This window comes from Ascaphus truei, chromosome 5 (assembly GCF_040206685.1).
Source record: "Ascaphus truei isolate aAscTru1 chromosome 5, aAscTru1.hap1, whole genome shotgun sequence".
In the NCBI taxonomy this organism is placed as follows: Eukaryota; Metazoa; Chordata; class Amphibia; order Anura; family Ascaphidae; genus Ascaphus; species Ascaphus truei.
Genome location: NC_134487.1, coordinates 56,366,376 through 56,494,034, shown reverse-complemented (window position 1 = coordinate 56,494,034; position 127,659 = coordinate 56,366,376). Strand labels below are relative to the sequence as shown.

Genomic DNA, 127,659 nt, shown 5'->3' with positions numbered 1-127,659 from the left:
CCATCCCTCTCATTTCTCCCCACCCATCCCTCTCATTTCCCCCCACCCATCCCCCTCATTTCCCTCCACCCATCCCTCTCATTTCCCTCCCACCCATCCCTCTCATTTCCCCCCCCCCATCCCTCTCATTTCCCCCCCACCCATCCCTCTCAGGTCCCCCCACCCTTCCCTCTCATTCCCCCCCCATCATCCCTCTCATTTCCCCCCCCACCATCCCTCTCATTCCCCCCCCCCACCATCCCTCTCATTTCCCCCCCCCCACCCATCCCTCTCCTTTCCCCTCCCACCCATCCCTCTCCTTTCCCCTCCCACACCCATCCCTCTCTTTTCCCCTCCCCCACCCATCCCTCTCCTTTCCCCTCCCCCACCCATCCCTCTCATTTCCCCTTCCCCACCCACCCCTCTGATTTCCCCTCCTCTACCCATCCCTCTCATTCCCCCCCCCCACCCATCCATCCCTCTCATTCCCCCCCCCCACCCATCCCTCTCATTTCCCCCACCCATCCCTCTCATTTCCCCCACCCATCCCTCTCATTTCCCCCCACCCATCCCCCTCTCATTTGCCCCCCACCCATCCCTCTCATTCCCCCCCCACCCATCCCTCTCATTCCCCCCCACCCATCCCTCTCATTTCCCCCCCACCCATCCCTCTCATTTCCCCCCACCCATCCCTCTCATGTCCCCCCCACCCTTCCCTCTCATCCCCCCCCCCACCATCCCTCCCATTCCCCCCCCCCCACCATCCCTCTCATTTCCCCCCCCCACCCATCCCTCTCCTTCCCCCTCCCACCCATCCCTCTCATTTCCCCTCCCCCACCCATCCCTCTCATTTCCCCTCCCTCACCCATCCCTCTCATTTCCCCTCCCTCACCCATCCCTCTCATTTCCCCTCCCCCACCCATCCCTCTCATTTCCCCTCCCCCACCCATGCCTCTCATTTCCCCTCCCCCACCCATCCCTCTCATTTCCCCTCCCCCACCCATCCCTCTCATTTCCCCCCCCATCCCTCTCATTTCCCCTCCCCCACCCATCCCTCTCATTTCCCCTCCCCCACCCATCCCTCTCATTTCCCCTCCCCCACCCATCCCTCTCATTTCCCCATCCCCACCCATCCCTCTCATTTCCCCTCCCCTACCCATCCCTCTCATTCCCTCTCCCCCACCCATCCCTCTCATTCCCCCTCCCCCACCCCTCCCTCTCATTCCCCCTCCCCCACCCATCCCTCTCATTCCCCCTCCCCCACCCATCCCTCTCATTCCCCCTCCCCCACCCACCCCTCTCATTCCCCCTCCCCCACCCATCCCTCTCATTCATTCCCCCCTCCATCCCTCTCATTCATTCCCCCCCCCCCCATCCCTCTCATTCATTCCCCCCCCCATCCCTCTCATTCATTCCCCCCCCATCCCTCTCATTCATTCCCCCCCCATCCCTCTCATTCATTCCCCCCCCCTCCCTCTCAAGGGTATTATATTGTATGTGGTATTGTGTGTAATGTGGGAGGGTATTATTGTGTGTTGGGGGGGTAATTAATTATTGTAGGGGGAATTGCATGGGTATTATGGGGGGTTGGGGGTGGGATTGTGTAGAATTGTGTGTTGGTGCGTGGAAAAAAGGGGGGAAGGGGGGAGGAAAAAGGGGTGAAGGGGGGGGGGAAATGGGTGAAGGGGGGGAAAGGGGTGAGGGGGGGGAAGGGGTAAAGGGGGGAGGGAGGATAAAGGGGTGAAGGGGGAGGGAGGATAAAGGGGTGAAGGGGGAGGGAGGAAAAAGGGGTGAAGGGGGTGGAGAGGAAAAAGGGGGTGAAGGGGGGAGAGGAGAGAGAACATACAAAAGATTCACAACTACAGTTAAATTACTATATTGTTTTGCCTTGTCTATATATTTTTTCATTTGGGGGGTGGGGGCACAGTTGGTGGAAGTTGCCACTTTACCTGCTACCTCCTCTGCTTATTTCACTTAGGATACTAACTTAATCCCTTCACTGCCGGCCCTTGTAGCAGTGAAATGGTTAAACCAGACATTGTTCTAAAAACATATATATTAGTTACTAGTTGCAGCGTAAAAAAAAAAAAAAGTTGTGCCACTTTGGCTATTTGAGTTGAGTGGCGATGTAAGGTAAGCATGTCATTCGGATATGTTTATCTCAACAGCTAGAAACCCCCAACACTGCAGGACTTGGGCGTGAATTGGCTAAGAACTACAGGACTGAAAGGAAGACCTGATTTATGAGGAAAGGCTGTTCATTAAATTAAGTTTACATTAGAAACGAGGCATCCAAGAAGGGATTTGACAACTATTAAACCATTATATTCAAGGTCAATAAAAGGAACTATTTTTTTTTTATAAAAAGGACAGTACATTAGAGATGGGTGAATTTTTTCTGCGAATTTGGATCCGCTGCGAATCGTCTGGTTCTTTTGGTCCGCGGATTTCAGCGGATCAACGTCAAAAAGAGCGATTTGCGGTTTACTGACGTTTTATTGTTATTTCCAATACACTTGCTGAATCTGCGAATTGGATTCTACAAATCCGTCCACTGGTTGTATCCAAGGGCGGATCTTAAAGGATCCACGCGGATTGAAACCGCCCAAATTCATTTGCGGGTTTTACACTGCAAAATGGATTTGGGGGAACTCGTCCACCTCGAAGTACAATCCCTTTTATTAGAAGAACGGAGATTTCACCAGCAGCAAGGGAAACGGTTCTTTACAGTAAGGGCAGTTATGTGTGAAATTTACTGCAGATGGAGACTGTGATTGCAGATACAATAAATATATTTAAGAAAAGGTTACACATCTTTTTAGAAAGGAAAAGGTGTACAAGGCTATGCCAAATAAGTAAACATGGGAAGGATGTTGATCCAGGGAGAAATCTGATTGTTATTACTGGTCATGGAGAAGGAGTGGCTCAGTGAGTAACGACACTAAGTTTGAAGCAGGGGAACCTGGTTCAATTGCCGGTGTCAGCTCTTTGTGACCTTGGGCAAATCACTTTATCTCCCTGTGCCTCAGGCACCAAAAAATAGATTGTAAGCTCCATGGGGCAGGGACTTGTGCCTGCAAAATGTCTCTGTAAAGTGCTACGTAAAACTAGTAGCGCTATACAATAACATGCTATTATTATTAAGTCAAGAAGGAATTTATTTGTCCTCTTATAAGACATCATTGGGTAATGTTTCACTGGTTTTTTTTGTTGTTGTTTGCCTTTCTCTTGATTAATATAAATACAAATATAGGATGAGTATCTAAATTGACTAAACTTAACATAGGTTGAATTCGACGAACATATGTCTTTTTTTAACTTTATCTACTATGAAACTATGTATGAAAATAGTCACCAGACAACTAGAAGCATAGTGGTACTTCACATAATAGTATGGGAATGAGTCTAATGATAATGGAAGCCCAAGAACCAGACAGGAGGGAATAAGGAGAGACATCATTCAGTCTACCTAACCTGTCTGCAGGGTGATGAGGCGCGAGAGAGTCAAAGCAGGGGGTCTAGTATTCAGATATTTATGGGACAGCTCAGTTTACATGACAATAGCCTGGTCATTAAATGAAAGACAGCAGTGCAGCTCTAATGAGGAGGGAATTGTAGAAAAAAAACAAAATATGTCAGTGAAGTGGGAAAGGTGCCTTTTTTTAACATTGTGGTTAAAAACCACATTGTAGATAAAAGTTCTGCCTCAATCAAATTATTATTATTTTTTTCTCCCACAAACTATTCTTTGTCATCTTAACTCTCAATGTGTTACTTCCTGGTAAAACATTTTATAAATACATTCTTACATTTCCACTTATATCCCATGTGGTTTGGAATCCCGGTCCGTTTTGGAGAGGTTTTGATGTGAAAACTATTTCAGAAATCTCCGACTTTACAATGTATCATTTTGTTTCTTGGAACTTAAAGACGAGACGTAGAAATGTGGAAACGTGATGTAGTATTTGTTTTTAGTTAAGTGTGAGCCAGCAGTAAGTACAAATAAATATCAACGTTTCCTTTGTTTGGCATTCTTGTCACACTTTGGAGAAACAAAATGCATGATCTGTTTGGACCAAGTAGCTAATGCTGGCACTTTAATATAATTAACTTGATGCCTGAAAACACCTGTCTGAAATAACTTACATAAACGTGGCCAACACACCATGTCGTGGATGATTTGTATGTGGTAATTAGAGCTGCGAAGCTGTAAACGAAGCTCTAGCAAAGTGCTATAAAATGTAATGTACAGTACATGGGCCTTAGGCTGCGCTTATAGTGCCGGAGACGTCAGGCTGCGGTCGCTGGAAAATCAAATTGAGAGGACTTCCAGCGATCGCGACCAAACCGTCGCATCGCGCTTACTATAAGCGCACACGACGGCGGGAATGCATTTGTTCGGGCGCGACATCGCGTCGCTGTCGCGGGCACTAAAAGCGCAGCCTTATGCGTAAAGCTGCCAAATGTGATGGTTTATCACGTACATGTAGATCAGGATTCTCAGGAATAACAGTAGGAAGCAGAACAGGCTTCTTAGCATCATGAAAAAAAACTGTATTTTCTTCTAAATAAATAAATGTTAAAAGCTACTGGTCAAGAGCAGAGCTCTATTCAAATGACTTGAGACTAAAATCTTCTCAAACACGGGGAAGTGGCTTCACAGCCTACTGCATACGCGGGTATGGAGCTTATTCTTTCAAGTGCAGTAGCGCCAATCCAAGCTTGCATTCTTCTTCTCAAAATAATTTCACATGGGCTTATTTCCGTTTATTGATGAAAATGGACATGTTATAGATTGTAAGCTCTTCGGGGAAGGGACGCCTTTCTCCCAATGTCTTGATGCCCTTATCCCATCTATATTATTATATCCCCTGTATTGTAATGTTTGTAAAAAGGACATAGCACTGCGTAATAGGTTGGCGCTAGAGAAATAGCAGATATACCTGCATACTCCTTAAGCTGGGTTTGAAGATGGACACAAATGATTATAGCCGGGATCAAAGTGTGATAGTACAAAGAGGTGCACGTTGCATTTTTTATGCACAAACACAAACTCACTTTTTCCCCAAAGGCCTATCTACAAATGAACCTCTCCCATTCTGCTATTAAATCACCTATATACCATACATCTTTTTAAATGTATTACAATTGTCCTCGTGGCTTTTGTCTAATAAAAAGCATTAAGTTCTACTGCAGTCGTGCACATGGACATTACGTTTTAATGGCTGGCACGTCCCACGTGATAGCTTCCAAAACAATGACCATTCTTGTGCAATAATACATTAAGATATATAATAAACAGAAGAAACACATATTGACCTTTGAAGTGGGAGTCCCATATGCATTTCCTTAGGTAACCACCCTTAGCTCTTGTGCCTCAGGAGTTATCAGTTAGATTGTAAGCTCTTTGGTTTAGAAGTTAAATTCACCTTCCTTGCTTTACTTTGTGCACTGAGAACATAGATAACATGTGAAGTGAGATCGTGAATATGAATAGTTCTCTTTTCTCGGAGGACATTCCAAGGTTCCCATACAATTAGCAAGAAAATCCAGCAATTATCTGCCATTGTTTGAACAAAATACTAATAGCTGTTGACTTTTTCAGTGAGTAAGTTATCATGGTCCAAGAGGTACCGTGAAAATAATAATGACATAAGTCAAGTAAATCAACTACTTACCACGTACTTCAACATTTCACAGGGAGTGTTAAACATTTTGGAGCAATTCAAGCTACAATAACTTAATAGGTTACATTTTTTCTCTCTCTTGTAACCTACACCAGTTTTTCGCCAAGAAAATGCACTCTGGTAAAGGTAGAAAAAACAGCTTCACCTTTTCTTGCTTGAGTATTATATGTAAAGATAAATCGGTAACGCGAAAGAGTCAAGGTTCATTTTCTGCATGAATCAATACGCAGATCTGTAGCTAGAAAATGGGAAGTTGGTCATTTTTGTGAATCTGCCATTATTAAGAGCTGCAAAACATATTTATTCAAATATTGTTTTATTTGCATTTATAGTACGAGCTGCACTTTTTATACTTTCTGTGCTGGGGGTGGAGATTGGACCATTAATACAGTGATAAAACAAAGCTTCTTCTAGGAGAATATTCCGGGCGTCCATTATAACTAGTTTCTCTTGATTTTAGCTTTGGGACGTAGGTTCATGCTGAGTATAACAGAATACAGGCATACCCCGCTTTAAGTACACTCACTTTAAGTACACTCGCGAGTAAGTACATATCACCTAATAGGCAAACGGCAGCTCACGCATGCGCCTGTCATCACGTCCTGAACAGCAATACCGGCTCCCTACCTGTACCGAAGCTGTACGCAAGCGGGGAGACTATAGAGCCTGTTACACATGCGTTATTTACATCAGTTATACACGTATATGACGTTTGCAGTACTGTACATGCATCGATAAGTGGGGAAAAGGTAGTGCTTCACTTTAAGTACATTTTTGCTTTACATACATGCTCCGGTCCCATTGCGTACGTTAATGCGGGGTATGCCTGTGTTACATACATGCTCCGGTCCCATTGCGTACGTTAATGCGGGGTATGCCTGTGTTACATACATGCTCCGGTCCCATTGCGTACGTTAATGCGGGGTATGCCTGTGTTACATACATGCTCCGGTCCCATTGCGTACGTTAATGCGGGGTATGCCTGTGTTACATACATGCTCCGGTCCCATTGCGTACGTTAATGCGGGGTATGCCTGTGTTACATACATGCTCCGGTCCCATTGCGTACGTTAATGCGGGGTATGCCTGTGTTACATACATGCTCCGGTCCCATTGCGTACGTTAATGCGGGGTATGCCTGTATATGTTTCCACTCCAAAGAAATATCCCTCCCATGTGCCAATCAGATACGGAGCCGAGATCCCTACCTCCCCCACAGCCACAGCCTCCCTCAGGCTATGCATTGACTAACCGGGAGACTTCAGGATGATCTTACTAATTGCTCTGGATATGCTGAAAGTGTAGAAGTGAGAGTTTCTGTTCACAGGATCATTAATCCCCCTCCCCTTGCTGTAAAAATGGAGTTAAAGCTTTGGGGAACATTTAAACCTTAACTTCCCCCAAGCTGAACATAACGTTCTATAAAGTAATGGGTGGAACCAGGGCCGTCTTAACAGCATTATAGGCCCCCGGGCAAAGCAGTGCAGAGGGCCCGGCCTACATAACCACTCACAGGAATAAAAATGTCAATTATCGATAAAATAAACTTATATTTATTGGTACGTCCAACAAAATCAGTGTTTTGACATTAAAAAAAAAAACATGCTGTACAGCAAAGATTAATCAATACAAACGTTTGGACAATATAACATGAGCCTTGAACTTGAAAAACAAAAATGTCAACATAAAAATGGTACTTAGTTGGTAAATCATACTGACGGAGATGGCACAGCCGCACAGTATGAAATTACTATCAATTATTTATTATTGATCAAGTGTTCAACAGAAACATTTGCAATAAAAACGGCAAAATTTCTCTCGCGAATGCAGACATGCCAACTCTCCGCTACAAGTCGTAATTTTTCTCCTTCTACCGAGTTAGCGGGAGATTTGAATGTTGAGGCGGGTGGTCGGAAAATTAGTGTTAAATTCTGGTCTGTGCATAGATTTGCATGGGGCCCCTATGCTCGTGGGGCTCCCGGGCAACTGCCCAGCGTGCCCATGCGTTAAGGTGGAATAAGTGCAACAAAAAAAACAGATCATACAAAAGGAAAGGAAATCCCTTCCCCGGAGAATTTGCAATCTAAGTGGTATGTTGGGAGACTCAGGCCAGGTCCCCAGTGGCCGAGTGTGTGTGGGCGCACAATGCGCGATAACGCGTACGCTGGCAGGGAAGACAATAATTTTGTCTTCCCATGCCGCAACGGGATCATGTGGTCTGCGGGCAGCCAGTGGAAGGGACAATATTCCCCAGCATGGCCGCGACCCGCCAACATGGCCTGGGGAGATGGTACACAGAGCTGAGGCACAGGGTACAGTGGCAGCCTGGGGAGATGGTACACAGAGCTGAGGGACAGGGTACAGGGGCAGCCTGGGGAGATGGTACACAGAGCTGAGGCACAGGGTACAGTGGCAGCCTGGGGAGATGGTACACAGAGCTGAGGGACAGGGTACAGGGGCAGCCTGGGGAGATGGTACACAGAGCTGAGGGACAGGGTACAGGGGCAGCCTGGGGAGATGGTACACAGAGCTGAGGGACAGGGTACAGGGGCAGCCTGGGGAGATGGTACACGGAGCTGAGGGACAGGGTACAGGGGCAGCCTGGGTTGATGGTACACAGAGCTGAGGGACAGGGTACAGGGGCACCCTGTGCCTCAGCCCTGTGTACCATCTCCCCAGGCTGCCCCTGTACCCTGTTCCTCAGCTTTCTCTTAGTCATAAACTTGTTAACCCTCTCTGAATGAGCGCATCTCACTAATAGATGTCAGAACATGTCTAGAACACCATAATCTCACTGGTTTGGGCCATTGGAGGTTGACATCACTGAAATAATCTCTTTCATCTCTCCCTGTTCCCATTTCCTCAGCTCCTCTCCACCAGCCTATTTTCGACCGGTTTTAACTGATTGGCCGGCGAAGCCGCGGTCCTCTCCATTTCGCCCTGTATATTCTCCCGCAGCTCTTCTTGTGCGCTGTCCACTAGTCTTGTTTTCATCAGCCCTTTTAGTGCCTTTTTTGCGGTATCCTCTTTATTAGCCCTTGTGGGGACCTCCCCATATATCCACCCCACACTGGTGCAACAGCATTTGCAGAGACCAGAAATTTCGGGTTGTATTCACAGGTGTGCAGAAGCTATGGTTAATAGTTACACCCATTTACTTGAATGGCTATTTACGATTGATTATGGCTATGAGTTTAGTCAGTAAATTGATTGAGTTCTTGATTAAAGTGCCCCCGAGGGCTGGGAGGAGGGCATTGTGGAGCACAGTGGTTATAGAAAGGCGAGTGTTTGATTTCAAGAAATTCTAAATCTATCAAAGATTAAGGCAAATCTGTTCTATTTCAGCGACGTTTATACAATATTTGCAGAGATGCGACATCCTCTCAAGTTGGCCAGAAGTATTCTCCTGCTGAAGATCTTACCTTAGGGATATGATTGTAAGTTTCAAAGATGTATAGGGTATGGTTTGAAGAGGCCAGAATGTTCTTCTTTCTTCCCTACATGTGGGAATATATATATATATATATATATATATATACGGTATATATATATATTGCAGATGTCCCAGGCTTCCAGCATGCCAGGTAGGAATGTTATGCCTATCAAACATTATTCATAGCTGAGAATCAGAGTTTTACATCCGAGTCACATTTCACTGTGTGCTAAGTATAGCTACTATCGTACTGCTGTAATTATCCTCCAGAGGACCAATCTGCCTGGACGCCTGTCATCTTTACATTAGCCTCTGAACTCTGTCTGTAAGATATTTTTTGCCGCTTATATATCAAGGTGTGGCAGGGATATTGCCTATAATTGACAGAGGTAAAATGGGGGCCCTGGCAGAATGCATAACAGCAAAGAGTGGGGGAAGCTGAAATATGGACGCAGAAACACCTGAATGAATGTTCTGACCTTTAGAAGTTGCTGATTTTAACCAGTGAGATAAACTTTATGAGGTAGCTTATTCTAAAAATCACATAAAAAATGTCAGTGTTCTCATCTGCATGGATATTTGAGGGATCTCCACAGCAGATATTTGGTGGTGACAAATTGAAAACAAGTCAAGATCTCCCTCTAGTGGACAAAGAGAAACATCACTTGGCACTGTTTTGTTACCCGATATGATATTCGCAGCAGCAGAGCACCAGAGATATGTAGATGGTGCTGGCAGCAGCCCAGAAAGGGCTATTTGAGGCTACCGATGTGGCACTTTAAAGCTCCTGTGTCCTGCGGGCCAATAGGAAGCTGTGACGTTATCCCTTGCAGATTCCTATTGGCCCACGTGACACGGCAGCTTTAAACTGTGCAGATACCGGCAGCACCTACGGAAGTAAGTAACTCAGGAAGCAGCGGGACAATTAAAAAAACAAAAAAAAAAACAACCTTAATGTGCCCATAGGAGTTTTCCTTTAAATGGCCATACAATATGAAACTGCAACAGATTGGTCGTGTGAAGTGGGATATTTAGACCACCATTTTGTTTCCCCTTGAGGAATTGAAATGCCAGTACATTCACCTGCAAGTATCTCGGGAACTCTGGGGATCCCAGAGCTGAAAATATTGCAATTTTGCAACTGTAAAATATCACAATTCATAAACTTGTAAAGAAAATGTGTGGGGAAGGAGGGGAGATGAGCAGCTGGAATTGCTGCTTACATCTCATTTCTGACTGACCTGCTGAGATTTTATGAATATTTGTATTAATTACTGGTAATCACTTGAGTCTAGGTGCAAAGTTCATCTCTCCTGTCTTGCCTTCAAATACTTTCTGGGCAAGCTACCCGCCTATCTGAACAAGCTCCTCACGCCTACCACATGCAGCACTTATCATCTGAGACAGGCCTGCACAACTCCAGTCCTCGAGGGCCGCAAACAGGCCAGGTTTTCAGGATATCCCTACTTCAGCACAGCTGGCTCAATTAGTGGCTCAGTCATACTCAGAAGTTGACATCTCTGGGCTTTTTTGAAGTGAAACTTCTTTAGTGGCACCTAGTCAATTTTGATGGGACAAAACTGGAGACATGGAGACGAAAATGTGAAACGGAAATGACGTCACGTAATGGCCGCCGCTCCCCCCACACGGCCGCTGACACGCCATGCATGCGCAGAAGCGGCGCCGTTCCCCCACACGCCCGCTAATATATAAGAAGACACGGAGCGCAGACCACCCACCCACACCCCCTGTGTCACACGCCCTGTCACTCACAAACACACAGACATACACTTTCACACACACAGACATACAGTTTCACACACATATTCTCACACACAGACACACACCCTGACTGGGGGGGGCTGCTCAGGAGACTCAGACAGAGCCCCCCAGGTCCGCAGCTCCGCCGGAGGTGGGGTGAGTCAGGAGAGAGGGGGCAGGACACAGACAGAGAGACATACACACCACACACAGATACACACACACTGACACACATATACACACACTGACGCACATACACACCCCAGTGATGCGCCGAACACCGCCCCTGAATGATGTGCCCCCTTCCCCCCATGTCCCCATACCTCTGCCGGGGGGCAGGCTGCAGCAGGACACACGGCCCGCAGCTCCGCCGGGGGGGGGGGGGAGGGGGACTCAGAGTCCCCCGTGTCCGCAGCTCCGCCGGGGAGAGGGGGCAGGATACGACACACACACAATTCAGTTACTATAAATATAGACGTGCAAATAGCTAAAACACGCAGTCAAACTTCTTTGTGTTGGAACTGAAATTGTGTTTTGATTTTTAATTAAAAACATCACCATCACAAATACAATTTCTGTGACAAAAGACAAAGAAGTTTCACTTACTATACGCGTGCACAGCACACAGGTTTTTTTTTTTTTTTTTAATAACAAGTCATACTTTATTTGCACCAGCTGGGAGATCATGATTTATTATCAAATCAATCCAGTTGTAATATTAGCAGGCAGAACGTGTTCCCTGTTATGTACTCTGTCTGGTTCCCTGGTACATACATGTGTGTCTCCTCTGCAGTTGATCCTGGTAATTGAATCATTATTAATATTTAAACAAGTTCATCAAGCAAATGCTGGAAATATGTGTATCTATTTTCTCTTTTGTACGATTTATTTTTGTTCCCACCCCTCAGGTATTGATTTTTTTTTTTTTTACCCAAATCCAACATGGTTGCGCATGCTTCCATCTCCGCTTCCCTGTGCATGTATACCCCTTTTCACATGGCTTCCCGCTCACCGGCTTTTGAACAGGAGCGCGTATCCCATCATGCAATGCGCGGTGACGTTCTGGCTTTTGGAAGTCTGGAAAGAGAATGTAAGCGTGGTGACGTTTTGTGGGCGTGGCGAAGGCAGTGACCAGCCTGGGTTCCTTCCTATTGTAACGTCACAGAGCCGTGGTCCGGCCAGGTCTTGATGCACAGTAAGTAAAGGAAGTGGTGATGTCACAGGTCTCGCACCTCTTCTTGTTAACGCTTTCGCTGCCAGAGCGGTTTGCAGCCACCAGCTAAGAGCCCCCAAATACTTGTTATTTGTAGCCCAAACCGCACTATAAGTGACGTGTTCTGACTTCAGGAAGGTGCCACTTATTGCGCACTAGCGTTGCTGTGCTTTTTAACCCTTTCCCTGCGTTAGGGCCCATGCTGTGCACGTATTATAGGTGTATTAAAAAGGTTATTGGAAACTTATTACAAAAGTGTATTTGGATGTTTATAAATCGCCCCATGATGATGCTGAGGCTATTTATTAACTGATATTGTCAGGGCTATGATGGCATTGCAAAGAGCACTTATCTTAGTTAATTGTTTATTTTTATATATTTATTTTATTCAATGCACTTAATTTTACACCACAATAGCTTAGTGTGTGTGTGTGTATATATGTGTGTGTGTGTGTGTATATATATATATATATATATATATATACACACACACACACACACACATATACACACACACACACACATATACACACACACACACACACACATATATACATATATACACACACACACACACACACACACCAATGTAAATACAACTGTATGCTCATCTGCATGCTCATCTGCATGTCTTAGGCAGGTCTGCAACCCCGCCTTTCCCCATTATCACCCAGCACACAGCAATTCCACTGCAGCAAGGGATTCTGGGAAATGACATGCAAATGAGCACACAGTGCCACTTTTTGCTTCAAAAAACATTTTAACATGGTTCCCTATAGGCTTAAGCTTGCTGCATGGTCACAGCTTTGAGCACAGCCAGGGTTAAGGTGCATACCCAGAAAACATATATACATGTAGAGGTATCAGTTCCGTGTTAGCCGAGCTTCAATAATCAAAAAATGAATAGATGATACCGTTCTGTGGCTAACGAAATGCTTTTATTTGTGCGAGCTTTCGAGATACACTGATCTCTTCTTCCGGCGATGTTACAATGAATGAAGCAAGCAAAAGGTATACTTAAAAACAGTGTCTCTTGGAATGTTATCTGTGCTTGTCCTTCCCCCGGTTGGATGTGTTTTATGGCTAGAGGTGTCAAAAGGTTCCTGAAAGCAAGTGATGTAAGAGTGTGTGTGTGTGTGTGTGTGTGTGTCTGTGTGAATATAAATGAATGGAGAGCCCACAGTATATACAGTGCTTTACAAAAGGTGTGTGTGGAGTGGGAGTGGATATAAATGGTTTGGGTAGGTGTGGAAATGTGAGAGATTGTAGCACAACTAAAAGTGTGTGTGGATGCTATGTGGTCCCTATTGGTGTATAGGGATGGAAAAACAAGGAGTATTAGTATGTGTAAGAGACAGCTGTGTGTGCATACATATAGCACAGTATGTACAGACATGGCCCTTAGCGCTCATGGGAAGAGAGTTCACTTGTGTCAGTAATGACTCATAAAATTTCGATCTCTGTTTAGGCTACTGCTAAGTGTCCCGAACAGTTGCATAAATTTGTATTCATGCAACCGTCTCCCTTTCGGTGTTTTAAGATTACCTCTGAGTATGGCAACCCTCAGATCGTTCATCTTATGGCCAGAGTCAGAGAAATGTTCGCCGACAGGACTGTCTCTTGTTCCGCGCGTGATGCTGTGGCGATGCAAGTTCATTCTCTTATTTAGCCCCTGCCCTGTCTCACCTATGTAGTAGCAGCCCCCTGGGCATTTCATGCACATGATGAGGTACACGACATTGCTGGAGGAACAGGTGAATCTTCCTCTGATTTTGTATTCCCGATTCCTGTGTGGTATTTGTATTGTGTCCGCTGTGTAGAGCATTGCGCAGGTTTTGCATCTTGGGTCCTGGCATGGTTTCGTTCCGCATTCAGTTGTACTGCTGAATACTTTACTCCTCACCATAATATTCTTGAGATTATGGGGTTGTCTGTATGATAATAAGGGTGCTTCAGGGAAGAGCTGTTGCAGTCTTGTATCTTCCTGGAGGATGGGTTGTAGTTTCCTGGCGATCTTGCGTAGGGCTCCTAGGTGTGGGTTATATGTGACCACCAAAAGGTACCCTGTCGCTTGTCTCCTTCTGTTTGTATTCAAGGAGATCACAGACAGCTGTGTGTGCATACATATAGCACAGTATGTACAGACATGGCCTTTAGCGCTCATGGGAAGAGAGTTCACTTGTGTCAGTAATGACTCATAAAATTTCGATCTCTGTTTAGGCCACCGCTAAGTGTCCCGAACAGTTGCATAAATTTGTATTCATGCAACCGTCTCTCTTTCGGTGTTTTAAGATTACCTTTGAGTATGGCAACTCTCAGATCGTTCATCTTATGGCAAAACTGGAAAATGACTTTCTTTCCACCTGTCACTTGAAACCCCTTACATACCTTCGCTACATCGATGACATCCTCCTGATTTGGACCTCTGGCGAACAGGACCTCCTACAGTTCTATGACAACTTCAATACGTTCCACCCGACCATCAACCTCAAACTCACCCATTCCCCGGATAAAGTACATTTCCTAGACACCACCATTACTATAAAGAACAACCAACTACAGTCTTCTGTATACCGCAAACCTACAGACAGAGCCAGCTATTTGAGGGACAACAGCTTCCACCCGACACACATCAAACATGCAACCATCTACAGTCAAGCCATACGATACAACCGGATATGCTACGACACAGCAGACAGAGACCAGCGGATTAAAGCCTTGAGATCAGATTTTATAAACCGTGGATATAACCACAGAATTGTAGACCAGCAAATTCACAAAGCCACCAGAATACCTAGAAGTGATCTCCTTGAATACAAACAGAAGGAGACAAGCGACAGGGTACCTTTTGGTGGTCACATATAACCCACACCTAGGAGCCCTACGCAAGATCGCCAGGAAACTACAACCCATCCTCCAGGAAGATACAAGACTGCAACAGCTCTTCCCTGAAGCACCCTTATTATCATACAGACAACCCCATAATCTCAAGAATATTATGGTGAGGAGTAAAGTATTCAGCAGTACAACTGAATGCGGAACGAAACCATGCCAGGACCCAAGATGCAAAACCTGCGCAATGCTCTACACAGCGGACACAATACAAATACCACACAGGAATCGGGAATACAAAATCAGAGGAAGATTCACCTGTTCCTCCAGCAATGTCGTGTACCTCATCATGTGCATGAAATGCCCAGGGGGCTGCTACTACATAGGTGAGACAGGGCAGGGGCTAAATAAGAGAATGAACTTGCATCGCCACAGCATCACGCGCGGAACAAGAGACAGTCCTGTCGGCGAACATTTCTCTGACTCTGGCCATAAGATGAACGATCTGAGGGTTGCCATACTCAGAGGTAATCTTAAAACACCGAAAGGGAGACGGTTGCATGAATACAAATTTATGCAACTGTTCGGGACACTTAGCAGTAGCCTAAACAGAGATCGAAATTTTATGAGTCATTACTGACACAAGTGAACTCTCTTCCCATGAGCGCTAAGGGCCATGTCTGTACATACTGTGCTATATGTATGCACACACAGCTGTCTCTTACACATACTAATACTCCTTGTTTTTCCATCCCTATACACCAATAGGGACCACATAGCATCCACACACACTTTTAGTTGTGCTACAATCTCTCACATTTCCACACCTACCCACACCATTTATATCCACTCCCACTCCACACACACCTTTTGTAAAGCACTGTATATACTGTGGGCTCTCCATTCATTTATATTCACACAGATACACAAACACACACTATTACATCACTTGCTTTCAGGAACCTTTTGACACCTCTAGACATAAAACACATCCACACCGGGGGAAGGACTATCACAGATAACATTCCAAGAGACACTGTTTTAAGTATACCTTTTGCTTGCTTCATTCATTGTAACATCGCCGGAAGAAGAGATCAGTGTATCTCGAAAGCTCGCACAAATAAAAGCATTTCGTTAGCCACAGAACGGTATCATCTATTTATTTTTTGATTTTATATATATATATATATATATATATATATATATATAGATAGATATATATACATATATATATCTATCTATATATATATAATGTGTGTATAATTTATTTATTTTTAATTTGTCAACACAACTGGTGTTCCCAGCCCTCCAATTGAAGAACTACAAGACGTGTGTATATGCCAGAGAAGATGACTTGTATTTAAAAAAGCTGTGTGTGCTGTGCACGCGTATAGTAAGTGAAACTTCTTTGTCTTTTGTCACAGAAATTGTATTTGTGATGGTGATGTTTTTAATTAAAAATCAAAACACAATTTCAGTTCCAACACAAAGAAGTTTGACCGTGTGTTTTAGCTATTTGCACGTCTATATTTATAGTAACTGAATTCCTTGTGTCAGTCAGTCAGTGTGTGTGTGTGTGTCTTTCTGAGTGTGGTGTACATGTCGTATCCTGCCCCCCCCACCACCACCCTGGCGGAGCTGCGGACTCGGGGGACTCTGTCTGAGTTTACCCCCCTCCCGCAGAGCTGCGGGCCGTGTGTCCTGCTGCAGCCAGCCCCCCGGAGGAGGTACGGGGACATGGGGGGGGGGTGCTCGGGCAGCTCACAGGGGGGAGGGGGGATAGGCACATCATTCAGGGGCGGTGTTCGGCGCATCACTGGGGTGTGTGTGTGTCAGAGTGTGCGTGCGTCTGTGTGTGTGTGTGTCTCTGTGCTAACACAGGGATGATTTTGTGTAGTTGGGGAGTAGGCTTTTCTCCAACATTCAGTGTCAATCTGTTCCCTGAGTAACTCATTGAATGCCTAACCCTTCTCCAAGATACAGGGTTAGGCCTCGTTCAGGGTGCCAGAGGCAGGAGTTGGAGGGCGGGCGTTCGCGAGGGCGGGCGGCAGTCTGCTGGGCGATGTGTGTTCCTCCTCCCCAGCAGACTTTTTCAGGAGTTGAGGAGGCGGGGAGGGGGCGGGGCTACAGATCTGAGGTTAGGGATCCAAGTTGCAGTCTTGAAATCATTCTCAAGAATGATTTCATTGCTGCCGAGGTCCCAGTGACGCTGCTGCAGCTTCAAAAAACGACTTGGTTTGTTTATTGAAACTGTAGCCAGCGTCAACTCCGTACTTCAAAGACAGGGCAGCTGCTACCCTCACAACCAGTATTCAATTTGAATACATTGTGTCCCACGGCAGGTCGCACGGCAGCACGCCCTCCCTCCGAAGCCAGCACCCTGAACGAGGCCTTAATTAGTTTTCAGCATATCTCATTGTATGCCTAACACTTGCAATATTGTTTTGCTAGGTGGTGTGTAGAATGTGTTATACAGGTCAGTCAAATGTTCTGATTGACTGAATCTATTCTGTGACGTATTACTTAAATTGACCTGTCAACTTCTTGGAGTATTATTGTCTTTAGTTGATTATAATGTCTCTTCAGTGTGGTTCCAGTTGTTTTGTTAGTCCTATTGGTCTCTCAAACTTGTAGATTTGTTGCAAATTGTAATGACCTTTTTAATGAACCAATTTAGTGCCAGTCCATGTACAGAGCTGTTCAAATACTCCATTAATGTAAACATCAAGAGCCCAGACAGCACTGTACTTCCCCATGGTAAACCTGCAATTCTTTTGACCGTCCTTCTCCTTACTACACCATAAGTGAAAAGAATATTATTAAACAGACAAACCGCTTCTAATAGATTCTTGTTTTTCAGCAATGGCTTCTGGAACAGCATTGGTTTATGATGAAGAAATGATGAGTTACAAGCTGCTCTGGGATGAGTAAGTACATTGAAGAGCCAATGCCCATGATATGAACAGTACATGCGTGTGAAAGAGATAATTTAGTGCATATGAATTGAGAGCTACACATGTGAACAATGGCCGCTTTCTACTATTTCCACGTGGGTATTATTATACCTCCTATTTGTATACACACTTATTTTTGGGGAATTTGCTTGTCATGTAATCAAATACAATCATTTCCCTGTGCCACCCCCACATTTTATTTTACCTGTATAGGAAGCAGGGGGTCCCCAGAACTGAACCGGGTTAAGTACAGCTCCTGGAACCACCTGGTTCTTGAGATACTTATAAATCCAGGAGTGGGAGGAGGGGAAGGGAGGGGATGGGGGATGCTCCCGCATCAGCGAGAATGAAAACAATAGTAACTAATGAATCGTGCCAAATACTGGTGCAAAAGAGGATAGGGTATATGTAAACAAACAGAAAAAAGATTCCTCCCTGAATGCACTCAGAAAGGCCAGTAATTTGTAATATTGAGTATATATTTAAAAACCTTTTAATCACAAGAGAAGGTTAAAACATATTTGTATAGAGGGGCATGGTATATACAGTCCAGGACCAGCACCTTATAGGCAAACCAACAAAATCTTCCTCAGTCGTAAGGAGATAATGATATTACACCACCTTAATGTGGACTGCTTCGCTCAGATAATCCCCTGTATGTAGCTCCAGAATGGGAGGCCCATATCACCTATGGAAATCCCAATATCAATAATTCAATGAACCTGACATGATGTAGGTCATTGAAGCTAAATCTGGAGGGGTGATTAACTCAAAGCCGAATGGTCATCTGTGTGATGTCCCTAGACCACTTATACGGTGTGTAAAATAAATACCAGAACAGGGTGAAAACAACAACGACGCAAAAAAGATAATAGTGATAAAAATAAAATGACTACTAAACCACGCAAAAAACAATGTGTGGATGTACATATAGTTATGAGATGTGTAGCTGAATGATGTGAGAGCTCTGCAAAGGGCTTTGTACTTGCCCTTTGCAGAGCTCTCACATCATTCAGCTACGCATCTCATAACTATATGTACATCCACACATTATTTTTTGCGTGGTTTAGTAGTCATTTTATTTTTATCACCCCTCCAGATTTAGCTTCAATGACCTACATCATGTCAGGTTCATTGAATTATTGATATTGGGATTCCATAGGTGATATGGGCCTCCCATTCTGGAGCTACATACAGGGGATTATCTGAGCGAAGCAGTCCACATTAAGGTGGTGTAATATCATTATCTCCTTACGACTGAGGAAGATTTTGTTGGTTTGCCTATAAGGGGCTGGTCCTGGACTGTATATACCATGCCCCTCTATACAAATATGTTTTAACCTTCTCTTGTGATTAAAAGGTTTTCTTGAGATACTTATCAGAGAAGGTGCCGTCGGAACTTCATGGAGATTTAAAGCCCCCCGCGTCAGGAAGAGGCTGTAATGGATGATGTCACGGCTTCCTATTGGCCCACGTGACGTGGAGGATTTCAACCTCCATTTTGTTTCCCCTGAAGGGGGATACAGTGAGTATCTCGGGGACCAGGGAGTTTCTGCAGCTGAAATGAATGCGTTTTAGCTGGAGACCCCCTGCTTCGTATACATGCAAAAACAAAATAAAAAGGGGGTCGAGGGAACTGCCACTTTAAGCATTTTAAATTCTTTTTTTGAGAGGTAATCCCTTTTTTTTTTTTAATTTCCCGGCATCCCGACTTCAGAAAATAACCACATACTGGATACAATTCCTATTTTTGTTGCATGGCGTGCATGCAATTATATATTGTATGGATTCTGATTAATAGGCTCTTATTTCCTTATTCAGATGACATCCAGCCTTTATTAGTGATGAGGTCCCACAAAAACTCCAAACGTTTTGAAGTTTAAACTAATGAATCTTCATTTTATAATATCAGTGAGCGTCTGTATGATCATCTTTCTTTTTTCCATAACTACAATAGCAGTTGAATTAGCTATATAGGGTTTTTGTACCCCCAAAACTGAGGCTACAAGGGCTGTCACTAATAGCCCTGAGATACTGATCACCTTTTCAGGGATAGTACACCAGTAATTGCAGACAATTATAATAATGTAAAAGAGTTTAAAGGCTTAAGGGCTGTATGTGGAGTTATACTTTGTTGCAACTCAAAGGTACTGTAGTTGGCAGCCAGCCCAGAATTTGGTTGTCATGGAAATAGTAACCTGGCCAGCAATCCCAGACACACCCTATGCAGATTGTATACAGTACTTCTATTAAACAAATCAGCATAAACATATACAGTACAGTAGTTCAACTTTTCTTGTTAGACCATCACAAAAGTTAGAATTGTATTCCGAGCTCAGTAAAGAGATTATAGATTGTCTCCCAGAAAAGGGGCCACAAAATGTTGTCAAAGATAAAACCCTGCAGTGCACTGCTCTTCCCATACCCACAAAGTCCATACCCTGGATGAAAGGTAGTGAATACCCTGTCCTTGGTCAGGGTGGAAATACTATGTCTTCAGTGGTTAAGCCACCAACCTGATGCCTGATCTATAAAACATGGCAGGGATACTCCCCTGATGAACTCGTGCTCCGGTCCCTCGCTGGTCACTCTCCTCCATGTAAACACACGGGGACGATCCTCTGTCCAGCTCCTTCTATTAGATCATTCCAGTCTGTGGGGCTTAGGTCCCTACTGATACTGCCAGGAGTCTAACTCAGGAACAGTACTCTGTCTTCTAGGAGACCTAGCTGGATTCTTTCCAACTTTGCTCTAACCATGAGGGGTTCTGCAGCTGACCGCAATCCAGTCTCTAAACTCAAGCTGATGCTGAAGTGTTTAAAGGAAGCTCTGGAACCTTGGAAAGGAATTGCTGTTAAGTCTTCATGAGTCACATCCCAGACTCGGGGAGAGAGAGTTCTAGAAATAGTCACAGCCCCTTATATACCCTCCCCTGCAGTCATCAGTACGTGCCCCTTAGAGCATCATGGGAGGTGTAGTTTTCCTGGGCATATTAGAAGACCAAACTCGTATACTTTCAATACCCTGGGGTAGAGGGTGCGAAATATTGTAAGTGGGGCACTGAAACGAGCCCCGCATTCTTCCCCACAACATTTAAATTGATTGCTGGCGGAGAGCACGAGCCCTCTGTAACTGCCTCATCTTCTGATGGCGACAACCCGGCGTCAAATGGCATCGCGTTGCCACGACCACGCAACATTGCAATGTTTCAAATGATGCTGCAGGGTCATAAAGAGGAAGAGATGCCGGAGAGTAGGTGATGGAGGGGGAGCGACCCCTGATTATATCTATCTCTATCTTTCTATTTGAGCGGCAAATACTTTGGAGAAATGTGATCACATCTTTTACTTGTTTGCAGTCCAGCCTGTGCTATTGAAGTCCCTGAGAGATTGTCTGCCTCTTACGAGAGGCTCCAGCATTATGACCTTGTGAGGAGATGTGTCCAGTTACCTGTCAGAGAGGCGTCTGAGGAAGAGATCACCTTAGTACACAGGTTTGGCTCTTGTTTGTTCTGGTTTTTAACCCTTGCCGTGCCCCAATGATGTACCAGATACGGCACGGGCCCTGGCACTGCTGAGACCTTCATGGCGTCCTAGGTTTGTGATGGGGACATGCTCGTTTTTAGGGGCATCCAGGGAGCGGTCGCGTTCATGTGATCGCTACTGGACCTAACCGATAAGAGTGATAGCCGTATTTGACATGATATCGGTAGTCTGTAATTATTGTTATTTACAATGGTAACTGATGAACGGGAGAGAAGAGATACACGTATAGTAAAACTCAGTGTAAACTTTAGGTGAACATGTTTACTTACATTGCCAGGAAAATGTTCAACAATGACATGTAAACCTCATTCATTTCAGCTCCAGGTAACCCTGCTTCCAGAGAGGCTTACCTTCGAAAGGGGTGCCGGCATCGCCTACAAGTTTAAAGCTGTCGCGTTATGTGGGCCAATTGGAAGCTGCACTGGATGATGTCACAGTTTCTTATTGGCCCGCAGGGTACGGGAGCTTTGAAAAGCAGCCATTACCGGAACCCCAGCTAGGGAGCCGGAGCGACTACCGGCAACCCCTGCAGAGGCGAGTATCTCCGGAAGAAGGGGGTTCCCGAAGCTGAAATGAATGGGGGTTTAGCTCCAGAGATGATCTGCTTCAATCCCATGTAAAGAGATGGCTCGCTTGGATTGCCGCTTTATTGGACAATGTAGCCGTCACTGTGTAACTACTCGATTTTGCTTTCAGCCCAGAGTATGTGGAATTAATGAAGACCACCCAGACTATGAATGAAGAGGAACTTAAAAAAACTACACAGCAGTATAATGATGTATATTTTCATCCGGTATGTCATACAGCAGAACATTAGTTTTGTACACTTTTATTAACATGCGTATTTATATACATTTGCTACTAAAGTATTGTAAAGAGAAATTTCAAACGTCTTTGAATTTTCTTTGTCAACATTGGTGCAGCCCTGCCCAGAAAATACTCCCCAAAACGCACTCTAATACCTTATATAGTGTGGACAGCCCCATCTCCTGTATTAGGCTGCAGCCATAGCAGGGACGACGGCGCAAGCGGTGTAGCTCGCGCCGAAAACAAAATACATAGTCAATCCTGCAGGGCCATAGTGTGCGCGCACGTGGGACGGCGCTGCAGAATCTTCACCAGACAAATTTGTTTTTACGGCGCTACGGCCGGGTCACGTGTGTGGTTCAGCCAGTGAGGGCGAATGTCACGGGCACGCCCTCACCACGCCCCCCCATCGCGCAACCCTGCAGGACACGGATCTCAAGTACACGCGCGTGACGTCACGCACTTGGTCGCGAAGCGCCTACTATGTACGTGGCCTTAACGAGGCGGATTTCAAGCGACTGTCAGCTGCTAAATATCAGGCAATGTTTTGTTGGGTAGAAGTCCTATCGCTGTGCCAAGATCTCCCTCGGTGGTACCCTGCAGCTGGTCGATGCGGTGATGTCGGGAGAAGTACGCAACGGGATGGCACTCATAAGGTAATGAGGAAAGAATGGCTTTATCCTTACTCCTATGGACCATAAGCAGTAAGATACCGAGGGATTGTTTTTATAATATCTCCGTAAGGCAACCCATCTCCTAATATGCCGTACACTACACCGTGATCATACAGGACTGGCCAACTCCAGTCCTAAAGGGCCACCAACAGGTCAGGTTTTCAGGATCTCTGCTTCAGCACAGGTGGCTCAATCACTGGCTCAGTCGTTGACTGAGCCACCTGTGCTGAAGCAGGGATATCCTGAAAACCTGTCCTTTTGGTAGCCTTTGAGGACTGGAGTTGGCCACCCCTGTGATAGTAGCTTATAAGATCTTCACCTCTTTGAGGCCAGAGTTACATTTGCAGAACAGAAGTTAACCAGAAAATCTTCAAACTCCTTAAAAAAATTTTTTTTTTAAATATATATCGGAGCAGTTTTTGGAAATTAGATTGAACACAACCAATACATTTAATGCATATGTTATTCGGCGTAGGGATTGTTCAGTCCGCGACCTGTTCTTTATGAACCATTTTCTTATACACCGTTTTGAAGGCAGTGTGGGATTCACATTGTTCGAGGGAGCACAAATATTGTTTAGGTGGCACTGTTGCTGAAAAGTATGATATCCTGCGCTCAAGCCAATATATTCACAGCTTACATCTCTATAACAAACAAACAAAAACCACCCACTTAAATGTTATTTATCTGGTAAGCAGATAAGAGTAAGCAGGTCCTAACTCATTTAATTTCTTATTGCTATTGCAGACACACAACACATCAGTATCTTTCCAAACCCCACTTTTTGTACTGGTCATATACAATTTGTATTTGTATTGTATTGTATGTCTTTATTTATATAGCGCCATTAATGTACATAGCGCTTCACAGTAGTAATACATGTGGTAATCCAATAAATAACAGATAATATAAATAACAGATCGTGGGAATAAGTGCTTTAGACATTAAGGAAGAGGAGTCCCTGCTCCGAGGAGCTTACAGTCTAATTGGTAGGTAGGGAGAACGTACAGAGACAGTAGGAGGGAGTTCTGGTAAGTGCATCTGCAGGGGGCCAAGCTTTATGTGCCATGTGTTCAGAATAGCCACAGTCCTATTCATACCTTGTACCACAAAAGTATCACTGTTATTGAGGGTAGGCACTAGCAGTAACCAGGTACTATTTTTCAGGCCCCCAGGGCATCACAGTTATAACGATCAAAGCAGTGGATTCTGCATTTTCAATAATGTTGCAGTAGCAGCAGAATACGCGAAGAAGAAGTACAACGTGCAGAGGTGAGTGTGCAGTTCAAAGTCCATTTTTCCAGAAGTGTTTGAGAATTGGTCGCCAATGTTTGTTTGTGGAGGAATTCATTAAGGTGCTAGTTCAATGGTACACACCGTGTGGCCTCAGGACAACATTTAATCCGAGAGTGCTATCCTTGAAACCCTGAAAGACAGGGTAGAGAGAAGCAACAGCGTGCAGCTCCCGTTTTACAATGTTAGTTTCCGCTTGAGTAGTGAAATGCGCTGGTACACGTAGGTGCAACCGTCTCTACCGACGGATACGACATTCTTAACTCCACCACATCGGCATCTCATAATGCTGTGATGTTGGTTGTGGTGCACTCAAACATTTTCTGCATCTGACATAGCCGGTGACAGTGTCCTCGTGCAGGTTTTTTTTAAACACGGTTTCCTAAGAACCCCCGGGTATCCCTAAAAGGTTCCCTGCAATTTTTAGGTCATTTGAAAATTGTACCAAATACAGAAGAATTTACAATGCATCTGATCTCAGACGTCCTATTAGAGGGGGTTGAAGTTCCTTACAATGCATCTGATCTCTCAGGCACACTATTAGAGGGGGTTGGGAGTTCCTTGCAATACAACTGATCTCAGTGGCGCTATTAGAGAGGGTTGGGGTTCCTTACAATGCATCTGGTCTCAGACGCATTATTAGAGAGGTTTGTAATTTCAACAAAATTTCACAATATAATTATAGCGTTCCTTAACAAAAAAAAAGTGCCAGACCCTTCCTATTCATCCCTCTCTCTTTTCCTCCATTTGAGGCTCACACTGTCCAGCTTTTCTCTCCTCTCCCTCTCGGTGATCATTTATCGCCACCTACCTCCTACTCATCCCCCTTCTGCCTTTCTCTCTGACTTTGAATCCTGGCTTTTTTCCCCTCCTCTGACTCCCCTTATCTTCTCCTAGTCTAACCACATCCCCTCTTCTGTCTTTGACTCGCTACTCAGACCACCGCCTGTTACCTGTTTTTCTTCCTGAATTTCACCTCAGGAGACAGGTGGATTCCATTCATCAAGACATCCCCTCTGTATCTGCCTCACATTCTACATCTCTTTCCAACTCTCCCATCTGCCTTCTTTGACTCCCCCTCTATCACAGGGAAAGACTTGTCACTGCCGATCTCCTCCTCCCTCTACCACTTGCCCTCTTGACCCCATTATGTGTGCACCCCCCTGACGTCTGTGCTCTTTTCATCACTGTAACTATAGAGAACTTCGTTACTGTTCCGGATGGATATTTAAAAAAAGAGTACTTGCATTAAGTCCTTTCAAGCTGTCAGGATAAAATAGATAACTTGGTCAACACATTTTTATGATGAATACGTCAGTGGTACGCGAGGTGGGGGGGAGGGCGACCGAGGAGGGAGCAGGTAGGGAGGGCGCAGGGCGTTTGCGCACCGCTGGTCTGCATGACTTACCTGTGATTTCTGTCAATTTTGTTATCTTTGTATAGAATCTTAATTGTTGATTGGGACGTGCATCATGGACAAGGAACCCAGTACACCTTTGAGGATGATCCCAGGTCTGCATTGATTTTGTTTCCCCCCCCCCCTATTCATATTTTTGTTTGGATTTATTAACTCCTTCAGAGCCTTGATGACATACTGTGTAAATCCAGAAAAGTGCCACCCCAGGGGCCCTTATGACATGCACTGTACGTTATTAGTCATTGGTCATTTTTATGGGGCTGTACCCAATCGCGTACCACACTGAAGGTCTGCCCCTTGACATCCGGCCCAACCAGAAACTGATCACGTGATCACTCAACAGTGCTCATGTGATCAGGAAGTGTTGAAGGGTCTGAGGTCACGGAGGTGGCACGACTGGCACTGAATTAATGGATGTTGTAGAGGGTTTTTAACTTGTTTAGGAGGGCGTGTTTGGTTACTCTTAACCTATGCTGGATATAAATTTGATTGAAAGTGGTGAAAGGTTTGTTTCTGCTTAGTTACTCGCTTATTTCTATCTGATTGACGTCCTCACTACATTCAAAATGACCCCACCAATTATCAGTGGGGACTAAGCCTGTAAATACCGGGTCTCGCTTACAGATCCCATCTCGCTTGGCTTTACAAAAAAGTTCAGAAAAAGTGAACTATAAGTTTTTTGTCATGAGAAATTGAATAGGCTTGGAAATGTATGCCTATAAGTAGGGTGACCGTTCGTCCCGTTTTTGCCGGGACAGTCCCGGTTTTTTGCTGGGCTGTCCCGGTTGCCCGTCCGTCCTGGGAATGTCCCGGTTTTTCTCCCTGGTGCGCGGGGGTCGGCGACGGTGCGTGGGGGGAGCGAGCGGTGGCGGCGGCGCCGAGGAGGATGCGGCAGCCGGGTAATATTTTTTTCATATTAGAATGCCGGGGGGGGGGGGGGGGGGGGGGCTGGGCTTAGAGAGTAGAAGCAGTGGATTGGTTGGAGGTCAGAGGATCTCGGGGGCAGGGCTTAGTACCGGGCCAGATGGAGTGAGCTGCTTCTCAGTGAGAGAGAGGTAGTGTGTGTGTGTGTGTGTGCGCGTGCGCTGTCTGTCTATGTCTCCTGTCTGTGTGTGTGTCTCCTGTCTGTGTGTGTCATAGGAGGAGCTGAGGGGAAGGTATGAGGAGGGGGAGATATGGGGAGCTGAGGGGAAGGTATGAGGAGGGGAGGGGGAGGGATGGGGAGGTATGGAGAAGGTTTAAGGAGGGATGGGGAAGGTATGAGGAGGGATGGGGGAGGGGAAGGTATGAAGAGCTAGGGGAAGGTATGAGGAAGGGGAGATATGAGGAGCTAGGGGAAGATATGAGGAGCTGAGGGGAAGGTATGGGGAGGGGAGGAGGTATGGGGAGGGGAAGAGGAGGTATGGGGAGGGATGGGGCAGGTATGAGGAGGGGAGATATAAGGAGGGGGGGAGAGGGTAGGTATGAGGAAAGGAAGGGGAGGGAGAGGTATGAGGAGAGGAGGTATATGGGGAGGAGAAGAGGGGGAAGTATGAGGGGGCAGGTATGGGGAGAGGAGGGGGAAGTATGAGGAAGGGGGGCTGTGTGTGTTTGTCACTGTGTGTGTGTCACTGTGTGTGCACGTATATTGGGGAGGGAGGTTGAGTGTGGGGAGGGGAGAAAAATACATGGGGGTGGGGGTGTAAGAGATAGGGGGGGGAAAGGAATGGGTGAGAGGGGGGGAAAGAATGGGTGACTGGGGAGTGTGAGGTGGGGTGAGAGTGAGGAGGTGTGTGAGAAGGGGGGGTTCTCGCAAGGCTGCCGAAACGTGGGTAGAGGGCCCCGGTGAAAACGTTCTTCCTGGGTCCCAGGAAAGCTGTCTGCGGCCCTGCATGGCAGTGATGTCACTGACTGCCACGAGGAGAGCAATAGACCCTATTTTGCAAAGTGTAAGGTCAGGAAGGTCACATTTTTAAAAGTCTTAATTTTAATTAATGCCTAAATTTTTTTATTTAATTTTAATTTGTCAATTATTTACTTAATTTTAATTTGTTAATTATTTTAATTCATGACTTCATTATTTATATACACACAAACACACACTGCAGGGCCCACCTCCTATACACAGACACACACTGCAGCCCCCACCAACGGGATGCATTATGGTGCCGAGGCATCACGTGATGCCACATTGTCATGGCAACATGTCACCGCCTGACGTCAGTGTCTCGTTGTCATGGCAACGGGGTGCGTCACGTGATGTAATTTGTTTTATAAATATTTTTTTATTGTGTCCCGGTTTTTCATTTTGAAAATCTGTTCACCCTACCTATAAGGGAAAATCCAACTGCACCAAAAGCCAACGAGGCGCATCGCTGCCTTTCCACAGTTAACCCGAAGACTTATTTTTAAAATGAGAAAAGTATGGTAGGAATTCAAAATGATCTGTGCAATGATGAAAAGCGCAAAATATTAAAGCAATGTGAAATCTGCCAGGTATGTGAAGGATGTTAATTTCCAGTTTGTCAAGTATTTACATTTCTTTTCATTCATTCTCATTCTCCTTTCAGTGTTCTGTATTTCTCGTGGCATCGCTATGAGCACAAAACATTCTGGCCATATCTCAGCGAATCGGACTATGATGCAGTTGGCAAAGGGAAAGGAACCGGCTTCAACATAAATGTCCCGTGGAACAAGGTTTAGCGTTGGTCTTGTTGTGATGCAAATGCTGGGGCTTTGTTAACCCTTTCTTTCCTGCGCAAAGTATCGTTGCATTACTTAGTGAGGTGGGGAGAAATATTTAATGGGTAGCAGCAGTGTTCGACAAACCTATACATTTGCACGCCCCGGGCGAGTGGATTTAACATCATGGCGAGCTCCTATTGGCCCAAGCAGCACACGTGTGGTACTAGATGGCGAGTAGATTTTTTTTGTTCGGCAAGTAGATTTTTTTGGCGATTTGTCGACCACTGGGTAGCAGGTTTAAGATGGTCCAGTTAGCTTGCTTTATTTTGTCTTGTAGTGTAATACTGTAGATCGATTTGAAATGCATCTTTTCTACCCATGTAGAGCAGGGGATCTCAACTCCAGTCCTCAAGACCCCCTCAAACAGGTCAGGGTTTAAGGATATCCCTGCTTCAGCACAGGTGGCTCAGTGAAAGACTGAGCCACTGATTGAGCCACCTGTGCTGAAGCAAAGATATCCTGAAAACCTGACCGTTTGGGGGCTCTTGAGGACTGGAGTTGCGATCCCCTGATTTAGGGTTTACTAATCTGTATTACAAGCATCTTTGAATTGCTGTATATGCGGGGGGTGGATGTTCTTTGGGCTTTCTTCACTGTCCTAGAGATGTGGGTACTGCATTTAGACAGAAACTAATACAAATAATGTAGTGTTATGTACAAAGCGTCCACAGGTATAATTTCTTTGGGAATAGAAAGATGGGCGACATACTGTAAGCACTTGAATGGTTGTGACATATGAATGTACTTATCCATGTTGCATGTGAGATCCTTCCTGTGTGACACATATTTGTATTGGAAAATAACTGATTGGTATCGCAGGCTTAAAAGCTTTGAATGTAGTTCTGCGCCCTACAGGGACTCGAGGGCATCGTCGTGGCTCTTTCCATGGTTCTGTTTCTGTTCACATACTGACTCAGTGCTTCAAAGTCTGTGGAAATGCCCCGTTTTCACGAGTGGACATATCATGGAAGGAGCCCTAGAGAAGAAAATAATCTTGTTAATCTGCTTTTCAGATTGGCATGGGAAATGCTGAATATGTTGCTGCTTTTTTCCACGTGCTACTTCCTGTGGCCTATGAGGTAGGTGGATTTTATTAACTGTTTCCCTTTCAGTGGGCGTGGAAAATAGACATACTAAAAACTACATCATGCTTATTTTTTTTTTTTTTGTGCCAGCTAAGGAAACGTTTTTAATACGTTTAAAGATCACAGTGTCGACCTCAGGGATGCTAGGGTGTGACCGTACACGCAAAAGAAGCTTAATACTGCTATGACCTGGGGGGGTCAGGGTGTGATAGGGGGAAGTAATTCCCTGCTTTATCTAACGCACATGTGGGACCAGAGCCATCAGCAAAAGCAGATCTAATACTACTACATGATCAATTTGTATATTATTATTATTATTAATAATAATAATATTATTCTCATTTCATCTGTATTCACATGAAAAACGTGCACCCTCCCCTTCAGTTTTTATGGGGTAATCTTTTTATTTTTTATTTTATTTATTATTATATAACGCCGGTCTGATAATTTTACAATATTGGCGTCTGCTTACTTAGCTGTGAGTCTGTAAACTGCGCAGGAGGAAACGGCATGCTAATCATGAATCATTATTCAAACCTTTACATTGTGTAGAAGATTTCTACTGTCTGGATGCCCAATTAAAACACGCATCATTAAAAAATAAAAAACAAACCTCCAGAATCTTCCCATTTCTTTCTTCTTAATAGTTTAATCCTGAAATGATTCTGGTGTCGGCTGGGTACGACTCAGGAATTGGTGACCCAGAGGTAGGTCATTTTTATTAAATGTTTAGCATTTCTTTAAACGTTTTAAAAAAAAAAACCTTTGTACTTCTAGTCTTTTGAAAAAAAAAAAAATGTAAGGATGCACAATGGTTCTTATATACACTGTCTAATTAAATCATTGAGTGGTGTTGTGGCTGAGATGACTTGCATTGGAATCCGTCTGTAGTAAGAACACTCATGTTTTCGCAGGGTCGCATGTCTGCCACTCCTGAGTGCTTCTCTCACCTCACTCACCTGCTTATGCATCTTGCTGGTGGTAAAATGTGTGTTGTCCTAGAGGTAAGCGGCTGTCTATTTATTTTTTCATCATGTGAAAAGTTACATAACAGGTGAAGTTCAAAAAAATGACACGTACGTATTTATATTGATCGAAGGCAAACCATAAAACCAGTGAAACGTTATCCAATGATAATGTCAATTTCTTTCTGACCCCAGTAATGGTAATCGGATTTCTCCCCGGATCAGCATCCTTCCTATGTTAAACTTATCTGGTATATCCTTGTATATCTTTCCTTTCTATAAAGGTCTAATATTTTCTGAAAAATACCTATTGTTTCTGCCATCACCGTCTCCATCGGAAGTAAATTCCATATTTTAACTGCCCTTATCAAGTATCTTCATATATTTAATTGTCTGGTGGAAGTGGCATTGGAGTAAAGGCACAGACCGGTGTGTCTGGAAAACCCCAGTGTAGTTTCCATTGCCAGCTCTATGTTGTCCTGTGCTTCAGGAATCAAAACGAGGTTTTGTGGCAAGCGGGATGTATTGTACCAGTAAATTCTGTTAAGCACAGCGCTATATACATTATCGCCGCTAGATAAATATACATTATTTATCCTCACAAAAATACTGTCAATGGAATGCTATAGGTTACCCTCAAATGTACCAATAGTTTTGAAATACTATTTATTGATCTGGTTAAATGATAAAGCACGAGGATCATATGCAGAACATTAAACCTTTAATATGCATATTAAAGAAGTCCGTTGGGCAGTGATGGATTTTTGCCTATAGCGTGACGTAGCATAGCTCCGGCATGCAGGTCATTTTGCTATACTGTATATGATACACATGACATTTTATGCAGGGTGGATACCATCTGAGGTCCCTGGCAGAATCTGTCTGCATGACTATGATGACTTTACTTGGAGACCCCGTGCCCAGACTGTCTGGAGAAATGACACCTTGTTACAGGTATACACTAAAATAAAGCATCTCTGCTTCTGCGCCTCTTACTCTTAGCTCATCTGTTACTCCAGGGGTGCGCAAACTGGGGGCGTAAATTATTTTGGTGGGGGGGCGCGGTGCTTACAGAGGCCCCACGCTCTTCCCCAGAACATTTAAATTTAATGCCGGGGGATATATATATATATATATATATATATATATATATATATATATATATATATATATATATCCCTTATGACGCCGGAGAAAAAGTAAGGGCGAGGGGGTAGAGCAGGCAGGGGGGAGCAGATAAAAGAGTTTGCGCCCCCCTGTGTTGGTCAACTCTCTACTCTATTTGTGTCTCTCCCTCTCAGCAGATGTCTCGGCTCTGCTTGTATCCCAGCTGATGTCTCGGCTCTGCTTGTATCCCAGCTGATGTCTCGGCTCTGCTTGTATCCCAGCTGATGTCTCGGCTCTGCTTGTATCCCGGCAGATGTCTCAGCTCTGCTTGTATCCCGGCTGATGTCTCGGCTCTGCTTGTATCCCGGCAGATGTCTCGGCTCTGCTTGTATCCCGGCAGATGTCTCGGCTCTGCTTGTATCCCGGCAGATGTCTCGGCTCTGCTTGTATCCCTGCAGATGTCTCGGCTCTGCTTGTATCCCGGCAGATGTCTCGGCTCTGCTTGTATCCCGGCAGATGTCTCGGCTCTGCTTGTATCCCGGCAGATGTCTCGGCTCTGCTTGTATCCCGGCTGATGTCTCGGCTCTGCTTGTATCCCGGCTGATGTCTCGGCTCTGCTTGTATCCCGGCAGATGTCTCGGCTCTGCTTGTATCCCGGCAGATGTCTCGGCTCTGCTTGTATCTCGGCAGATGTCTCGGCTCTGCTTGTATCCCGGCTGATGTCTCGGCTCTGCTTGTATCCCGGCTGATGTCTCGGCTCTGCTTGTATCCCGGCTGATGTCTCGGCTCTGCTTGTATCCCGGCAGATGTCTCGGCTCTGCTTGTATCCCGGCAGATGTCTCGGCTCTGCTTGTATCCCGGCAGATGTCTCGGCTCTGCTTGTATCCCGGCTGATGTCTCGGCTCTGCTTGTATCCCGGCTGATGTCTCGGCTCTGCTTGTATCCCGGCTGATGTCTCGGCTCTGCTTGTATCCCGGCTGATGTCTCGGCTCTGCTTGTATCCCGGCTGATGTCTCGGCTCTGCTTGTATCCCGGCTGATGTCTCGGCTCTGCTTGTATCCCAGCAGATGTCTAGGCTCTGCTTGTATCCCAGCAGATGTCTCGGCTCTGCTTGTATCCCGGCAGATGTCTCGGCTCTGCTTGTATCCCAGCAGATGTCTTGGCTCTGCTTGTATCCCGGCTGATGTCTCGGCTCTGCTTGTATCCCGGTCACCCTTCTCCTTCTTTCTGTGGAAGATCCTCTTCTATTTGTTATTTCTGATGACATTACTGAGGCTGCAAAATACAATTTTGTGCTGTGTGCAAATCCACAACCTACAAAGGTCATTTTTTTTGTAATTGCACGAAGCCTTATTAGTAAAGCATGTTTCTCAGTACCTAAATGATGTAAAAACAATGATTTATTCTAATACTCACTAACATGAGGTATTTGTTAACACACAAAGTGCTGTTTATGAAGTATTATTACCTTTCTGACTGCGGCAGTATTTCTTTTTTTATATAGTGCCTTAGAATCCATACAGAATGTACGAGCTGCACATACTCCATACTGGCAGTGTTTATTGCATGATGGTAATTTTATGTTTTATTCATTTATTCCATTTTATTGGGATTTCTGTAAACAAATACAATAAATGTTTAGCAAGATACTGGGACTACTTTGAAATTATCAGGTTTTTATATTGATGCAAATCTGGCTGCTATGTCAAGTGGGGTGTGCTAGTGTTGGCACAACGGGAGCTGCTAGGTCAGCGGTTTCCAACCTTTTTTGATTAAGGAACTCTATCATATTGTGAAATTCTGAGGAACCCCAACCCTCTCTAATAGTGCGTCTGTGATCAGATGCATTGTAAGGAACCTCAACCCTCTCTAATAGCGCGTCTGAGATCAGATGCATTGTACATTCTTCTGTATTTGGTATAATCTTCATGATCTGAAAACTGCAGGGAACCCTTTTAGGGGATGCCCTGGAGATCCAAGTTCATGGGCTAGGTTGAGGTAGACACTTAAAATTGAATGTCAAGGGTTTGATTAATTCATTTGCAGAGAAGGGGATTATTCCATGCTCTGTTCTATTGTTTGAACAGGGGAGGGGGAATCTCCCAGGGTAGTACCATTGCTATCTTAGGCCGCACTTATAGTGACGTCGCTGGCGACAAGGCCAGTGGCGTCACTAAAAGGGGCGGGCCGCGCAATTTGGTTTAGTCACATGTGGCGACTGCCTCTAAAAAATCAAATTTACCCGGCTTCCAAATTTTTAGACGCTCCGTCGCTCTGTCGCCATCATGCTTTCTATAAGCGCTTGCGACGGAGTCAATTAATTTGTTTTGGAGCGCCGTTGCGGGCACTATATAAGCGCAGCCTTGGGGATCAAGACAATATTTACCTCCAACATACCACCATAACTGTCACCAATAATGTTTCTTGTAATGAAGGCATCACGGTGTTAAAGAGGATACGTCAGAGGTTCCCACTCTCTCCCTGGCCCAAATCATTTTACTAAACACAGGTGTCTCCGGCAGCACAGCATGCTTGAGCAAACTGCAAAAAAAATCCTGGTTCAGGAAATATGTAACTTTTCTGGTCCTACAATTTGCTGGAGAAAAAGTGACATGGACAGTAAATTAGAGCGACATCCTTATAGTATTGCTGCTAATGGGTGGCCATGTGTTTAAAAAATAAATAAAAGTTACAGCCTACAGAGGGAAATATGTCCACTATCAGGAGGATTCCTGGGTTGCTCTGGCTTTTGGAAAGTTAAACAAAAATGTCGCACATCCCAGATTGCTGCATTTAATGACGAGTTCTGTGCGCAGAGAAAGACCTGCCAAGTCTCCAACATAAACGATTACATATCCGTGCAAATTAAATGTGTATTACCATTGCGGTCCCTTTCCCTGAAAATGAATAAACTGAAATATAAAACAATAAGTGTTATTGGTGCTCACTCACAGTTGGGTATAGCTTCTTCTACTCTGAGAACAGACACCTCCCAAAAGATGGTGAAGGTAGCCTGAGTAGTCTCTGACAGCTGCCAGACTGTACCAGAGAAACCTCTGGTCCAGAGAGAGCCCGTCTTGTTGTTTATAAAACCGTTAAAAAGTTCCCTTCCTTTCCATCTATTGTATTTTATGTTTTAGCGCTAACTATATATCTATATAATAATTTTTGGTGTGCAAACCGTAGTGTGTGTTCTGGCTACGTTGACCTGTTGATGGCCCTTGAGGACTGGCGTTGGCTACCCCTGCCTTAGATTAGTACAGATACAATTGAGAATCCTGTATTTATATTTGTACTATACTGTACCATGTTGGGTAATGTTGGTTAGATGGCAGAAAGGGGAATATAATATGAAGTCAACATTTTAGACAAAGGTAAAGATCTAGGAGCAGATGAACCTAATTCAAATCCGTGTGACCTTAGGCCATCACTTTATCTCCCTGAACCTCCGGCACCAAGATTAAATTGTATGCTCCTCTGGACACATTTTTAAAGTGCCTCCAAAATTTGCAGAGTTTGACATTCTTTATTATTTATGAAAAATAAAATTATTTTGAATGCAATATCTATCTCTGGAAAATAAAAAAGATTGTCTGTTTTTAAGAAACGAAACCAGTAGAAGACATAAGTACTAAAGGTGAGCCTGCTGTTGAGCCTCTCAGTGCACAGAGTCAGAGCTTGGATGCTGCTGCAATTAATGACTTTCTGGAGTCTCATATGAAAGAAATTCTGCATCGTGCAGCTCCTATCAAAACCTCTGCTGTGGTCCCTGAGGGGAACACGCTTGTTCTGCCTGCCAGTGTGCAAGTGGAGGAACAAACCGCTCCAAAGGAAGAAACTGATGCTTACAGTGGGTGAGTTGTATATATTTTGAACTTAGACATGGGAAAGGGTTAATCCTGTTCAGGAATCTTACACATTATGCAAAGACGCAGAAACTGCTAGTACAGGTCCCCAAAACCTGCTCTTTTCTCATGTCTGTCTTTAGTCTGCAAGTGAGGAGTCTGGGTAATGACACACAGATGTGTGTTACTTTTTGCTTCATATCTATTTAGAACATTCGTTAGCATTTTTAATTGCTTTATTACTTTCGTTTGTAGAGCTAAGCCTGCTTTTGATAAGTGCAGAATCCGAAATCCCACTCAAAGATAGATATATCTATCGCAATGTTTTGTATAGCGCATACACAGCGCAAACTCTGCTCCTATGCACTTTTTAAAAACTTCAAAGGTGGAGTGAAGAACCAATAGGGATTTTGAGCTTTTCAACATGGCAGGTTGACCTTGGCTTCTGGTTCTGCATTGTTATTGGGCATTAGTAGTTGCAAACCAGACATTATAAGATTGTAGTGGAATCAAAAAGTGATGATCCCCACTGTCAAATCTACAGGAAAGTTATTTTCTATAAAGAAAAAGGGTTAAGGATGGCGATTTTGGATTTGATGTCTCATTAAGAATTCAAATATGGTGTGGGGGTTTTTTTTTTGTCACATTGACGACACTCCTGTGACGTTTTGGAAAATGGAAGAGTTGCATGGGGTACAGGTTATATAATGAGATTGCTCAAACTCTGTCTTCATGCATCACTTTATCACGTATTTGCATAAAAATCTACTATATAGTGTGAGTTCACCAACATGTTATGGGTTTATTCAACCCTTAGGTGCCAGAAGTTCAGGTAATGCTGTGCTTGAGGCACAAAAGGAATAATAACAACCTTTAGCAGTGATATCCTGAAACAATGCAGTTATTATAAAAAAAAACCCATTTTTTTTGGTAATGCAGTGCGTAGGAGAGGTCACCCAGCTCCGTATTATATTCCATGGTCTCGCTATCTTCTGTTCTTCACCTTTTATTGGGAAACTATATGTTACCAATGTAAACAAATGACTTTTTGAAACTTTCTTTGTGTTGTCAGCTGTTTTGAAGGAGAGCTTTGGAACAAAGAACATGTATTGACTTCTCTGGGGAAAATGTTAAGCCTCATCAACAAACTTGTGAACAAGCAGGTAAGTTACAACGAGTAGTTCCTTTAATTTTCCAAATCAATGAAACAGAATCCTCTGAGTTTTTTTTCTTTCTTTCTCCTCCTGCTCACATTTCCATGGCACTAGTCCTTCCCTGGACTAGCTTTTAGATACACATGGCGTGTCTGTTTTAGGGTGGTTACGTTTTTAGTGATGTCACCTACAGATTAGCCATTTTATGAAAGCCCTACAGAGCTTTGTGATTTTTAAAGCTGTGCAGCAGGAATGTGGTTTCTAGATCTCTTTATTCTGGATTAAAAAAAAATATATATATATATTTTGGATATATGTATTATTGCTGCTTTAAAGTAGCAGCATTATTTAGTATTAGCCACACTTGAATACACTGCTGTTTTTTATTATGGCATCGGGGATTGTAGACCGTTACGAACACTTGTACCAAAGAATGGTGCAATATCTTTACAAATTCCCATAATCAATACAGTGCACTATATACAGTACACTATATACAGTACATATCCTGTAGACCCTTTAGAGCCTCCAGTGCGGTGCAGAGAGCACAGCTGCTACCTCATGTGCTCTGCAGGATGTATAACATTCAATGCAAAGCCAAACTGTAGTAACATTGTATTGGTTCTTCTGACTTTACATCTCCACCACTAGTATGACTTACTAGTAGGAATTACTAGCATGAAAGTATAAAGTACTCTAAATAATACTTCTCTAAGACCTAAAACGTGTATGTGACTCCTAACGAGATGCTTTCATTTATAAAAACATTTTTATCACCCTCAGACAAATAATGGCATTGCTTTATCACCTAACGCTTCTCTCTCTGCTGCTGTCGCATTACAGCATGTCTTACATGCAGGTGTACACAGGTAAGTCTGAGCTTGTAGCAGAGAAAAAACAAAGAAACCCTTTAGTGTGACGGCTTCTCAGGAAAACAATATTTGCTGCTGACATCCCTGTATCAGATATATATTGCAAATAGTTGCCCAGGAGTTGCTTTGCCATCAAGAAATACCACAGTTGATAACTGCCTATCAGTAGGGTTAAAGCGCCAATACTGCCATTTTATTCCACCTCACCCTCTCTCTTTCCCCTCCCCCCCATTTTTTTAAATGATGGGAACGGGTTTTTTTCTAGAGCTGAACTGTGCTATTCTCAGCTCAGGGGAGCCCTGGTTCTGAAGATCCTTATCAGTGAAGTTACCAGCGGTACTTTCTGGGGGTTTTTTTTAGAAGGGGAGGCCCCGGAGCAGAAAGAAGCATAGTACTGCTCTGAAGGAGCCCCCCTCCACCCCCCCATTCCCATCCCGTAAAGAAATACATTTAAAAAAAGGGGGGGGGGAAGTGGGTAAAAAAAAATAAGTTTTGCTGGGATTGCTGCTATTAAAGTTATGCCACTTCCCTATCAATCCCTATAATGCAGTGAATACTCGTCAGGTCAGGAGATACTGGTTCAGTACATTTACTTCATGGGATTCTTGATTACTACATATATTTAATGATCTGTTTAAAGTTTTTGTTGCACGATCGTTTTTATTTTATTTCCTGCTTAACTGTGCACGCATCTCCTCTGCACCAATCAATTTTGACATACAAATATGAAACTCATTTCATTGTGCACAGGAGTGGTTATAAGATCTTTTCCGATTAGTTTGGCAAATCCCAGACAATAGCTCTTCCATGGAAATAAGCTTTGGATAAGCCTCAAACATAATGGAAGCCTCCATCAGCGTTGATCTAATTTTCTACGGCATTCAAACTTGTTTCCCGTACAATCACTTGCTTAGGCCAAGTGCCTGCTGCAGCGGGGCCAGGCCCACTACAAGGTGGCCAGTTTTTCCCGAAGAGAGGAAAAACTGGTCGCCCCCCAGCGGTTCAGCCAATGAGGGCGAACCTGCCGGGTGATGTCATAGCCGTGCCCCCTGCCACGCCCCCCGTCTTTCCCCCTGCAGCTCACTGCAGACCGGGGAACAGAGCTGCACGCATCACCAGCCTGGCAGGCACGCGGGCAGCGCAGAAAGTGGGGCCGTAGCCTTATATTAAAAAATACATTTTAAGTAGTCTACTGAAACGATCAAACAATATTAATTTGTGCTTTGCGTAAAAAAGAAACAAAAATTTGAGTAGACATCTTTTTAGAAAGGAAAGCTATACAGGGATATACCAAATAAGTAAACATGGGAAGAATGTTGATCCAGGGAGAAATCTGATTGCCAATATTGGGGTCAGGAAGGAATTTATTTTCCTCATTGGATAATGTTTCACTGGTGTTTTTTTGTTTGCCTTCCTCTGGATCAAAATACTGTAAATACAAATATAGGATAAGTATCTGTTGTCTAAATGTAACATAGGTTGAACCCAATGGACATGTATTTTTTCAACAATGTAATAATGAAATAAACTTGTGGAAGAGGCGGGTGAGCATGAATTTCAGGGAAGAGTGGTGGAAGCTGCTGATTGAGTCTGGAGCCAACAGTGTGGTTCAGATCTATCCTTTGAGCTTCCAGTTACAACAGAGTATATGAGTGCACAGCATTCGTCTAGATAAAATGACAGAACCGGGAAATGTACATGTTCTAGACTATTTTAGAACAGGAAATATGCTTCCATGTCCATACTATTTTTTTTTTTTTTTTTGGAGTGTTCTTATAATGTGTAATCAGCAAATTCTTTGAGAGATGAGCAGAGGGTTTAGAACTTTTAAACCTAAAAAGCCACAGAAGAATCTGTCCATATCATGTTATGTTTCACTTGCAGGGTTTTCTATATTGTTGTTGGAGACATGGATACTAAACCAGATTTAAATGATGATGGGTAAGTGCTTTTTGGTTCTTACAGAAATTGAAGCATTTTGAAACCAACGTGTTGTTGAAGAAATACATAGATTCTTGTTTCAATCAATACTAATTATACACAATTAGATCAGATAGTTTTAGTTTAGAACGGTTTAATTCTTGAATAGCATTATATAAATGCACGTTGGACAATATAAGTAAAAGTTGATGCTTAGAGATGTTGGTACATGTCTGATTTATACCTCTTAATAAAGGCTGCTGAGTGCATGAAATTGCTTATATTACACATTCAAATGGTATTGTAACCATGGATCTATTTATTCAGGGGTTGATGTAATTAAATTATCTGCTCCAGAAAAAATTACTTCCCATATTTTGGAGCAGGTACATGTGGGCTCCCTGTCTAACGCATAACCCTTGTGACAAAAGCTTGTGAAAATAGACTGAAATGCTGCCTCAATTATAAGTCAGACAATCCACACATCAGTGTTTGCTGTTAAATATTTTCTGAGACGCATTGCATTTTGCAGGAGTACTCTGTCCCTGAGAATTTGTGGAACTCCACCATCCGAGAATACGAACTCTAAATACCACATTTCTTTGCAGTGGAAAGAAGTAAGTAAAAATAAATACCATTATTCAAGCACTTATAATTTTAGAATCTGATCACCACAACGGCCTGTAATTCTCTGAAACGTCCAATTAGAATTAGTAGAAATCTCCCTTTTGTGTGATATAGAGCCTTACTTACAGGGAATCTTGGAAACCCACAACCAAAGGAACCGATTAGTTCACCCTTTTAACAATTTGTTTTGTGTGTATGAATCTGGCTAGTGTCATAACCATAATTTTTTGGAACACGTGGTGGTTCCCCCAAAGTACTGGTGTCTTGTCCCAGCAATTCCCACCCAAGTGTGAGTTAGCGCTATCCCCTGTGGATGTAGGTGCACATTGGCTACCTGCCTGGGTACTCCAGTACCCAGGTGCTGCTTGGCGTAGTGAGATGGAGCGGGTCCCATGCAGCGGGGCCTCCAACACAAATCCCCTCTCTCCTAATGTATCCTCCTCGCAAGGTGAGCTCCAGCTGGAGGGTCCCACCTGAATGTTCTGGGGTATTGCGGCCTAAACCCAGGTCGCAGAGCATCACTTGGCCGTCCAGTCACTAGTGCAGAAATATCAGTAAGGGGAAGAGTTCAAATCTGAGGCTTTCCCTGCAACACTCCTCTACTATGGCTCAGGGCCTAACTGGGGCCTAGGGAGCAAGATCTAGACCTAGGCCAGGAAGCACTGCTCCCTGGACACTACCTTCTACTTTGCCTCCTCCGTCCAGACTGGCGCACGAGCTCTCTGCACGCGGAGGATATTCTGTTTTCCCCCTTGCTACAATTCTATTGCCTGGGCAGTCCCATGTGGTACAGTCCCTCTCTCTGGGGATTCTGGAACTTGTAGTTCCGTGGCGGCCACTGCCTCCTCCACTACGCATGTGTGCCTCGCCGTACTGCGCATGTGCAACCCGCAAAATAGCTATCCCACCTCCCAATTGCGTGGAGCTTCGTGGAAACACTAAACTGATCCCTCGCACCAGAGGCAGGGTAGGGGGACTCGGCTACATAAGATATATGAAAAAGGACTTGTTTTTGGTTTGTTTCTGCGTTTCATGAACCTAGTTTTTTCTCAACTGGCTGTTCGTAAAGAAATGTCCAACCTGAGAGTTTGGTTGTGTGGCCACTGCTTTATTGGGTTTGAAGCTCAGCTTTCATCTAGTTGGGGTTTGATGACCTACTTACTGAATTTTGAAAATTGAAATTCTTCTTGCACGCTATATAATTTAGTAGTATTTCAGGTAAAAAGCTATTACTTTATCGCCACTTTCATTGCATTAATTATTCCTAAATAACTGTTCATCTGGCCTTCCTTTTTTGCAGTGTTCGGATGAAAACAGCAGCTTCTTCTATGTGTTGTTCCGATTTATACTTCCGTTGGCATACAGCTACCAGCCTGATTTTATAATCATGGCTACAGGAGGTAACCGGAGCATCTGCACCAAAGATATTGCTCTGCTCACCAGCCTGCTACAGGGACTAGCAGAGGGGAGAATTCTCGCTACTGTTCCGGTAAGATGAGGGGTCAACTCTTGCTATGTTACTGCCAGGATTAACCCCTGCGCTGATGGAAGAGATTGTGATGCATGTCATCTCCAACAACCAAAATTCCATTAAATATCGCAGTATTTCCTTTTCCCTTCTATCTATAAACAGAATAAACCCCGCTCGAAAGGGACCTCTGACAGGATGTTAATACATTTCATCTACATATTCAATTTCTGTACGGAATATATTTAAGTGTATCGCATAAGATTTATTATACTGCACTATATTTCATTGTATCACATAAGAGATGTATGTTCTGTTAAGTGATTCAATGTAGTGCTTTTCAGCTAGCGGTAATTAGAGACGATGGGGGGTGAGGGAAATTGCTGCTTTAAGTATTGGTTTATATTGTGCCGATTTATTCTTGGCGTCATTGTTTTTCAAAAACGATATATATTTTCACCAGCTCTAACAAAGTTGCAGTACATAGAGTAAAGGAATTAAAAGTTTCTTAAGACAGACGCCAGGGTGTCACAGCAGGCAGTGAAATGGACAGACCAAGTGATCATCTTCTGTAGTCCATTTCTATGTGCCAGTGAGTGCATTGTGATTTATAAGGCGTAATGGAATATTCCTAACCCCATAATGATATACATTGTACACTTCTCAATTTAATTGGCTAGTTTAGGAATCCATAAAGCTGCAATATAACTAAATAAAAAAGCCATTGGTGGTAGTGGTTTACCCTGTATTATTTAGTACGTTGCTCTTATTTCTTGACTAACAGGAAACGGAACCAAACCTTGCAGAGACTATAGCCAACAGCTTAGTAGGTTCTACCGCAATGGACTTTGGACCTTATAAACCACCTACTCAAGAAAGTGCGCAAGCCCTAAAAGAACAACTTCAGATCCTTCAGAAGGAATGGAAAATGCTTCAGTTTTGTGGTAAGTCATTGCAATACGGTTGGCATACCTGCATACATTTTAACAAGGCTGTGCTCATCGTGAAGAGGCTGTAGGCATATTCTCATGAAGTGTGGGAAATATGATTTCAAAGCAATTACTCTCCAAAAAATTCAGAAGACCCAGAAAATGCTAAATATTTAACCCATATTTAGTAAGCGGTGCCAAAAAGGAGTCCTAGCAGTGCACCATTCAGAAACTATTAAAGATGGGCACGTTCGCAGGTTACAATTCCGAATCACACAAATATTTATGTTCAGTCAAAAAGAACTGTTTCCAAATTGAACTCTACGGCAAGCATTTCTTAAATTCAATATTGGAGTCGAATTCTGAACTAAGCTTCGGAAAACACATCGTAAAATGAGGCAAAACATGAATAGGGCTGATAGAGATAGAGAGAGAGATAGAGATATTAGCTGAGACCCGGCGTTGCCCGGGATGTTTGTGGGGTGGGATGGCATTTGGGTGGGAGTGGTCCACGCGTCACAGGACGGTGTGCGGTGGTACTGCTGATGTGGGGGTGCTAATGGTGATTGTATAGGTGTGCTGAGGGTTTGGTGCGGATGTGGGGGTGCTGATGTGGGTGTGCCGATGGGGGGGACAGGGGTGGCGAAGGTGCTGATGTGGGGGTGCTGATGGGAGATGTGGGGGTGCTGGGATTGCGGGGAACTGGGGATACCAGGGTGCTGATGTGGGGGTACTGTTGGTGCTTATGTGGGGGTGCTGGGGATAGCGGGGATCTAGGGATACAGTGGTAGTTACATCTCCAGGATGCGGTCTCCCTTGCGGATCCCAGCTCGGTCGGCAGCTCCACCGCGCAGCACGGCGGTCACATGCTGCAGCGGCGCGTATAGCTCCCCATTAATGCTCCGCAGCTGGCCGCCCACGCTCACCTGGCCCCGCTCGTTAAACCCGTACCTGGACTTAACGATGCAGACTACCCGCGGCCCTGCCCCCGGGCCTGCCGGGCCGAACCACGGGCCCCCACCGCCCCCGTTCAGCTGACTGGAGGGAATCCTCATCCGCCATCTTTACCACGGGAGGAGCAGCCAGGCGGGACGGGTCACGGGACTGACGCGTCACCCGTCGCAGGGGAAGCTGGGGGATGTAGTCCTGCGCCGGCTGTCAGTCAGTGTGTGTGGTTCCAGGGGGGAGGCAGCCAATCAGAGACAGGTAATCAAAGGCAGGTAAACAGACACAATCAGAGGCAGCCAATCAGAGACACGCAATGTGAGACAGCCAGCCAGAGACACACAATCAGGGGAGGTGAGCTGCGGGTGGGGGGGGGGGGGGGGGGTGGGGGGAGGTTTCGCTGGGGGGGTGATGGGGGGGGGGGGGGGCTAGCCGGTGGTCCGGGCCGCTGGGTGAAGAGGACAGTGGCCGGGTGGTTGTGTGTGTGTGTGTGTGGCAGTTGGGTGAGGCCGAGGGGGAAGGTGAGCTGCGGGTGAGGAGGAGGAGAGAGTGGCAGTTGGGTGACATCATAGAGTCACGCAGGCCAATGAGAGGCGTGCGGGGCGGGGCAGGGATACGGACCAATTTGATTGGCCAGAGGCTGAGTGACAGACCCACGGACCAATCAGATTCACCACATCTAGCAACAATCACACAAAATTCAATTATATATATATATATATATATATATATATATATATATATATATATATACAGTGTTCGACAATTATATACATTTACTCGCCCGGGGCGGGTGGATTTAATCCCCGGGCGAGTAAATATTGGCCCAAGCAGCACACATGTGTTTTTTAAATATCCCGCGCTCGCGCTGCTGCTTTTCCAGCGCTTGCGCTGGAGAAAAAAAAAAAAGCCGGAGGCGGGTTCATATTGTTGGGGGAGATTACCCCGCCTCCGGCTCTCTGAGCAGTGGCTTCCCGCCTCAGCGCTTCCACTCCTCCCCCTTCCGGCAGCCAGCCCTTCCACGCCTGTCTGCCTTAGGCCCATGCAGGGCCATCTGTCGCCCCCCCCTCCCACCCATCGGGCCATCCTCCCCCCCCCCCCCCCTCCCACCCATCGGGCCATCCTCCCCCCCCCCCCTCCCACCCTCTCTCTCCCTCTCCCTGTGTCACCCTCCCTCTCCCTGTGTCACCCTCTCCCTGTGTCACCCTCTCCCTCTCCTTGTGTCACCCTCTCCCTGTGTCACCCTCTCCCTGTGTCACCCTCGCCCTGTGTCACCCCCTCCCTCTCCCTGTGTCACCCCCTCCCTCTCCCTGTGTCACCCTCTCCATGTGTCACACTCTCCCTGTGTCACACTCTCCCTGTGTCACCCTCTCCCTCTCCCTGTGTCACCCCCTCCCTCTCCCTGTGTCACCCTCTCCCTGTGTCACCCTCTCCCTGTGTCACCCTCTCCCTGTGTCACCCCCTCCCTCTCCCTGTGTCACCCTCCCTCTCCCTGTGTCACCCTCCCTCTCCCTGTGTCACCCTCCCTCTCCCTGTGTCACCCTGTCCCGCTCCCTGTCACCCTGCCTCTCCGTGTCACCCTCTCCCTGTGTGACCCACCCTCTCCGTCTCCCTGTGTCACCCTCTCCCTGTGTCGCCCTCTCCCTGTGTCGCCCTCTCCCTCTCTCTGTCACCCTCTCCCTCTTTCTGTCACCCTCTCCCTCTTTCTGTCACCCTCTCCCTCTCTGTCACCCTCTCTCTCCCTCTCCCTGTGTCACCCTCCCTCTCCCTGTGTCACCCTCCCTCTCCCTGTGTCACCCTCCCCTCTCCCTGTGTCACCCTCCCTCTCTCCCTGTCACCCTCCCTCTCCCTGTCACCCTCCCTCTCCCTGTCACCCTCCCTCTCCCTGTCACCCTCCCTCTCCCTGTCACCCTCCCTCTCTCTGTGTCACCCACCCTCTCCCTGTGTCACCCACCCTCTCCTTGTGTCACCCTCCCTCTCCCTGTGTCACCCTCCCTCTCCCTGTGTCACCCTCCCTCTCCCTGTGTCACCCTCCCTCTCCCTGTGTCACCCTCCCTCTCCCTGTCACCCTTTCCCTGTGTCACCCTTTCCCTGTGTCACCCTTTCCCTGTGTCACCCTCTCCCTGTGTCACCCTCTCCCTGTGTCACCCTCTCCCTGTGTCACCCTCCCTCTCCCTGTGTCACCCTCCCTCTCCCTGTGTCACCCTCCCTCTCCCTTTGTCACCCTCCCTGTGTCACCCTCCCTCTCCCTGTGTCACCCTCTCCCTCTCCTTGTGTCACCCTCTCCCTCTCCCTGTGTCACCCTCTCCCTCTCCCTGTGTCACCCTCTCCCTCTCACCCTCTCCCTGTGTCGCCCTCTCCCTGTGTTACCCTCTCCCTGTGTCACCCTGTCCCGCTCCCTGTCACCCTCCCTCTCCGTGTCACCCTCTCCCTGTGTGACCCACCCTCTCCGTCTCCCTGTGTCGCCCTCTCCCTCTCTCTGTCACCCTCTCCCTCTCTCTGTCACCCTCTCTCTCTCTGTCTCCCTCTCCCTCCTCTGTCTCCCTCTCTCTGTCTCTGTCTCCCTCTCTCTGTCTCCCTCTCTGTCGCACTCTCTTCTTCGCTCTCTCTGTCGCACTCTCTTTGTCTCTCATTCTCTCAGTGTGTGTGTCTCTCATTCTCTCTCTTTCTCTCTCTTTCTCCGTGTGTCTCTCTTTCTCTCTCTTTCTCTGTGTGTCTCTCTTTCTGTGTGTGTGTGTGTGTGTGTGTGTGTGTGTGTGTGTGTGTGTGTGTGTGTGTGTGTGTGTGTGCCGCTCTCTGTGTGTGTCTGTCTGTCTGTCTGTCTGTCTGTCTCTCTCTGTGAAGCGCCGACGTCCAGACACTGGTTAAGGACTTCAGGAAACTAGTCATTCACATCTAGCTTTTATTTCTAGATCCGACATTGACACACACACACACACACACACACACACACACACACACACGTCTAATACACACACACACACACACACATACACGTCTAATTGTAGTATAATGTAATACAATAAATACATTTATGTCAAAAATGAATGTTGTTCTGACTAGGAATTTATTAAATGTATTTTATTTATATATTTTATTTTAAAGCGGGGTTGGGGGCGGGACTAGGGGCGGGACTAGGGGCGGGACTAGGTGGCGAGTAGATTTTTTGGTTGGGCGAGTAGATTTTTGGGTGATTTGTCGAACACTGTATATATATATATATATTGTTCGACAAATCACCCAAAAATCTACTCGCCCCCTAGTCCCGCCCCAGACCCGTTTTAAAAAAAATAAAAAATAAAATGAATAAATTCCTAGTAAGAACATTCGTTTTTGACATTAGTTTATTTATTGTATTACATTATACTACAATTAGTCCTTGTTACGTGTGTGTGTGTGTGTGTGTGTGAATGTTCCTGAACCCCGTAACTAGTGCCTGGACGTCCCCGCATCACAATATCTAAAGCAGCAATCCCGCCTGGGATCTTACCTGATCCGTAGCCTCAATGTCCAGGTACCTCATTCCCGCAATGTTATGCATTGGAGAGGAGGTGTTCCCTACCTGTCTTCTGGTTTAGGGGGGGTTTCGATGTCTACCGTGTGAAGCTCGAGAGTTAGATCTGGAAGAAAGCAGTTTAGGTTATTTCGGTGTAGGTATAGGGCAGTTAAGATATATAGGGTAAATAACAGATCCAGAGTGTAAGAGACACACACACACACACACACACACACAGAGAATGAGAGACACACACACACACACAGAGAATGAGAGACACACACACACAGAGAATGAGAGACACACACACACAGAGAGAATGAGAGACACACACACACACAGAGAATGAGAGACACACACAGAGAGAGAATGAGAGACACACACACAGAGAGAATGAGAGACACACACACACAATGACACTCACAGGCACTCACTCACAGGCACTCACTCACAGGCACTCACTCACTCACAGGCACTCACTCACAGGCACTCACTCACTCACAGGCACTCACTCACTAGCACTCAGTCTGTCACTCACAGACAGTCACTCAGTCTGTCACTCACACACACTCACCCGCAAGGCAGGGGGTCGCACATGGCAGCAGCGGAAGCGGACCCCCTTCAGAGGCGGACACCCCCGGGCAGCAAGCGGGGATCGGGGGCAGGAGATCAGGGGGAGGAGATCAGGGGCAGGAGATCAGGGGCAGGAGGGGGAGGAGATCGGGGGAAGGGGCTAACCCAGAGCTGCCTGCCGGCCCTCTTCCCCGCGTTAACCCAATCAGGGACGGGGATTATTTATTTAAAAAAAAAATTTGGCACCAGACAGCCACTCTGCCCGATTCCATCGGACTTGATACTTGACACAAGGACTCAGTCCAATTTTACTTGCTGAACTGCAGCTACATGATATGTAAGTTTTTACTTATTCATATTTGTCCTGCTTATTACATTTTTTCCAACCTTTGGTGCTCTGTGTGCTTTTTTTCTTTATATGTTCAATCACCCATGGAGCTTGTGTCCGGTGGGTGTTATGGGGGACGGGAGATACCCTTATCACAGAAGCTGCAAGAAGGAACTGGTGCGATATACATACTTGGGAAGCCCGAGCGCGGATTAAAATCCCTTCTACTGGTTCGCCCTCACTGGCTAAACCGCTCACGTGACACGGCCGTTGCGCAAAAAAACCCATTCATTTGTATTTTAAAAAATCGCCCACGCGGTCGCTCTGCAGCGCTCGTGCTTACTATGGCCGGCCTCGATGAGGAACAAACATTTGTACTTGCAGCGTGCTGTTGCGCGTACACGGCCACTATAATTGCGTTCCAGGCTACAATTCCTACCGACACCGCTATTGAAACAATATCTGTGCTTGGGTTGAGAAAGCATCAGAGGTCACTGCCACAGCTGAGATATTAGAATCGTATAGGGATTATGTCATTGGTAGCCCTGACACAGTCTCAGTCTCCAGCATAACAAAAGCCCAATCCTCATGCTGATCTGCTCCCTTTAGAAATGAGTGGGGTAGAGGAGGTGGAAGAAACTATCTCATCAAAGACCAACTCAACCAATTCCTCTTCTTGCTAATCGGTAGCCTCACACCACAGGAGGGTGTGCTTGTGGCCACAGTACTACCGCTGAAGTCAACTGGTAGTAGCAATGAGTACATCTACCGCTACTGGTGCTGTTGTTTGCCATGCTAACAGTCTGGCTGGCAAAATCTTCTCAGTTTCACAGGAGGGCAGCACATCTCCTGATCTGGCCCCTACCAGTCTCCCTCTCTCTCTCTCCATATATTTTTATTTTTTAAATAGACAAATAAATAATCCCCCCCGCCAAAAATCTAAACCCCTCTAACAATGTTTCTCTTCCTCTTTTTCTCTCAGAGAGAAGTGGGGAGAGAAGCTCAAACACCCAAACACACCCCAGACAAAGGGGGAGGCCTCCTTGAGAAAGGGCACTCTATACCCGAAACGCGTGGGAGGAGGTTCCCCTATTTTTGTATGTCCTGAGTGTCCCCTCATTTATGTAACCCAATAAAGCATTGTCTTTTTTAATTTTTACCTGTGAGTCCGAGTATCTTGGAGCGGCTCCTGCATTGATCTTTCACTTTTTCTCTGGGAGGCCCTTTGAAGCTGGATTTTAAAATGTTTATTTTTAAAATCTATTTGAACTTTATTTTAAATGTTGCCTGTTGCCATACTGCATGAGTCATTTCCAGCAAGAACTACACTTTGGATAATATAAAATCAAAACCAACAGGGCTAAATAAACTTAAATATTGTAAGGAATGTAACAGGGCAATGCAAGAGGGCAAGCAGAATAGAAAAATGAGAGAATTGGAATAGAACAGAAGATCAACCGTATGAAGTTATTCAAGTACATTAATAACAAAAACGTTAGAAACGAGATTGTATGACCCTTGCTGTTTGAGAATGGCAGGAAAATTATTGGGCGTAAGGAGATGGCAGTGGTATTACATACATGTTTTGCATCCTAGATGCTGTACAAAGAGGAAGCCACAACCTAAACATTAACATTTCGTTAACACAAGAAGTGCAAAAGCGGCTTGATAAAATTAAGGTACATAAAGCACCTGGCCCTGATGGCATGCACCCATGGGTTTTTAAGGAGTTAAATTCAGTCATAGCCAGACCATTACATGTAATATTCAAGGACTCCAGTTCCACAGACTCAGTACCACAAGATTGGAGTAAAGCAGATTGTTTCTTTTCTTGGGGTTGAGGAGGAGCGCTGGATCTCGTGATATGTGAAAAGATATAGATATATATAGTGCAGATGGTAATTCACTGCTTTAAATGATGTAAAACATAAGAAATGAACTCACAAAGAACGTATAAAATCACTGCATGTCAGAGATCCTTCTCTCTCTGACTGGAGCCCTTTGTGTAACTGGAGTCTGTATCCTCTCAGTGAAGTGGATGATATGAAAATAAAGAAAACCACAAATAGTGCAAATAGTATGAACTATACAAATGTATTATGCACAGGTAGTCAGGAAACTCACATTTTCCATAATAAAGTTGGGTGGTGGAGAGAACCGCCGATAGAAGCAGGCTGCTGTTCGGTGCTTCACTTTCCCCTCACAGTGTAGTTCAATGCCAGTCTGTGCCGTCGCGTCACTTCCGGTTTCGCGTCACGGGTGAGGGCGGGAAGCCAGAATGGGAGTGATCTCAGCAGTGGTTTGCCAGTCCTTCCAGGCGCAGAATCTCTCAGAACTCTAACTCTACGCGTTTCGCAACAGCTTCGTCAGGAGTACAATTGAATGGGTGTGCTCTAGTGTAATATATAGGCCCATCAATTAATGTAGAAAAAAAGTATATTGAAAGTTAACCCCCTCAGCGCTCACACATAGCGCGAGGTCCAAAGCCCTTACAATGGATACATACATAAATACATTGCTAGATAATCTTTATTAAACTTAAAGAAGATAGAATATGGAGTTTTTTAATTCTGAACATATTGGTGTAAATAAAAATATATTTAAATAAAGTATACACACTAAAATGTTTCTATATACTGTTACTTAAAAATCACGACGCGACGGCATAGACTGGCATTGAACTACACTGTGAGGGGAAAGTGAAGCACCGAACAGCAGCCTGCTTCTATCGGTGGTTCTCTCCACCACCCAACTTTATTATGGAAAATGTGAGTTTCCTGACTACCTGTGCATAATACATTTGTATAGTTCATACTATTTGCACTATTTGTGGTTTTCTTTATTTTCATATCATCCACTTCACTGAGAGGATACAGACTCCAGTTACACAAAGGGCTCCAGTCAGAGAGAGAAGGATCTCTGACATGCAGTGATTTTATACGTTCTTTGTGAGTTCATTTCTTATGTTTTACATCATTTAAAGCAGTGAATTACCATCTGCACTATATATATCTATATCTTTTCACATATCACGAGATCCAGCGCTCCTCCTCAACCCCAAGAAAAGAAATACTTCACATCCTGGGATTAGGAACGATCCCAAAAGAGGAAGTTGAGCTGCTGTTGTACACTGGTTTTAATTTATTTTATTTAACACTATATGGTGATAGGTTTATTGTGTGTACTTAAGGTGTGTCACTTATCACACTAATTACTATATTGTTTAGGAAGCGCCCAGTCCATCCACTTCCCCCACTCCCCCACTCACTGTAAAGCAGATTGTGCCTATATTTAAAATTGGATCTAGATCACAATCAGGGAATTACAGACCTGTAAACCCGACATCAATAGTGGGGAAGCTACTTGAAGGCTTTTTAAGGGGTTTAATATTCAGGAAAACTTGTTGAAGGATAGGCAGCAGTGAGTTGTTATAAATGGAACTTTTTCCGGTTGGCCTAAAATTAGAATTGGAGTATCTCAAGGTTCAGTACTAGGGCCACTGCTTTTTAACTTCTTTATTAATGACCTTGAGGTTGGCATAGCGAGCAAAGGTACCATTTTTGCTAACGACACTAAATTATGTAAGGTAGTATTGGAGCAGGAATTAATTTTTCTACAGAGGGACTTGGATAGAGTGGCTTCAGCAGGTAAATGGCAGATTAGGTCTACTGCAGATAAATATAAGGTTATGCATTTGGGAAACAAGAATAATCATGCTATATACAAAGTAAATGAGACATAATTAGGTAAATCTTCGATAGAGAATGATATTTGAGTGCTTGTAGACAGCAATAGTGCTCAATGCCAGGCAGTATGCAAAGGCAAATAGGATATTATCTTGCATAAAACGAGGTATGGATGAAAGGGAACACAGAATTATCCTGCTACTGTATCAAAATCACACGGCTCCATGAAAAAGACATTTATGGAGCAAGAAGAGCAGAGGGATTGTTTCTACTTGTAGTAGTAGTAGGGAAAACCCAAGAAGAAAAGCCATGACAAGGGAACATTTAGACACTGTAAAACAGTGTGACTAATCTTCCACTGTAGAAGTAGAAACCATCAGCATTGAAGAGGAATGAGGTGATCACCAGGAAAGTACTTCTAAAGCAAGGCAATGTATTTCTATGCCAGGGACGAAACCCAAAAAATGTGTCGTCTGTGAAAAACATTCTACCCTAACCCAGGCAACAAACGCATGGTTCAATGGAGCATATGCAAGCACATAGACGGCAGTAGCAGGAAACCAGATCAACTTGGAATTTAATTGTTTGTTTTTTTTGTATAGTGCTTAGTGTAAGCAGAGTTGTACATATAATTTGTGCAGGCCCTTCCCCATAGCTTAGAATCTATTTTGTGGTGCCTGAGGCACAGGGTGATAGTCTCTTGCCCAAGGTCATATGTAGTGGACACTGGGATTTGAACCAGGCTCCCCTGCTTCAAACTGTGTCATTTTTTTCAGTCAGTGTCTTTACTCACTGAGCCGCTCATTCAGTTACGCATGCAGAGATGTCATGCCGTTATTAGCCAGTCAGATGAAAAAGTGCCAATCAGTGGGTAGTACAGATAGAAAGTAGGATTTCAAAATACTTCTCGTTATCAGACTCCTCTACTAAAGCCACACCCACTGCTTCTTCAGAAGTTGCAATGCTTTTCCAGAGTTCCTGCTCATCCATTTTGGAATACTCTCCTGATAACGATGCAGAGATGGTAAAGACAAAGATTTTTTTTTTTTTTTTCAGGTCAATCACACAAGTAGTTAACTGTCAGAGCGGTCTTTCAAATGAAAATAAAATGTGATCACAGGTAACCTATGGCACAGAATACAACAAAGACTATGGCTGTTATAGTAGCGTTAGATATGTATCCCATGTCTGCTATTGGTTCCCTGGGCATTCATAAAAATGGGCTTTTATTTTCTTAAAGATTATAGTGCATGCTCGCGCCCGACTGCGTGATGTCACGCATGAGTGAAACATGCACTAGCTGGAGGCATGGTGGATGCGTCACACGGCTGGTTCGCCCTCATTGGATGAACCGCCACATGGCCTGGCCGTCGCGCGGCAAAGACAAATTCATTTGTCTGGCCGAGAATCGCACGCACTATGTGCGACTTCATTGGTAAGCATTAGTTTGTTCTGGTGGCGCGGCATTGCACACGCACTGAAACTATAATCGCTGCCTTATTCAGACACCGTATCAGTCTTCACTTCATGAATAGAAGTATCAACAAACTATAGATACTATATTACTTCTTAAGGCACTGGATCTATTTATATACAGAGCAGCCCTCTCAACTAAACAGCACAGACCAAGTGATTTTAGTTTCCGTTTATTTAAAAAAAATGTTCAGTCACTTGTCATGATTTATGATTAATAAACTTACAACTTTTTAGAATATCTAGATAAGGATCATTTTTTTGATCCCTACATGTGGATCTTTTATATGTATCTTAGATTAAAGGTTGTTTTCTCCCTAGAGAAAAGTTAAAACAATGTAGATAGATAGATAATAAATTCCCAGTGTGCACCTTATTTCTATTGGATTGCTTTCTCTGTCTCTATTTTACACAAAAAAAGATGCTCACTGCTCAACCATAATATCTAGAGTTGATGTATGATCATTAAGGTGGTGCATGGGGGAATAAAGAACATAACCACAGAGTCCGATCAGAGAGGATCAGGAAAAAGTTCCCTGACTATTGCACTCAACCTATTGATATTTTAGCAAACCTAGTATTGGTATCCAATTGAAAAGGTAATACCAGGGCTATATTAGGATCAGTAATGGAGACCGGTCATAGTGACTACCTCAGGGGAATGACAAAAAATAATAACATTTTATTAATATATGTTTAACTCGCATTGTGTACATTATTTACAGTGTGAATATTAAAACCCCGGTGGTGAGGACCGGACAAGCTTGTGTAGAAAGAGGGTTCAGCAGCTACAGTATTGTATTGTATGTCTATTTGTATAGTGCCATTGATGTACATAGCGCTTCACAGTAGTAATACACGTGGTAATCATATAAATAACAAATCATATAATACAGATAATAGATCATGGGAATAAGTGCTTCAGACAAACGTAACATTTAGGAAGAGGAGTCCCTGCTCAGAGGATCATACAATCTAATTGGTATGTAGGAGGAACATACAGAAACAGTAGGAGGGTATTTTGGTAAGTGCTTCTACAGTACACTGCTATGCCACGTAAATAGTGTGTTTTTTATTAACCTCTATCTCAGAAAGCCGGTGCTGTGTAACCTTTTAGAGAAGTATATGGATACTCATACTTAATAGTAATTTAACTGTTTATTTGGTAGTTCCATTTCTAAGTGAATGTCTATCTTTCACAGAAGCCTTAGTAATGTGGTAATTCCTGAAGCTATCACAGCTCCAAATTCATTTCAATTGAAGTAACCCATATACTAGCAACGATATAGGTTGCAACAGAACAAATAAAGTATCACATAAAGTATAATCGTCGTCTAATGCAGCGGTGCGCAAAACTGGGGGGCGCGACCCCCAGGGGGGGCGCGAGACTGCCAGCGGGGGGGCGCAGGCTTTACAGAGGCCCTGCTAGCTTCCCGAAGGCACTTAAATTAAGTGCCGGGGGAGCTGCAGGGCCTCTGTAAACCTTTACTTACCTAGGCTCCGGCGGCTTCCTTCCTGCGTCGCAATGGCAACGCGGCGTCAAAATGACGCCGAGAGGTCATGTGACGTCACGTTGCTATGGCAACGTGCCGTCATGACGCCGGAGCGCAGGTAAGTGGGGGTTAGGGGGGCGCGGGAGTGAGGGGACTGCCGACAGGGGGGCGCAGGGAAAAAAGTTTGCGCCCCCTGGTCTAATGGGTGCCTGTGTTAATGTGGTCAAATCACTTGGCTGAGATGTAGCTATGCAATTGTCAGTAGTTGAATAGTGTATCACATAAGGGACCCTTGATGTATATACATTTCTTAGAGATATCATTACCTCAAGTACATTAGAAAGGATATCCCAATACTAGGTTTGCTAATATATCAATAGGTTGAGTGCAATATTCGGGGACCTTTTTCCTGATCCTCTCTGATCAGACTCTGTCTCTATTTTGCAAGTACTAAACGTGAAAATATGGGAAAAGTATAAAAGAATTGTGAAAGGACCTAATCTCTTGCCCTTCCTTACTCCATTGTATCGCCATCTTCTACCTCAAGTTCCATTTCCTCAGTCTCCTAATTTTCTATCCCAATTGGCATTCTCTTGCTCACAGCTATGTTGTGGAAAATGCAGCACATGGCTACAGTTTAGTGCATTGTAGCTATTGCATTGGGAAATGCAGATACAAGAGGAGGGGGTATTTCTGGGCTTATGTCTCGCCATACATTTGTATTTTTTTACGTGAATTGCTTTTATGATTCTATACTTTATATTTTGTAGCCATGTCTCATGACTACTGAGGTTAATTGAGCATTTTCCCACAATAACTAGATAAAGAAACCTTTCATAATAACATTTATTGCAATAGATATTTGTTCTCTACGAGGCATAAAAAAAAAAGAAATAAACCTGCAATAAACCGTAGAATAACTGTTTTTATTTTATTTAAACAATTTTCATTTTTTAAATTTTCCCTGTCAGAAGTTACGTTTAAAACAATTTTCACGTGCCGATAGAACAGTATTGATATTGTGTCATTACTACATTAAAGTTGGTCCTCTAAAAAGTATCTAATGTTGGTCCACTAATGGGTATCACAGCTACTAGAACTTTGAACACTTCCATTTTTATTCTTCCTTTATATTTGCCAACAAAAAAAGATTACATTATTGCAGTGTTACTCGTGTTCTAAATGAGTTAATGTTGTTTTGAAGCAGTCTGTGCTTGTTTCTACATAATACGCTTATTGTGGGTTTTTTCCTTAAACTTGTCTTATTTTGTTTCCAGCTGCTTAGAAGACCGGATTTCTGAAGGAAGACGTTTTTCTCACTACCGCTGGAAACCCTGTGAAATTCAGTTTGACAAAACTGCTCATTTTTTGTGCTGTTACTGTACAGTTTAAATAGCATTGGAACATAAGGACAAACTTACAATCCGGACACCGATTCAAGTCCCGATTTCCAAGGAATTCATACAGCAACTCAGAGGTTTCTGGTGGGGAAAAAATATTGCATTGAATTTAGCATTTTTTTTATTTCGTTAACTGTGAAAGTTATTGGTGTGGGTGAAAGTATGATACATCAGGATAATATAGAATATACAATTGAAGTGAAGTCCTCATTTGTAACTAACATTTAAATTCCCTCCGTACAATTGTTTGAAAAACTGTTATTTGCAGAAGTGGATAAATACTTTGGCAAAAAACATCCAAGTATTGGATATGCGAGAAAGAAGTTTGAATCTAAAGAAATGTCGGCAATTAAGAAATAATGTATTAATAAAAACATAACTTAAGAAAGCGGAGAAGGGAGGGGCCCACTGGTATTCTCAAGTCTGATTTTATACATGTTATAGACTATAGAAAACTAAACAATGACAATTATAACAAACTTACTGAGAATTCAATCTAAAATCAATAACTTTCTGTTGGATGCAATGAATAATAAATGGCTTTAAAAAAAGAAAGTAGTTCGGAACAGAGTGATACATGTGGTAACTAAATTGTTGTGTACAATGCTATATTTTTACAAATGCTTCCCCTCCCCCACCTTCCCACCCCCCCCTTTTTTTTTTATCTGTTATATGTTTTGTTAATTCTTATTTTGTATGAAAAAATGCTCAATAAAAATTCAAGTAATAAAAAAAAAAAAAAAAAAAAAAGAAAGTAGCATTTCTGTCATTTGATTTTCCTATTATTCCAGTGTTTTATAAAATTCACAGTACAGTAAAGGATTTGTTTCCTACCGCCGGGCCGCCAGATTTGTTTTTTTCTATTGGCTCATGTTTGGAACCCATTTCAAAGTATTTGGACCAATTCTTAATTTCTTGAGTCACTGAATGGCCAGCTTACACTACAAGAAAACACACATTTTACAATTGCTTGAAGGTATTGATGTAACTGCTGTTAAATATCTGGTGGCGTTTGATATTGAGTCACTTTGTACAAATAGGAGTGGCTCACTGAGTCAAGGCACTGACTCTATAAACAACAACACTGAGTTTGAAGCAGGGGAACCTGGTTTAATTCCCGGTGATATACATAACCAAGGTGTTCCACCGCTCAACTCAAATACCCGAATATGGATGGAGAAAGGGTTTAACTGAGGGGCATAGGGAAGTATCAAACATTGGCAACATGTGTCCCCTAGGGGCCACAACAAGATTCCTGTATACTGCACTCATTCAGTATAAAGTTTATAGGAGACAGAGACTTAAAAAATCTCTGAGTAGCATACTCACTATGGAGTCACTGTAGTGACCCAAAGATACTCTAAAAGGAAAATAGTAAAGTTTTATTAACATATACATAAACAAACACTGTAAATTAATATATACAGGTGAATGTTAAAATCCTCAGAGGTGGTTATGAGACAGACACAAGATAGAGACTCGTATAAGGGTATAGGTAGACCCTTTAATTGGTGATATGTGTTTTAGTCTATATGTATATAAAGTTGTTTTTTTTTTGGTATAACACCAGGAATAGGGAGTCCTGATAGTAGTTTGTCCTATATCCCAAGTACAAATCAAGTGCATCAGTAATATAACGGTCTGCACTTTAATCTTTTCCTCTTTTAATGGCAGACGGAGGATTATGCCCATAGCAATGGTGCACTGTTCATACAGTATAACAACTCAATCTAAACTCTACAGAATTGTAGCAGGGTGTGTGCGTCACGGCGCGGTGACGTCACGAGGTGTGGGTGAAGATCGACAGAGACTGGTTGTATAGCGATTACACGCTTCTATACAGGCATACCCCGCTTTAAGGACACTCACTTTAAGTACACTCGCGAGTAAGTACATATCGCCCAATAGGCAAACGGCAGCTCACGCATGCGCCTGTCATCACGTCCTGAACAGCAATACTGGCTCCCTACCTGTACCGAAGCTGTGCGCAAGCGGGGAGACTATAGAGCCTGTTAAAAATGCGTTATTTACATCAGTTATGCACTTATATAACGATTGCAGTACAGTACATGCATCGATAAGTGGAAAAAATGTAGTGCTTCACTTTAAGTACATTTTCGCTTTACATTCATGCTCCGGTCCCATTGCGTACGTTAATGCGGGGTATGCCTGTACTAAGCTTATTTACAGTCTATTTTTCACCAGGACTTTATTGTACACGTGTGTGGCCAAATCAATGCTTTATATAAGACTTTAATGGTATATCTGTGTCACATTTTAAAGTGTCTGGCAGAGTTAATTTTGGAGTTATAATTAGAGGTGAAGATTAGAGGAAGATCTGGAGTCTACACAACAGTAGCTTTGCAACTGTGATAGCTTAACTTTCTAAATGCTGTGATTATTTGTACTCTTCCTATCCTCCAGAACCTAGACTTGCTCTCCTCCTGCATCTCACTATACCCTCCCTATTGCTTTTTCTGTTTACCGTTTCCACTCCTTTGTGAATGTCGCTGTTCTCGCCAGCTTCCCAACTCCCCACTGCACCATTATTTATACACATCTCCCCCAACAACTTATTTACCCCTCAATAAAAAAACACCCACACAAATCCTCTATTCACACCCTCTATCTACTCCTGATCTCACCCACGCCTCCATACCATCTCTTCCCCTGTAAATGGTGTTAACCTTCTGATTTAATACTGACTAACCTTAAAACTCGCCCCACAAATCAAGCATCCTAATAGCCTGCACTCATAGCTAGAGTCCCACAGTCACTCCTACCACCTATTGTGGCCAAGCACTGCCATCTACAGCACTTATTCCCTCACCTGCTGTCTCTGTAAGTCTCCCAACATACCACTTAGATTGTAAGATCTTCGGGCAGGGATTTCCCCTATTGTCTGATTTTGCTGTGCTTATTGTATTATTATAATTCGCCGTACTGTATTCTTTATGAAGCGCTGAGTACACGTTTGGCGCTATATAAATAAAGACATTAAAATGCAACACATAGATGAATCTTGGCACCCTCAACAGACATCCAGAATGGGAGGCGATTCCCAAACATAAAACAAATTTAAAAAAATAGTGCAGAATTGTTTTATATAATGAAAAGTTAAAAAGTAGTACGCACAAGCAGAGATGCAAAATAAGCACGGACACCACCCAGGGTCGGATGCAGAGCTTGCTCCCGGCTGCTACACAGCCCTCGTGTCACTTCTGGGTGTGATGTACAAAGGCTAGGAACCTAAAGGACAATTTGGCACCTAGTGCACTTAGACCGAGCTCATGGTGGGGGCGTCTACGCTCGGGACTCTTCTATGCTTCCTTATTGAAGGTAGCATAGTACTGGCGGCGATGTAGTGCGTCGTCGCTCCTGCAGTTTGGAGAGACACATACATTTTTAAAAAAAACGGGAGTGAGCCTAGGTGGGGTCGACATAACCCTATATTTTTTTTGGGGGCCATTTGCCAAGTTTCAAAGTAAACCCAACCTCCAATTGTCTCCCAATTCCCTTTCCAGATCCCGACCATAACGAAGAGGGGAGCGCAATCAGGTGTTAGAGCGAGCTTTCTAAAATCACCCAGGCATATACCCCTCTCGGTGAATGCCAGTACATCATTTGTTTCATATGAGAAGCTATATAATATTTTAAAATATCTGGGACTGCCAGCCCACCTCCTTCTTTAGCAGCAAACATAATTGATCTTGCTATTCTCTGTTTATGCTTCCAAAAAATTGCATAATTCGATTTTGAATATCTTTTATAGTTATATATGGGATAGATATTGGTAATGTCTGAAAATAATACAAAAGTCTAGGAAGAATATTCATCTTTACCGCAGTAATACGCCCCAACGAGGAAATACAGTGAGAATTCCAAGCTTGCAGATCTTATTTTATCTTAGAAAAAAAGATCAGGATAATTATATTTATATAATAAATTATAATCCCTAGTAAGATATAACCCCAGATATTTCAGGTGGGACTTTTTCCATTCGTAATCAAAATGCCGTTTCGGTTAGAGTCAAATTTAAAACTTCCGACTTTTCCATATTAACTTTATACTCACTTAGGTTGAGCTGGTATGACCCCTTTCCTAATTAACTTTATACTCAGACAGATCACCAAATCTCTGAAGAGAAGATTGTAAATTCAGGAGGGATGTAAATGAATTAGCTATTGTTAACATAATATCATCTGTGAATAGTGACATTTTATAGTGGTCATCTTTTATTTTGATCCCTTGTATATTTGGGGAGGCTGTTATAGTAGCCACGAGAGGCTCAATTGTAAAGGCAAAAAGAAGAGGAGAGGGGGGGCACTCCTGTCTCATACCATTCCTTATTGTCCTCAGATTCATCTCCCCCCTGGAATCTTCAAAGTGGCTGTCGGCGACAGATAGATGGCCCGTACTCCCTGTAAAAAGACCCCGGAAAATCCAAATACCTCTAGCGTTTTATCCAGGAAGTCCCACCTTATCTTGCCGATCGCCTTCTCCGCATCCAGGCTCAGCAACACCGCTTTCAGTTTAGACTTGTGTATCTGGTCAATTATATTAATCATTTTCCTTGTATTATCCGATGCCTGGCATTCACTCACAAATCCCACCTGATCGTAATGTAATTAATCTAGGAAAAATCGGATTAAACCTGTTTTCCAAAGTTTTACTATGAATTTTGAGATTGGCCTGTAGCTGCCACAACATAAAGGATCCTTTCCCTCTTTAGGGATCATCACTATATTGGCCTTTGTCATCTGCGGGGGGATTTGTTTTCCGTTGAGGAAATCATTAAATAAATCCAGCAGACAAGGCCCTAGAATTCCTATAACATTCTTATAATACAAATTTGAAAAAACGTCCGGGGCAGGTGCCTTTGAGGGCTTAAAAAGAACTAACCGCCCTCCCAAGCTCGACCTGAGACATTTTTGCATTTAAAATGTTATGATCCTCCTCTGTCAATTTTGGGAGATTCCAGTCTCTCAAATAGTTCTCGATTTGTACCGAGCATGGGATTTTTGCATTCGGGGTGGAATTATCTAGATCATAGAGATCCGCATAAAATTTAGCAAATTCTTCTGCAATCTTTGCGGGATTGTATGTGATTCCTCCTCCTTGTATCCTAATAGTGGGGACCGAATCCCTCGCCCTCAATCCCTCTGAGTTTATTTGCCAATAAACGGTCTGCCTTATCTCCCTTATCATAGTATGTCTGCTTGGTCCATTTAAGAGCCCTCTCTACATCTTCCAATTGCAATCTTTTTTTTTTTCTGTTTCAAACGTTTTTATTGTTTTTGTGGGATCACATCAAGACTTTGAAACAGGAAGAACAATGTACATAGATTTCATCCGAACAATAGCACTATCTTTTTTGATATTTGAATATATATTCTGGACATAAGGTCCTAAGATATTTCATTAAAGCCAACATAAACTCCATCTTAACTTTAGAACATTTAAATACTTCTGGGCCTCCAATCGGGAGTCAGCTACCTTCAAAGTGTTTAAGTGCTTTATTACTTGTAAGGGGTGAAAAAGAATAGAAGAAGAGAGAGGGGGGAGAGGAAAGGGTAAGAAGGGAGACAAGGGAATCTCTTAAGCTCCTTCCTTGCCTGGCTCAGTATTTTATGCATTTTCCTCGACGGGTTTTTTTTATGTGAACCTTCCAACATTACAATTTTTTCCATTAAATATTTTTGTTTTTCCATTTTTATTCTCTTTCTATAAGATGCAATTGAGAAGCTGTCCTCTAATTGTACCCTCATGCGCCTCCCATAATATTGCTGCCAATTCTACTGAGCCATTATTAATCTTTAAAAAAATAGTTTTTGAGTGATATCTCCAATTTGTGCGGTAATTTCCGGATAATTTAGTAACAAGTCATTCATTCTCCAGTGAAATGATTGAATCTAGGCAAATGGGTGGGTCAAACAAAATCGCCACAGGGGCGTGATCCGACCACTTAATAGAGCCTATATCCGAGTGAACCAGCACTTCCAAAATATTTGGGGTTACAATTATATTATCAATTCTAGAGTGGGAGCCGTGTGGGATAGAGTAGAAAGAATAATCTCTCTGACCTTTTTGCGAGTGGCACCAGGCCTCGATAAGACCGAACCTTTTGACTAAAAATCTAAATTTCTTTGATACACTATGTTATTGAAGAGTGATACTGCCCTGGTGTCACGGTAGACCAAGCTTATTAACACTTTACCATCTGTATCCTTTGATTGAATAAAGCATGAAATAAAATACATTGTATTTATTCACATAAAGAACACACACAGCTTGAATTACTAAATTATCACAAATAAACACTTACTGGGATGGGCAAAACGAAATAAAATATCCACGGAATGAAATTCACAGAAATCAAGTCTCTAGGCATCAATTCCCAAACACGGGGTGATGCGCAAAAAGAGCCGTGTAACAGTCCTTGGCTAGTGGCGCTGCCTGCAACCACTCTTACTCCGCCGAAGGTAATATTTTCGTTCCCCCAATGCAGGATTAGTTAGCAAATCTTTAGTCCTTACAAATACTGGAAGCTGGATACAAATCTTTAGCTGTGATTACATAGTCTCTGTACCCCCCCGCTGTAGCTTAGATGAATCAGATGGAACTTCTTACAAGATGGAACTGAATCTGTTATATGATGAAACTAACTCCTCACTGGCTGCACAAACTTTTAAAACTTTCACATGTCCTATCTTTTCAGTCTGCAGCGAATCACTGCGTGGAACTAAACATCCAACCTATGGCAAGGTTTTGCCAGGGTCTACAAAACCTGGCGGAGGGCTTCAGTATAGCCACTGAGCATGCATAACCACCTCCCATCTTCCCTCACTTATCACTTAGCATATGGCATCCTGCTCTCTCACCGGGTGCCGCTCAGTCTCCTTCACCCCTGCGTGCCAACAAAAGGTTCAACACCTCTACTTCCTTGCTTTTGAACTGACTCTTTGAAGCTGAGAGGCGGAGCAGTTCCCTCTGCTTCCTATGCAAATGGGGTGCTTAGCCATGCTCAATGACTTCCTCTGACCTTACTTCAAACATATAAATCTTGGGGGATGGTTAAAACCCATTCTCTTTTCCCCCTTATTCAGAAAACATGGTTACCATAATTCATACAGTTAACACATGATATGGTTTCCCCCTGAACCCCTATACTGGATTCAGGGTACCTGGGCCGGATCTCTTTATCCTAGGGACTTTGTGTAGAGTGTGGGGATATACATTAACCCCTTATGCCCCGTGTAGGTTGTGGGTATTCATTAACCCCTTGTGTCCCATGTAGGTTGTGGGTATTCATTAACCCATAATACAGTGATATGGCTCTCTTATTCCTAGAAGGGCGCATATAGACCGTTTATACACCTTCACAGGACTGCAGCCAGCAGTTGGCTGCAGAGCTGACACTTTACGCTTTAACTTAAAATGTAACCCCTACAACTCTCTCCACCTTATCCCTAGTGAGAGAGTTACAGAACCCCTCACTGGGTCCTGGGATTCGGGCATATCCCAGGACCTGGAATGTAACCCAGTTCCCTGCCCAGTCGTACTATTCTGGTTTGTGCTGAAGAAGGGGGATTTGGCGGTGAGCTGCAAACTGCGTTCTAGGGGGGATTTTATCCGGTGGTCTGTGTTTCTCATGTCCTCAGGAATCTGGGGGGATTCCTGATTGCATGTTTCGGGTAACTCGCAACATGGGCCCCCTTCTACCCAAACACACCCTGACAACATTTTCCCATAAAATCATCCCTGATGCTCACGCCTGGCCCATCCCGCTGGTTGGCACTCCTGGAACAGTAAAACCACATACATCTTTATTATACAAGCAGTTATATACCACAATTGGGTTGAAGAGCGACACTCACAATTCCCAATTATAGCTCAGGGGCACTCACCCGGGCATAATACCTTTATTTATGGCCTGGGTACCCCATCACCATCACACCTGGATGAGTGGATTTATCCATATCAAGAACCGTATTAAAATCTCCTCCTAAAATTTTTGGTTGTTCTCGAATGTCTCAGAGAGACTCCAATGTTTCCTTAAAAAAATCAATTTATCCTCCATTAGGTGCGTATAGATTCGCTAGAGTGATATGTAGGCCTGAAAGTAGACCGTGAACCACATGAGACCTCCCTTCTTAGTCTCTCTTAGGGGGGAGCCGCGCTCCTCCGTGCTGACGCTCGTCTGCGCAATCAGGAGCGATTGCATGAACTAGCAGACGAGCCAGCATGCACGATCGGGAGGAGGGGGGACGCGGGGCACTTACGTCACTGGGCCAATAGCCCGCGAAGCGCCAACGTCACGGCGCCGACACGTTGACGCTGCTACGCTCTAATTGGAGGTTTTCAGCCGACAGCGCGCTCAGAAACAGGTTCTGCTGTCGGCTGAAAATCCCTGCGCCTCAGCACGCCTGCGGGCGCTCGCGGGAGCCCCCTCTCAAGACATCCTCATTGAGGATGACGGGGCTCATCTCGGAGCGTCCGCCGCACGGCTCAGCGCGGACTGTCCTTCTATGGACTCAGCCTTAATCTCCAATATCTGCAACAGGATACCATGCTTTATCAAAATCGCTACCCCTCTTCTTTTGCATGTAACAGACGAATAGAGTGCTATAGGGTACACCCCGCTAAAAGTGTTTGGGGGATCCTTAGTGTCAATGTGTGTCTCTTGTAGAAAAACAATATCTGCTTTCAGACTCCTAAATTCTTTTAGGGCCAATCTACGTTTACTATTACTGTTCAGGCCCTTAACATTCATAGATACAAGGTAAGAGATGAGGTTTCTGTGCTTGTGCTGTTCTCTAAAAAATCTGTTATCCGCTTGCAGCTATCAGTGCCAGGAGCCACTTCTCAACTGCTCCTAATAAGGAGAGCCCCCGAAAGAGCCCTCCCCACAACCGAAAAAATACAAGGCACACAAGCGCACCGCGGATTAGCATAAAACTTATATTTAATCATTATTAATTGGTCACACTGACCACACAAGACAAAAGTAATGATAATAATAATTAGCACAGTGCTAAACACCACACAATAAAAATAATAATAATGAATTAAAAATGTTTAAATATAAGTTTTATGCTAATCCGCGGTACGCTTGTGTGCCTTGTGTTTTTTCATAGATACTACCTTCAATGGCATGTGACAAGTCATTTCCAGTATTGCGGTACTGTATTGTGAAAGTTATTCTCCAAAAATCTTGATGGTTGTAGAAAACAGAAGGGGGTACAGGGTAAAAAAACAAGGGGGGGGGGGGATTTCCCCAAATCAGGAACTTGGAGAACAAAAAAAACTAAACTTAACTTGGAAAATAAGATGAGTGTAACCAGCCACTCATCCCAATTTTGCGGCCAGTTCCTACATGGATTGCCTGGGGGGCATATGGCCCTACTGGGGTCGCCCTAATGTCAGGCATGTTGGACTCCTTACTCACCCCCACATTACGCCACTACTAAAGACTCAATCTCCTCACTGCACCTTTGTTTTACCTTACTTAGAACAACAATCATTGATTATTTTTCCGGGCTCACGAAAAGTTCTTTCCACTGCTCCAAACAGATCTAAGGCTAAGGCCTCGCTGCCTCAGACCACGCGCCCGCACTGCAGACAGGCAGCACGTGGAGAGGCACTTGACTGCTATCTGCGGTCTGTAGGGAGCGGGAGCTGGAGGGCGTGGCCAAAACGGGTCGGGTGGGCGCGGCAATGACGTCGGGGGGCGGGGCCATCACACTGTCTGTGCCAGGGGTTCCCTCCCCCGCCTCCCCCCGTGCATCTGCTGACACTGCAGACAGAGTATGAGGACAGAGTCTGTGGGAGGGAGCAGGGGGGCTCCCTTGGTGCTGCAGCTGCTTTCCCCCCCCCCTCCTCCCTGCTCCCCGAAGCCTCCCCTCCTCATTGGCTCACAGCCACACCACGTGACGTGTCGCCGCTTGGGATTACAATTCTCTTGCATCCCCTGGCGGCTGACGCATCACAGTGTGTAGTGAGCCGTGCAGGGAGGAAGGACTGGGACCTGCTCGGGAGGATACCATCAGATGGTGAGTAGCGCGCGCGCCGCCGGACGCAGCGAGACCAAAGCCTTAGTCTCTTTGTAAGAGAAATGTTCAGAGGTACGCAACGGAGACCGTTTAAAGTGAAATTAAAATTAGGCTTTATTGCGCCTCTCCCTTTAACACAGCAAACATGTGAAAATAAGCCAAACAAAAAACCTACTCCACTTTGGAGAATATCTACACATGTTGTTCAGCCCTCTCTAAATGGGTGGTTAGCTAAGCTATTTACCAGCCCCAAATATATAAACATATATACAGATATATAACAGTCCCATAAGAAAGTCTTATATGTTTCTTGTAGCTGTAGGGGTTGCCTCTTCGCTCTCCTTGGTTGGCACCTTTGTGTGCTAAGGCAATGTCTGTGCAGGTATAGAGTTCTGTTCCCCTTGTCTTGCTATCAGCATACAGTCCAGTTCTTCTGCAGCTCAAGACATCTTTTCCACTGGTCAGTCCAGTGTGGCTAAGGAAAAATCTGTCTGTCCTTCCTTGGTTCAGCCCCCAATTGTGAGACTCAGGAATCCTCTTCCTGTGTCTCAGAACAGGCTTTTTCTGACAGAGTTCTGATTAGGTAGGTGGGGTTGGTGGATTGCAGGTGTGCAATTAACCAGCACACTGCTGGATTAGAGGCACGTTTCTTAACAGGGGTAAGTCCCTGTTACACGCTTCTACACTCGGAGGGGTCCACTCTTCTCCGCAGAGACGGTCTTATTGCCCAGACAGTGGGCAACATTTTTCGATTACCAGACATATAAATCAAGAGAAGGGAGACAGAGAGGGACAAAACAGCTCCATCTTGGGCTTCTTAGGGAATCCTGTGTTGTAGACTCATCGGCCGAATAACCCATCGCAGGCTCAGATACACCCTTTCAGGGTCTAGTGACCAGCAGAGAAAAGACAACCATGGGACATCCAGGTCTTAATTGTTTGCTCCTCAGGCACTCATTCCCTCGGCCGACCTCCTTTCATCCGAGCTATTATTCTGGGATTGGCCTTGTTGATCTGGTCTGCTCTTGGGCTCCAGACCCAGCGCCGAAAGAAAAGCAGAAGACTCCTCCAGATAGCGAAGCGAGACCTGCTGTCCTCCCTGGTTAACAATAAGGCGAAACGGAAAAGCCCAGCGATAGCGAATTCCCTTTTCTTGTAAAATCACTGTTACCGGTCGTAATCCTCTTCGCCTGTCTATGGTCATCCTTGACAAGTCCTGGAAAATCTGGATGGGGGAGTTTTCGAAGTCAATTGAACCCCTGTTTCTGCTACCCTTTATTATCTGTCTTTCGTCATGTATTGATGAAGCGGCAGCACCACATCCCTGCTTCTTTTAGAGTAGTCAAATCTCAGACCCAGCGCTCGGTGAGCTCTGTCAATTAACAGTTCGCTGTCTTCTAATTGGGGGTCAATTGAGACAAACAGCCTTTTAAGATAAGACTGCAGTGCCTCCGCAGTCACTGACTCAGAGATGTGGTGGATTCGCAGATTTTGTCTTCGCTCCCTATTTTCAAGATCATCCAGACTGTCTTTCATAGCTCTTACCTCCTCGTTAAGCCTCAGGACTTCGTTGTCTGTATTCACTTGATTTTGCAGGGAAGCATCCATTTTACCCTCCAGGTCCATTGTTCTTTTAGACAGGGCAGATATTTCACATTTAAATTCCAGCACTGCTTTGTCCAAAGCAGACTGGAACATAGACTGCATCTCCTGGAGCATCGCCTTTAAATCTTGCCTTGTGATGATGGAATCTCTGGTTTCTTCACCCTGCTCCTTCCCAGGGCTCAGTGATGTGCGCTCCTGTCCGCCCTCCACACCGCCATCTTGTTTCTTCTCCGCTGGGGTCGTGGGCTGTTTATGCCCAAAGCGGGACAAATCCGGAGCACTCGCCTTCTTATCCTTCCGGAGATACATGCCGGATGATTTCGCCATCCTCTGCCTCTATTGCGGCCGCGTTGCAAGGTGCCGATCGGAGGCTGTAATAATACGCAAGCAGCAGCATGCCCGGAGCTCTACAGCAGACATGCATGCGCTGTGAGGTCACACACTAGGCCCATGATCGCGCTTCTTAATGAACAAGAAGGAGCTTCCAGCAACCAAGCGCAAACTTTATCTCTTATTAGACCTAAATCTGTATTCTGCCCACCTTTACAATCTTGCTCACAGGTGGAGGTCTTCTCTACTATTGTTGCGAACGAGATACAGCGATTGCCCCAATTTGCTGGCCCGAGGAATCTTTCGAGATCCGAATGGACGGCCGTCTCTGATCTCCGCAAGATGTCAACGGTGGAGAACAAGCCGGGCAACAAAGGAGGCAATGTGGTTATCTGGCCGAAGACCATGTACGAAAGGGAAGTACTAAAACAGCTCAAAGATACGACCTGCAATCTGGAGCTTAATTCTGACCCTATAGGGAGATTCAAAACAGAGCTAGAACACATTCTTCAAACTACATGTTCTCAAGATATTACTGAACATAATTGTGCTGGGCTTATTATAAGGTGTATGGAGAACAAAAAACCCGGGCGCTACCTAGGGGGATGGTGTGTATAGTAAAGGGGGGAATAGCAACCTTGGTGGTGGGCAAGGTGTCCCTCTGCTTCTTTTCCGCCTGTGACTCTAAAGACCCCAATAAAGGATCTACCCAGGATCCTTCAACAAATGAGACAAGAAAAAAAGGGGGATGGGGGAGCACCGGTAGAAGGCTGGTAAAACCTAAATGGTCGTATAATGTTATATGACAATATGAAGGGTTTTCCTGACAATATGAATGGTTTTGTGTGTGTAAAATAATTGTTAACACTCACACGGCCTTGTGCGAATGCTGTCGCATCAAGGTATCTTTAAGACTCCCTTTTCTTTCTTCTTCCTTCTTTCGTCTCCTTTCTGTCTTCTGGATTTTTCCTCGCCACCCTGCGTCTGTATCTTTCTTCTCCTACTTCTTTGATGTTTATCTCGCCCTCGGAATAAATATATACACAAAAATGTGTGAGCGAACTGTGATTTTATCAGGGAAGGTATCTGGATATATGTTAAGAATATATATAAAACACTCACACGGGCGTGTGTGCGTGCGCTCTAAGGGATGGTCACTTGGTCTTTCAGGGGCAATCCCACTTCTTAAAGTAAAGTATAAGCTCTAAAAACAGAAGGTCAAAAGCCACACTTTAGTTAAAAAGGCATAAACAAAATAAAATGTAACTACTCACACGGCCAAGTGTGAGTGCACACTTGGATATGGTATCTTTGGGTTCTCCTTCTGAGGTCCCAACTGGAGAGGGTCCACTGGTGCTGAACGTGGGTCCATAGTGTCTCCAGACACTTCAGTGTGTCCCACGGAGGGAACCCAGAGGGTCTCACCTATAAGGGAATAGAGAAGGTAGAGGCGCATTGGAGGGGTGGAGATCAACTTACTACACTAGGACAACGTGAAACCTTTTGGATCTACAGATTACAGACCTTAGCCCCCAAGGGTCTAAATATAGACATAGACTTGGGGGCGTTTTACTGAGTATCCAATATGTTCAAGCAACGCCTTAAAACATCCACATCTTTCATCCATAATTGCTTAGACCTCCCCGCTCCATCCCACACTCAGCCTGCCGCCCCCCCATTTCCCTTTCCGTTTTTTCTTTTCTTTATCCCCCTAGACCAGACACTAGGAGGTCTTTGAGATATTGGAAGCTATATACCACACATGGGACTGATTGCATGTTTTTCTTTTTAGATCTGCTTCATCCCACACAGCATCTTTAAGGAAATGAGTACATTTTCATAGTAATAATTTACGCTCAATTTACACCTAAGACTGGCATCTTTTATGAGAAAGTACAAATGTATTTTTAAACACCACATGTATAAAATTGCTATATATGATTGAATAAATCCTAGATTTAGATAGTTAAAAATGTTTTTAAAAATTCAATGTTTTATAAATTGTGTGTATAGAATGTATTTGATTAGTGTTCACACTTAATAATTTTAATAATTTTAATATAGTCTAAGAGTTGTTTTTAATTTAGTGGTCAGAGAGATGGAGGGGGCACTCCCTGAATCCAAGTACATGTTTAAGTCTCCAATGTTCAGTGTTAAATTGAAACTGTCAATTACTGACATTATTCAGAATTGTTATGTTCAAAATGTAAGAAGACCATTATAAGGTGCAAAAAAAAAAAAAAAAAATACCCTCAACCTATACAAAGTCACGGTCCTCAATTTACGTAGAGTATATGCATAGGGAAGCAGAACGGAACACTGTTACACTGTACACATGATTAGTGCAGAACAGCTGATACCGATTTTAAAACCTAAGATAAAAGCAATTAGGGGGTGTAGTAGAATGGCCGGCCGCACTATATAAAGCAAGAGCAGCGAGCCCAGACCATTCTAACTACGGAGCCTGAGGAAGCCCATTGGACGAAACGCGTAGCTCAAAATCCCCCAGTATTTTTGATCCTTTCAAGCCACCGTCGGGAGCGGGACACGTGGACGTGCAGCGCTACATCCGGACGCGGAGGCAGTTCAGCTGCAGTACCACAAGCCCTGCTCGATTCCCCAAAGACTGGCTTTTTAACTTTCCACAGAGTAACTCACGAGCTGAGTTAGCTGTGTTTTGCTGTTTTATTGTCCATTTTATTAATAAAGACCTTGGCCTTGAACTTCTCGGGCTCAGAACTTTTTGACCCATTGGGGGGGGGGGGGGTGAGGACCCACGTTCAGCACCAGTGGACCCTCTCCAGTTGGGACCTCAGAAGGAGAACCCAAAGATACCATATCCAAGTGTGCACTCACACTTGGCCGTGTGAGTAGTTACATTTTATTTTGTTTATGCCTTTTTAACTAAAGTGTGGCTTTTGACCTTCTGTTTTTAGAGCTTATACTTTACTTTAAGAAGTGGGATTGCCACTGAAAGACCAAGTGACCATCCCTTAGAGCGCACGCACACACGCCCGTGTGAGTGTTTTATATATATTCTTAACATATATCCAGATACCTTCCCTGATAAAATCACAGTTCGCTCACACATTTTTGTGTATATATTTATTCCGAGGGCGAGATAAACATCAAAGAAGTAGGAGAAGAAAGATACAGACGCAGGGTGGCGAGGAAAAATCCAGAAGACAGAAAGGAGACGAAAGAAGGAAGAAGAAAGAAAAGGGAGTCTTAAAGATACCTTGATGCGACAGCATTCGCACAAGGCCGTGTGAGTGTTAACAATTATTTTACACACACAAAACCATTCATATTGTCAGGAAAACCCTTCATATTGTCATATAACATTATACGACCATGTAGGTTTTACCAGCCTTCTACCGGTGCTCCCCCATCCCCCTTTTTTTCTTATTATAAGGTGGCCAGTTATTCCAACATTTTACCTTTTACCAAAAGTACATAAGAACCTCTCCCATCCTCCAGGTAGACCTATTGTGTCTGTCATAGGGGGGCTCTCTGAACCCATCTGTAGATTCCTTGAACTTATTCTTCGTCCTGCAGTTGAGACCTTGCCATCCTATGTTCGTGATTTGATGGACGTGCTGTGTAGGCGCGATCATGTCACAGTGGATAGTAATACCATCATTGCCACTTGTGACGTGGAATCCTTATACACTAGTATCCATCATCATGATGGCCTAAGAGCCACTAAATTCTTTCTCACTATGCAAAATCTCACTCCCGAATTCATCAATTTGTTGTTAGAACTTTTGTCATTCATACTTACACAATTATTTTGTTTTTAAAAATAAGTTTTTATTATAACAGAGGAACTGCAATGGGGACCACCTGTGCACCCTCCTATGCCAACCTTTTCATGGGGTGGTGGGAGGGGGAAGTGGTCTTTTCAGAGGAGAATCTTATACACACATCATGTTTTGTTGTGGTTGTGTTACATCAACGACATTCTCATACTGTGGCGGGGCACTGCCACAGGGTTTGGAAGCTTTGTCGATGTACTCAACCACAATGACATGAACATCCGACTCACATTCAAATGTAGTGGTGAGTCTTTGTACTTAATGGTCCATAAGATCATTATTGACCACACTGGAAGGGTTCTGACGGATATTTTTCGCAAGGACACCTGCACCAATTCTATCCTTCATGCTACCAGTTTACACCCGGCCCACCAAATTCGAGACATACCCAGAAGTGTGTTCATCAGACTCAAGCGTAATTGATCCACATTGGAGACTTTTAATGGTTGAGCATCAGAGATGCGGGACAGATTCCATCAAAGGGGGTACAGCCGGTCAGCAGTGGACAGAGGGTATAAACGTAGCCTTCTATCAAATTGAGAGGCTTTACTCAGACCTAAGGATAAGCCTCGATTGAAAGATCAAACAAATCAGGTTCATTGGGACTTTTAATTACCAGTGGCCCTGTTTAAGCCATATCCTTCAGAAACACTGGGGCATTTTAATGACTGACCCAGATCCAAAATTAGCACTGGGCGAGAAGGCAAGTCTAACTAGCAGAAGGTCTCCAAAGTTGAGAGATAAACTTGTCCAGAGTCATTATGTGGCACACACTAACCCCACATTTTTATCATCATTCAGCAAGAAGGTTTTTTTTTTTGTTCTGCATGTGCTCATATGGTTCAGACGACATCCTTTTGTAATAGTTCTGGTAACTAAAAATCAAAAAAAGTTATTTATTATTTGAGTTGTCAGTGTAAATTGATCTACATAGGGATGACCACAAGGGAAGTTCGTTTTAGGATCCTGGAGCACTGCAGAAACATTAAAAATGCCCAGCGTGACCTGGATTTGTTCCAAAAAATTACGAGTTTGGCTAGGCACTTTTTGCATCATCACGGAGCCGACTGCACGGTTCTATCTGCATTTGCCTTTGATAAGGTGTCTTTGGGCTTCCAGGGTGCCAACTTAGAACGCGCCCTCCTGCAGAAGGAATGCAGATGTAGTTCGTGCAGCTGGGGTTCATGATGCCAGCAGGCCTAAATGATTATGTGGGTTATGCAATGTTCTTATAAACCGTTCTATTGTTTTTTTGGCCAGTATAATCTGGTAATTATACCTCTGGCTAATGTCTTATATGGCTTTATTACCACAAAGTACATCTTTTTTGCATTTGCTGTATATTATGGTGTTTTAACTTTTTGTGTTTGTTTATTTTGTGTCTTTCATGGACAACTTCATTCAGTCTGGATGTCGGTTATGAGGGGTCACAGTCTTGTCTGTGCCACTCAACTCGTAGTAGCTGATGGGGGATTCACGCATCAGCAGTTCAGTATTCTTCTTTGGAGAACGGAGCTTACTGCTCTTGGAAATGAAAAGTATGAGCGGACAACTATGTCAAGTGATTCCCCGGATTACACAATAACGTGATTATGTGACTTAGATGTGGGGAATCCTCTCAGCTTTCATCTGAGGCTGCCCGTTACGTGATTGGATGGCAGCAATACATGATCTTCCAAAACAGCTGAAACTGTTTACTCCGACGGCTCCCGGAAGAAGCTTTACGGCGAAACGGCCGTCGGAATATCTATACCACTCACTTTCCTGTGTCCCACCGCTGCACCGTGCTGACCATCTCCTTGTTTGGAGCTTTACTGCTGAAGCTGTTTTTGTCCGGTTCTGTGACTGCTGTATGATCGCTGCCTGATGCTAACAGTGAGCGGGATGCCGGGGGCTTTCATTGCCTCTTACTTACCTCTGTCTTGGACTCCCCTTCTCCTCTGGATGTCTTGTGCAGCGTCATAGCAAGTATCTGGACATTTCCTTGCTCCACGGTAGCCTTTTGGACACTATCATTTTTGTCTGCCATAGTTTATATCAGCAACACCTAGCTTTGGCATTAGGGAGTCATTTTCTCATGTTTTTTTCTCCCTTGTTTTGTCTGCTGACTCATTGTTTACATTTCAGACTTTGAGGGGACCCCACCTCTGCATATTTTAGACATATATTTTGTGTCTTTCTCTGGCTCTTTATTATAACTGCCAGGGTTTAGCCACCACCTTCTGGCTACACCGCATCTAGGGTATTCATTCATTATATTTTCAGTGTTGCTCTTTTTTCTGTGTTTACTTGGGTTTGTGTAGATATTGTTTTTTTCAGTCATTTGTACTATTGTGATGGATTGGATAAAATGCCTATTTCTTCATCTGTAATACTTTGCTATGATTCCTTACTCAAAATGGCTACCGCAGTTACCCCTCCCTTCAAGTAAGGAAGATGGCACCGAGGAATTCCCCTCAAATGCTGATGTGTCCAAGAAAACCTACAATAACAAGACCATAAATCATAACAACAAGACCATACAAGGACTGAGACCTAACAAAGAACCACTGAGACAGCTCTTTTGCATACAAACCCCCTCCCATACAGCCCCTGTATATGAACGCAGGCTCTGTAGGAATAAAGTCAGACATTATCATACTGAACGTGTGTCAGCGTGATTTTTTCTCAGTGCACGCATTACCTACGTAGGAAACTAATCAGGACGGGGACAGATACTCTGCAGACGATTGTTCTGATCCAAATCAGTTGGCGCCCAACGTGGGGCTCTGGGTTTTGAACCAACGGACAGCCGTGCGCAGAGGGACCGAGGTGGACCAAATGCGGACGCGGCAGGAGACTGATCACCTCTGGAGTACGGTAAGATAACATTTATTATCTACCGATACGCACTGTCTCCGCTGTTGGTCTATTTCTGTGTCTCATACGGCTCTCCGAAGGTCACCTAAAGACAGGTAGATATCTTGCCCAGAGCCCGTTTTAAACTCAAACCTGTTACCTAGACTATCTGTCACCCGGTATATGTTTACATGTTATATGTGTTAGTCAGTGCCGCAAGTGGAAGCCCGGAGTGGGATTTTTGTCGGCTGACTAGAGGTCGTGTCATTGTACGTTGTAAACTTGGTGGAAGGAGGGGAAAAGGGGGAGTAAGGGAAAGTCGGTTCAGAGAGGAAACACGGGAATCCCGGTAGTGACTGTGCGGTTTGGCGCGTTGCGAGGGAAGGAGTGTTTAGCGCGTTACGGTTGGTAACTGCGCGGAATCCTGCCGATTTGATCCCTGAAAGACCTTTCTCTCTCTTGTAATCAAGTTGTATGTTATGTCCAAAATGTGTTTGTGTATTAGTGTTGAGAATTCATGAGGATGGGTGGGGATTGTTGAGAGTAGAAGAGATAGCCCATAGGTGCTTGGGCGATAACCCCTAGACGTTAAACTGCCCGAACTCCTGTTTTTTCCGCGTTAAGGTACGCTTTGCAGTAGGAAAAAGAAAGTGAATAGGAAAGAAAAGGCAAGTGAATTTGCTGATAGATAATCAAGGCATATGATTGTGTTGTGAAAGTAAGTATTGAGGGTTATTTTTATGAAAGGTTTATATGCAGGAATTGGGATACAATTAGATACTGTGTATATTATTTGGAAGGGAAATAAAGTGTTATAAGTCAAGGGAAAGAAGAGGAAAAAAAAAAAAAAAAGCAGGGCATTTTTGCTAGTAATTGCAGTATAGAGAGAAAAAAAAAAAAAAAAAGGTGCAGTTTTAACATTTGAGCACAGGCAAGTAAGACAGGGAAAGGAGTCTTAGCCTGCCACCTAGTGGCCGATTGAGAGAACAGAACGGAAAAGAATGGGACAGCCCTGGTAACATTTATTTTTTGAAAGATTTGTTCGTTCTGGCCACACGAATGGGTCTTTTAAAACCAGAAAATATTATTTTTCCTTCTGTTCTAATGGCAACTAGAAAGAGGGGTCTTTTTCTGTGGGAGGGAGAAGTTCAGGGAGCGCAGTCTTGTGTGTTTTTTGAATCCCACAGGGAAACATACCTTACGTTAGTATGAGTCAAAATAATTCTGTTGAGGGACAGAAGGGTCCCGCTGCATTTATTTTATCATTGCCAGGACAGAAGTTAATATAATAAAGTAAAAAAAGAAAGCAAATAAGCTGTTTAAAGTATGTAGTATTACTGAAGCAGAAGGCAGGTTACAACCAGAAGTGTGGCGAAAGATATTGAAAGAAAAGAGAGGAATTTTGAATGATAACAACCTGCTGAAGATAGCAGAAGCCTGGTTTAATGTTACCAAGGCTGTCCAGAGAAAAATGGACCGAGCAGGAGATAGAAAAGGGAGGGAAGATTGTTTTAATTGTGGTGTGACTGATTTATCTATGCTCACTCCTTTGTTACCTTCGCTCCCAGCTCCAGCAGCACCCCCACCTATACAACCCACTACCCCGCCCACGAATGACAAACCAATTTTGACTGTTTATGTAGCACAACTATATCCTGTGATGCAGGCGGATGGTTCCTATTACACCCCGACTGTGCCCCTAATGCCAGCCCTTTCACCCCAAACAATCACTGCCCCAGCGTTAGGGATTCAAGTCTACCCTGACACAACAATAGCACACACACCCAGCAGCAGTGTCCACTACAGTGCGCCCTATAGTTTTGACTCAGATAGTGAGTCACAGGCCGTTGCATAGGAGGCAAACATGACCTGGAATACTAACCCCAGACACCCCCCAGTACCCGACCGCTGCCCAAGGTTATGTGGGCAGATGCCCAAGCAGGTAGAAGGCGCCCCAATAATTTATGTCACCTCACCCCCTTCCTGGTAGACACAGGTGCAGCCAGGAGTGTAATTAGAGCTGCAGACATACCTGACCCTTCCTATTTGTCTGATATTGATGTTTTATGTGTGGGGGTATATGGCACACCGCGCTCTAGCCCATTAACACGACCCCTACAGATAGGTCCCTACCCTGAACTATTTGCACGATTTGTAGTTTCCTCTACTTGCCCGCTTAATCTGTTTGGCGCTGATGTTTTATCCAGGTTACAGGCCTCCATAATATTCTCCGAGGACGGCACCATTGATGTAACCTCCCTGCTCTGGGAGTCAGATGTCTCTGCCCTTTGTTCCCTTCCAAATACTTTTGGCATTCGCGGACAAACCCTCAGCTGCCAGTATACCGCCCGCTTTCATGGATAGGATCCCGTCCAAATTATGATCCACCGGCCCTGAGGATAACGGGCACCTAAGGGTACCACCCATTGTTGTACAGCTCAAATAAGGGGCCCCGCTTCCCCGTAAACTGCAATACCCCTCTTTTCCCTGTGAAGAAACGCACCGCGAAGGGTGAACCTGATAAGTATAGAATGGTTCAAGATCCTCAAGCAGTAAAAGATGCAACCATTGTACGATGTTTTAACAACAAATCTTTTCCAGATGACCCCAGAGGCTTCCAAGAATTTCACTGTTCTCAAACAGGTAATATCCTCTGCCCCTGCCTTGGGCCTCCCAGACTATGATTTACCCTTTAAGCTTTTCGTATCAGAACGAAATGGACATGCAACTGGAGTGTTAACACAGCCACACGCGGGCCGATGTCGACCTATTGGTTATTACTCCAGCCGCCTCGATGCTGTGGCTCGTGGTGGACCGTCCTGTCTTCGTGCTGTCTTTGCTGCTCAAGCACTGCTGGATAAAACTTCAGACATTGTTCTAGGGCATGACCTCATTCTTCTGGCACCACATGACATTGCTGCTATTCTCAATCAGACACCTCAGGTTGCAATGCTTGCTTCTCATTCCAGACAATGTCACCCTTCTCTGGTGCCAAGTGCTTAACCCCTCCACTCTTCTTCCACTTCCCGAGGGGGGAGATGTGCAGGGACACGAACAAGAACAAAGCACAGCTGGAGTCGACCTACCCCATAATTGCTTCGAACTCATGAAGCTAGAAACAGCTCATCTGCCCACGGTGAGTGAAAAGCCGATACAGAACCCAGATCTAATCCTGTTTGTGGATGGTTCTCGATATGCTGATCAACAAGGCACCTACTATACGGGTTATGCTGTCACCACAGACACTGTGGTCCTACTGGCAAGCACACTACCGTCAACAGCATCTGCACAAGAGGCTGAACTACAAGCCCTCACTGCAGCGTGTAAACTGGCAGAAGGACAAACGGCGAATATCTACACTGAATCTAGATATGCCTTTGGTGTAGCACATGATTTTGGCGTCATTTGGCAAACCAGGGGATTTCTGACAGCAGCAGGAACATCAGTGAAACACAGCTCAGCCATACAAGCTCTGATGGACGCCCCACTCCTTCCAATCCATGTGGCCATCCTGAAGGTAAAGCCTATGGGAAACTGAACACAGAAGAAGCCAGAGGAAACCATCTGGCGGATGCTGCGGCAAAACAAGCTGCCAGCGGGATACGAGAAGTGGAAGATCGAGTGGACACGACAAGGATGGTTCCGTTAATGCAGAACCTCCCAGTAAATCGAGAATATCTGAAGAAGTTGCAAGAATCTGCAACAAAGGAAGAAAAGGAAAGCTGGAAGAAAAGAGGTGCATCGCCCCAAGAAGGAATTTATGAGTACAAAAAGAAACTTTGTCTGCCACGTGCACTGTATCCTGCTGTGGTACAATGGGCACATGGAGCAGCACATCTCTCGAAGACTCTTATGAATGCACTGATCGACAAATACTATGTGGCACCTGGAATTACCCCAATGACTAGTAATTTCTGCAAATTATGTACAATTTGTGCAAAGTGTAACCCAGGATGTGTGAAAAAACCACCGCAGAAATATCTTGCAAGGCCCCGCTTTCACTGCTACGTTAGCTAAAGAAATTTGGTCCGCGCTAGGGACCACCCTTGCTTTCCACACCCCATACCATCCCCAGAGTAGCGGAAAGGTAGAAGAATGAATGGCACACTGAAAACTAGAATGTTGAAAATGGCCCAGGAAACAAATATGCCCTGGCCAGATAGTCTACCCATTGTTTTGTTCAGTATTCGATACACCCCATGAGGGGAATATGCTCTATCCCCATTTGAGATACTGTTTGGTACTGCCCCCAAACTTGGTTGTTACTACCCACAGCAGTTACAGATGCAGTCTGATGTTTTGACCAAATATGTAACTGCCCTAGCGCAAGAACTAACCAATATGCATGGTCGAGTGTTTTCTTCTATTCCAGATCCAGATCTAGATACCGGGACTCATAAACTCGTGCCCGGAGACTGGGTGCTTGTGAAGAAATTTGTAAGGAAACATTCCCTAGAGCCCAGATATGATGGTCCTTTCCAAGTTCTGTTGACCACAGCGACATCAGTCAAACTAGCTGGCAAGAACACCTGGATACACGCCTCTCATTGCAAGAAGGTTCCAGCTTCCAACGAGGACACCTCAGAAGGAAAATGATGCTATATATCCTTTGCTTGTTGGGTCTAGGGGGGCACAAGAGATTGCTATCACCCAACATGAAGGGGTAGTCACGTTTTGGTATAATTCATCCAATACTCATGTAGCTACCTTCTCCTTTGATTATTGTAATATAGTCCGCTGCCCCTCAACACATTGGCAATGTGTTCTATACAGCAATTCCGGTTTCAGGTCTACTTATATATGCGTAACGGATTCCTACTGGGGAAAGGAATGTGATTACTGGGGAGAAGTAGGATGGAACATAGGAACAGATTGGGGATACCGACCACAAAATGGTCTAGCAAGGAAAGACGGGATAGCAAAAGATTCTTGCCCAAATAGGCATCGCAATAGTTATTATTTTTGTTTTGTTTGTGATTATTGTCTGCTGTGTTCTCCCATGTTTTAAAAAGTTCATGACCAAAGCTGTTGACAATAGCACTCCTACCTTTTTTCTGCAGTCAGATAATAATACTCCACTCTCGGAAGATGGTCCATTTACTCCGTTACAGTCCCTCCCAGTTAAGTACAATAGTATAAATCCATAGGGACAGCATCTGACTTCCTTATGTGCAAAGTCTGTGGCAAGGGGGGTCATGGACAAACCATGACTCGTCTAACGTACAGCACAAAAGAGTTCCCAGGCACATCTGGACAGATGAGTTAGTATACATCTAGGGACAGACTCAGAAATAGACATTTCAAGGGGGGACTGTGATGGATTGGATAAAATGCCTATTTCTTCATCTGTAATACTTTGCTATGATTCCTTACTCAAAATGGCTACCGCAGTTACCCCTCCCTTCAAGTAAGGAAGATGGCACCGAGGAATTCCCCTCAAATGCTGATGTGTCCAAGAAAACCTACAATAACAAGACCATAAATCATAACAACAAGACCATACAAGGACTGAGACCTAACAAAGAACCACTGAGACAGCTCTTTTGCATACAAACCCCCTCCCATACAGCCCCTGTATATGAACGCAGGCTCTGTAGGAATAAAGTCAGACATTATCATACTGAACGTGTGTCAGCGTGATTTTTTCTCAGTGCACGCATTACCTACGTAGGAAACTAATCAGGACGGGGACAGATACTCTGCAGACGATTGTTCTGATCCAAATCACTATCATGTGTTGCTGATCGGCCGATCCAAATTGCTTTTCCAGGGGAAATTACTTTCCCCTAGATTTGCATTATCATACCCATGTATTTTGCATGTTACATATTTTGGGTCCCTACATTTTTATTGTGTATTCTTTGGTTCAGCAGTGTTCATTTAGTATGTGTTTAGGTATATTTTAATATTATTTTTGTGTTTTGTATTGCTAATAAAATCTATTTTGTACTTTCACATATTTTTCGTGTGCTTTCAACAAACCCTTTTTTTATTTTTGTGTTTTATATATATATATATATATATATAAATATATATATATATATATATATATATATATATATATATATATATATATATATATATATGATAAATAGAAGTATTCTACATCAAGGAATAGATCCGACTTATCAAAATCTAACGTAAATCTTATATGTATATATATATCACATATACAAAAATTCAGTCTGTAAAAGTCAATGACACATCTGGTCACTTCATCAGGGATTATTTATAAACAGGGCACAAGTTTTGGTAACCTGTTAACACATAGTAAGAAGGTGGTTAGAAAGTATACTTGGCTAAAAACATCATCAGGTTCATTTTAAATGTGGGCATTGTGTCCAGTGTAAATGCTATTAGAGAGGGTTAAGGTACCTTACAATGCATCTGATCTCAGACGCGCTGTTAGAGAGGGTTAGGGTTCCTTACAATGCATCTAATGCAGACGCGCTATTAGCGAGGGTTGGGGTTCCGCAGAATTTCACAATATAATGATGGCGTTGCTTAACCAAAAAAGGTTGAAAACCACTGATCTAGTATAATAGAAAAAAAGAGTAAACAGGTTCCCAGCCCTCAGAGAACAAGTGAGCAAAGACTGTCACAGAGACATAAATCAGAAGAAAAAAATATTTGTACAGATTAAAAGATTTAAAAAATATATCCATAAGAAATATAAAATATACATATAATATCACATCTCACGTACAAAGTATGACAGAAAAGGTGAACAAATATACTTAGATTTAAAAAAAACAAAAAAAAAACACTGACCATCACAAAAGAGTATGTACAACATATGTACAATGATCACAAGTAAATGCACAGATATGAGAACTGAAATACTTCTCGACTATGCGGATGAAGAAGGTCCCAGCTCGGCATCTTCTGGCAAAACCAAGAGAAGGTCACAACGGTTTCTGGCCATTGAATGGAACGCATATGCGTTCCAACAACACACCTCCCGTAGACGCGGTCGCGCGATTGACGTCACTGGTGTCATCCAACCTACTGGCTGAGGGCTAGAAGCGCCAACGCTAGGTTCCAAGACAACCAGTGGCGGCGCCCGGATGTGGAGGAGTAAGGAAGGCTGGGCTGTCACACTCACTCAACACGGGAATGGGTGCGACAGGTAGAATGTAACGGACAGCGGCGCGAGGAGCCGGGAGGGAGGGAGAAACAAGAGCTTTCATCTGCACGGGGCACATAGACGCATAGAGCACGGTATATAAATATATCTCCTACACCAGCGCCTGAGATATATCACATGCAGCGCCTCATATCAACAGCGCCTCATATCAACAGCGCCTGAGATGATATTATTTGCACCACATGACATCAATATGTGAAATATCATTACATGCAGTATCCCATAGCAACGGTGCTATTACATACAGCATTAGGCATTGTCCACAGTGCAGGCGCACGTGACGGTGCGCATAGAGTTGCGTGCGCCTGTCCGCCGGAGCGATATGTGGACTTGGATCGATCGCTCGTGACAGGGAGGCGTGGCTGTGACGTCACCGCGCTGGTTCGCCCTCACGTGACCATCACGCAAAAAAAACTAAAAAATTTGCCTGTTCAAAAAGCTGTCGCGTTCCTCACATGCGTGCGCGCGCACTATGGCCGGCCCGATACAGCTACTGCATTTTCTTCGGTCCGCTCGCACTTTGGATGCAGCCTTAGAAGCAGCAACCCGACTGGAAATATAATTGTGTAGTGCCTCATAACAAGAAGACATGAACTCATTACTATCAGAACCCCCATAACATTGATAACTGAAACACCATTACATGTAGTACTCCATAACACCAATGACAATATGTTCATGTAGTTGTAGGATATGCATTTAGTGATATAATGCTAAAGCCCTTTAGTGTTGGGAGAACCTACATCACATGGTAAAGTTATGCTTTCCAACACAAAATAGATACTTATAAGACTGTATATGTCTTAAAGGCATATATAATTTTGAACATAGTTGTTGTTTCTTTTTATCTTTCCAGTTTGTTGAAGATAGTAGCACCATTTGTTTTTGTAATATTTTTCAGATATAGCTGTGAATAATGTTCAACATTACTGAAACAATGAAGTGAAATCCCTCGGAAGAGTGGAAACACGCTTGCAGCCGACAAAATGGACAGCATCACTCAGCTCTTTGGCGACCTGTGTGAATTGCACATGGTGCGCTTTCCATGGAAGGACGGTCTGGGCAGCAGAAACCTCAGCAAGAACCGGACCAAACAAGGTCTCAAGAGGCTGGCTTATGACACGCTGTTTGTGCACCTCTTCCAGGAGGAAGCCCGAAAGTTGCAACCAAACGCCACAAGGCTCCCAGTAAAAAACAAGATGCTGATGTTGTCCTTTAACATGCGTATGGGTGGAATGGGCTCAGAAGCTGAACGTCTGGAGGAGCTGGTGGAGCATCTGGAAACGTCCAGCGGTGCACCCATCATAGATTTGTATGCTGTCCTTGAACTCATAATAGAACTTGCAGGGACTGGGCCTCCTCAGGTCCTTCCCCCAAAACGGGACTATTTCCAGAACAATAAGTATGTGGGTAGGAACCCTCGCTACCAGGGCTATGACTACTATGACGTTAGCATGTTCGAAGCAGACCTGGGGACAGTCCTGGCCTATGAAGAGTGTGAGATCAGCAACGCTGTGCACAGAACTCTGTCCATCATGGAGGCCGCACCGGGGTCTGGTCTTCCAGGCATAGGTCTCTTTTCTCAGAATTACCCGACCAGCGACAAGTTTGAGAAGGAGACTCGCGTGTCGCTTTTTGGGGCTCTGGTGCACAGTCGTACAAATGACATGGATATCAAGCTGGATCTACCACCAGTACCAGATAGTGCCGACCTCTCTGGGCTCGCCATAAAAGTACTTAAGTATATCTTTCCTTTTTACTGTGTGTCTTCTGTGTACACTGTGATAGATGGTGAGCTATTCAGGGTAGTCAAGTTGGGGATGTGCCATAGAGCACTCCAATATATCAAAATATACTTGTGATTCTTCTACCGGTGCCCCAGTTTCCCCAATGAAGTCCTGCCACTTGAATATATTAAATAAGAAAAAAAAGAGCACTCTGGATTTGCTTATAAAAAAGTGTATTCAAGATGTATGTATGTCTTTATATAGCACCATTAATATACATAGTGCTTCACAGTAGTAATACACATGACAATCATATAAATAACAAATAATATCATGGGAATAAGTGCTTCAGTCATAAAAGTAAAATTTAGGAAAAGGAGTCCCTGCACCGAAGAGCTTACAATCTAATTGGTAGGAGTAACATACAGAGACAGTAGGAGGGAGTTCTGGTAAGTGCATCTGCAGGGGTCCACGCTTTATGTATCGTATTCAGAATATCCACAGTGCTATTCATATGCTTCTTTAAGCAAGTGTGTATTAAGGTGGGTCTTAAAGGTGGATAGAGAGGGTGCTAGTCGGGTACTGAGGGAAAGGGCATTCCAGAGGTGTGGGGCAGTCAGTGAAAAGGGTTTAAGGCGGGAGAGGGCTTTAGATACAAAGGGGGTAGAAAGAAGACATCCTTGAGAAGAACGCAAGAGTCTGGATGGTGCATAACGAGAAATTAGGGCTGAGATGTAAGGAGGGGCAGAAGAGTGTAAAGCTTTAAAAGTGAGTAGAAGAATTGAGTGTGAGATGCGGGATTTGATCGGAACGCCAGGAGAGGGATTTCATGAGGGGAGATGCTGAGACAGATCTAGGAAAGAGTAGAGTGATTCTGGCAGCAGCGTTTAGGATAGATTGTAGGGGAGACAGGTGAGAGGCAGGAAGGCCGGACAGCATGAGGTTACAGTAATCAAGACTGGAGAGAATGAGGGCTGAAGTCAGAGTTTTAGCAGTCGAGCAACCGAGGAAAGGGCGTATCTTTGTTATATTGCGGAGGAAAAAGCGACAGGTTTTAGAAATGTTTTGAATGTGAGGGGCGAATGTGAGAGAGGAGTCGAACGTGACCCCTAGGCAGCGTGCTTGGGCTACTGGGTGAATGATCGTAGTTCCAACAGTAATGTGGAAGGAGGTAGTAGGGTCAGGTTTGGGAGGAAGTATGAGGAGCTCTGTTTTTGCCATGTTGAGTTTAAGGCGACGGACGGCCATCCAGAATGATATAGCAGAGATACATTCAGAAACTTTGGTTTGTACAGCAGGTGTAAGGTCAGGTGTTGAAAAGTACATTTGTGTGTCGTCAGCATAGAGGTAATAATTAAACCCAAAATATGTTATTAGGTCACCTAGAGAGAGTGTGTACAGAGAAAAGAGAAGAGGTCCCATGGACAGAGCCCTGGGGTACCCCCACAGAGAGATCAATAGAGGAGGAGGAGGAGGTGTTAGCAGAAGAGACACTGAAAGTACGATGGGAGAGGTAGGATGAGATCCAGGATAGAGCTTTGTTCTGAATACCAAGAGTATGGAGAATGTGAAGGAGAAGAGAGTGGACCATGGTGTCAATTGCTGCAGAGAGGTCAAGTAGTATGAGCAGAGTGTAATGACCTCTGTCTTTGGCAGCATTAGTTATTTTAGTAAGGGCTGTTTCAGTGGAGTGAGCAGTGCCGAAGCCAGATTGTAGAGGGTCTAGGAGAGAATAGGTGTTGAGAAAATGGAGCAAGCGAGAGAATACAAGACGTTCAAGGAGTTTAGAGGCAAAAGGCAGGAGGGAGACAGGTCGATAGTTAGAAAGACAGGTAGGGTCAAGCTTGCTGTTTTTGAGTAATGATATGACTGTTGCATGTTTGAAGGAGGATGGAAAGGTACCAGAGAAGAGGGAGGAGTTAAAAATGTGTGTGAGCGTAGGGATTATAGTAGGAGCAAGAGGTTTTAGGAGATGGGAGGGAAGGGGGTCAAGAGGGCAAGTGGTAGAGGGAGAAGAGGCGAACAACAGCGACACATCCTCCTCTGAGACAGTGGAAAAAGAGTCAAGGAAGGCCGGAGGAGAATTAGGAAGAGGTGTAGGATGGGAGGAAGAAACAGAGGGGATGTTCTGACGTATGGATTCCACCTTTTCCTTAAAATAGTCAGCAAAGTCCTGAGCGGAGATGTTGGAAGAATAGGCAGCTGAGGGTGGTTTGAGTAGAGTATCAAAGCCAATATGCCATATTGTCTTTGATACACTTTTTTTTTTTAAAGCTATTCAGTGTAGTGACTTCCTTAAAGATGCAATCCCAACAGATTGCTGTTGATTCTAGGTTGTTTTAATTGGAAATGTTTTAAAGGACACCACATAAAAGCAAAATGAAGTATTCAGCTCTGACTGCAAATGAAAAATGTGTTCAATCCAAAATATAGTCAATTTCAGTCACTGGCTACTTCTGTCATGCATTCGCCGTAGGGATTTATTCACAAATCCACAATTGTAATGTCTGTGATTAAACTCCTGAATGGGCAATAGCTATGTGACTGAATCTGCAAGTAGATATGTGACTGAGCAATTAGGGCAACGTGCACCCAAGGGTTTTATTCCATGTGCATTATTGCTGTGTACTATTTTAAGGAAAAGGTGGAATCCATACGGCAAAACATCCCCTCTGTTTCTTCCTCCCATCCTACATCTCTCCTTAACTCTCCTCCTGCCTTCCTTGACTCTTTTTCCACTGACTCAGAGGAGGATGTGTCGCTGTTGTTCGCCTCTTCTCCCTCTACCACTTGCCCTCTTGACCCCCTTCCCTCCCATCTCCTAAAACCTCTTGCTCCTACTATAATCCCTACGCTCACACACATTTTTAACTCCTCCCTCTGCTCTGGTACCTTTCCCTCCTCCTTCAAACATGCAACAGTCATACCATTACTCAAAAACAGCAAGCTTGACCCTACCTGTCTTTCTAACTATCGACCTGTCTCCCTCCTGCCTTTTGCCTCTAAACTCTTTGAACGTCTTGTATTCTCTCGCTTGCTCCATTTTCTCAACACCTATTCTCTCCTAGACGCTCTACAATCTGGCTTCCGCACTGCTCACTCCACGGAAACAGCCCTCACTAAAATAACTGACGACCTCCATGCTGCCAAAGACAGAGGTCATTACACTCTGCTCATATTACTTGGCCTCTCTGCAGCATTTGACACCGTGGACCACCCTCTTCTCCTTCATTCTCCATACTCTTGGTATTCAGAACAAAGCTCTATCCTCGATCTCATCCTACCTCTCCCATCGTACTTTCAGTGTCTCTTCTGCTAACACCTCCTCCTCCTCCTCTATTGATCTCTCTGTGGGGGTACCCCAGGGCTCTGTCCTGGGACCTCTTCTCTTTTCTCTGTACACACTCTCTCTAGGTGACCTAATAACATCTTTTGGGTTTAATTATCACCTCTATGCTGACGACACACAAATGTACTTTTCAACACCTGACCTTACACCTGCTGTACAAACCAGAGTTTCTGAATGTTTCTTTGCTATATCATCCTGGATGGCCCTCCGTCGCCTTAAACTCAACATGGCTAAAACAGAGCTCCTCATACTTCCTCCCAAACCTGGCCCTACTACCTCCTTCCACATTACTGTTGGAACTACGATCATTCACCCAGTAGCCCAAGCATGCTGCCTAGGGGTCACACTCGACTCCTCTCTCACATTCGCCCCTCACATTCAAAACATTTCTAAAACCTGTCGCTTTTTAGTCCGCAATATAACAAAGATACGCCCTTTCCTCTGTTGCTCGACTGCTAAAACTCTGACTCAGGCCCTCATTCTCTCCCGTCTTGATTACTGTAACCTCCTGCTGTCCGGCCTTCCTGCCTCTCACCTGTCTCCCCTACAATCTATCCTAAACGCTGCTGCCAGAATCACTGTACTATTTCCGAAATCTGTCTCAGCATCTCCCCTGCTGAAATCCCTCTCCTGGCTTCCGATCAAATCCCGCATCTCACACTCAATTCTTCTACTCACTTTTAAAGCTTTACACTCTTCTGCCCCTCCTTACATCTCAGCCCTAATTTCTCGTTATGCACCATCCAGACTCTTGCGTTCTTCTCAAGGAAGTCTTCTTTCTACCCCCTTTGTATCTAAAGCCCTCTCCCGCCTTAAACCTTTTTCACTGACTGCCCCACACCTCTGGAATGCCCTTCCCCTCAGTACCCGACTAGCACCCTCTCTATCCACCTTGAAGACCCACCTTAAGACACACTTGCTTAAAGAAGCATATGAATAGCACTGTGGATATTCTGAACACATGATACATAAAGCTTGGCCCCCTGCAGACGCACTTACCAGAACTCTCTCCTACTGTCTCTGTACGTTCTCCCTACCTACCAATTAGACTGTAAGCTCCTCGGGGCAGGGACTCCTCTTCCTTAATGTTACTTTTATGTCTGAAGCACTTATTCCCATGACCTGTTATTTAAATAACCTTTTATTTATTTGATTACCACATGTATTACTACTGTGAAGCGCTATGTACATTAATGGCGCTATATAAATAAAGACATACAATACAATACTTCACTTTGCTGAACTGTGACCTGGATCAGAGCAATGGCAGCTGCTAGAGTAAATGTGTCACAACTCGAATCACAAATGTTTCTCTGTTTTTGTAGCAACATTCGCAGTTTTAACTGAAAAATCCGGGCAAATGACCCTCAAACCGCTGTTCACTTTGTCCCATTGCAAATGCCATAACATCCGTCCGTGAATGTGTAGACATTCGATTTTGAATGTTTATACATGAGTCCTATTTTACTAGAGTCCCAAGTGCTAATGTGTTATATCTATCTAATATACATATATATCTATCCCCTCAAACCCACCTGCGGTGGTATTGCATACACTCGAGCGATGGTAGGCGAATGAATGTCACTCTTTACAGCCAAACCTCGAATGTCTGAAAAATTAATTTCTAGCAGTTAGTATCAGTTAACCCACAATTCTCACATATTCACTCTTAGATATTAGAATGAAGCCTAAAACTGGGAAGGATGCAATAATATGTATATTGTTATTTTCCATCGATTTGTGCTATTTGTTTGATTACAGTAACGGTCTTCAGCAAATAGTTACTAAGAAAATCACTGCATGCTCCGGGAACAGGAAACATTGTCTGCCATTGGCGATCTGTTCTTTTCTCCCACAGTCATTTGGCAGAAAAGGATTTAATGTTGTGTAAAAGCAATAGCCTGAAACGTACACACATTGCTATCAATAAATGTCTCATGTAATCCCAATATGTTCCTCTGCTGTTGTATCTCACGTCAGTTTTACAGGCACATTCACAATGCGACAGAATGGGACAAACATTTGTTGTTGCTTTGGGGGAAGATACATCCTTCTTGAGCTGTCACAAAGCTGGTTAAATTGTATTTATTTTTACCCATTTTTATTTTTTATTCATTCATGCAGGCTGCATTTACTTTTATTCATCCTGCTCACAGCCGCTTGGTGAAACCAGTCAGTTGCTTTCTGTGCTGCAGAAATATTTATTATCAACATTTTTTTCCCCTCTGTGACCTATATTAAAAGTACAATCTAAGGGGCGATCTTTAGTGTGATTTTTTTTTGTTTTTTTTAAATATATATATACATGGGATTGAAGCATGAGGTCTCCGGAGCTGAACCCCATTCATTTCATCATTTCAGCTGTGTGAACCCCCTGCTTCCAGAGATACAGACCTGTGTGGGGTGCCGGTAGCCGCTGCGGTTGGTCTAGCTGAGTTTTAAAGCTCCAGCGTCATGTGGGCTGATAGCAAGCTGAACCTGAGGTCAAGGCATCCTATTCCCGCTGGACGCAGGAGCTTTGAAACAACGCCATAATGTGCAGGCATCTTCTAACTGCTGTGGCTTGCAAAGAATGCCAGAAAGAAACATGATATGACTTGTTAAATGGCTAAATTAATAAAAAAAAATATAGATTAAAGGCCCAGTGCCCTGAAGTCTATTTTAAAGTGATATAACGAAAGCCCTCCTATCTGCCTTGTGATTATCATCTCATGCGTTTCCCACCGATTTGAATCTTGACATACCTGCACCTATCTGCTCTCCAGGTCCCGCAGAGCATAGACCAGTCTGAAGATGAAGGGTTCCAGTCGGCATCGAACATGACCCCTGATTCCCAGTCTGAACCCAGCATGACCTCCGACATCGATCTGTGGGAAGCAGTGCTCACATATGGACCTAGCAAACACCGATGCTGGGAAAGGATCGGTTGGTATGTTGCAATTCATTTAAAAACATTTTCGAAAGCGTGCGCACACACGGAAGCTATTCATCTTAATCTGGAAATGTTTGTCTGCAAGCTGCTTTGGCAAATCTTAGAAGCTTATTAATCAAGCGCCTAATATTCAACATAACTCTGATTGCTTGGGAAGGTTGGGCCACGTGAGACCTGGAACAGGACCTCGTTATTTAGGGAAAAAACGATCTTCCTAAACGTAGAAGTGCAGCAGACAGAGTTAGGCTGGGGCCACGGTACCGCAGACCGTGCGGAGGCGTCCGCACGCTGAGCAAGCAGACTGCCTTAAGGCAGTGTACGCGTCCATGTGGTGTGCGGGAGGGGGCGCCCGTTGCGCAAGAAATCCGTTTCAACTGATTTCTTGGTGCGACAGGCCGGTCACGTGAGCAGTTCGCCCAATGAGGGTGAACCAGCTACGTGACGCCCCTAGGAATGCCCCCCACGACCCGTCCACCATGGCCAGGGAAAGCACCCGCTTATCTCATAGCCTCCGCGCAGGCGAAGGCACCATGGCCCCAGCCTTAGGCTTAGGCTCGGCGTGCATTCTCGTAACATCAGCGATCCGGCCGAGCGACATGTACAGTGCAGGCAGGAGACAGGGAGGCGTGGTGGAGGCCTGGCCGTGAGCGGTTCGCCCTCATTGGCTGAACCGCTCACGTGACGCAGCCATCGCCTTCTGAAAACAAAATCCCGGGTCTGTTCCCTGGTCGGCCGCCCTGCAGTGCGTGTCTGCGCGCGCATCGCGCTAGATATGTAATGTGTTATTGCATTCTAGCAATGTGTTATTGCGGCGGGCAGCAACTCGCGGCCCGTTGTTTTTGGTATAATCACGGCCTTAGAGACACTAAACTATTTGTTGTATTGATGGCAGAAGGCAGTTTGATGTCAGAATGAATACATAGTCTCCTAAGTCCTATGCGGAGGAAGGATATACACTTACAGGATGGATGATACACTATTTCTAAAAATAATACTTTATTAATACGTACTGCATTTAACAATTTTACCATGTACGAGTAATTGAAAAAGGATTGACCACACTTATCTATGCATTCAATTGGAAATTCAGGTTTTGCTGATACATGGGTATGTATTGTCATTGTAGAGGTAAGTACTTCAGATGTGTGTAACGGGAGGGAGAGGGGGTCCTGGCTTGAAAAGCTTTTAAACAAACTTTTAATTGGGTACAGGGGTAATAGGATTATATGTATGTGCATATGGTGTATAGTAGAAGTGCTGTTGTGGGATCGGGGGGAGTAGAGAAGTCAGCAGCAGTAACTATAAGTTCATTTTATGTAGCAGAGTGAATTTATTTAAAAATCTGTGTAGGTCCCTGACTTCCCCACAGGATGAGTCCCGATTACATAACATTTACATTGTCACAGGGATCGGTGCATAGCCTCCATTTCTGTCTCCTTACAGTTGAGGTCAAAGCTGTACTGATTGCTAAATAAGGTTGTTGCTTTTACAAGACATGAAATGAAAAAGCACAATTTCTATTTTGAGTATATTTGCTTGTCTCCGACCGAGTGATTTTACTAATGTACCATGTCTGTTTGCCAGGAAGATATTACATTCACTCCGTGCCTGATTCTATCACTGCACATAGCAGATTGTCTGGTGTAAATGGCTATTTATTTTAGAAACTTTTTTTTGCAATGTGAATATATTCTAATGTTTCATTTTGCTGCTGCTGGGTGTGGTATTTGAGATCATAACTTTAGTGAAATGATCTTCATATGGCATCGTTTGGGGAGGTACCTTGTTTGTGCTTGGTTATTTTAACTTTTACATTCATGCACAGCTATGTAGATCATCACTAGTAGTTAATGACCAATCTACTTGTAGACATCGCAGCTGCAATGCAGTGGAGGTTGCAGCTCAATAAAAGGAGGACATACTTGCTTCTCGCTGGGGGTTGGTTAATAACTCACCTCTCACTTGGGTGTAGTGTTGCATTATTAGTGGGTTCGTTTTTTCAATTTTCATTTGAGAAATATATGGCGTTAGTGACTTATACTATTTAACATTTCTGCATTGGAACGATACTCTTAATGGCTTAGTTTACTCATAGCGCATGTAAGAATTCGTGTAATGAAGGGCTGTGCGGTTGACATTGATTGAATATATGTATCGACCAAGGGACCTGCAAAGTGAAATGGATAATGGGTCAGTTTGCTTCGTGCATGTGGGAAATGAAGTGGTGTTCTAGTTTATTTCCGTTATAATTGCAGTGTTCTAGGTTTCATTTCCCGTTGTAGTTTAGGACTACATGCTGTGTGTGAGTATTTGTACTCTCCATGTGTACATTTTGTTGACATTAGTCACTTCATTTGAAAAATCTATGATGTTTGTGTAATTATGACAGTGTGCAAAGCATGTTTTTTTTTTGTATGGGAACATGGTGAATAATGTTTTACTCCTTTTTCTTTTGGAAATGTATATGGTGTTAATGGTTTATATGATGTACATGTTCCACCTTCTTGTTTGCCAGCGAGTACAAATGTATCAAGACTTACTGCCTCTGTGGGCGCGAGAGGTTGCGACGCCGGAGCGCGGCTAGGGCACGATCGCAGCCAAGAAAGCAGTACGCTGCCCGGGAGGATTAACTAGGAGGGGGTCCCTGCTTCTGAATGGGACCCCCGCAGTGTTAATCCTATCGAGCCTGTAATAGATGCGCGGAGCAGTCTCAGAGAGAAGCTGTCTCTCTCTGTATCTCTGAGCAGCTCTTACAGCAAATGTTTTATTATTTTTATGTACTGTATTGAAGAAGCGGGTGCCGGAGGTGAACCCAATTCATTTCAACTCCAGGGACCCCCTGCTTCCGTAGATATAGTCCTCCATAGAGGGGGGTCTGTAGCCGCTCCGTCTGGGCACACGTGGCACAGGAGCTTTAAACCCCAGCCGGAGCGGCTACCGGCCCCCCTACGAAGCACGGTATTTAAGGAAGCGGGATTCCCAAAGCTGAAATGAATGGGGTTTCACCCCCGGCTTCAATACAGTATATAAAAATAATACAACCTTGGATTACTGAAAGAGCTGCTCAGAGAGAGGCTGTTTCTCTCTGGCCCGGGACGATTAACACTGCTTTAATCCTCCCGGGTTCCAAAAGGTACCACTTTCGGAAGCCACACGCAGGCTGCAGATTTCAGCCTGTCGGTCTGCGGCCACGGAGGCAGTAAATCCGATTACATCTGTAAATTCACTCATTTATAAATCTATGACATCCGTGGGTCAGTTTACATTATTTTATAGAATATACAGGTAGTTTTGTTTGTTTTTCTAGTTCATGATTGTTTATGCCTTAATTTTTTTAATCACTAAACCATTTGATGCATTAGATGGTTTTTAGTGGAAATCACTTCAGTAGCCTACCAGGAAAAGGGGGAAAATAAGGGTTGACACACTTTCAAGAAAAGTGACTACAAAGGGTTTCAAGAAAACTAAAGCTAAAAATGTTTTGGTCAAACATAGCAGCTCTGATTTACATTCCCACCACTTTTTAAATATTTTTGTTTCAACTTTGGAAGTCAGAAGGCATTTTAAGGTTGTAGGTAAAAAAACAGGAATGGGTATTTGACAAAGCGGGAGTATCTGGAGCTTTCTTTTCAAAACCTAAATCCAGCGTTGAACAACTCCTAAAATAGAAAGGACAAACAGATTATCCAGTCATAGGATAAATACAGCAAGTAGCTTTTCTATTTTAAATGAAAGATGAGGCGATAGTTTGGCAAACACTTTTACATAGTTACATAGTAGATGAGGTTGAAAAAAGACGTACGTCCATCAAGTTCAACCTATGCTAAATTTAGACAACAGATACTTTATCCTATATCTATACTTACTTATTGATCCAGAGGAAGGCAAACAAAAAACCCCAGTGACATATCATCCAATGATATCTCATAAGGGGAAAAATAAATTCCTTCCTGACTCCAAGAATTGGCAATCGGATTAATCCCTGGATCAACATCCTTCCCATGTATACTTATTTGGTATATCCCTGTATACCTTTCCCATCTAAAAAGATGTCTAACCTTTTTTTGAACAAATCTATTGTATCTGCCATCACAGTCTCCATGGGTAATGAATTCCACATTTTAACTGCCCTTACTGTAAAGAACCCTTTCCTTTGTTGCTGGTGAAATCTCCTTTCCTCCAACCTTAAGGGATGCCCCCGAGTTCTTTGTACTGCCCGTGGGATGAATAGTTCTTTTGAAAGCTCCCGAATATATTTGTATATAGTTATCATATCCCCTCTTAGACGCCTCTTTTCTAATGTAAATAAATCTAATTTAGCTAGCCTCTCCTCATAAGTTAGATTGTCCATCCCCTTTATTAATTTGGTGGCTCTTCTCTGCACTCTCTCTAGTTCCATAATGAACTTTTTTTAGGATGGACACTTTTAGGTGATGGCAGAGCCCATTGCTACAGAAAGCAGGCAGCACAAGATCAAGTACGGGATGTTGGTGCTGTTATGTTGCAGGGTTCCATTTTAAAATGAGTAATTAAGTAAACCGTGACACACTGCGCTCAATTGCATGTCGTTACCCAGAATCCCTGGCAGCAGTGGAAGCACTGCTTGCCAAGCGATAACGGGGAAAGATAGGAAGCAGGGCCGGCCTAAGGCTTTGCGGGGCCCAAGGCAGCACGCTGGCAGCGAGCCTCCCTCCCACCCCCCCTGTAAAAAAGTTACGGGGATTTACTTTGACGAGCGGCCCTTCTTCGGCAGCGTTGCGACGTCACGTTGCCATGGCAACACGTCTTCATTTCATGCCAGTCACCATGGCAACGCAACGTTACATGAGACGGCCCGCTCCGGTAAAAAAAAGTTAGACCCCTCTCACAAAGGAACACTCGCACACCTCTGTCTGCTGGGGGACCCCTCACTTCCTCCTCTCCCTCCTGTTGGCGCCATGATCCAACCTCTGCCTGACTTACCCCGCGCTCTTGGAAGTTGGATCCTGGCACTGACAGCAGGGAGAGGAGGGTGTGCGGGGACCAAGGTAGCCACCTTTCCCTAAGGCTGGCCTTGTGTTTGAGACACGCAAATGTTCCCACAAGTGGTATTTTTATGTACTGTACGGTGGAGGGTTTTTGTTACCTATTTTTTTCCCCCTTTCTTTTTTTTTACCCACCACTACTTTTTTTTAATGTCTGCTGGGATGTTGGAAAGGGAAGATATTCCAGTTTGAATTCATATAACGTAATGTGTGATTGTGTTTTTGGACGCAGCCCCCCTGGTAAGAAAGAAGATCCCTATCTTACAGAGGGCGGGCGCGAAGCATTCGACAGATTTTACAAACTTTATGAGGGGGAACTGCAAATCCTCAACAGTACCATTTTCCAGTCACCGCAGCTTGTGATGCACAAAGAGCCGGAGCTGGTGAAGGACGTTCTCAATGCTCTCATCGGTGTGGTGTCCACCACGTTTTCCTTTAATCAGGTGACGGGAATAAACATTCAGACCTGTAGTGCATTATAAAGCAAGCTAGCACAGAATGGATCGGAAATATACAGCATAGGCATTCGTGCTCTTTGGAAGAATGCTGTTATCTTGGAATGACAAATATTGTACTTTAAGTTTATGTCCCTCAAAGTACAAACACTGCAGCGAATAGTGATACTTTATATTAATCCGTGGCTTACAGATTTCTGTATACTTTATGACTAAAGAGATAAGCTGTAAGTAAGACTTAATACATAGGTCCAAAATAAATCCTGCAACATCTGCAGCCACCATCACCTGGCCCTTACTATAAAACAGGTAACCAGACTCTGGATTAAACTGTAGTGGCTGTTTTTGTGAGTTTGAGAAAATAGCACACGGCTTCCCAGTATTCCTTACTTACAGAAAGAGATGTTTATCTACTGTATGTTTGCTGTGAATCATCTTTGCTATCTTTCTGAAAGGATGACAGTGAAGGGGCCTTTGTCACCTTTCTTTGCAATATGTTGCAGTCTTTATGACCAAGAATGGGATAAGGGATTGGGGACTTTGTGAGGTTAACCTTGGCTTTGTGTATTTCTAGACTCTCCAGGCCTTTGTGGTCAAGCAGGGAATATATATATCTGGGACTTCTCCTGAGAACATAAGCTGTCTCTTGGCACAAGTTGGGGAATACGGGACCTATTATACCAGACTGAGCCACTTCTCACTACAGACTGTTCTGGACTCATCACATAACAAAGGCCTTGTGTTTCAGGTAATGCAAATCTCATTGAAAAGGTTATTGTGGCCCATGCTAAGCAAACATACTCCTCTTTATAAATCCCATAACTAGGATTTGGTTCTAATGTGCAAAAAAAGGGTCAAAGATCCACGTACCTCCTTCTATAATGCAGTATAGTGGGTGAAAGGAAGTTGCGTGCTTTGAACTTTTATTAAAACATTAATATTAATGCCACACAAAAATAGAGCTAATAAATAAACTGTGTCTTTGTACTTCAATCAACAGGTTGGGAGAAGAAGGAAAATCATAACATGCTAACGTTGTATTGTGATATAGTTTCCAGTTGTAAAGAATTCACTTTTGAAGCGGCTTCAGCATCCATATCATTGGTTGGCAACGTGGCCTGCGGGGCTTCACCTGTGGCCCCCCCAACAGTTGCACACTCCAGCCGGTGTACCCCACTCCCTCCGCTGCTTAATGACCATGGGCTGATAAATCCTGTTCTGCCCCACTTCTCTCCTGTGCTAATCACTGGTTCCTAGTGTGGGAAGATGAGCAGGACAGTATTCACCAGCAATCCAGCATTAAGCAGCTGACTGGAGGGGAAGGGAAGTTAGTTAGCACAGAAACTGGGCTGTGTCAACAACAAATATGTATGCTTTGCTCATTCTGTAATATAATTCAATGCCTTCCGAGATTAAATTGATCGTTTGCACAGCTTCCATTTTTCTATTTACAGGCTTTTACAAGCGGCCTTCGGAAATACCTGCAATATTACCGGGCCTGTGTCTTATCAACTCCAGCAACGTTAAGCCTTCTCACTATAAGCTTCCTCTTCCGGAAACTAGGACGCCAATTAAGGTGATTTTATGACTGTTATATATGTTAAGTAGCTAAGATAATAAACCTTTGGCTCTTGTATGCAGCTTTCCCTTTTACATTGGTTTCCCAACATAGTGGCCTTTTTGATCCTCATTTATAGCAGGGAAAACGATTTTATAAAAATGAAATCTACCCACTTTAACTTACTAAACATTTTGTAAGGGATCCAATTAGTCTTTTTCCATTTTTTTTTTTAATGTCTCATGAGAAGTACCATGTCTGACCCTCATCCGGTCACAGGATTATGATCAAACGTAGTCGGGGTAAAGCACGGAGCACAACCGGGATGGGCAAAAAAATCACGAACGACATCAAGTGGTGACTCCGGTAAAAATGGATATTTTATTATATCACAAGGATAAGTTTAAAAACGCACCTACGCGTTTCGCGCAGCCGCCCTTTATCAAGGTGATCTTCACACTGAGCGGATATCACACACCTTGAATGTGCCGGACCAGGGAGAGGATGTGAAACGGGCATCTGCCTTCATGTGAGCTGCCTCTCTGAACTTGCGTATTTCATATCGCTTATGGGAGTTTGTTCATTACGTTGCAGGATGTGGGGACCTTCTGGACTCCACTAGGCGTTGATTCCTCCCTTGGATACGAGTATTGATATGTGATGTATATGATTTAAGGCACTCCAGTCATTACGCAACTTATACTCTTCTGAAGTATTTTTAGTCCATATGTAGTCTGAGCATCAGACCACGCTGGACTTGTCACAAAGGCTTATGACCATAGGACAGAGGTGACCAACTCCGTCCTCAAGGGTCACCAACAGGTCAGGTTTTTAGGTTATACCTTATTCAGCCCAGGTGGCACAATCAGTGGCTCAGTCTTTGCATCATCTGTGCTGAAGCAGGGATATCCTGAAAACCTGACCTGTTGGTGGCCCTTGAGGATTGGCGTTGCCTTAGGAGCTAAGTGACCTGGAGGTAAAGGAGTTGAGGCTGAATACCTGGCCTGCGATACACCAAAAGATTGGGCCTGCAGCCTTTCTTGTTTGCTGCCAATGACATCAGAAAGAACATGCAAACAAAACAGGCATCATGCAATGGTAGTTTGAGGAACCAACACAGCTGGTGAGATGACCAAATATCTTAGTCTGTCAACTTCTTTGTAACTTCTGAACCTGCGCACACGTTTCAAGCACTTTTACAGAAGGATATGGAGCCAAAAGCTGGCACACCTGTGGTGTACGTGTCGAATGGACTTGTGAAGCAGAGACTTTGAGCTTAATGAGTTTGCTGATGTTAAGACAAGCTTACAATGGATGTCACCTAACGGTCAAACGCAACCCCTGGTTTCAGGCAACAGTTGATTAGCTCGTTTATTTTGGTGACATTACTGTTGGGGGCGGGAGACCATCGGCAATGAAGGTGGTTGACCTAATGATTTGAGACGCGCACATTTTTGTCTTGTTTTAAGATTATTTAAAAGTGTTGCATAAATTGCTGTCGTGTCTGTGGTGATTTCTCTACACAGGGCCGGCTTCTGGTTTGTTTTCTGCAAAGATGTTTCATACCAGCTGCCCTCGCTTCTAGGCAATGAGCTCCTGAAATGAGACTGCAGCACGATCATAGCATCCCATTGAAAACACAGCGTACAAAGCAGTGCCTTGGGGGCCCTCTGATGGACACAGGAATTCGGTCCTCACTCTAGTGTGCTCATTGTGACCCCTTCTATGTATATCCTGATGGTTATTTGTAAAGCCTACAAATATTTAGACGTTTACTTCATGGGATGCAACATAATGCAGAGCAGTGTGTTCTATTCTGATCCAGAAACGTGATTAACGCAGCATAGAGTAAGCTTTGAATTATTTGATTACAACTGTCAGCGTTCCCCTCGTTTCTTTTCACAACTTCTATTCAGATATCTAGCAGAGCTGTGCTGCATTGGAACACTTGCCACTGGAACCAGCAGAGGGAGCTGTGCTTCCTTCCCATCAGTGAGTATGACCTGGTCGCCAGGCCGCCTCTGCTAACAATCTTTCACAGGGTTATTGGCAAACAACGATTCTGGCTATAAATTACTTTTAAAAAAGTAGCGTTAACTTCAAAAGCTGGTCGGAGCTTCACCAATTAGACTATACACCCCAAATACAAATCTCAAACTTTTTTTGGTTGGAAAGTTTGATATGAATAAAAATGTTACATCACGAGACTAACATTCATTATTAACCTTTGATGCTCTGACACTGTTTAATACCCCTCGCTCCCCCAAATCAAAGCAGTTAATAAGAGTTGTGTGTGGTTCTTGCTCTTCTATTTAGTCCTATGAGCATTTGACCCATTGCCACTGCGCACCTTCACTGCTTTCTGCTTCCTTAACTCCCACAATACGATTGCTGCCTCTTGTGTGAGGTGGCCTGCACACAATAGGACTTACACTTGTTGTCTGATACACACCTGCTGTATTGCAATGTTGATGATGCTTGTGTTGTGCTTTTCAAAACTCCCAACATGTGCATATATCTGAGCATGAATGTGCTCCGTATATTGTGTGTAACTTGCCAACATCTGGCAAACTGCGCGGATTCTAATGAAAATGTAAATCAGTGTTAAAAAAAACCTTTTTACTTCTCAATCTTTAGCAAATGGTGTCACATTGCGACTTATTCTGCTTACACAGTTTTGGCTTTATTGCCGCGTTTACTAAATACACCTACGTTTTAAAGGAGACCTGGTAAAAACGCTGTATAAAGACCAATATTATTGCATGTCATTCTGAATATTCCAATCCGTGTCATTCCAAATCCAGTAACAACTGAGGTTGCGATCTCCTGAAATAGGAAAAGGTCAACAAGTTACATTGTAGAAAGCGCAAAGCAGGGAACCAAAATCTCTGCGGAACATATTTACAGTCAGTATAGGAGATGGGGTCAGACATTCAGTCATAGTCTCAGTATTGGTGTTATCAATCATGTTAGGGAGCATTTTGTACATCCCAACATGATACAGAAGTTAATAAATGCACTTGGCTGTCATTTGTTATTCATATGTTATCAGAATGCCTCTTTACAGTATTGTCCCTTGATTACGGAAGAAAATTTGGTAATGGCGCTCTCCTCCCTGATCATATGTGCCAAAAAAGTTTCTCTGTGCTTTCGGCAACCGGCAGTCCAAGTCTGTTTTTCATCGGCTGTGCACCACCATTACCAGCTTTTCTTCTGTGACTAACCCCGATAGGAGCACGCCAAACCACCCCTCGTGGGCCGCAATCGGAGTGAATAAAAACCTGTTGTTTACACTTCAGCTGAAAGTTTTTTCCAGAGATACAAGCCACGGCTCTGCTTGCACTGTGATTTTTGGCCAGAATCATGTCTGCAGACCTATGAACTCTGCCTATCATTCCTTTAGCAACTCAGTTCTATCACAAGTGCTCAACCAATTCATTGACTCAGGGAGTCTGTAAAGAGTTAGATCATTACCGTGGTCTCTACCTCACAAAGTTTAAAGGTACTCACTCCGTTGGATATTATTCCCGTTCAAACGGACACAGGTTGGGACATTTTAGATCCTATACAGTAATTCTTTCACAGACATTATCAATGATGAACTTTATTCTAAACTTATGCAGACCTCATACTTAGAAGCTTCAGTGGAGGTTACTCCAATATTCCTCCAGTGTTATTGTCCCTTGATTAGCATTTTGCTTTTTTGATGTGAATTTTTTTTTTTTTTTTCAGGGAGTGAAACTACTTTCATATCTATACAAAGAGGCCCTTGAAAACAGCAGCAATGAAAATTACCCGCTCTTGTTATCTCTGTTAAAAACTAGTTGTGAACCGTATACAAGGTACAGTATGTTTGCTTTAGAAATGTGTGCCTCTTGGCATAAATAGCACGCTTGGGATTTTCGAAATGAGCAAAACATTATAATTTTTACACCCGGTGAGAAGGCAGAGCCGCTTCCTACAGGCTGAATTGCAAGGATGTCTTCTGTCTGCTCCTTTTGTATCTAAAGCCCCCGCCCGCCTAAAACCTCTCTCACTTACTGCCCCACACATCTGGAATGTCCTTCCCCTCAATATCCGCCTGACACCCTCTCTCTCCACCTTTTTAGAACCTTTCTTAAAACACAGCTCTTTCATGAAACATATGGGTAGCTCCATTGGCTGATACTATACATTCAAATTGCACTGACTATGGCCTCTTGCAGACGCGTTTACCAGAATACCCTCCTCCTGTCTCTGTAAGTTCTCCCCACTACCAGTTAGATTGTAAGCTCTTCAGGGCAGGGACTTCTTTTCCTATTGTTTTATGTCTGATGTACTTATTCCCATTAAGTTTTATAATGTAATGCCACTTGTATTACTGCTGAAAAGTGCTATGTACCTGGATGACACTATACAGTATAAATAGAGATATACATCTATTCTTACATGCATTAACCTAGTATGGAGGGACAAGAAACAGATAACTAAGTAGAATAGATAGTTATGGGGATATAGCAAGGGGTCATGTAGGTAGAATGAGGGCAAGTGGGGAGACACCCATGTTAAATACAGATAATACTAGAAAACTTCTAAAGACTAAATACAATTGGAGTAGAAAGGCAGGAGCAGATAAGATAATAGTACAGACTGAAAAAACCCTTAAATAAATGCTTGCTAATGCAAGAAGCCTGACAGATAAAATGGGGGTGTTTGAATTAATAGCTACAAGGGAAGCAGTATGATATCATAGGCATTACTGAAACATGGTGGGATGAAACTCATCACTGGGCAGTTCATTTAAAGCAGTTGTTCCCAACTCCAGTCCTCAGGGAACCCCAACAGGTCAGGTCTTAAGGATATCCCTGCTCCAGCACAGGTGGCTCAGTCAAAGTAACTGAGCCGCTGATTGACTCACCTGTGCTGGAGCAGAGATATCCTTAAGACCTGACCTGTTGGGATTACCTGCGGACTGGAGTTGGGAAACACTGATTAGAGGTTTATTCCCTTTTTCGGAAGGATCAGAGAGGGGCAATACTGGATTTGGTAATATCAAACAATGTAGAAGTAATAACAAATATTAAAGTCCGGGAAAATTTGGGTAACAGTGATCATAACATGGTCTCATTTGAAATAAATGATCAAAAAAACATATTACTTGGGTTCAACAAAGACTTTAAACTTTTTAGACAGACAGATTTTAATAAACGGAGGGCTAATCTATAAGGAATAAATTGGGATAATGTTTTTGCAGAGAAAAATGTGGAAGATAAATGGGCAGTCTTTAAAACATTGTTAGAAAAGCACACTTATCAGTGTATACCATTGGGTAATAAATATAAAAGAAACCAGTCTAAACCAATGTGGCTAAATAAACAGGTAGGGGAGGAAATGGAAAAGTAGAGGCAGGCTTTTTGATTCTTTAAGTCAGAAGGGACGGAGACATCATATCAGAATTATAAGGAATGTGACAAAAGTTGCAAAAGGACAATAAAATTGGCAAAAAAGGACAATGAAAAAAGAATTGCAATAGAACGTAAGATCAACCCTAAAATGTTCTTTAAGTACCTTTTAATAACAAAAATTAGAAAAGAGAATATTGGACTCTTTCAGTGTGAGATGGGCAGGCAAATTATTGGAGATAAGGAAAAAGCAGAGGTATTAAACAAATTCTTTGCCGCTGTGTTTACCAGGGAACAATCAATAGCAATAAAAGTGCCGCAGGAGGAAGCCACAACCTCTATATTAGCAAGCAATTGGTTAACTGAGGAATAAGTGCATAGGCGACCCGATCAAATTAAAGTAAATAAGGCACCTGGCCCCGATGGCATACGTCCATCAGTTCTCAAGGAGTTGAGCAGTAATAGCCAAACCATTATATTTAATATTCAAGGACTAGATTTCCACAGGCTCAGTACCAGAAGATTGTGGTAAAGAAGACGTGGTGCCTATATATAAAAAGGAAGCTTGATCACAACCGGGGAATTACAGACCTGTATGGCTGACATCAATAGGGGGGAAACTACTTGAAGGTTTAGTACGGCATAATATTCATGAATATCTAAGGGAAAACAACATTATTAGTAATAGTCTGCATGGATTTATGAAGGATAGGTCGTGCCAAAGTAACCTTATTAGTTTCCTTGATGAGATAAGTAGGAATTTAGACCAGGGTAATGCAGTTGATGTGGTCTACTTAGATTTTGCAAAGGCTTTTGATACGGTTCCACACACAAGGTTAGTGTACAAAATAAAGCAAATTGGACTCCGTTAAAATATTGGCACCTGGATTGAAAACTGGTTGAAGGATAGACAGAGTTGTAATAAATTTAACTTTTTCAGGTTGTGTGTGGAGTACCTCAGGGATCAGTACTGGGACCCCTACTTTTTAACTTGTTTATTAATGATCTTGAGGTTGGCATAGAGAGCAAAGTCTCAATCTTTGCTGATGACACTAAATTGTGTAAGGTAGTAGAATCAGAGCAGGATGTAATTTATCTCCAGAAGACTTGAATAGACTGGAAACTTGGGCAGCTAAATGGCAGATTATGTTTTATATAGTAAATGTATGGTTGTGCATTTGAGAAACAAGAATAAATAGGCAATTTACAAATTAAATGGGCATAAATGAGAATCCTTAATGGATAATGAATTAGGAGTGCTTGTAGACAGCAAGCTTACCTATAGTGCCCAAAGTCATTCAGTAGCTGCGAAGGCAAACAAGATGTTATCTGGCATTAAACGGGCAATGGATGGAAGGGAAGTAAATATAATTATGCCCCTTTTGAAAAATAATTAGTAAGACCACACCTTGAATTATGGAGTACAATTTTGGGCACCACTCCATAGAAAAGACACTATGGAACTAGAGAGTGCAGAGAAGAGCCACCAAATTCATAAATGGTAAGACAAAAAAACAACAGCGCAAACGCATAGTGAAGTAAGTTCGGAATATGTATTAATATGCAAAAGGTAAAATATCTGCGTACATCAGATAGGAATAAGTAAGGCGTTGCATGCACTCAGGCATATATTACCCGGCACCGCACGTCACCAGCAGCAGAGGAGCACGAACACACAGCACCCAGGGGAACAGCTGAACCGTCAGATGGGAGGCAAAGGATCTATAAGGTAGATCTTATTCTGCATCAGGGAATGTCCCTCAGACTTCTATCGATCCTCCGTCGCGGTTACCCAGTCATAGAGAAGACCCGTTCCGGTACCAGAGCTGGAGAGATCACCATCCGGTTTACAGCAGTGTTCCTTTGCGGCGCTTTTCGGCACGCTGTTGACGGGAGCGGTTGCAATGCAGTAGCCGCGTCACGGATACTTTGCAGTCAATAAACGTGTAAGACACGTATCAAAAGCAGGATAATCGAGATAAGACTGAGAGATATCAAGGGTAGAAATTAAATCACTCATACACCAGCTATCCTACGCGTTTCGTAGCATAAGTAGCGTATGCTACGAAACGCATAGGATAGCTGGTGTATGAGTGAGTGATTTGATATTTTGCTTTATCTGAGTGTTGCTGCTTTTGTGCCTTTTCTTATGGGAAGACAGGGTTTCTATATATATATATATATATATATATTTTTTTTTATTTTTTATTTATTTGACACACTACAGGCATACCCCGGTTTAAGGACACACACTTTAAGTACACTCGCGAGTAAGTACATATCGCTCAATAGGAAAACGGCAGCTCACGCATGCACCTGTCAGCACGTCCTGAACAGCAATACTGGCTCCCTACCTGTACCGAAGCTGTGCGCAAGCGGGGAGACTATAGAGCCTTTTACACATGTGTTATTTACATCAGTTATACACATTTATGACGATTGCAGTACAGTACATGTATCGATAAGTAGGAAAAAGGCAGTGCTTCACTTTAAGTACATTTTCGCTTTACATACATGCTCCGGTCCCATTGCGTACGTTAATGCGGGGTATGCCTGTAGTTGCCAGACTGGGAATGTGCTACCAGTCTTCCCCACATATAACCGCTGTGTACAATCTTTGCATAGTTCTAGTAATTGTAATGATCCTGGAGCAGAGTAGGTATGTTGAAGCATGTGATACCTTTTATTGTCCCAACGTATTACTTTTTCATGAAGATTTGTAACTTCTAAACTGTCTATAGTATAATTGTGATATTTGAGGTTAAATGTCATGCGATAAACGAGAACACTGTATTAAACTTGTTTGTGGGTCTTGATTTTCAGTATGAAAAAGGTTTAAGTATTTAGCTTTACTTTAGGGGGAAAAATGCTTTTCTTTCATTTGTTCAGGTTTATATACGATTGGGTGTATAGTGGTGTCTTCAGGGATGTGTGTGGAGAATTCATGATCCAGGTGAATGAAGATTTCCTTGGATTTAGAGGTACAGCATTTAATTTTTTTGTTATGATGAAAATAATACCGTTTTAATGCATAGTTAACATGGAGAACTTGTTTCTTTTTGTTAGATAAACGCTACTGGAGTCATGGATACATTTTGATTTCGAAGGAAGTGGAAGACTGCGTGCCCGTCTTTTTGAAACATCTAGCTAACGAGATCTACATTTGTGGGAAAACCATAAACTTGTTGAAATTATGCTGCCCCAAGGTAAATGTGTGGAATATATGAGTTCACTGACTTCATTTGCAACGCAAGGTCATTTTGTAAGTTTGTGTGTGTTTGTCTGTGTGTCTGTGTGTGTTGAGGTAAGGCCCTCCCAAAGGGTTTTGACCAAGGTGTCTCGGAGTAACAGTGCAGTACAGGTTCGCATAAAATTCCTGCACACTTGGGAATTTTTCTTAAATGTGTTTTATTCAGTGATTGATGCTTCGGGCCACGTTGTCAAAGGTCCCAAGGGGAGGTATAACGTCGATCCTTCAATAAAACACATTTAAGCAATATTCTCACGTGTGCTGGATGTCTATGGTATAGTCTATAATATATATATATTACAGTAGTTCACGTGTCACCGTGCATCTATCATGCCCTCTCTCGTACAACCTTTCTGTTACCCGATCATGTTCTACATCGCCGTAAAGCTCTTTGCAACTGCTTTCAAGGAATATTGGTGGATTTTTTAAATTCTCTAAATTTTTACCCTGTTATTTTGTCCAAACTATTTTTGTCTCCACTTTCTTGATCAAGCCGTGTTTATTTCATATTCCCCGTGTGGATGTCTTCTAAATCACTTCAAAGCTTACCATTTAAAACGGGTATTTCATCACATTTTACAAACTGTAGGCTATTGGCCAAGCACAGGTCCTTGCCCTGCAAAGCTTACAATCTATTTTTTTGTGCCTGAGTCACTGGAAGATAAAGAGCCCTTGGTCACAAGGAGCTGACACCGGAATTTGAACTAGATTTCCCTGCTTCAAACTTTGAGTCGCTGCCGTTACTTACTGTGCGGCTCCTTCTGCGATTCACTCATGTTACATTACGTTCGGGCAGAACTTGTGTAAATATGAACCCACATTTATCAGTGCGCTGCTGGCAACAAAATACTTGTATAGTTCACTACAAAACCAATGATTTACGTGATATACAAATCACCAGAGTAGTAAAGCACAGTAGGAAATAAAGGGTTCAATTTACATGTGTACCTTATAACAGATGAATGAATCCATGGGAATTGAATATTAAAAGGAAGGAACTCATACAAGTGTAGGCTCAATTTCTCACTTCACCCTGTGATTAATTAGTAAAATACTGTGCATCAATAAGTGCGGACGATCAACTTCACGGTGTAAGATTATGTATATATTTCCTTTTATTTTGCAGCATTACATTTGCTGGTCTGATATCCCTGTACCTCGAATATCTGTATCTTTCTCCCTGCAAGACCTAAAGGAAATGGAAAAGGACTGTGCCATCTATGTAGCCCGCATGGAGAGAATAGCCCGGTATTGCTCCATCAGCAAAGAGGAGAAGGTAAGGGTGAAGAGTGCAAAGAAACACAATTGCTCCTTCTCGTTGCTTTACTGCTGGCGGTAAATGCAATGCTCTGCGTGGGTTATATTTTATATCAATCTTGAAAGTGCAGTCTCAAATGTAACCAAACCCAGTGATATGTTTAATAGATACTGTATTACTAACCAAACCCAGTGATATGTTTAATAGATGTTACTACCCAAACCCAGTGATATGTTTAATAGATATTACTAACCCAAACTCAGTGATATGTTTAATAGATATTACTAACCCAAACCCAGTGATATGTTTAATAGATGTTACTAACCTAAACCCAGTGATATGTTTAATAGATGTTACTAACCAAACCCAGTGATATGTTTAATAGATGTTACTAACCAAACCCAGTGATATGTTTAATAGATACTGTATTACTAACCAAACCCAGTGATATGTTTAATAGATATTACGTTTGTTATTGGTGACTTTAAAATATGCGCCCAATGTAAGAAATTGAGATCATGTTTTTGAAGTGGTTGTGGCAGTGTTTGCAAGTCGAGACATAGCAAATATTGTAGACTATTGTCTTACTATGCTGTAATACAACCAAAAGTATGTTTTCATCCCCTTTTCTAATTGGTTGCATAGTGTGGAGGGGATGGTTATAAATGTTATATTTGGAAGGAAGAAACAATCATTGTCCTTCCTGCGAGAGAGAGATATATATATATATATATATATATATATATATATATATAATAGCATGTTCTAGTATAGCGCTGCTAGTTTTACGCAGCGCTTTACAGAGACATTTGCAGGCCCAGGACCCTGCCCCGTGGAGCTTACAATCTGGTTTTGGTGCCTGAGGCACAGGGAGATTAAGTGACTTGCCCAAGGTCACAAGGAGCCGACACCGGGAATTGAACCAGGTTCCCCTGCTTCAAAGTGCTAGTCAGTGTCTTTTCTCACTGAGCCACTCCTTCTCTAGATATATAGATCTATAGATATATATCAGCGCTAAAAAGCTGAACAAACAATAGTATTCATAAAAGCAGTAGGAGCAATTAGTAATTACATCAAAGTCCAGGTCCGTTGAAAAAAGGATATAGGGTAGATAACCCAAATAATTCCGGGGGTCTGAGCAGCTTCTGTGGAATAAACCAAGTTCCAGGGGATCTAAAAAACAAAAAGCAGAAGCGCATGCCCCATACTATATTACCGTTTAATACATCTATTAGGTTGATGAAAACCTTACAAATTCACACTCGCAAACAAAGGTGGTAAAATAGCATGGTAGAAAAAATAGATGTTAGTAGATGACACCTGATAAAGTCCATATGGGACCTGAAACATTGTTATTCCACTGTTCTTGGCTGTCACATTAAATGTAGAACTTCATTATGAACTTATGAGTAGAGCACTAATTTGTATCTCTGTCTTTAAGGAGACCTGCACTTTGAAATAATTGTAAGCTACGGCCTCAGTGTTGGCTCCTGCAGGCGTGCCTGGCAGCGCGTGCATGGGTGCAAGCCGCGGTCTGCCTGTGCTGCAGGGGGAAAGACGAGATCTCGACCGGGGTGTGTGAGGGGGCGTGGCAGGGCACGGCCATGTCACGCGGCTGGTTCGCCCTCATTGGCTGAACCACCGCTGTGACGTGGCCAATGCTCGGCCGCCGCGCCAAAATACAAAAATCTTGTCTTTTGGCCAGGACGGTCGCGCATTGCGGCTTGTGCGCGCCCGCACACACGCCGACTGGGACCTGCTCCATAGAGGGCTGTGCCTTGTGTGCGTCGCGCACCGCAGCGGCCACTGGGGACCTGGCCTTAGGCTTCATATGACAGCATTCATATCATTGTACCTCTGTGATAACATACAACACTCCTATACAGATGTAGCTAGGCTTGCTGTCCATGTGATTGCGAGAGTGTTCACACGGCTGTAATCTCTCACCTTGTCACGGGGACAGTAAGTCTGGCAATATCTGTATATCTGTTGTTTACATAACAATACATATGTGCAACTTGAGTGACTGCCACGATACCATCTCCAATGCCCGAACACGATCTGCGTGTAGGCTGTAAAACGTCAGCAGTAACAGAGATACAATATGTGGCAATACTTATCCCCCCACACCGCTGATTAAAGTGATGCAAAGTAAGTATAAGGGTAACAGCAATTAACTTTTCGGCTCTTTATTTTTAGGATTTGCAAACAAAAATTGCAAAGCAGGAATTAATTGTTCAAGCTCATGAAACGGCAGAAAAAGTCCTGGAAATCTTTAAAGGTAGGGCTGGTTTTCTATCATTTGCACATAGTTAATGTTTTTATTTGTCTCTTTTTTTATACTTCTTTTTTTTTTTATGTTAAAAATCCAGATCGGCAATTGTCAGAAAAAATGGCTCATGACACAAAGAAGAGAGAACTGTTTCAGAAGTTGAAAAAGCAATTTGAGAAAGAACAAGAGGTATTCTTCATACGTCTTCGTAGTCGGATTTTGAGAAACGAAATTGGGGAAATCACTAGAAACATTTGAACTTTGGAATCAAATAGTGGGGGCGTCATTTTAACCCCCCCCCCCCCAAAAAAATCCATAATTTTCTTAGTGTTTCCAGCAGGTATGAAAACTGCTCCAATGCTAATCACGATAATGTATATTTTGGACACACACTTCATAGTAGAGCAGTCTCAGCTGTAGCATACTGTAATAAATATGAAAAGTGAGGACCCTTAAATGCAGCGGAGACCCACGTTATAATGTTGAAATGCTTATTCGAGCTCCTAGTAGGGATTTCCAACCGTTGACTTTCAATTAAGAAAACTGATTTTTAAACTAGTTCCTAATGGTCTTTTTTTTTTTTTATTTTGCCACACCCAGCGGCGCCTTACAGCCAAGCAAGAGGAGGCTGAGGATGATTTCAGCTACGCCCGCGACCTGACTGAGCGGGAGAAAAGGTTAAAGGCTTTGGAGGAAGAATTGGAGTCAAGTGCAAGGTAATTCGTCCCATACCTGTATGACATTGCATGCAACGTATTTACTTTTTAAATATCTTTCACTACTAGGATAAACTTTTTGGAGCAAATCTGTGTTGGATGCTCAAACGTAGGATCTGAACTGCAGCATGTGCATCAAAAATTCTCACGTTTTCTGTACTACATTTAGTAGTACTTGAGTGCTGTGTGTGTGTGTCTATTTGGTTTGTGCAACGTTCCTTGTGGGCTATGCTCATTCTGCACATTAATGTTTGAAGACTACAATCTTGCATGAAAATCATTTGTGAAACAACTGCATTGCCCCGTGTTTGCTGTCCCAGGCAAGAGCTGATTGCGCACTACAGCCGGCTGTCAGAGGACGCCACCCGGAAAGAGCAGAGAGCACTCTGGAAACTCCAGCGTCAGAAGCTTGAAACCGCGCGGCGAAACTTTTTCATGGAGGATAAAAAGCACATAGAGGTATGTTAGTATATGCCAGACCAGTAATACGTCACGATGGGGTATATTTCTTATTTGGGTCCTTTTTCAATTTCATTCTGTCTTTCCTTCTATTTTCGTAGAAACTGACAACCCTGAAAGTAAAATCAGAATATTGGATGTAATCAATAACTCATTCTTTCTCCCTCCCATACTTGTAGACTCTGCTTACACAGTTCCCAGTGGATCAATGTAGAGCGAGACTGGACATTGTCCCACAGGCAGAGACACCACACAGCGCGCAGGTCGCTTTAAGAGCTCCTTTAGGGGATGAAAGACTTGAGGTTAGTTTTCTATTCAATTTTCAGGCTGCACTTTCCAAACCTTTCCTGGTGACGTCTCCACACAACAAGCCATGCTTGTATTGTAGGTATGTGCGTTCACATTTGTTTGCAAGTTCAGTATTCAATTTGAATGTGGATTCCAATGTGTGATTATCGCTTGTATTGGAATCTGTTTTATTTTTAATGGCAAAAAAGACTTTCACCCTGTTGCATGTTCAGTCTTTGGGTTTTACTCTATAGCTGCAGAGGCAGCCTTTTGGGCAGTTTGTGGCCTAAAATCTTTCTATTTACCTTTTTAATGGAGATTTTCATCTGAAAATGGCCCAAACAGCTGGTTGACTATATAGAATTACCCCCGTTTGTGGGCCTCTATTGTCTTACTGGTTTTATTCCCTTTTTTTACAAGTACTTGCTTTGCTGTGAGGAGTGTTGCTCAGCTTTGAGCTGATCAACAAATTGGATCGACTTTTTTTCAAACTATTTATTTTTGCACAATTTCAGTGGGGGTACATAATAAAGAATGGGAGGATCATACACAAATACACAATTGGGGAATTGTGGCCAACAATTTTCACATTTTCAAGCAGAGGCCCTTGTGTGATATGGGATTGTGTTGATACTCGTTAAACTCTGAAATGTGTGATATGTATTTATTTATCTGTAGCTACCAACTACTGAACCACAGCCTTCAGACACCAATATTAATGATGAAGAATCTCAAGCCGAAAGTCTTACTTACATTAATCAAACATTGAGTTTACACACACAAGCTGATGCTATAACCTTGTATTCAGGAAGCACAAATGCAGAAAGTAATGTTTCTTCGACATTAGTTATGCCAGTTGAAGCCAACCTGTGCACGCCTGATGTAGACATTGCAGATTTCTTACCCACTTCATCCAGTAAGGAGCAGCATGTTGAACTGAGTGTCGATCAATCTAAAGTAGACGATGCTTTAAAAGATATCGGTTCAGATCTTACTAAAGCCACAGAGATTAGGGAAAGTCAGCCTGCTTCTAAGACTGAAATGGAAGAAGGTAATTCTGGGGATGAGTATGATTTTAATACTGTACTGAAACCCATAGCATTTACCCAAGTTTCACAAGGACACATACAAATTGGAGAAAATGTATCTGATGTGCAGCCTACAAGGCCTCGTTGGAATATCCATGGGCATGTATCAGATGCTAGTATTAAAATTGGAGACTACGTCCCAAACGTTAAAGTGTCTCCGCCACATCCTAGCCAGCATGGTCACGCCTCTGTTTCACACATAAAAGTTGGTGAATACATGTCTGATGTGGAGCCTGGTCGACCTCGATGGAATCTGCATGGCCATGTCTCCACGGGACACATACAAGTTGGGGAATATGCTTCTGATGTGGATCCTTCCAGGCCCAGCCAGAATATTCATGGACATGCGTCTCAGGCCAACATCAAGATTGGCGAAAATGTATCTGATGTGAGGCCATCCAGGCCCCGATGGAATGTCCATGGTCACGCGTCCGATGCAAATATTAAAATTGGGGAGAATGTTTCTGATGTTGTATCTTTGCAACCTCAATGTAATGTCCATGGACATGCTTCACAGTCCAACATACAAATCGGAGGACACGTTTCTGATGTGGAATTATCAAAACCCCACTGTAGTACCTTTGGTCATCCGTCACAGTCAAGCATTCAAATTAGAGACTGGTCACCCAAAGAATGCGACGTGAAACAGATTCAGAAATCAGAATTCGGTCATTCATCAGACTCTACAGTTCAAGATTTACTATACAGTGGAAAATCGGAGGCTAACAGAAGGATTACAAATCTAGAGAGAGAGTCGGATGTAGTTAAGGCGCTGCCTCCAGAGCACACCCCTGCATCTGATGATGGAACGCTTTTCTTATCTTCGAGTTTGAAAGAAGTTGAAAGGGAAGAAAATGCTACAGCAGGTAAGAAATACAATCTGAAAGTTGCACGTGCATAAGAAGTTCATACAGTATGTAGTCCCTCCCTGACACATTGTAAAAGGAGTTACTGCAGAAGCATACAGAGGAAGATCATTTGAAGTGGATAGAGGGATAGATTAAGGTTGATGCAATCAAGCAGCGATTCCCAACTCCAGTCCTCAAGTACCTCCAACAGGTCTGGTATTCAGGATAGTTTTTTAATTGCTCTATTTTTGTGCGGACCACTTGGATTCTATGTGAGTGTCCCGGATTCACCAATATCTCTGTTGGTATTCAGGATATCCCTGCTTCAGCACCGGTGGCTCAACCAAAATGACAGAGATATCCTTAAATCCTGTCCTGTTGGGGGTACTTGAAGATTGGAGTTGGGAATCACTGCAACAGAGGTCTCGAGGGACTTGTATATAATTTAGAGATAAAGAAAGATGAAAGTTAAAATGTAGATGAAGGCAATTGGGAGGAAGAGAAGGGGAAAGGGGAGAGGGGATTGGTAGAGACAATGAATGAGTAAATAGGCAAAGGCGGGAAGAACATGCACCTACATTTGGGGCAAATACTGAAAAATATGAAGTAGATTATAACCAAGTCATTATGTTTAGGGAGAATGGTTGATATACTGTGATGGTTCAATTTCTGTTTCAATAATAGGGAATACAAATGGTGAGAGCAAGCAACTTTCTTCAAGTCCCCTCCAGGTAAAACGTAGCACTTTGTACTTCTATATATTTCTGCAGCCTTTCACACTTCACACGTTGCATCAGTTGTGCATTCAAGTAATTCAGTTTGTGAAACAGACTATCATGCAAACATATGATGAAGTTTAATTTATTCTTGAGAGTAAAATCTTGTACCAACCATCTACTATTTACATGTATTGAAGCCATTTGCAGCACAAAGTTAAATTCTACACAGGAATCCTGTACAATTTGTAAATGTTTTCAGAAAGACAATAGAAACACAACATTTCACACATTACCCCAGAGATCATGATATACAATAACGTTTTTGTTCTGTAATGATGTACAGCAAATAAAAATACCACGTGTGGTACATTTGCATGTATATTATCAGACATGTCTGTAACACTGCCTTTCCCCATTATCTCTTAGCATACAATGCTTCCACTAAGGATGAAACAGAAGAAACATAATTATAACATGTTAACATTACCAAGTTAACGATTTAGATATTACTTTATCACACTGAAAAGACTGCTTTGTAAACAATCAGTGAAAAAAAAAGCCTGATTAACATTAAAACCTGACATAGAATTTGGGAGGTTCTCGTTTTGTTGAAATAAAATAGAACATTGTCAGGACAACAGTTGGATCAAAGTAATGTATGTAAATCTATAGCTACTATAGTATAAAAATCATTATTCTATCCTGCTGTATACATTTGACCTTTCTTCTCAGAAAGCTGCTTCTGCCTGCGAGGAAGGAGCATCTGGTGACCATGCATCAAGCTTGGTATGTCCATCGGGGGCCCATCACCGTGCAGCTGACCGAAAGGAAGATGTCCGTACTGCTGACGACGCTTGGGTGAAAGAGCAGGACTATTTGCGGGCCCTGGCAGACAAATATTGCCTTGAAAAATACCAGGACAGTTATGAGTTGATGTGTGAGTAATTTAGAAGGTTTAATATATATATATATATATATATATATATATATATATATATATATATATATATATATATATATATATATATATATACAGTGGTTGACAAATCACCAAAAAATCTACTCGCCACACAAAAAAATCTACTCGCCACCTAGTACCAAACGTGTGCTGCTTGGGCCAATATTTACTCGCCCGGGGGTTAAATCCACTCGCCCGGGGCGAGCAAATGTATAGGTTTGTCGAACACTGTATATATATATATATATATATATATATATATATATATATATATATATATATATAATACAGTATATGCATGCATGTACATGTTTTTTATATGAAATTTATAAGAAAGACCCAATTGAATAGAAAAGTCAGGAAAATAACTATTTGTTAGTGTTGATAGTGAAACTCACATTCCTACTGGAGTGGATATACAATTGTTATGGGTCCAAACACGTGGAAGAAAATACTACCACAAAGGCCATCAAGTCCCATCCCTGCGTCTCTTTAATCAGTGTACATTTTATTTGTCACTATTTGCAGGCTGAGTATAACCGTTTTGAACAGGAGATTGGCAGATTGTTTTGAAATCAGCAGAAGCAAAATAGTTTCAAATCTTGTTGGTAACTTCATGTAACATTTTTCTTTTGAATACAGCCGAGCCTCCTCTTCTCCACCTGCTGAGCCATGTGATGCCCAGGCAGTTTTCTTTCCCTATGGATCCTGACATACAGTCGGCCACCGACGAATCCGCGGTTCAGCTCATTGAACTCCTTTCTCTGCCAGTACTGATGAAATATTCTGTTACTGCTCCTATGGTATCCCAGTGAGTACCAGAGTAAACATCGGCACATTTTAAGCTATTATTTTACTTCTCTCCCCCCCCCCCCACCCGCTGTATTAATATTTACACACAGAGCAAACATTTGCTTTTTACGGGAGTTATTCATTAAAATGCAACATTGCTGATTGGTGCATTATCATATGGAAACTCCTATTGAACGCAATAAGAGTTTTCATGCGATAGTTCCCTGATCGTTACTAACGCAGTATTAAGGATAACCCCCTATGTGTTGATGTTGGGTGTTAGAATAATTTCGCAGATCTTAATAATTTTATGTAAAAAAAAAAAAACACAAAGCCATTTTGAACAATCACTAATACTATGTCTTCTTTTTTTATTGCAAGTGTTTCTCTTGTAAATAAAGCCATAGTAGATTACTATTTTGTGGAACTGACCATGGAAAAACATTTCAAAGCTTTACGGCATTTTCTGCTGATGGAAGATGGGGAGTTCGCTCAGTCCCTCAGTGATTTGCTTTTTGAAAAGGTACAGTATCTAACTTTTTTTTCTCTTTACCCCATTTTTTTTTTTGTGGACAGTGTGAAGAATATGTAGATGTATTTAACCTCCTCGGTGCTAGAGCATGGCGTTCTCAGGCATCTCCAGCACAGAAGGGTTGATACAGATTTTTATTTATAAAACTAACCTTGTTACAGTGTATATAGTGCGTTAACCTTTACTGTCAACTGCAGGCCCTCTGCCACTATACAGGCCTCTCTGACCGAAAAAGCATTAATAGAAAGAGGCACAAAAGTTTCCAGATAGTAAGAAAATATACAGATTGCTATTCCTTCTGAATCTTACAAAAATGTATAACGTAGATCCAGATATAAAGTACTAGATGTGGCTAGGGCTTACCTCCACTTGAAACCCATTTACTTAAATGAGGCATAGATGTGCTAAGGCTTCACACTGCTTAGTAAATAGGTCTTCGAGTTGAGAAAGGGCAACACAAAACCAAGTAAATGAATTAAAGAAAAATATTTTGTTCAATTGTAAAAATATACATTAGCTTCCCATTGAAGACATGCCATTAAAGTCATTTCCAACTAATGGGTACTGATTAACTAAAACAAATAGCTATGTTTGGGTGCTTTTTCTCTCTATTAAACTAAAGCCACAATGAATTAGACTGCATACACGATTAAGGCTTTATTTTAACATACGATTGTGATTCAGAATGCTTTGAACTATAGGCAATAGGAACAATATGAATGGGAAATACAGGCAGTCCTCGTTTTACAACGCTTCGCTTTACAATGAATGGCTTATCCAACGCTATGCAATGCATACCTATGTTCATTTTTACAACGCAAAAATGGCTTATCCAACGCTCTTACGACGCTTTGCAACGTTATGTATGTGTGTATATATATACACATTCACATAAACATTGTTGCAAAGCGTCATAAGAGCGTATATATAATATTATAGTATATAATATTATATTATACCATCTAATATATTATTTATTTTGTTATATTATATATATAATACAGTATATACACTATATAATTTATGTGTGTGCTGCATATCTTATTGCCTGCATAAAATATTTGGTGTATTTTAGTGTTAAAAATGCCTTCAGGAACAGAACCTTTCATTTGAACAGTGCTCCTATGGGAAAACGTGTTTCGCTTTACAACGTTTCGCTTTACAACGCCATTTTGAGTAACGCATTGTGTCGGATAACCGAGGACTGCCTGTATATATATTTATTAAAGCTTATAAATGGTCAAAGCACTTCCCATTCATTCTTAAAATTAACAGTTACCCCACAAAAATATTTCTTCCTATGAGAAGAAACGGCATCTATTTTTACACTTCTTCTGGTACATGCAAACTGATAAACTACACACAAGTGTGTAAAAAGATCACATGCACAAAGATGGCACGTTTGAAATGTAATCATTGCTGTTTGCACATTTACTGTTTGGGAATTGCTACCTGGTTTAAATCCTGATAAAAATGTATTTATCTGTTAACAGAAAAAGAAACATGTTAATAAATATTTTCTTCTTCAAGCTCGGATCAGGACAGACACCAAGTGAACTGCTCACTCCCTTGGTTCTTAATTCCATATTGAGCAAAGCTCTGCAGTACAGTCTGCATGGGGACTCGCCGCTTGCTTCCAATCTCTCTTTTGCACTGAAGTACTTCCCCGAAATGTTCACACCCACTGCCCCTGATGCCTTAAGTTGTTTGGAGTTAAAATATAAGGTGAGCAAGTACACAAAGCATGTTTTTGAATTCTCTGCATTATCAGGGTATATTGAAAATGACATTTTAGCTTTTGCATGTTTAATTGGGCTGAACAAAGATAGGCATAGACAGTAGAAGCCATCACTCATGATATGCTTTTCATTGCGTTTTGTTAACATTTTGTGTTGGCATCTTCTGTCTGGAGGGGCCCAGACTGCTCTTCGGGAGATGCCTGGTACTGATTGAAGTTCTTACAGCAGCTACATTTGTAACTATGTCAATATCAATCTTCTTTGCTTGTAACTGAGCCATATGCTCAAAAGGGCTCAGATTTTTGGAATTCTATCTACAATTAACCTAGTAACTGCTCTTTTGATTGTGTGCTAATTGATTGTGTGCAAGTTACCATATCAAACCGTGAGTCTACTAAATAAACACTGCTGTTTGAAACTGAGAGCATTAGGTTCACACTATTGGCTGTTGTCTAATGCCCGGTTTTTAGTTAGTTTGTGCTTGTTTTGTCCCATTTTGTGTTACCACTTATTTTCATGTGCTTATTTTAAATAGTTCTCATTAAAATGGCTTTTAACCATTGACATCACTGCATTCATTATAGGATATTGAGTGCAATTAGAGCAGCGATCATGCTTCCTTGTTTTCTACCTAAATGGGCTATATTAAGAGGGAGAGGAAGTGGACCAGTGGAGTACCTCAGGACCTGTACATGGACTGGCGCTCTGCAATATCTTTATTAGTATCAATTCAAATTGTCTTGAAGGGAACATATCAATCTATCAATGTCTTTCTTTGTTGTGGGTGTAGGGGATGTTAGCATGCCAAATACCTGTGCGTTTTGCAGGGCAGATGAATATGGTGAGCAAAGTAGACTAGTGCCCAATTAGTTCACTATAGAGGTGGGTCTTAGGTGATTTCATGATAGATTGGAAGGTTGTTTCAGTTTGGCCCTTTTGCTAAGAATGCACTTGATTTTAATCAATATTGTTGGTTGCTGAGTAGTCTGGTTGGTTCCTAATGAAGTGATGCGTTCCGGGTATGTATGTTGGTGCTAGGTCATGTGTGACTTTATAAATTGTAGAGGGTACTTTGAACTCGATTCTCTGTCTGATCAATAGCAGTGAAATTCTCTGTGTTCCATTTATGTGGTCATATCCTTGCAAGTTTTTCTGATAGTTCTACAGTATTCTGTATTGCTTCCAAATGATTGATCTGGTTGTTTGTCAAGCCAAGATTAGAGTGAATTGCCCTAGTTAAATCTGAGAGTGACCAGGGTCTGGGTGACCTTCCACAGGTCCGCCTCCCAAAGGAGAGGCTTAAGTTTCTTGATCCAACAGAGGTGGTAGAGGCAAGACTGTTTGACTGGCTCTTCCAGAGATATGGTCTCCAGAATTGAGCACAATACTATAGGTGAGGTCTAACCAATGGATCTCTATAACTTGGCATCACTACCCTGTCTGCTGCTAATGCTTCTCCTATACAACATAATATCCTGCTGGCTTTCTGCATTACTTTGCTTGCCTATTTTTAAGTCCACTGAAATAAGGACTTGCATGTCCCTTTTCTCTTCAGTAGTTATAGTGCCATTAATCCAGTATTCTATTTTTTTTATTTTGTGACCCAAGTGCATTATCCTGCACTTTTTGGCATTGCATTGTAGTTTTCCCACGCTTGATCATTCCTCCAATCTATCTAAAACAGTATTAATTTTGTTTACCCCAACTGGAGTGTACTTACCCCTCCGGACCATTTCTAATGTCGCTAATAAACATGTAAAAGAGCACTGGTCCCAGTACGGATCCCTGAGGTACTCCACTGCTCACCTCCCCCTCCTCTGAAAGTACTCACTTTTACTACAACTCTCTGCTACCTCTCCTTCAACCAATGTCTGATCCACTCTACCAGCTTAGCGTCCAAGCCCACAAATTGCAACTTGTTTATCGGGCTTCTATGTGCAACAGTGTCAAATCCTTTACTAAAATGCAGGAACAGTAAGCTACATCTACTGTTCCACCCTAATCTATTATAGTCACCCAGGCAAAATAAGATTTTAGGTTTGTTGTGATATGATCTCCACCATTAAATCCATGTTGCCTGGGATCTTGTACGTTTCTGAGCTTTAGAGAGTCAACAATTCTATATTTCAGCCTTATCAACCGTGACTTCCACCTTGGTATAATGCTCACACCCGTTTCAATTGGTAAGGATTTTAACTTCTCTTGATGCTTTTTTTATTTGTCTCCCAAAGGTCGATTGGCCTTTGAACATCGTCATCACAGAGACCTGCATGAATAAGTACAACAAGATTTTCTCATTTCTGCTACAGCTGAAGCACATGGTGTGGACATTAGGGGATGTTTGGTTTCATTTGAAACGGACTGGTAAGTGTAAAGGTCAGGCTTTGGCCCGCAGGCAGATAATTACACCCTATCCAATACACAATGAGGACCTTTGTTGCCAGGTAAACCTAAAAACACATTATATTGCAATATGTAGCAGGCCCCTCTGGCAGCCAAGAGATTAAAATGGCATTTTATCCCAACCACTTGTTCATAAGGTAGGGACACATGATAGGGACGCTCTGTGCAGCTTCTTTGTAGGCTCTCCCCAAGCTGGCAATTAGGCCTACAAGTACAGTACTATCTGAAAAAAGAAGCGCAGACAGAGCGAGCCTCATGGTGTAGTATATTTTAGAAGTATTAGGAAACAAAGTAACCTTATGCACTTACAATGTTTCAGATTTTAGCATGTACTTCATCAATGAAGTAGCCTTCGGCATGTCTTCCAGAGTCTGAGTGACGTGAGATCTGGGGGTGTCCGAGGGTGGCGTCTCGGATTGCCAGTCTAGCCAATTCCTGCACTCTCTTACCCGCTGGTTCTATCCTGCTTCACGGTCTTTCATCATTTGGTGCTCTTTTTAGCTCCGTTCCTCTGTGGCTGCAATGCCTGGTATCCAACGCGTTTCGTGCAATATCTTTAGCACTTCGTCAGTGATATGCAAGTGTGCTAGCTCTTCAGTTCAGTTAATTTAAGTGGTTATTGGTGCAATTAAGAGACACTTAGGCTTCCAATTACTGTAATTGTTCATGGGCCTTTCTAATTATCTAAAATAAATATAAAGTCTTATGTTATCCATATCCAATATTTATTTTTATCTTTAAACAAAAGATTAAAAGATATAAAAGCATAAATCTGACAGTCCTTCCCACATAATCTTCTTAATTTATTTTCAACTAGGGGTTCTTTTGGGTTTCTTAAAGCTTTTGAATTAAAAAAATTTTTTTGTCCTCCCAGCGTTTTATCTTCCAATTTTTTATTTCAAATGTTTTATTTTTTATTTCCTATCCTCTTCTAAATCAACATGCTTTATGATCCTAAGCATACCTAATCATCAAAACTTGGTCTATTTATGAAAAAGGTTTTTTTGGGACAAAACCAACTTTTTAAAGAACTAACTTATGTATTAATTGTAATTTTTAATTGTTGTGCAGCTTTCCTCTATTTTTTTAATTGAGTAGACAGGGAATTCATTTATTATGTTCATTTTATATTGATTTTAAAGTATACTATTAAGTTTGTTTTATATAATTAGAAAGGCAATCAACAAACAATGACATTAATTGGAAGCCTAATAGCCTCTTAATTGCACCAATAACTATTTAAATGAACTGGAGAGAGCACACTTGTGTAAACTCTGACGAAGTGCTAAGACATTTCACAAAACGCGTTGGACACCAGACATTGCAGCCACGGAGGAATGGAGTTTAAAAAAATGAGCATCAAATGGAGAAAGTGAGAGTGAAGCAGGAGAGAACCCGCGGCTAAAAAAGGGCGGCAATCCAAGACGCCACCCATGAAGACCCCCATACCTCACAATGCTCTGATATGCACTCTTATTATGCATATAAAAGTACAGATTATCAAACATAATGTATTCGACTTTTTTTTTTTTTCATGGTCAAAATGCAACTTGTGAAGTGTATAGGAAGCGTTTGTTCATTGAGGCCAAAGACAGAACTTGCTAGTACGAATCTAGTGTCCGCATATGGAAGCCTTTTCTTAGAAAGCAGAACGGACATCCAGCTCAAAAAAAGAAAGCCATACGTCTGTTCTCCACTAATGTTTTCATGGCACCATAAGGGAATCGAGATTGAGGTAGAGTACATTTTGAAGCTGTAAAGCTGTCATATAAATGAGTATTAGCCAATAGCTTTTTATTTGTAATGTCAGGCTTTATTGAAATAGTCAGAGAAAAAAATATTGTTAGCATATAGATGTAATCTCTATTGGAGAGATTATTGGTTTGTGTTTATTCTGTTTCTTATTCCTTGCTTTATTTGCAGCACTGGTGAACAAAGCATCTAACTCGGTTCAATATCGGCAACTCCAGCTCTACCGACATGAAATGCAGCACTTTGTAAAGGTTATTCAGGGTTATATCGCTAACCAGATTCTGCATGTTACCTGGTGTGAATTCAGAAACAAGCTATCTGCTGTTAGCAACCTTGAAGAGATTCATAGGACGCACGCAGAATACCTTAACAAAGCACTTTTTAGGTAACGCTGCCAGAGTTTTACTTACTATTGTTAGGCTTGTAATATAGTACGTGCGGGGGCGCGCGCGCATGTTTAGTGCCTATAGGCCAGACGGTGACGTGCGGTTAGGAGGCGTGGCCATGACGTAACAACGGTAGGCAGCACTGTGATTGGCTTGCAGTGTCACGTGGCACGGCAGCCACTCGGAAATACACATTTCTTTGTATTTCCACACAACTGCTTCGCCAACGCTGTCTGCCGTGCGCACGCACGTCTGCACTTGACTGTCCTACGGAGACAGGTATTTTTCATTGCCTAGCACGCGCTATAGCATTACAATCCTAATACGACGGGCTCATTTTATCAATATTATGCTTGTCAACAAAATGCAAGTTACAAATGTGTGTAAAACATTCAGCTCAGACAGATTTGCAAATTCCTGTGAATATCCACTAGGGCACGGGTGCTCAAACTGGGGGAACTACTGCTTCCACTGCATAAAGTTTTCAAAGGATAATGCAGGCCTAGAATTATGTACAGTTGTGTCAAAAAGAAAGTACACCCTCTTTGAATTCTATGGTTTTACATATCAGGACATAATAACAATCATCTGTTCCTTAGCAAGTCTTAAAATTTGTTAAATACAACCTCAGATGAACAACAACACATGACATATTACACCGTGTCATGATTAATGTAACAAAAATAAAGCCAAAATGGAGAAGCCATGTGTGAAAAACCAAGTACACCTTATGATTCAATAGCTTGTAGAACCACCTTTAGCAGCAATAACTTGAAGTAATCGTTTTCTGTATGACTATCAGTCTCTCACATCGTTGTGGAGGAATTTTGGTTTGTAGGCATTTGTTTATGCACAGCTCTCTTAAGGTCCAGCCACAGCATTTCAATCGGGTTGAGGTCTGGATTTTGACTGGGCCATTGCAACACCTTGATTCTTTTCTTTTTCAGCCTTTTTGTTGTAGATTTGCTGGTGTGCTTGGGATCATTGTCCTGTTGCATGACCCAATTTCGGCCAAGCTTTAGCTGTCGGACAGATGGCCTCACATTTGACTCTAGAATACTTTGGTATACAGAGGAGTTCAGGGTCGACTCAATGACTACAAGGTTACCAGGTCCTGTGGCTGCAAAACAAGCCCAAATCATCACCCCTCAACCACCGTGCTTGACGGTTGGTATGAGGTGTTTGTGCTGATATGCTGTGTTTGGTTTTCGCCAAACGTGGCGCTGTGCATTATGGCCAAACATCTCCACTTTGGTCTCGTCTGTCCAAAGGACATTGTTCCAGAAGTCTTGTGGTTTGTTCAGATGCAACTTTGCAAACCTAACCCGTGCTGCCATGTTCTTTTTAGAGAGAATAGGCTTTCTCCTGGCAACCCTTCCAAACAAACCATACTTGTTCAGTCTTTTTCTAATTTTACTGTCATGAACTTTATCATTTAACATGCTAACTGAGGCCTGTAGAGTCTGAGATGTAACTCTTGTTTTTTTGCAATTTCTCTGAGCATTGCACGGTCTGACCTTGGGGTGAATTTGCTGGGATGTCCACTCCTGGGAAGATTGGCAATTGTCTTGAATGTTTCCACTTTTCAATAATCTTTCTCACTGTAGAATGATGGACTTTAAATTGTTTGGAAATGGCCTTATAACCCTTCCCAGATTGATGGGCAGCAACAATTGCTTCTCTAAGATTATTGCTGATGTCTTTCCTCCTTGGCATTGTGTTAACACACACCTGAATTCTCCAGACCAGCAAACTGCTAAAACTTTGGCTTTTATAGAGGTGGTCACACTTGCTGATGATCAATTAATCAAGGGCATTTGGTTAGCAGCACCTGTCTGCTACTTAGCATCTTAATTCCTATGGAAGCAGTAAGGGTGTACTTAGTTTTTCACACATGGCTTCTCCATTTTGGCTTTATTTTTGTTAAATAAATCATGACACGGTGTAATATGTCATGTATTGTTGTTCATCTGAGGTTGTATTTACCTAATTTTTAGACCTGCTAAGGAACAGATGATTGTCATTATGAACTGATATGTTAAACCATAGAATTCAAACAGGGTGTACTTTCTTTTTCACACCACTGTATGTATGTATATCTTAATTAATACACAGAGCAGTAAAGAGATCCTTCAGCACTTCAATGCATCAACATTTTTATGTAGCCGAACACCTTAAAAATATAGTTAAAATGAATGCATGTTGATATTGCTGCATTTTATCAGTTTTTCAGCACAAACAGAGACCTGTCTGCATCATTCATATTACTTAACTTTTGTTTCATCCATGTTTTGTGATGTGTTAAAGATAAGGAGAATTTCAATACATACATAGGATTCAGAAAACACTGCATGTGTAACAGATGTTTCAGTGAACTCCACTTTTCAAAAATGTTCAATGAATTGAATCTCATGGCTACAGGGTGTTTTTTTCTGGTTAAACAGTATGTTACTGATTTGTTTTCTAGAGGACTGCTCACTGAGAAGGCTGCCCCAGTAATGAAGATTATTCACAGTATATTCAGCTTGATCCTGAAGTTCCGCATCCAGTTAATCTCTCAGCCATGGACCTGTGACGCAGGAAAACAGACGGCTATTCATCCAAATTTTGTCTTAATGCAGCAGTCTTATAATACTTTCAAGTATTATTCTGACTTCCTTTTTGAAGGTAAGACATCTATAGGTTTTTATGCTGCTAATTATCTATTTTCCCATCCTTACAATGTTTTTAAAGTGTAACACTAAATATAAACATATTGTTCCTCCTCTCGTAAATTGGAGTCCAATTTCTCTGGTCCTATTACTACTCGGTGGAAATGAATCCATCTAAAAATACGGTCTAGGACATTTGGTTGTAGCTGTTTTGCCGTGACCAAATGGCCACGACTCCGCCACCAGAAGCTGCCGCCGGCCATTCCGACGCCAGCCGCGAAGGTAAGTAAACCTCCTAAACTAAAACCCCCTACCCAACGCCCTTACCATAAAACCCTTAAATTAACCCCCTCCCCTGAAACCCTTAAATTAACCCACTACCCTAAAACCTTTAAATTAACCCCCTACCGTAACCAGTAAAACCCCTTAAATTAACCCCCTACCCAGTAATAAAAATTACCTTCGACTCTGCCGGCGGCAGTGGTTCCAGTGGCCGGCGACAGCGGAGGGTCAGTCTGGCGAAACGACCGCGACCAAATTTCCCATTATGCTAAAAATATATACTGTTGCAGTCTCACATTCTTTTGGATATTTCTTCATCCTGGATGAGTCTTAGTGGGCATATTTGGATTCCAGGCTTGTTGCGAAAGCAGGATCATGAAACAAGACCATTTTAGGTTGCAACATAAGAACAAACTAATTGTAAACAAACAAAAAAAAAAGGCGAACAATTTTATCAAAATAAATTTGGAATGAGAACTTGCTAAATTAGATATTTTTACCTTCCTAGTGGTCACCAAGCTTGTAAATCGAGGATATCAACCACATCTGGAGGATTTCTTGCTGCGAATTAATTTCAACAGCTACTACAAAGAGAGCTGAGCAGGAGTAATGCTGGCGCCACATGAACTTGTAAACTTCCTTTTGTTTTCACTCCCCATGGCCCAACTTGTTTGTAAATACACTTTGCTAAATAAAATATGAAATATAATTGTGTGCGGAATAAAATAACAAAATGGTGGCATGTTTTTGATTATACTCGACACATTGCAGGTCATATGATTTCTTGCTTTACATCTTGCTAGTCCTCATTCTTTTTAAAGCCTCTGTCCAACTTGGAATCATGTATAGGACTGATACATTGGTTAATAATTTAAGAAGTTAGACCAGAATTATTTAACAGTCTTGCAAGTGTAGGCCCAATGGTGTAACTGCAGAAAGGACAATAACAAATGTGGGGGAATAAATGGCATTCTGATGGACCTGCCTCTTTTGCAGAATCCAGCAGAAAGTAGGAGCGTCAAGTTGCCATGGCACCCCGAAATTGCTGCTAAGCCCGGTAGCATTCGAGGTGCCATGGTAACCTAGTTTCGGCGGCTATTAAATAGAGACACACAGAGACAGGGTTCTCATCAGAATGCTGCAAAGGAGCAATGAGAGCTCTAGAGATCATAGAAAGATTGCAAGGGATGGTACGCCTAGGATAAAACCCCTCAAAATGGCCAATAATGACTAGGACTGGCAAGCAGACAGGCTTCATAGCCCTACAGAGATGTTAGGGTAGAGGCTCAGATAGTGTGCAGGGCAGAACAGGACCAATAAGTCTTAATACTACTCTTGCCTTAACCCACAAATACGGTTAGGATCTGCATACTGGTCATGCCATGACATGGCTGCAGGCTTATAACGCTTTGGCCAAAGGGTTTAACTAAATGACCCTTCCTCCTGAGAATACTATCTTTTTTAAGTATTTAACTATGTATTTTGTCACATTGGGTATTTTTGTCTTTTGTTATATGCATTAGGCCATGCATTTAGCAGTCCCTTTGACACAAATATATGTAAATGATGTGGGGGGCTCTGGGGTTCGAGCTGGCTGGGATTGTGTACACGCACCTGTGCATGTTTTGGGTTTTCTATATTTCTCATTCTACAATCTGTTTTTGTCTGCTCAGTCCATCATTTTTAGTCTGCAGCTAATTGTTCAGCACTTGTCAATACAGCACCCAATGTGCAGATAAAAGCAGGACTTCACTGTATAGAGAAGATTATATAGGAACCAGACTTCATCTTGTCTTATTCATTTCCATTTTGTATAAAGCTTGGTATTTTTAATGTCTGCTTGAATAGAATAAACTCATGCGTTTGCAATGTAGGAGCCCCAAGTAAAGTGATCTCAATTGGAACAATTTTATCAGGAAAGATCCAAGAACCAAGACCAGGAGACAGGAGATATTCTTGAAGCAGCTTCTGGGAGGAATAAAGGTGTCCATCTTGACTAAAGAAATCCATGAGGCATGCCGTGTCTAAAATGCAAGGTTACTTCTCCTACAGAAGGATTTCACAAATTGAACCGAAAGGCATCAAACCCACCAGTCGGAAAGGTGATCACCTCCTGATGGCGTCTATTAAATACATATATTAGGAATGATTATGTAGTCTAATGGATATTATGCTGGAACATGCTAATGTTGAATGTAAGGTCCCTCTGACACCGCCCAAAGATGCATGGTGTGTGAATATACAGAGTCCCTTATGGAAGCAGGTTATGAGTGTAATTAAGGAACTTAATGAAAAGAAATGTTGCACCCCTGCAGATAAAATAAAGTTTGAGCGTGTGAGCAAGATGGTCTTGATCTATGAGCAAGAAATTCTACCATCTAAATGTCAAGATAGATGGCAGAAATAATCTAAAACAGACCCAGAGTGTGAACAATGTGCTGTATTATGGTTCAAAAACCAATATTTTAAGGATCAGGCATAAAGTTGTTCCCAAATCACTAGAAGTATATCGGGGACAATACAAAGAGTATGCTTTGTGGAAAAAGTAACAGGAGATGGGATTAGCAACGATATAAAAGAATTGCTAGTAAAATGAGGGGTGGGATAAAGAAAGGCTGAAATAGAACATTTCACAGCTCTGTCCTGTGAAGCACACTGCAGCACCAATCCCCCCCTTCCTCTGAATGGTACACATGCAGCTGTGTAATTCACTAACATGATTTGCAGGTTAAACATTAACCAATAAAAGTATTAACTAGAATTTAAAAGTCGTTTTTATATCTGTTTTTAAATAAATTAATATGTACAGCAGAAAGGTATTAAGGAGTTGTTAAAAGTCTAAAAAGTAAAAAAAAAGGAATCATTAGTTGCTTTGTTCTTTCACCAAGAGGGTGAATAAACACAACACTGTACTGTGTAGTGTAGATATCAATGACAAGAAGATATAGTTTGTTAAGCTCACATTTACTTATTTGGCTAAATGTCGGAATGAGAATCATTTCTGTGTTCCATTCTGCAAAAATGGGTGGCATCAGGGGCTGACTGGCACATTTTAGCCCAGGGGGCAAGTCCAAGAACCAGGACACACATTCCCACCCACCGATAGAATTGTGGTTTCGATACAGAGATGACGTGCTGGTTTTGTGGAAGAGGACAGAAGAGGCATTTCACACATTTTGTAAATCTCTTAAATCAAAATTATCACACTTAAAGATGTACAAGTGAAATTAACTGAGATAAAATCACCTTTCGGGACCTAGAGATCATTAAGGACAAAGATGGAACCTTACAAACAGTTCATACTAACAAAATGGCCACTAACCACTTACAAAGGCCCAATAGCCACCACCCCAGACCATTAATAC

The 127,659-nt window shown here is 43.1% G+C and overlaps 4 protein-coding genes across 13 annotated transcripts; 2 read left to right on the top strand and 2 right to left on the bottom strand.

The window, feature by feature from the left end:
• The first annotated feature begins 11,922 nt into the window (after nucleotides 1–11,922).
• HDAC10 (histone deacetylase 10) lies at nucleotides 11,923–56,381 on the top strand. Of its 3 annotated transcripts, none has more exons than XM_075599852.1 (22): nucleotides 11,994–12,055; nucleotides 14,366–15,432; nucleotides 17,766–17,832; nucleotides 21,218–21,352; nucleotides 22,101–22,197; nucleotides 22,770–22,867; nucleotides 24,053–24,157; nucleotides 25,622–25,690; nucleotides 28,145–28,271; nucleotides 29,333–29,398; nucleotides 30,052–30,111; nucleotides 30,319–30,408; nucleotides 31,217–31,323; nucleotides 32,981–33,048; nucleotides 35,081–35,330; nucleotides 36,394–36,484; nucleotides 37,259–37,344; nucleotides 39,232–39,288; nucleotides 39,800–39,884; nucleotides 41,195–41,383; nucleotides 42,147–42,306; nucleotides 55,563–56,381. In XM_075599852.1, exons 2-22 carry the CDS (start codon nucleotides 15,072–15,074, stop codon nucleotides 55,568–55,570), a joined length of 2,376 nt encoding a protein of 791 aa, XP_075455967.1. In that variant the 5' UTR covers nucleotides 11,994–12,055; nucleotides 14,366–15,071; the 3' UTR covers nucleotides 55,571–56,381. The 3 variants fall into 3 exon arrangements, with proteins under 3 accessions (XP_075455968.1, XP_075455967.1, XP_075455969.1); XM_075599854.1 differs by lacking the exon at nucleotides 14,366–15,432 and adding an exon at nucleotides 16,210–16,298 and having other exon boundaries at nucleotides 55,563–56,379; XM_075599853.1 differs by lacking the exon at nucleotides 14,366–15,432 and having other exon boundaries at nucleotides 11,923–12,055; nucleotides 55,563–56,379.
• Nucleotides 31,591–34,801, bottom strand: LOC142495012 (uncharacterized). 2 transcript variants are annotated; one of them, XM_075599856.1, is made up of 3 exons: nucleotides 33,863–34,801; nucleotides 32,945–33,091; nucleotides 31,591–32,751 (listed from the first exon to the last, which is right to left on the bottom strand). In XM_075599856.1, exon 3 carries the CDS (start codon nucleotides 32,741–32,743, stop codon nucleotides 31,667–31,669), a length of 1,077 nt encoding a protein of 358 aa, XP_075455971.1. In that variant the 5' UTR covers nucleotides 32,744–32,751; nucleotides 32,945–33,091; nucleotides 33,863–34,801; the 3' UTR covers nucleotides 31,591–31,666. The 2 variants fall into 2 exon arrangements, with proteins under 2 accessions (XP_075455971.1, XP_075455970.1); XM_075599855.1 differs by having other exon boundaries at nucleotides 31,591–33,091.
• LOC142495013 (uncharacterized) lies at nucleotides 55,562–81,479 on the bottom strand. Of its 3 annotated transcripts, XR_012801645.1 has the most exons (4): nucleotides 81,100–81,479; nucleotides 68,545–69,097; nucleotides 55,707–55,766; nucleotides 55,562–55,619 (listed from the first exon to the last, which is right to left on the bottom strand). XR_012801645.1 is itself a non-coding variant. In XM_075599857.1 (3 exons), the coding sequence occupies exon 3, from the start codon at nucleotides 67,667–67,669 to the stop codon at nucleotides 67,016–67,018; it is 654 nt and encodes a 217-aa protein (XP_075455972.1). In that variant the 5' UTR covers nucleotides 67,670–68,144; nucleotides 68,545–69,097; nucleotides 81,100–81,479; the 3' UTR covers nucleotides 65,589–67,015. The 3 variants fall into 3 exon arrangements, 1 of the variants encoding a protein (XP_075455972.1); XR_012801646.1 differs by lacking the exon at nucleotides 68,545–69,097; XM_075599857.1 differs by lacking the exons at nucleotides 55,562–55,619; nucleotides 55,707–55,766 and adding an exon at nucleotides 65,589–68,144.
• Nucleotides 81,327–125,047, top strand: TUBGCP6 (tubulin gamma complex component 6). 5 transcript variants are annotated; one of them, XM_075599847.1, is made up of 26 exons: nucleotides 81,328–81,549; nucleotides 82,377–83,208; nucleotides 89,317–89,480; nucleotides 94,740–94,950; nucleotides 95,537–95,710; nucleotides 96,417–96,538; nucleotides 98,437–98,512; nucleotides 100,253–100,362; nucleotides 104,791–104,882; nucleotides 104,968–105,107; nucleotides 106,278–106,427; nucleotides 108,609–108,690; nucleotides 108,782–108,870; nucleotides 109,282–109,397; nucleotides 109,718–109,856; nucleotides 110,036–110,158; nucleotides 110,823–112,098; nucleotides 112,765–112,811; nucleotides 113,532–113,736; nucleotides 114,400–114,568; nucleotides 114,931–115,072; nucleotides 116,612–116,806; nucleotides 119,052–119,184; nucleotides 121,147–121,360; nucleotides 123,829–124,028; nucleotides 124,803–125,047. In XM_075599847.1, the coding sequence occupies exons 2-26, from the start codon at nucleotides 82,462–82,464 to the stop codon at nucleotides 124,892–124,894; spliced, it is 5,208 nt and encodes a 1,735-aa protein (XP_075455962.1). In that variant the 5' UTR covers nucleotides 81,328–81,549; nucleotides 82,377–82,461; the 3' UTR covers nucleotides 124,895–125,047. The 5 variants fall into 5 exon arrangements, 4 of the variants coding, with proteins under 4 accessions (XP_075455962.1, XP_075455965.1, XP_075455963.1 ...); XM_075599850.1 differs by having other exon boundaries at nucleotides 81,341–81,405; XM_075599848.1 differs by having other exon boundaries at nucleotides 81,355–81,457.
• The last annotated feature ends 2,612 nt before the right edge of the window (nucleotides 125,048–127,659 follow it).

Coding starts and splice junctions, on each gene's coding strand:
- HDAC10 (XM_075599852.1), top strand. CDS start 15,072: ATGGTGAGGAGTAAAGTATTCAGCAGTACAACTGAATGCGGAACGAAA. Junction 35,331..36,393: donor GAAACTGATGCTTACAGTGG/GTGAGTTGTATA, acceptor TTGTGTTGTCAG/CTGTTTTGAAGGAGAGCTTT. Junction 41,384..42,146: donor GAATTCTCGCTACTGTTCCG/GTAAGATGAGGG, acceptor CTTGACTAACAG/GAAACGGAACCAAACCTTGC.
- LOC142495012 (XM_075599855.1), bottom strand. CDS start 32,803: ATGACCTTTGTAGGTTGTGGATTTGCACACAGCACAAAATTGTATTTT.
- LOC142495013 (XM_075599857.1), bottom strand. CDS start 67,669: ATGGCGAAATCATCCGGCATGTATCTCCGGAAGGATAAGAAGGCGAGT.
- TUBGCP6 (XM_075599847.1), top strand. CDS start 82,462: ATGGACAGCATCACTCAGCTCTTTGGCGACCTGTGTGAATTGCACATG. Junction 94,951..95,536: donor CCACGTTTTCCTTTAATCAG/GTGACGGGAATA, acceptor GTGTATTTCTAG/ACTCTCCAGGCCTTTGTGGT. Junction 121,361..123,828: donor CTTAACAAAGCACTTTTTAG/GTAACGCTGCCA, acceptor TTTGTTTTCTAG/AGGACTGCTCACTGAGAAGG.